The sequence below is a fragment of the Vombatus ursinus genome, unplaced genomic scaffold (genome assembly GCF_900497805.2).
Source record: "Vombatus ursinus unplaced genomic scaffold, bare-nosed wombat genome assembly UNPS02004734.1, whole genome shotgun sequence".
Taxonomy (NCBI): domain Eukaryota; kingdom Metazoa; phylum Chordata; class Mammalia; order Diprotodontia; family Vombatidae; genus Vombatus; species Vombatus ursinus.
In genome coordinates, this window is record NW_020944512.1 from 20,369 (window position 1) to 159,980 (window position 139,612).

A 139,612-nucleotide genomic window follows, 5' to 3' on the forward strand; every position below is an offset into this window, starting at 1 on the left:
ATAGGCCATGAAGGCCAGCAGGAAGCACTCATCCCCCAGGAGTGTGAGGAAGAAGAGAATCTGTAGCCCACACCCTGTAAAGGTGATGTAGCCCTTGCCCCATAGGAAATTCACAGCCATTCGAGGTACAATGGTGGAGATGAGCATGAGGTCCATTAATGAGAGCCAGCTGAGGAAGAAGTACATTGGGCTATGGAGCCTTGAATCAATGTTGATGAGAAGGATCATGAGGCCATTACCAGTCAGTGCCACCAGGAACATGGTCATGATGAGGGAGAAGAGGAAGAAGTGGAGAGGAGTTTGAGTGAAGAGGCCAAGAAGGATGAAGTGAGTGATGAAGGTCTGGTTGCCACTCCATTCCATGGTTCTAGAGCAAGGAGTGGAAGAGAGGGAGGGAGAGATCTGGGAGAAGGAGATTTGGGAGGTATGAAATTGCATACTGCATGAGGAAAACACTCTATACATAATAGCTAATAGCTTGCATTTATGTAGCACTTGAAGGTTAGCAAAGTACTTTACAAATATTCTTTCAGTAGCCTCGTAACAACCCTGGGAAGTAGGTGCAATTATAATCTTCATTTTTCACACATCTAATAAGGGTCTGAGGCTGGATTTGAATTCAGGTCTTCTTGATTCCAGGTTCAGCACTCTGTACACTGTACCACTGACCTGCCTTATTATTATTATTATTATAAATTGATCATATTTATGTAGCATTTTAGGCTTACAAAGCACTTTCCTTGCAACAACTGTGTGAAGTAAGTTTTAAAAGCTGTTCGGTTATGTCCCTAAAGGTTAGAAAGAGGCAAGGAGAAAAAGCATTGCCCCTTTAAAAAAAATTCTAGTAAGAGATTGCCAGGGCAGGAGAAAATGACCGCCCTTTGCTGTGGGACAGCAAAACTGCTTTAGCATCAAGAGATGGTGATTTTGTTTGGTTTTGGTTTGTCCTCTCCTAGTTTATTAACTTCTTGGATTTGGAACCACTCACCTGCAACCTTGATTATCCAATTCTTGAGGTCTGGAGGCATAGAGGTACAGTTAGAAAGAAACCTAAATGTGGAGAAGGAAGATCCATGTTTAAATTTCATCTCAAAAATTTATGAGCTGTGTAACTTTAGCTCTGAGTTTCCTCATCTGTAGTATGGACCTATGGTGTAATAATACACCATATACTATATATTCTAAGTTATAAAGCACTTTAGAACTCAATTTCTCAAACAGTAAACATTTATATATACATATACATATACATATATATATATATATATATGTGAACTAATATGGCCCTGGCACTCTTTAAAGTACTGTGTATGTATGTCTCACTTCCTAAAAAAAGAAAAAAAAACTTACTATATTACCATGAAAAACCAGTTTCTTTGACCATGCATGGGTCAAACATGGAAAGTTTTAAGCCCAACTTCAGGCAACAGTCTAATTCTAATATATTGCCTACTATTTGTGATTCATCAATAAGAGCTGAAGACCTGTTGATTAGAAAGATGGAAGGAAGGAAGGAAGGAAAGAAGGAAGGAAGGAAGGAAGGAAGGAAGGAAGGAAGGAAGGAAGGAAGGAAGGAAGGAAGGAAGGAAGGAAGGAAGGAAGGGAGGGAGGGAGGGGTTGGACTGAGTGGTCTCAAATATGCCTCCCAAGTCCATAATTCTATTCTAATCTTGAGAATATGCTGATGGGCCCACAGGTGCTGGTATACAATGCTGTTCCTGGTACTATCTGCCCCCTGGCATGTTCTAGGGACTGGTTCAGTGCTGGGGACACTTGCTTCTAATGACAGGGGAGCTGGGTTCCTGGATCATTAAATCTCATCCTGGGCATCCTGGGGGACAACTTATTTAGTATTTAGGGAGGTCATGGCAGTCAGAATTTGACCTTAGGCCGCCAGTTATCTTTTCTACTTTGTGTTTATGATCAAGTATCAACCTTGAGTTCAACAGATCCAGATTCAGAGGCTCCCAGGTGAGTGTTAGAAGTTAGAAGTTAGAGTTCCTGGGTCCATGGAGAGAATTTGACCAGGAGATTTTCTTCATCAGAGACAATGATCATGGACAAGAGGAAGTGACCAAAGCTTCTAGCCTGGCTTGTCAAAAAGCATGGACTTTGTGGGAGACAGGACTGAATTCTGTTTTAAGTTACTGTGTCAATTTTATGTTTAGCATTTCTTTTCTTTTTTTTTTGTATGAATAAAATGCATGTCCTATTCCTGATTCATAAAGTACATTGACTATCTTTTTTATTCCTCTGGGATTACCTAGACAAGATCCAAAAAACTAAGCTTAAAGTAATTTATCCCCTCGGTGCTGGGGTGGGGTTTAACAAGCCAAAGTGTGTGAGAAAAGGAAGCCTACCCCTGTGACCCCTCTCATTAAAGCCCAGGACTGAACTTTGTTGAATCACATGCCATACCCCTTAGGGAGAGAGAGTGGGCTCAGTGCCTCAGCTGAGAACTGTAGTGCATATGTAGTAATTATGGAAAATAAGTTTAAAAATCATAGTTTTAACAGAAAAGGCAATATCAACTAAACCCTTTACCCTTTTTTTGGAGACAAAGTTCTGTAGTGGATAGAGCATTGTTATTGGAGTCAAGAAGACCTGCATTTGTACCCCAACTTAGACACTTAATTCTGTATGATCTTAAGCAAGTCATTTAATCTCTTTAGCCTCAGTGTCATCGTCTACAAATTGGGGAAAATAATAAAACCTACCTCACAAAGTTGTCTTTGAGGATGAAATGAGATAATGTATTCACCTTAAATAGCAAAGTAAAGGTAAATGTGAGATAAAGTTACTATTTATTTCATCCTTACCTCTGAATAGCTTAATTGCTGAGACTATGTGCTTATGGGCAACTCTGGCCAACTAGCAGCACCTAATGATGACACAGGCATAGGAGCAGGGTCAAATAAGTAGCTTCCATAGGACTTTCCATGTAATTCCAACCCTGTTAGGTGGTGATAAATGTTATTGAAGTAAGGGCAGAAGGACGGAAAGACATAGGAGGGGAGACAGAATGAAAAAGACAGGAACAAGGAAGGAAAGATACTACGGTGGAGAACATCAGAAGGTAAAAGAAATTAGTACAGAAATGAACAATATAAAACACACACACATATAGCCATATATTTGAGATGTTAGAAAGTGATTAGGGTCTTCTGTTTTTGGACTGGACATATAAGTTTACTTGTGTAGGGAACTCTCTGTAGGAGGACTCTTTCTACCAATGTACAAGCACCTGGGGACCTGAGAAGTTAAGTTATTTTCCCAGACACAGTCTCACCCAAGAAAACTAATGTTCAATCTGTCTCTGACACATACTGCCTCCATGGACTTCAGCAAATCACTTATCTCTATTGCTCTAGGCAGCTCTCTTACATTATAATTGGCAGAGAAGGTGATGACCTACATCAGTGGAGAGAATTTCCTAATTTAGGGAATCTCATCTAGTCCTTAACCTATATGTGTCAGAGGTAGAACTTGAACTTTGATCTAAGCAAGACACCTTCCCTTGGGGCTTAGAAAAAAATTCGGTGAAATATTCTCTGGAGCCAAAATTTTCACCCTTCCCCTTCATTCGAGAAATATTAAGCTAGTTGGCTGGAAGGTGCTATGAGGAAGAGAGAGAGAGAGTTGCCAATTATTTGAAATAGAGTGATGAGTAACCAGAGCAAAGAATGAGATGTGGAGGGGCTGTGAATTGTAGTGACAGAGGGATGTTCTCGTACCTTGTGAAATCATAGATCTTTCAGAATATCAAAGGATTGAACTAAAGTTTTCCTGCCCACTGCTCTAAGAACCATTCACCCCTCTCATCAATTTATCCATCTCTTGATGAAATTCATCTATTTGGGGTATATTCTCACAGAAGCTTACAGTGAATCTATGAAGCTGTATTTCTTACGTCCCAACTACTCCTTTTGGTAACTTGTTCCCCTTTTCAGTATCCTCCTGCTCTCTAGTGCTCTGACTCTGCTTCCAGAAAATGTCACCACTACCACCAAAGTGGCATCCTATCTTCTCAGACAGTACCCCAAGTTCTCAATTTTTCCTTACTTCCTCTTCCACTATCAAAACCATCTTGTGACCAAAGTTGAAATATGGCATGGACATGCAATAGTCCAGATTCATAAAGGGGAGTTCCTTGAATTTGAAAATGTGTGCTCCCCTGAATTACTGTTTCATTGGAAGATTTCAACCTTTATTGAAATAAATGTGACATACACAGAATAAACACCTATGTTCCACAGATGGTGGCTTTTCCTTTAGTAGTATGTGCATTAACAAAATGATATCAAAAAGTTCAACTCATTGGGATTTCTAGCAATATGGTAAAGTCAGGAACCAGCTCCCCAGTCTTGCCCAACAACAGCCTCAGTAACAGATAGCTGACCTTAAACATTTACTTTCCTCCATGAAACTTCACATAACACTTCTTCCTTTGCTCTTTCTCTATGAAAGGGTAAGAGAATACAGTCCCCCTGTGTCCCCAGCTACTGCTATCTCTATTACCCAGTGGGGAAAGAACCTCATCTTAAATCCAGTTATCTGTCTTTCAAGAAATTGGAGAAAAACATGTCTAAAAAATCCACAGAATATCGAAGCGGGAAGGAGTGTGGTGTGGGAGGGAGTGCATGATTGAAAATGGTAGACCTCTATCCCAAAGAGACCAAAGGAAGAAGAAAGAACCCATTTGTACAAAAATATGTATGGCCACTCTTTTTGTTGTGGCAAAGAATTGGAAGCAGTAGAGGAATCCACCTACTCAGGGGATTGCTAGATCAATTACATTGTATAAATGGAGTGAAATGAAAATGCTACAAAAATGACAAAGTTTCAGAGGAAACTGGGAAAACCTATATGAAATGATGCAGAGGAGAGTCAGCACAGCTAGGAGAACAATTTGTATAATGAGATCAACATTATAAAGAAAAAGCAATTTTGAAAACTTTGGACCTCTGATCAGTGCAATAATAGAGGAATGAAGATGAAACAGGTCTCTCATCTCCTGCCAGAGAGATGATAGACTTAAAATGTAGAATGTAGACCTGCACTTTTGCATATGACCAATGTGGAAATTTGTTTAACTAAATTATGCATATTTGTCATGAGGGTTTTTCTTTTCCATTAATTGTTCAATTGGGAGCAGTGGAAGGGAAAGAGAATAAATGCTTATAAATGTAAATCAATTTTTGAAAAGAAAGTTAATGAAAATTCTCCAGATCAATAAAGAAATTATACAACATTTAAACTAAGGGACAAAACTAATACAGGACTGTTAGATAAATCTGCAACAGAAGCAATGGAAGAAATGCCCAAATATAACAAACTCATTAGAGAATTAAAGGAAAATTCTACATTAGCCTTTCCCCCTCATCTGGACCAAAAAATAAATGCAACATAGTCATCAATGGAAGAAGCAAAATGAAACAAAACAAAACAAAACAAAAAAAACAGAATAAATGTATTCAAGCAAAAAAGAACAACTGTAGAAAAAACCAAACTGCTAGAAAACAAAAAACGAGACAAAGCAAAATAAAGTAATAGACTGAGAAAAAAAAACCAAACATCTAGAAGTAGAAATACCAAGGTAATTGAAATCCCAGTTATAGAAAGTGAACTTCTTGAAGGCAGAGACTATCTCTGCCTTTCTTTGTATCCTTAGCGTTGAGTATAGTTCCTGGTATGTAGCAAGTGCTTAATAAATAATTGTTGATTGACTGATTGGGTGACTGACTGACTGCTTTTTACGAGAATCTCTTAAAGAAACTAGGGATATTTAGCCTCCTTCCTTACCAAACCAACTTTTATTTGACTCTTCCATCCCCTCAAGCTATTGTCTTATATTTCTCCTTCCCTCAGCAGCCAAATTCCTAAGAAAAAAATAGCCTACATGCTTTGCCTTCACTTATTTCCCATCCCCTTTAGCTCTGGCTTCTGGCCTCATCACTCCCCTGAAACTACTGTCTCTAACTTTACCACTGATCTCTTAATTGCCAAATCCAATTACCTCTTCTCTTCTCCCCAAGCTTCTAGCATTTAACACTGTTGACCACCCCCTTATCCTTGGGTTCCATGATACTGCTCCCTGCTGGCTCTTTTCTTACCTGTCTAAGAAGTGCCTCCTCAAGACCATTGACTGGATCATAATCCAGATGACTCCCCCTAAAGCCTGGGGTTTTCTTCTCTCTTGAAAATTCTTTCTCTTAGTGAGCTCATCTGCTCTTACGGATCTAACTATCTTTATGCAGGTGATTCCAAAATCTATATATGCAACCCTAGTTTCTCTCCTGAGTTCCAGTCCCACATCACCAAAATTGACTTTGGGACATTTCCAGCTAAATGTCTCATAGGCATCTTGAGCTCAACATGCCCAAAACAGACCTGGTCAGCTTTCTACAATAACCCAAGGCTCTTGCTAACTTCTCTGTTTCTGCTGAGGGCACCAAGATTCTTTCAGTCACCCAGGTTTACAACCTCAGAATCCTCCTCAACTCTTCATTCCCACTTTCCTTTATCCAATAAGTTGCCAAGACTAGTCAACCCCAAGTCCACAACTTCTCTCCCCTTCTCTTCAGTCACATGATCACTACCCTAATACCTCATCACTTCTCACCAGGACCACTGCAATAGCCTCCTAATTGGCCTCCTAGCCTCCATTGTTTCCCCTCTTTGATCAGTCCTCCATGTAGCTACCAAATTGATATGGCTAAAGCAATGACCAGGCTACCCTCCCCACCTCAAACTCCCCCCCCCGAAAAAAAAGTTCCTATAGCTCTCTAGAGTCAGTTGCCTCCAGGAGAAAGCATAAATTCCTGTTTGTTATTTAAAGTCTTTCACAATTAGTTTCCAGCCCACTTGGTAGTCTTACTGCACTTTCCTTTCCTTCATGTACTCTATATTGCAGCCCAAATGATCTACTTAGTATTCTCTCTTCCCAACATTCTGTCTCCTGCTGAAATGCACTCCTTCCTCATCTCCACCTTATAGAACCTCTGGCTTCCATCAAGTGGCAACTAGAGTGCCACATGAGACTTACCCTGACCACCCTATTTGTGAGTATCATCTCCCCACCCCACACCCCATAAATTACTTCAGCCTTAGTATTTACCTATCTATGTACACATCATCTTTCCTGAACATCACGATGTAAACCCCATCAGTGCAGACATTATTTTGCTTTTGTCTTTCTATTTCCAGGATCTAACATAGTGCCTGGCACATTGTAGGTACAAATGCTTGTTGAATGAATGAATGAAAGGACTAAGAAGAGCCAAGGAAGCTATCTTCAATGGCTGCCATATGAAAGAGCAGAACAACCAGGACAATTTCAGGTCAATATGTATAAATATTCCCAACAATCAGATATGTAAAAAGGTGGAGTAGGCTGTCTCAGTACAGAGTGTAATCTCTATTGCCGGATGTCTTCTTATGAGGCCAGATGACCTTGTCAGCAGTTGTGAAAGAGATTTTGCTTCAGGTATAAGTGACCAGATGAACCTTCCAACTCTGAAATTCTATTATTCTTCTGTCTCTATCACTGATTTGGCAATTAAGCATATATAACTCTTCTGTGATACTGAACTATTATTTACCTTGTAGAGAGGTAGCCTAGCATAGTAGAGAGCTAGTCTTAGGGTGAGGAAGTCCTGGGTTCAAGTCTTACCTCTAACACTGATTGACTATGTGACTCTGGGCAAGTCAGTCTCTCAGTGTTCCTGAAAACTATCTAAAATGATCAAGTTGCAAGACAGTTACTGATTGGCATTGCTAAACAGAATCCCCTCACCAGAAGTTCCCTATATCAATAAAGCTACAGGTCTGGACCCACCCACCCCACCCCTCCAAAAAAAAAGAAAAGAAAAGAAATGCTGTAAAAGTATTTAAATTTTCATGAAAACAAATTTAACATTTATTTATTATGCTTGTTTCCTTTTCTAGCTTTGTACCATGTCAGGGATCAGACATTTATATAATCATTTACTGTGTGTATTTACTCAGAAATTCAAGGATGCCTCCATTGTCCATCACTATGGCAATAGATTGTCAATATGGCAATAGATTGTCCTGTGACAATCACAGGGGGTCTCTCCCTTAGTCATTGCTGGCAAGATTCTTGCCAGAGTCCTCCTTAATAGGCTGATACTTCACCTGGAAGATGTTCGTTACCTGAGAGCCAGTGTGGCTTCAGAAAGGGCCAAGTAATGGTTGATATGGTGTTTGCTGCCCCACAACTCCAAGAGAAATGCCAAGGATAGAATAGAGGTCTATACACTAGGTCAAAGTCCTGAGCTAGGCACTGTATGACCAAAAATGTGATTCAGGACACAGTTCCTACCCTCAAGCAGTTTACAATCAAATGAGACAGATAAAGTATAAACACACATATGTATTACACAGCAACATGCAACAAGTAACATAGAAATGGTACAAATTCAATACTAGAGATGTGCAACAGGCAGGAACCATTTCCTACTAGAGTGATCAGGGCAGACTTTGAGATTGAGGTAGCATTGGAACTTAATCTTAAATTCTGGAGAGGATTTTGCTAGGTGACAATTAAAGAGGGAAAGCATTCAAAGCAGAGAAAATAGCATAAACTGAGGTTTGGAGGCAGTAAAACATGAGACAATTTGGGGGAAAGTGAATATTGCAGGTTGGCTAGGGTTAGGAATTTGTATTGAGGAAGAGTACAGAATATGTTTGCAAAAGTAGTTTGAGGTCAGATCATGCAAAAACCTTGAATGCCAGGCTAAACATTTAGGGCTTTATTTAGCAAGCAATGGGGAGCCATTAAAAGATTTTGAGCAAAGGTATGATGATCAGAGCAATACTTCAAGATAATGAACCTTGTTATAGAAGCAGAGTTCATCTCAGACAGAGAGACCATTTAGAAATTCATCACCTAATCAGTAGCCTAGGTGAAAAACAATAAAGTTCTGAATTAAGATTATGTCAATGGGATTGAAAGAGGGGACAAAGAAATAAATTAGCACAGTACTCAATTAAATTACTCTTGATTGACTAATCAGTTATACTTATTCTGGATTGTGCCCAGTGAATATTTTAAAGCTTAATGTACTATTGGTGTCTGACCATTCTGGAAAGCAATTTGGAACTATCCCACCCCCACCCAAATTATCAAACTGTGCATGCCTTTTGATCCAATGATACCACTGCACTAGGTCTATACGCCAAAGAGATCAGAAAAAGGGGAGAAGGACCCATACGTACAAAAATATTTATAGTAGCTCTTTTCATGGTGCCAAAGAATTGGAAACTAAGAGTGGTACCCAACAAGGGAGGAATGGCTGAACAAGTTATGGTATGTGATGTGATGGAATATTATTGTGCTGGAAGGCATGATGAAGAGAAGGTTTCAGAAAAATTTGGAAAGACTTATATGAACTAATCAGAATGAAGTGAACAGAACAGGAAAACAATTTATGCAATAGCAATATTGTAAAAACAAACTATGAATGACTTAAAGACTGATCAACCACCATTCCAGAGGACTTATGATGAAATCTGATAGAGAAAGGTGATGGATTCTGAGTGCAAATTGAGACATATTTTTTGGATTTGGACAATGTGGAATTTGTTTTGCCTAACCATACATAGTTGTTACAAGGGAAAAAAAAAACTCCCAAGTACCTTAACGCGGTTGAAATTCAGGGCTCTCCCTGATAAAACACTTAGGGTAATTTCAAAAATGAACTTGGAAATAGGCAGGTAGATAAGAGGAGATATTTTGTAGCAGGTAGACTTTTGGATCTCCTTAGATGCCTCCATGTCAAGAGGTGATTTGTGCAATTTATTCTGCCTACATGCCAGTCTGGCCATGGGCAGCTAGGGATTAGGTCAATAAACACTGAAGCAGGAGGGAATGAAGTCAGAACTCTGTGAAAGAACTTGCTTTCTGAGAAGGGAGAAAATGGAGCTTGATGAGGAAAGAGGCAGAAAAGTTGAAGCATGTATCTATAGCTGCCTTAACTGTCTGCCCTGGAGGCTGGAGGAAGGAATGGTCTATTGGAGGGAAATCAGTGGATGCCCCCAGTAGATCCAAGTTCAATTTGAAACACAGGTTACTTGACCATGGGGCAGACAAGAAGTGGAAGGGGCACAATGCAGACTTAAAAGCCGTCTCCTACAACATCAGACAACCATTTCACACTGGGAGTCAGACGACCCCTTCAACTTTCCCTAAAGGACAAAACGCTTTCTAGTAAAATCAGATCAGAACTCTACAGGGAAGAGAAAAGGGAAGAATTGACCCTGAGTGGACCTGGAAGATATACACGAAGAACATCCATTAGCAAAGTGAAGAAACTGAGGGAGGACACTTACCCACAGACACCCAGGCTGGTGAACCTGGGTTGGACTTTGAACCTAGGAGTGATGTTTTGGTGATTCTCAATATCTTTCTTGTTGCACACCTCTCTCCTCCTCCATTTGCTCTCCTCTCATCCCAATGTCCAAAGAGATCTAAATCAGTCAATAGAAAGGTCTGTGATGGGCTCTTACAAAGGGAGATGACTAATGTTTTGTTTTTTTTTTCCATTTCCTTAAAGAAAATGGGTCTGAAACTACTGCAGAAGGTACTGAGATTAAACTGATAAAGGAACTTCCCAGCAGGTAAGGATGTTGCCTGAGTGGTCTGTGAGTACCAATTTCTCCCCTGGTCTGCAAAGCCAGCAGAGATTCTGGAGTTTTTTGTTTTGTTTTAATTTCTGAGATAGTAAAAACACGTTCCCATCTAGGGACAGAGGAAGGAACACAACCAGGGGCTTAGATGAAATGAAGCAAATTCACTGGAGATTTTTAAGCAGAGCAGAAAATGGACTTTATCTATGTAAAGGATGGTGTGGGGGAGAGGGAAATCATCCCTTCCAAATTCTAGCAAGAAATTACAGAAGAAGAAAGAACAGCACCTGAGGGAGCAGAGAGAAAAATCAATCAACCCCTGTGAGCAGGGAAGTTTGTGGGGAATGGACGAGGGTCAAGAGGGGAGCTCAGACTAAAGATTAGACAAAAAAATAGGCCTCTCACCTGAGGAAAGATAACTTCCCTTGACAGAGCAGAGAACTCAGAATGGGTAGAGGATTTAAATTCTCATCCACCACTCATCCCACTGTTTTCAAAGCTACCTCTGCCTGAAGGTCCTGGGGGACCACCCCCTCCCATTCCAAGCCACCACCATCACCGCCAGCTTCCAGTAATTAATCCTCACATGGAGAGGAACCTCTTCAGAAGTTCTCAGTTCATCCCAGTGCCAACAAACAACCACTTCCCTGAGGGACAGGTGGCTGGGGAATGAATGTTTCTTTGCCAAGGACTTGGGGAAAATTTGACCTCACACCAGCCTCTAGGGCACATGGGAAGGGCAAATACTGGAAAGTGTCTATCAGTTGTAAGTCACAATGCCTACCAAAGTCCTCAGTACTTAAGGAATTTGTAAGCAATGGTTTCCAAACTTTTTTGTAACAATGTCCCCCCCCCTTTTTTTTTACTGTTTATTTTTAATATTTATTCATTTATGTCCCCCCTAACTTTTCATAAAAAACTTTCCTAATTGTATTTTATTCAAATAGAATTTAAAATTTGTAGCAATTTTTATAATTCAAAGAAATCAGACACGTAATAAAAATAATGCATAAAATAACATACATTATCACTCCCCTGCATTCATTGTCATAGGATAAGAGATGGGCCATCCATATTCACACACAGTGGATAGTGTGTGGGGCCTGAAGTTCTAAGACATTTAATATCTGTGTGATCCTAGGCAAGTCACTTAACCCTGTTTGCCTGAGTTCCTCATCTTTAAAATAAGCTGGAGAAGGAAATGGCAAACCACTCCAAATGGGACCACAAAGAGTCAGGCACAACTGGAATGACTGAACAACAACAAAGAGATTTAGAGATGGATGGGATCTCCATCCTGCCCCCCTCATTTTAGAGATGAGGAAACAGAGGCCGAGGAAACACACAAGGAGTGAGTAGCAGGGGTAGGATTTCATCTGAATTTCTGTGATTCTAAATACACAATTCTTTCTACCACATCATTCTGCCTGCTGAAGGAGGTGAAAATATAATTGCAATGGACAGTCCCCCAATCTTTAAACCCCATGAGAATACACTACACATCTGGCAATGGGGTGGAGGAAAAGCATAGGGTTATCTCTCCACCTGCCATGCAGCATTCTTGACTGACTCTAGGAAATTCCTTCACTCACAGAGGGATGAGAGTCCAGGGACTGGGGCAAATTGATTAGGTAAATAACAATGAGTCTCATTGTGGCAACTGACCTCTGGGGCATCTGCATGGCCCCTATGGCCCCAGATGGCAGAGCATGGCTCTGTCTCTACCTACTACCTACCACTGTTGTTTTTTCCTTCATTCTTGAAGAAGCCCACGACATTAGGAAGGTGATGCCATGACTTGCAAGTGAATTGGATTGAAGTGAGGGAGGACTGTGCAAAGTCACCAGCCTTACCCCCTCCTCTGGAGCTATCTGGGTTTAGTGGCAAGCTATAAATCAGGATGCGTGGAGATGGTCCTGGATGCAGGGGGAGACCTTGGCTTTTTTAGGAAGCTAAGGTCTTTCCCAGGTCTCAGTTTGACTGAGGCAATGTGCATTCAGTGATTAAGGTTAGGTGAGGGATGAGGCAAAGAATGGCTTCTTTTACCTAGTTAAAAAAAAAATCAACCTGGGAGGGGAAACCCTCAGGGTTTCTGGCCAAAACTGAAATAGCTGCTATTTACATTCACTCTGAGCCATCAAAGCCCAAACAATGACCAGTAAGTATGGTTTATGCTGAGACCTATTGTTGGCCAATGAATGAGAGTCAAAGTGAATTGGGTTTAAGGTATGGTCCTTAACAAAGAAATCTAGCCTGTGAACCCCAAGATTTCTCGTGAGGTTTCAGGGATCAAAATTTCCATTCCTTTGCTCAGAACACCTGCAGTTAAGGGTATTATACCCTATGTGGACAAAGGGAGAGGGAGAGGGAGAGGGAAAGGCTACCTACATAAGCAGGAGGTGATGAGATGAGAGGAGGGACCATCCTTGAGACTTTTTTGATCAATGGTTTGGCATCCTTGACGCCTGGGGCATTAAAAGTCCAACCTATGTATAGTTAATGCTCCAGAAGTTTACTGGGGTTTCCACTGCCCAATAGGGATAACTTTTTTACCTAGAAAGGTAGAGTTTTGTTTGCAAGGACATAGCTTAAAAAGTAGAACCCCTTTCATTCTTCGGACAGTGGCAACAGAAATATTGTGAGTAGCTTACATTTGCTGATGCCCCTGGAGTTTTATCACAGTTAGACACGAGGTGGCACTTCCCAGAGAACCCCAAATTCAAGAATTGAGAGAGTAAGAGAAGTTGAGCCAACAACATCCCAAGATGTTTGGAGGAAATAGGAGAGAACACAAGAAGAGTCCAACCCTTCTGAGGCAGTAATAATAGGTTAACTTTTGAAGGTCATTGACCCTGAGATTTGAAAACAATAAAAACCATGTCCTTGAAAACAAATATTGAATGACCATATTATGCAGATGCTGTAAGAGAAAAACATGAATGTCATGTCCCTCATAGGAAAAACAGTAGCAGAATCTTAGGGTAATGTAAGGAGTATAGTTTGAGACCCCACCCAAGGCAATGCTACATCTCCCTCTCAGGATTCTAGGGTACCTTAAGGGATGAAAGAGAGTGTTTCTTTTCTCTACTGCCACTGGCTTAGATACCCATTGGCTATGTTCCTCCATTGTTAGGGGGGCTGTTATGAGGGCTCCAGCTCCATTTAACCACAAACAACAATTAGCTTTTACAAAGGAATATTTTCTTCAAAGAAGCATCCAGAGGATTTGGGCAATGTCTATCAGAAATGTCCTTCACAAAAACTGGGTTTTGAATGAGTAAATAAAAAGGGAAAAAATCTGGATTCCGCTACCCCCCCATATTAATATAAGAGAGAAATAATCATTTCTCTCACTCCCGATGTTAGAATTCCTTCACTCTGTATTGTCTGATATATATTTTCTTATGTATACTTTTTCTGATTACTATTTTGCTATCCACTCGGATAAATTAGTTTTTTTGCTATTTATTATGGGTGTTCATTGTAGAAATGCTATTTTGTGGGAAAACAATCAAGTATTGGATATAAAGCTTGGGGTCCTCCTTTTCCCATTAAGATATAGCATTCAGAAGTTTAGCTTGAACCTAAAAACCATATCCTCATGACTAATAATACTTACAGGAGCAGATAAATATAATATTCGCCTGATATCCCTTCTCTCTGAGAAGAGCAGAGTGGCCAAACTTCTAGGTACAACATCCTGCTTCCCCTCCTAGCAGGAATTAAAATCTCCCTTGAAAAAGGGTCCAGGGAGGAGCAGTTAGGTGGTGCAGTGGATAGAGCACTGGCCCTGGATTCAGGAGGACCTGAGTTCAAATGCAGCCTCAGACACATAAATAACACTTATTAGCTGTGTGACCCTGGGCAAGTCATTTAACCCCCATTGCCCAACCAAAAGAAAAAGGGTCTGGGGAGAAAAAGCTAGAGATGCCTATTCCAGCTCATTTTGAGGCACACAATGACACCTTTAAGCAACATGTAGGGGGACAGCTTGTTATATAAATATTTGGGTTCTTTTGAGGCAGAGAAGATAAACTCAATTCTTTAACTCAATTATTATAACGTGAGGAGAGTTTCTTCATTTAAAAAAAAAAAAGGAAGTTTCATTACACTCATGTTCATGGGAATGAAAGATAATGGCATCTATCTCATGTTGACAGTACAAGTGGAATCTGAGTGAATTTACTGCTTGGTGCTGTTTACAAATGATGCTCATGCCCATAAAGGGATCTGAAAGGAAACAGAGTGTCATCATCAATTTAAAGAATTTATTGTCTGAGAAAAAGACTTGTAGGAAAGAGAAGATCCTACAAGTGAGCAAGAAGGGAGAGTTCTCAGCTGCTCAAAGAGAGGTAGGAGAAAGGGTGAGATAACGTAGTTACTAGTGGCTTTTGGACGGGGTAGTTGTTAAGGGAGAAGACATCTGCAGAAAAGATAAGCCAGGGAACAATGTATTTGGAAAGTCTCAAGTCTGCAGCTGCTACTCAAGCCTACCCTTGAGTTTTCAAAGTTAGTCTGGCCTAGACAGGCATCTCCAAGTCCACCTAGAGTTCACTTCACAAAGGATCATTGGTATGTCAAGCAGCTTCGGGCCTCAGAAATCCTCCTAATTGGCTGGTTGTTGTGTAACTCCATTGTCCTGCTCCCCGTGAAAAGAAGGGAAGTTCTAACACATTGTATGGTCATTTCAGAGACCATGTTAACATCGTATAGAATGCCTTAAGAAAATAGGACACTGACTACTACATGGAAATATTCTATAAGGAACTCCTGATATTGCTGAAAAAGAGAGAAAGAGGGAGAGAGAGAGGAGATGGAAAATGAGGGAAGGAGGAAGGAAGGAAGGAAGGAAGGAAGGAAGGAAGGAAGGAAGGAAGGAAAAGAAAAAACTTCACATTGTAAGTGAAGGAGAGGTTTCTATTAAGTACTGGAACTTGCTTCCCGTGCTCAGTATTGACTGGTTTCTCTGCTGTGTGCTGATTGCATGCTTTTCAAGCAAAACAGAACTTAACATGTTACAAAAGCTGATTCATCTACTGTCCGGTATTTACATTATCATCCCTCCCATACATGTGCAAAATGATGTAATAAGTGGCTAATGACTCGTTTTCGAAGGTCTTTATTGGGATAGGATGACTTTGGTAAAGGAATAACAGGGTTAAGTATAAAAATACAAATGTCCAGCACCAAAACGACACTGTCATGAGGTATAAAGTCAAAGGACCTGAATTTTAATTCTGATTCTGTCACTTAAGTCCTATGTGAGCTTGAGGAAATCACTTAGCCTCTCTAGACCTTCTTTCCTTATCTGTAGACCCAGGGAGCTGTTCTATGTGACCTCCAAAGTTGCTTTCAGCTCTAAATCCCTGTTCCTATGACCTGTGATCCTATGACCCTGTAGCATGTACTTTTAGTTGGTTCTAAAATTGTAGCAGTTGAGCTAAGTCATTAGAGTTCTTGTTTCTAAAGCACGTGTGTTTGTTGTATAGCTAAGGGATGAAGCAGGGATTGCCTCTGGGATGGTTTTCTCTGTGAGCTGCCAGCAAGGAAGCAGCTCATCCATTTGGGGGGTGGGCAGGTGGGGACATGGGAGAAGGGAATATTTTGTAGCAATCACTTTGAGTCCACTCTCCTCCAAGGGGGCTGAAGTCTTTAGAGAGGAGAGTGTCATTCTGTTTTGCAATGTGGTTATGCTTCAGTCTTTGCCGTACCCTCATAGTAAATACCCCTTTGTAAGAGCCAATTGATATTAATTGATTAAATAATATGGATTCATTAACTGGCAATTGATATTGGAGGGAACACATTGGATTGGGGCTTGAAAGTGATAGTATTTAAAAAAATTCCCCAACTCCTTAGGTTATCCCTGAAGCCCAGTGTGTGTGTGGTGGGGGTGGAGTAGGGGGGAGACAAAGGGAGATGCACGAATGGGACGAGCAGCAGACATGTTCTGGAGACTAGATCTCCTAGTCCAAGTGTGGGTTGGCTGGGTAACACCAGCAAAGGAGGGTAAAGGTTGCTTTGCTTATCTGCACAAAGATTCATTGGATGTTTTATTGTTTGGGGTGAGGCAGGGAGGATGTAGGGCTTGAGATTCCACGAAGTAACAACATCATCTTAGCACCGATAAGGCAAGAAGCTGGATTCCCCCTCCCCCCTTTTCCATTCTTCCTTTGAAATATCCATTCTAATTATAGACACAGTTACTGCAAGAAAATAGTTTCCTGCATTTGACAAAAGCCAGACAGAACAGATCTCTTTGCTTTATTTATAGCTATTCTTAATTGATTTTAGAACAGGATTCTGGGCACTGAGAGTAACTGCAAAGCACAGAATCAGTTTGGGGGATGTAAGGGATGTTCTGCTGAGGGATGGGGAGAGGGTTTGGCAGTGGAGGGAAGAAATGTTAACACTCAGGAGGTAAAGTTACCAAACTAGTCCTTTTGACCTTAGAGGAGAAAACTTTATCTCCTCTACGCTCCCTAGATGGCTTTATTGGTCCTAGATCCTGAGAATTAGGACTGGCTCAAGCCATGGCTTTTCTGATTAGATCCATAACTTGAGGGGAAGTGGTGTCAGTGCAGTTGGGGAACACTTTCTTCTCTAAGGTAGCGGCATCAACACTTTTTCTGATCTTGCATCCCTATCAGTTAAAAAAAAAATTGAACTCATACTCTAAAATGTGTATATTTACTTATTATATGTTACAGAGAATGGAAATTGGCCAATAAAAGTCTAGTCCTTATGAAGATGCGCAGGATCCTCTGCTGATGCAATCTCCATGTGGACTTCGGAGCACATACAAGAATTCTTTCTGGACTACTTACCATATGAAGAAAAAGAACCAGAATTAAGAATGCTTACAAAGAGCACCTATTAGATAAGGCATCCCCCCTTCCTGATACTGGAATAAGGATCCCAAGAGCTTATAAGGGCTACAGATCAATTCTATACATGTACTCCTATACAAATAATTATTCAGGTTATAAAACACAAAAAAGACAAGTTAAAGATGAAATAATATTTTATTATAGAGTCATTAGGGAGTCACTGTGTTTGAGTAGGGAAATGATGATTATACCTAAGCTTTAGGAAAATCACATTAGCAGAAGAGTAGAAGATAGATTGGAGTGCAGGAAGACTTAAGGGTTGGAGACCAATTAAAGGTCTATGGTAGTGATCCAGTGGTGAGAGATAATAATAATAACAATAATAATAATGTTTACATAGAACTTAACTTTGTGTCAGACACAGCTGAGCTCTTTACAATTATTATGTCATCTGAGCCTCACAACCCTGTGAGGTAGGTGCTATTATTATCACCATTTTTTGATTGAGAGAATAGAGGTTAAGTGACTTGTCCAGAGCCACATAGCTAGCAAGTGTATGAGGCCAGAGTTAACTCAGGTCTTCCTGACTCCAAGCCCAGTGCTCTATACACTTTGCCACTAGCTGCCTGAGCTTGGGTTGTAGTTGTGTGAGTAGAAAGAAGAGGGGAGATGTTGTAGGTGTAGACATTATAAAATCTGGCAACAGACTGAATATATATGGTGGGTAAGAGTGAGGAATTGAAGATGACACCTAAGCTTCAAACCTGTGACTGAAAAAACGGCGATGCCTTTGAAGAAATTTAGAAATTTGAAAGAGGGTGAGTTTGGGGGGAAAGATCATATAATGCTCTCCTTGATGCATGTTGCAACATATCCATGCCTATTCATCCTGTATGACTCGTTATCTATCCTCCCAAACCCTCCCTTCTTTCTCATTTTCCTACCATGCTTCAATGCACCACAATCCTCTGTCACTCCGGCTTGAAACCTAAGTTTCATCCTCAGCTCTTCACTCTCTCTCACCTCCCTCCCCCCTTCCCCACAGCATGGGGCACTGAAAGTGCAGTTGGTTTTGGGAAAGGATCTGTACTCAAACCCAGAAGAGTGGCACGAGGGGAAAAGAGAGCGGAAGAAGTTAAAAAAGAGTAGAGAAGCAGTCACAATTGCCATTCTTCATTCTGAGAGACTACAAAAAAGCCTGGCAGATAAGGTCGGGGGAGGGTTCCAGTCATATATAGCTCTTGCTGAGAACCCTGTCACAGAGGATGAAGAAAAGTCCCCTAATTTGCTGTTGAGTTGGAGGACCTGATGACTTAATAGATGTACAAAAACAACGCCTCTCTGCCTCTCTCTTACCTTCTGGCTGCTCTTTGGGCAGAGTCTCCAGTTGTCAACATTGTGACTCCAATGAAAGGTAGTGAAAGATGGAATCTTCTATGCCCCACACAGAACATGGGCTGACCAGAAACTTCTATCTCAAAAAGAACAACCACCAGAATAAAGATTGCCCAAACCCTGTCAAGTTTTACCGGGAGATATGTCCTGGCAGTAGTTGGGATAGTGTCCAGCTAAGGCGAAATGTAAAATGACTACTTAGCTGTTTTACTAATTCTTTTATGTTCTGATGAGGTTTAAATAGTCTTCCAGTGGATTGTAACGGTAGCCATAAATTAAGTTAATAAATTCTCTTCTAATAATTATTTTATTGCACATGTGATTCTTTTATGACTAGCGTTTCTTTTTGTGTGCAGGAATACATTGCCTGCCCCACATACTAATTCATACTGTGCATTAAGTACCATTTTTATTTCCCCCCCTTTTGTGGAATTCCATTAGATATGAGTAAAATCATATCCTAGAGTAGCCCTGGTACGAGAACTTAAGGTGCCAATAAATGTGAGAAAAGAGACCACCTCCACTCTCACCCACTCCCGGAGAGGCAGGTTCTCCAGTTCTCAGTCCCAGCCTTATGGCTGGTATGGGGTCCAAAGTTGTCTAATCTGGAAGAAAAACCACTGCGGCAGAGCTCCAAGCCAATAGCACTTTATTAAAAGGTCCATGATTCCCTCTAATGACGTGGATCTTAGATCTTCCTCAAGCCCTGAGTTTATTAAACACATAATATTCAATAAATCAAGTGGAGTCTCAGAGCTGATTAATTAATAAATGAAGGAGGCTGAAAATTTTTCTCTTCTGAGGAAGTCCAGTACATTTTTGGAAAGTTTGAATTGTTGGAAAGTTTTTCCTTACATTGAGTAGAAATCTGCACGTCTTTAATTTTTACCCTTTGCTCCTAGTTCTACTCTCTAGAGCTAAAGAGAATACATCTTATTTCTCCCCCATATTGCAGCCCCTGAAATACATGAGGACTACTAGTATATCCCATATTAAGTCTTCTCCGTGTTAAGTAGTTCCAATCCCTTCAATTTATTCCTACATGACATTATCCCCAGTCTTTGAAAATGCATCAAGATATAATGGGAAGAAGATATGGAGTTAGAAAATTATGGGTTCAAATCCCAACTATACTACCAGCTTGGTGGTAGTACAATGGATAAAGTGCTAGTACTGGAGTATGGAAGACTTGAGTTCAAATCCAAACCCAGACACTCTACTAGCTGTGTGACCCTGGGCAAGGCATTTAACCTCAGTCTATCTCAGTTTCTTCCACTGTAAGATAAAGATAATAATAGCACCTACCTCATACAGTTGTTGTAAGGATCAAATGAAATAATAATAATAATAATAATAAGTGCTTAGCATAGTGCCTGGCATGAAGTAGGTTTTTGAATAAATGCTTGTTTCCTCTCCTCCCTCTCTCACTACCTGGGTGACCTTTGTCAAATTTTACTTAATTTTTATGAACGGTAGTTTCCTCATCTGTCAAATGAAGGGAGTAGTAGAATCAGAGGTGTTAAACTCGCTGCCCAGGAACAGGCCACATGGCAAAACCCAGTGTAGCCCAAACAAGACTAAAATGTAATTTGGAAATGTTTAACAAAATAAATAAAAACATAATAGAGAATGTTAATTTGTGGTTTTCTAAGGCAACATGCAGCCACATGGGTCTATTTCTATGTGAGTTTGAGCCAATCAGGCTAGATGACCTTTAAGTCCTCTTCTAACACCCACTTGATGATCCTGTGATCTTGTTGATAAGTGGGTTGCCTTCTTCTTGCGATGCTCTGGACTATATTTATGTACTTCCCAAAATGTGGTGGGGGCAGCTAGGTGGTGAAATGGATAGAGTGCCAGTCCTGGAGTCAGGAAGACTCATCTTCCTGAGTTCAAATCTGGCCTCAGACACTTACTAGCTGTTCAACCCTGGGCAAGTCACTTAACCCTGTCTGCCTCAGTTTCTTCATCTGTAAAATGAGTTGGAGAAGGAAATAGCAAACCTCTCCAGTATCTTTGCCACGAGAATCTCAAATGGATCACAAGAAGTCAGATATGACTGAAAAATGACTGAAGAAAATGTGGTACTCAGAATCAAATAGGGACTCCAAATTCATCCTGGCCATGGCAAAATCCAATGTGGTCTAGTGAAAACTACAGTAGATCTGGAGTCAGAAGACCTGATTCTGAATTATGGTCCTGATACTAACTAGCTCTGTGACCTAATGTCATTCATCTAACTTTTGAGGGCCTCAGTTTTCTCATCTCTAAAATAAGGGAGCTGGACTGGGTGTCCTCTGAAGTCTCTTCCAGCTCTAAGTATAATTTCATGACTTTCGTCATCATTTCCTTAGTATGTGTGGTATGCTTTTTTTAATGCCTTCTCAAATAGCATCAACGTTTTGGGCTGCAATGTTATATTGTTGACCAGTTTAAACTTGGAGCCCACCAAATGTCCAGATGTTTTTCACATGAACTATACTCTAGAAATTCTCCACCCAAACAACTTCCTGTATTTGGGAAATAGATTTTTGCAAACTCAAGTAAATTCCTATTTCATCCAACTCATTCTAGCCCATGAAGATCTTTTTGGGTCTCCAAGTCATTCTCTAAGATTATCTTCATTATCTAACTGGTCTACTCTTTGAATTGAAGGTGCATGTATTTGTGGGAGAGGTTTAATGGAGGTAGAAAGCTACACCCCGGGTTTATAGGAGGAATTTTCCAATGCCACTTAAAAAAGTGTTACCACAACAAACTAGAACATAGAATACCCTGCACAACAAGAACACAATAGAGATGGACATATTTCCATGGCAAGGCTGAAGATTTCAGTCTCTAATATTTGGAATTTAGGCTGAAGCCTTTGTTACTTGGATGGATCACTTGGTAAGTAGCAGAGTCCATGATCTAATGAGACTTGAACAGGAGAATAGCAACTCAGTTCATGTGAAGGTCACTTAGTCTAATGTGTCTCCTAACTTCTGACATTTCTACTCACCATGCCAAGGTAGGTGAGATTCAATTCAATTCAAGAAATATTTATTAATTTATTATTATTTATAAGACTGCTTGCTAATAATGAGCTCCTTTGGGCTTGAGTAGCACACTCCATAAAGTCTTGTTACATGTCCTCTAATATGTCTACATTTCAAACTATGTCTGTTAGGCCATCCATGGTTACTCTGGGTGTGGGTTCTGTGCTGTGGCTGTTCTATGAGAGGCAGCCATGTGGCTTGGATATTCTTACCACAAAAGTGCTCTGTCTGCCCAAGCAATCGTGCATGTGAGTATTCAGTTTCATTAAATCCCTTTGCTTTGAATTAATTATTTTTACTGGCTAATTAATAAAAGAAATATCACTAGTTTTGAATGGATGCAGACCCAAAGAGCACCTTGAATCTGGGTTAACTTTTCTAGCAGCTGTGTGAATGAGGCATAGTACCCCAACCCCAGTACTACATATCGATTTACTTTTATTTATTCCTGAATTCCTTTAAGACTGGTATTCTTTTCTTTGTATCACCAGCACATAAGCACAATGCCTTGCATATGCATATTGTGTTTGATAAATTGATATTTGTTCATTTAAAGTGAATATTTAGTACTGACTGTCCAGGGAAAGCTCAGAGAAAGGAAGGGGAAGGACATAGAAAAGAGTAATGGATAAATAGCTGTTATCTAAGAGAACACAAGCCAGTAAGAAGATGCTGACCTTTAAAGCACTTCGGACTGGTTAGCAAGTTTTTATATTTTAGCCACAGGGAAGAGAACCTAACCCAATAATTTCTTTCTATTTCCACCCCTAGCACCTGACTATAACCATGGAAATCAGATCTGACTCAGGACCCAAACCTGTTAGTTCCTAGCTCTTTCCCCCTATCTTTTTAAGCGATAGAGTCAGCACTGGGACAAAGGGTGTTGAGGTTCTAGCCATTAGTGCCTTGCTTCTAGAAACCATCTCCATCCAAGTTGACTTGAAATTGCTAACTTATCCATCACTAAGATGTAAGGATAATGTAAGTGGCTTTGCCACCTCCCCTCCTCTTAGCCCCCCTTCATCCTTGCCCCCTCTGGAAGTCACTGAAGCCAAGTGCTAATGAGTCTTACACGTTGACCCACTCCTCAACTCTGTTCAGTCAGGCCCTTTCTTCTCATCAGCCCAGGGATGCTTGACCTTTTTGCCCCCTTCCTCAGTATCCTATAACTTCCTCTCTTTTTCCATAATGTCCAATAGAGATCATTATGTAAAAATGACAAGGGGACAAATAATTTATCTGGCTCTTTTTAAAGAAGTTGGAAATGTTGTTCGACAAATAATTGTGGAGGGCTTGGGGCCTTGGGAAATGAGGTCATTGAGGGTAAGGAAGGTGAGGGCTACCACAGAAATGACACATTTCCCTAAGATGCCTCTTTGAAACCAAGGCAATCATTCTGTTTCATAGTCACTTGGGACAAGGGCATCACATCACCTTGAGGCTTTTAGTCTGTCCATTGTCCAAAACTACAATTCTGCTTTTGTTTCAGAGACCTAGGGCAGTTTGGGCTCCATAAATATCTCTTCTGAGGAGTCTTCTGTCCACAGTGGTCACTAATCAATTCTTGAGCCCTTCCCTCAGTGGATTGAAGTTTAGCTGCAAAGTTCCTAGAAGTACATAGCAACTCCATATTTCCAGCACCACTTCAGAATATTTAGACTATTTCCATATCCGGTACTAGAACCTCTGGATAATTCAAGTCTATGAACAAAACAACCTAAGAATTTCCCCCCTCCACAAGGGTCAAAACAAAGGTGATGGATCACCCTGAAAGGAAGGAGAAAGATAGGATGATACTTCATCCATTCTTGGATAGGAGAAACAGGAGACATTCATTGGAGAATGAGGTGGTGAACTTCTCCATTCCATCATCCTCAAAGCTGGGAATAATTGTCCCAACAAACTTGACCCCCAAAAAAGAGATACAAGAAGATCTCCTCCCCTCTCCCATTGCAGAGGTAGAGGGTCCACAAGTGTGGAAAATGTATATGTCATTTAAAAAAAATATTGATTCATTTTACTTAACTTTTTTCTTCTCTTTTTCTTTTAAAAAAAACATTTGTTTTAAGGGATGACTCTTCGGAGTGATAGAGAAGGAATGAAGGGGGAAATCTAGGAGATATAAAAACAAAAGATGTTTAAAAAAACTATGTAAAAAAATCATTGTCCCAAACACTTCCACAGACTTTTGGTAATCCAATAGAAATCAATGCCTCTTTGATTTTATTTATGTCTTTTCTCAGACTTGGACTCTTGCTTGGCCAGTCCTACAACCAGATTCTTTCCTTTTTCTTTGATCTGGTTTGGCTAATTCACAAAACCTGACTGAATTTTCTTTCAACTCTGAAGTATTTGTTTCTGTCAAGGTCAGTTTCAAGGAGTGGGGCATTTAGACATTGATATCCTCCTATGCTAAAGGTTGGGTGCAGTTTGGTTACAGATGCTTAGATTAAATGCTACCTAATATTCATTGGATCTTAGTGTCCAGAATGTTTCACTATTGATTTTTTTCCTTTTTATTATTTCTCTTATGAAAGAGGGAGCCACTGTAGGTTAGGGAAATAAATACCAGGCTGGAAGTTCAGGGGCTTGAATTATTTGCAAATGCCTAATTGTGTGACTTAAAGCAGTCCATTTAACTTCTCTGTTTCAGTTTTAGCATTTTAAAAATGATAACAGTAATATCTATCACCAATGATTACATAAGACTTTAGTTGAAGATTCAATAAGATCATAACTTGAAACCACTTTGAGAAGTTAAAAGCTTCTAATTAATGCAAAGATTAAGGAATATGATAGAAACTCCAAAGGAAGTGGGGCAGGAAGGGAGAAGTGTGGATAGGGATAGAAAGTTATTTTGCTCCTTCTCTGTTTTCAGATGTGACACTTTACCCTTCCTTTGAATAAGTCAAATTCATTCCTGCTTTCTTGGATTACAAACTCATGGAGGGCAGGGATACTTCCACTTTCATTTTTGTATTCTAAATTTCTGACATTTAGGAAACACTTATTAAATGCTTTTTGATTGATGGGATTTCGACTTCTAAGGTACTTTAACTATCTCTGGTACAATCACTTCATTTTACAAACTGTTCCGAAATGTCATACAGGCAGGAAGCAAAGGAGATGAAATTTGAAGCCAGGTTCTTTGACTACCAAATACAGTTTTTTTTAATGTTTCTGTTTGTTTTCATTTCATTTCAATGCTAGGGAGAAAAAAAGTCTCCCCAAACAAATTCTCCAATTTTCATTCATCAAACAATGAGAACTGAAGGACTTTTCTTTTTCAACTTAGGACCCAGGAAGCCCAGAATTAAATTCAGCCCTTTACTACAGTGATAGATTATTTGCCTGGCTAGCCTGGTATACTCATTTTTCTGTTTCTTTTAATTTTTTTGTTCTTTTTTTATATATATTTAATTGTTATGCCTTATATGTATTAACATTGAAAGCTGCAGTGTCACTTGATTTGAATCCTGAATTAATAAATGCCAAATGATTAGTATAGACAATGAGTACTATAGGATTTCAGTGGAGGGAGAGATTGCTTTGGTTACTTCCTGGGTCACTCCTAGATTCCATGCGAGGAGTTAGAACCTGAGTGGGACATTGAAGGATGGGCAAGATGGGAGCAGGAGAAGAAATAGAAAGGCAGGTGTGTCATGTGTCATGTCAGAAGCCAGATCAATATAGCAGAAGCAGATATCTTGTGTTGGGGAGTAGTGGGAATTATGGGTGGAAAGATAAATTGACATCAGACTGAGGAGGGGGAAAGGAAGAACTTGAATGCAAAAAAAAAAACCAACCAGACCTTTATCTGTAGAAAATGAGGATCCCTTGAAATGTTTTTGAATTTGGAGATAACATGATCAAAGCAATCTTTAGGCATCTGAGTACAAGACTGATGGTACAGGTAGAAAAGGAAGAAAATGGAGGCAAAAAAGAGAAATTAAGATTTTTTTTCTTTTTTGCAAAAATTAGATTTTTATAAACATCTCTTCAGGTTCTTTGCACTTAGGAAATCACAAGTCTGGGCAATTAAGGGAAAAGAAGTGAAGAAAATAAGTATTTATATAATGCCTATTATGTGAGAGGCACGATGCTAAGGCTTTTATAAATATTATTTCATTTCAGCAATGAATAAATCAATGACTATGAAAGGGTGGGGCTCCATTAATTACATTGTTCTTTAATTGTGTCTTCTTAACCCCATGGACCATACTGTCTACAGGTTTTCTAGGCAAAGATCCTGGAGTGGTTTACCATTTCCTTCTCCAGTAGATTAAGGCAAACAGAGGTTAAGGGACTTACCCAGGGTAACATACCTAGTAAGTATCTGAGGCTGGATTTGAACTCAGGTCTTCCTGACTCCAGTGGACTATGTCCACTGAGGTACCTAGCTGCCTCCACCTCCATTGATTATCCCACCCACTTAAAAGTAATTATCTTTGTTGGGTAAGAGTACTTCTTGACTGAATCAATTAATCAGAATTGAGTGTAAGGGTGAAGGGGCCTGTATACTTCCTTTGAATCAATCAAAGCCATTGTGTGAAAGATTTGGTCACCCTCCTTAAGAATTTGTATAAATAAAAGGAAGGAGCTACATAGAAATTCTGAGTGTTTGAAAGGGGAAAGATTAAGGCAAGTATAACTTTGCAGAGCACCTTTGAGGAGTAAACGTAGAGCTGAGTTGTGGCAAAGAACTCTACAGACAACTCACAGTAAAATACCTGAGAGAATTCTTTAGATGAGGATGGCTTTTGCTCCAACTTGCCCTCTCAGTGCCTATTATATCCATAGACACTATAATATAGCCTGATATTTCATTACCCAAACATTTCCAGTAAACTGAATTTTGCCTCAACCACAAAGAGTCCAAGGATTAACTAGAGATAGATTTAAATGTTAAGTTAGGTAGAGAACCCAACTTCTGCATAAATGATAGGAATTTTCCTAACATGGGGCTTGGAGCAATTGTGAATAAATTCATAACTTTTTATCTAAAATAAACTTGATAGGGGCAGCTAGCTAGCGCAGTGGATAGAGCACTGGCCCTGGATTCAGGAGGACCTGAATTCAAATCCCGCCTCAGACACATAAGACTTACTATCTGTGTGACCCTGGGCAAGTCACTTAACCCCATTGCCTAGTCAAAAAGAAACAAAAAAACCCAAACAAATAAAATAAAATAAAATAAACTTGATAAATCCAGAGGAGAGAACCATATGAACTTTAGGGGCCATTATATTGCCCCATGCTTAAATAAACTAATTAGAGTAACAAGATATTACAAATGAATGAGTGTAACTAAAATAAGCAGAGGAAATCCCTATCCTTGAGAGACACATTTAAAACCTCTTTTTTTTTTTAAGTAAAACTGAAAGCATTAGGAAATAATATTTATCTGTTGGAAAGAACTTAGGTCAAGGACAAAAACCTTTTCTTAGGGAAATGGACTAGAGGTCTTAACCAAAACTGTTTACTTTTTAACAAAAAATAATTCAACTTGTTTAGCTCATTACCTTCTTCCCTAACCTGAAGTGAATGGGTTATAGATACATCTAAGGGCGATCTCCTCTTTGTCCCTACCCTAAAGTAAATGGTACTATGATCTACCTCTCTCAACTGAGAAAAGGTTAAGGTATTAATCATAGGGAGGAGGTTCCTTTGTTTACTTCCAGAAAATAGTGAGGAAGGATCATTTAAGAAACTTACTAGTGACTACTGCTTTAGAATGTTAACCCCAAAACTGTCTTCTAACATATAATGATTTTTCCCTTGTTAAAGTTCCTATAAATGTTACCTTAAATCAGCTTAACACAGACAGACATGTTGGAAGGTATGGGTGATGGTTGAGTGGAAAGGAGTGCTCCAGGTAGATGGAGCAAGCACATTGCAGGTTGGGAGATATGAGATAAGATGCGGGGCCTGACTGGCCAGAAAAGTGATCAAAGCAGACTATGCATTGAAGTTCCCACCGTGGACTTACCTGTGTATTTTCACAAAGCACTCCCCAATTACCTGACACTTCAGAACAACTCTTCCTCTTCCCTTTCCTGTTCCCTTTGCTTGTCTGTATGACAAAGACACCTCCGGAGTACCTGATATGCCAGGCATTCCAGAGCCATGCTTGCCCCTCCTCCCTTCTCCTGCTCCCTTTCCCCCTATCCCATCAAACTATTTAGACCAGACACCCAACTTGGCTAATTAGTCTGCCTTCCATATGTGGAGCAGGCCTGCTTCGACTATGTCTTTCCCACGGGCAGCCGGGCTGCCTCTGCCTCCTTTGGGAGCCCGCCTGATGGGTGCGTTGCCCCAATAAATGCCTTTCCTTAACTAGGAGACTGTCCTAGTGAATACTTTCAGGTCACTAGGACCCACCCATGTATCATCATTTCTGGTGCACTCCAATATTTTGAACTCATCAATGGGGACTATGCCAGTTTGGACACATCTTTCTCTAGGCTAGAAATGCTCAGATATAGAATAAAATGAAATAAAATTATTACTGGCAAACAAAAGTGCAAAGTAAAGTATTAGTATATTTTTCTTTGATAGCTAAATGGTGCCCTTTTACTCAGGTTCTTACACTTAATAGAAAGCCAGAATTGGGCCCAGGACTGGTTCTCTTTGAAAAACTTCTATGGCCACCAGATAGAGGCAAAGGACTCATTAAACTTTTATAGCAGTAGTTCCCAGCATTTTTCTGTTCCAAGAACCCCTTTCAACAACAACAAATATGTGTTGTGAAACCTCCAGCATAATTTAACATGGAATTCATAGTATCATTTTAGATTTATTCATTAAGTGCTTACAATAGCTACAACTTCAAAACCTCTCATTTTTTTCCCCTTCAAGTCTGCTTGTAGTTGTTAATGGAGTTAGAGTCACAATAATGTTTGTTTCTGCTCAATGTTTTTATTGACTTCTTAATTTCCTCAGTTGTAGTTCACTTGGTACATTGTTCTGAGTGGTTGGTCCTACTTGGTCTTGCCCATGATCATCTGGGTGCTTCCCTGCCTTGTAGCCCCTGTAGCACCTGTGGATCTTTGGAGTTGTGAGATTCAGAGTGCTGGATTTTCAGGGCCGTCTCTGACATCTCAAGATAGGGTCCTAGGACTTCAGACCTCCTGGGCCTGGGGTTTCTTGATCTCAATGCCACTGGTCCCCGCCTGCTTCTGTTCCACAGAACCGCTCGAGTCCCTCACTTTGGAGCTTTCTGACAACAGTGGAACTTTCTCAGGGGAGCCTCCACCGTGGCTGCCGCTGGAGTGCAGAACCTTTCAGGCTAACACATGCCCTTGGCCATTCTCTGTTCCCATTGCCTCCATAGACAATTCCCCTTCTTATCACACTCAAGCTTTCACTGACCTCTTTTGCAGTTCTGGGATGGAAAAAAGTCACTTACTATGGCTTTCTAATCCTATCTGGTGGGAACTCCGGGGGTTTTTTCTGATTAAGTATGTGAGCTCTAGATAGTCTACATCCCCTTCAGGCCACCGTTGTGGTCAGAAGTCTTAACTGTCCCATTTTATTGGCTGTCTGGAATGCTCTCCCTCTTCACCTCTATATCCTAACTTCTCCTGGTCACCTTTAAGACTTAGCTCAGGGGCAGCTAGGTGGCATAGTGGATAGAGCATCAGCCCTGGATTCAGGAGGACTTGAGTTCAAATCCAGCCTCAGACACATAACACTAGCTGTGTGACCCTGGGCAAGTCACTTAACCTCATTGCCTAACCCCTCCCCCCCCCCAAAAAAGACAGCTCAAAAACCACCTTCTGTAGGAGATCTTTCCTGGTCCTCTAGCTGCTAATGCTTTCCTTCCCTTATCAGAATGTTTTCCCTCTACATGGTGTATATTTTGTATATACATAATTATTTATACACAGTCACCCCATCAGAATGTAAGTTCTGTGAAAAGAGAATCTTTTTTTGGGGGGGCCTTTTTTTTGTATCCCCGGTACTTGGCACTATATCATGCTGCCAAGTTGTTAGTCTAAGTAATTTCTGCCAGACTTCTTTATAGTTTTTCCAACAATTTTTATCAAATATCAGATTCTTTCCTAAGTAATTTATATTTTCTGACTTACTGAATATTACATTATTGAGTTCCATTGTTTCTGCTTCTTCCTTGTCTAGTCTCTTTCATTCATCTCTATTTTCAAACTAATTCTGGAAGTCTTATTTTCCCTTTCCAATTCTAGGTCTTTTGTTTTTCTAAATGAATTTTATTATTTTGGTTTGTGCAAACTATAACCATGATAATTTGATTTTATTGCTAATTAAAAGTATAAATTAACTTTTGTAGTGTTGTCATTTTTATTATGTTGACAGAGCTCAGTGATGATGATTGGATTTTCTTCCACGTATGTACTTTTTATTTCTTAAAACAGTACTTTGTAATTGGATGTATTAATTTATATTTTGTATGCTTTCATATATTGATTCCCTAGATAGCTTAGGCATTCTATGGTTAATTTGAATGGCATTGCTCTTTTCTCTTATTGCCTTTTGGAATTCATAACTATCATACTGAAATGCTGTTGATTTTTTAGGTTTATTTTGGAGCCTACAGCTTGCAGAAGCTATCATCTCAGTTAGTATGTTTCTGATTCCTTAGGATTTTCTAAGTAAACAATCACATTTTCAGCAAATAGGGATGGTTTTCTCTTTAATTTCATTTTTCTTGTCAGTGCTATTGCTAGCACTTCCAGAACTATATAAAATTATAATAGGGAGAGTGTTGATCCTTGCTTTACTCCTATGTTTATTGGGACAGCTTCTAGTATATTCCCATTTCTTATCATACTTGGTTTTTAGATAAGACACTTTTATGATACTAAGAAAACCTCCTATATTTTGTCTGGTTTTTGGCATAAATAGAAGTTGTACTTTGTCAAAGACTTTTTCTGCATCTATTGAGATAATCACGTAGTTTTGGATTAAAAATATATAATTAGTTATGTTTTTATTGTTTCCCTAATGTTGAACCATCTAGCACTATTATTCCTTATTGAACTGGAAATGGCTAGAGAATTGAGTAGAAGATTCTCAGCCCTACAAATTTAATGAGGTTAGCTAAACTAGATGATGGTTTGTGTAAAGTCAGTGTTTGATGTGCTTAAGTGATCTTCTTTAGAACCTACAGTCTTAAGAGTTTGCTATGGATAGAAATAATTACTGCCTGAGTAAACCTTTCCAAGAGATATCCTGGAAAGACATGGAAGATGAGTTTGGAGAGCTCTTAAGAGATTATGTTGGTTAGACCTTGTTTTTATATAGGTGAGATAATAGTTTCTCAATTTTATTGCTGTTGAAACTCAGAGAAGTTTATTGACTTACCCATGGTCACAAGGCTAGTGAGTAACCCTCTCTTCAATCTCAGCTGAGAACCTTGCTCCATATTTTGCTGAAAAAAAAAATTGAGGCCATTCACCAAGAGAGCTCCCTCTTCTCCCCTTCTCATCTCACATCACACTGATGCATCCTGCCACTGTCTCCTCATTTACCACTGTTTTCATATAATGAGGCGAACCTTCTGCCAAGGAAAACCTCTCTGCATACATAAGTAATCCTATTCTTTCTGTCATCTTCAACAGATTGCTTCCTCTATCATCATCCCCATGCTTACTTCTTTTCAGTCTCCCTCTGTTTACTGGTTGCTTTCCTACTACCTACAAACATGCTCATTTCTCTCCCTTCCTCAAAAATCTCCCACTTGATCCATCCATCTCCTAGTGGCTATTGCCACTATCACTTCTTTTTGTGGTTCCTTGAGAATGCTGTCTACTATAGGTACTTCCACTTCATTTCCTTTTACTCTTTTGACTCTCTGCAGTCTGGCTTCTACCCTCATCATTAAACTGAAACTGCACTCTCCAAAAATGATGAATCTCCATTTCCAGACCTTATGGGTTTTTCTCAATCTTGATCCTTCTTGACCTCTTTGAGTCTTTGACAGTGTCAATCACTTTCTTTTTCTTGATTCTTCTCTTTAAGTTATGATACTATTCCATCCTGATTTTCCTCTCCTTTTCTGGATCTTTATCGGGGTTGTGCCATCTAACCATTGGTGTCCCACAGGGCTCTATCCTAGGACCTATTCTCTTCTCCCTCTGTATCGTTTGATTTGGTGACCTAATCAGTTCCCATGGATTCAGTTATCGTCACTGAATGGGCTCCAGAGGAGAAAGTGAGGCTGGTGACTTTGCACAGCCCTCCCTCACTTAAATCCAATTCACTTACATGTCATGGCATCACCTCCCTGATGTCATGGTCCTCTTCAAGAACGAAGGACAAACAATAGCAACAACAATAACAATAGCTACAATGGCAAATTTTGTCCAAAAAAAGCTCCAAATTAAAATTTCCATTATATAATTATGATTGTAGAACATTTTGTAATTATGAAAACTCTAAATATAAAATTATAAAACTCATTATAAAATAATTATAAATATTTTATATGTAACATTCTCTAAGAATTAAAATATGTATTCCAGCAAGACCTATCATCTGTAAGACTTCATACTACATTCCTTTATTTTACAAATTTTGTTGAATGTAAATGACATTTTACTGAAATAAGTCACAACTTGGAAGATGCTTAAGATAATAAAGTGATCATATGTAAACTTAATTTTATGTTGGACTTTTTCATTGGAAACAAATATTTGTAGTATTTGACTCTACACCAGACAAACACAGTCTTAGGTCCCTCATTGAGTTTACATTCTTTTTTTTTTTTTTTTGGCTAGGCAATAGAGTTAAGTGACTTGCCCAGGGTCACATAGCTAGTAAGTGTTATGTGTCTGAGGCCAGATTTGAACTCAGGTCCTCCTGAATCCAGGGCTGGTACTCTATCCATTGTGCAACCTAGCTGCCCCCCTCATTGAGTTTATTTCTGCATTTTGATTTATAACAATAATAGAGTAAAAATGCTTGTTCATACAAATACATGATGACAAATAGTGCGAGAACTTTACAAACTATCTTCCTGAGAGAAGGAATTTTTTTTTTATTTTCAGCCACTTAATTAGTAAAAGATAACTAATAGCTTGTTATGATGTAAAAAAATATTCACTTTACCACTGGCTAATGATAAACACTGGATGAAACAATAAGTGTACTTAAAATTCAATTGCATGTATTGCTTCCTTATTTTTTTAAAGCAATGTTTATATGAAAACTAAACCTCTATAAGGAAAAAAATCTTTTCAGATGTGACTTTCTTCTTTTCTACACCTGCATCTCCTACACCCTCACATGAACTCTACTGCACAACTGAGTTGCCAACAAGTTCATTTAAAAACCCACCAGTAGAAGACTAATAACATTAGAAATAATAATGATAATAATAATAGCTAGCATTTATAAATTTAAAAACCCTTCATTTTCCTGATACAAAATTCAAGTACTTGAAACAAGAAAAGTTATTTATCAAATTTACCTATAATCTGAATGCATTTTTTCTACTTTTTATTTTTTACTATTTTCTGGTTTTTCAAAAATAACATTTGGACTGAAGGGCACTTGGTGTTCCTAAGAAACAATTCACTTTCATTATGACACATGCTCAATGATATATACTTGAGGTAACAGAAACACTTTGTAGTTCTCTTCTTCAGGCCATTTAAATAGTAACTGTCTTTTAGACTTCATCAGAAAGAAGGTGACTTCTGAATTGTGAGGCATATGTGAAACAGAGGCGCCAGGAATCAGCACCACAGTGGGATTGCACCTATTATGCTGTAAGCACTGTGCTTAAGGCTTTACAAATATCTCATTTTATCTTTACAGCAATCCTGGGAAGCAGGTGCTATGATTATCCCTATCTTATAGTTGATGAACCTGAGACAAATAGATTAAGTGACTTGCTGAAGGGTCACACAGGAGTTAGCATCTTAAGTTGTATTTTAATTCAGGTCTCCCTTTACTTCAGGTACAACTCTCTATCCTCTTTGCCATCTAACTGCCTTAAGCAGGGGATAAATTTAAATCACAAAACAGCCTTAGTAATGCAATGTCAATTTAAGTTTTGTTTCTGCAGAATGTTTGTGATGATGTTTCATGACAGTTTCAAGATGTCCGTGATGTGATGTCCACTGATCATGGTTTTCAAACAGCCTGAAATTTGCTCTGAAAGAATGAAAACATTTGTTACATCTTGAGCATGTGATTACATAGCTGATGAGGTACAATTATAGGGTAAAGGTAAAGTTTCTCTGGTTCAGTGTACAGAAGATAAATGACGGAATATGTTCCTGTGGGAACTGGTTTTCACTAACATGCCAAACCCTTGTGGCAATATGGAAACAAATTTGGTGAAGGGTTGAGAATCTTTGAGAATGCCTTTCACTTAGTCAGAATCGGTCTTTGATGTAATCACTTCATGAACAACAAAATTGTTATGGGCACAATCATCACAATCAACCCATAATGCTTCAAACATTCACATGTTTGTTGTTAGAGAGGAAAAATATATTTATAATATAATTGGTCAATTATTCACTGCTTAAGGCATCATATAGAATTTTTAGGATGAACCCTTTGGACCATCATCTTGAATCCCTAAGGGGTTTGCAAACTACTAAATAGGAACTCCTGCCTTATAGGAACTTTTTCAAAGCAGAGCTGCCCTATGTTTTCTAACTTATGATTAAATTCACGGAGTACATCATTTGAGAGAAAGGCCAAGTCTGTCAGACACACAGCATTTGTATATTTGTTCATATGTATGGTCGCAGCCACCCTGTGTATCGTATATAGTAAGCTTTAAACTTTGCAGATAGATTCCCTTCCTTTAACAGCTTTAAGTCACCTACCAGGTCTGGGACTAAACCAGTTTTAGCCATTATCAGATTGCATCTGATGCCTTAATAGGAATGCTCTCTCTCCTTACTGTTTTCTGAGTGTTGGGTATCAGATCTGGACAGCAGATTTCCTGGGACTAATGCAATAGTTTATGAGGAGTTTAGTTACTCTCAGACACTCTAGGAATTTCACAACCCTGTGGCTCTTTGTCCAGAGAGTTCCAAAGGAATTTCAATATTTGTTTAGTATCTATGTATAAATCTGTTCTGTTTAGAAATATAAAGGCTTAAGGAGTAACTGATCTTAAAACGTAAGTAGCTCCTCCACAGTTCTGGAGTGTATGACTGGAAGATCACAAGAATCTCTCCCTCTCCCCAAAAAAAGTGTGTGACCTCTTGCTCAGGAGATATTTCTTGAAAAAAGTCATTTCAAAGTATTTGATCAAAATTGGTTAATGGTCTGTCTGAAAAATGGATATAACGATTAGTGTATTCTCAAAAATGGGAGATAGGGTTATTGACTCTGTAGCCAGAAAAAAGACCACATATCCTATGATAGGGGTGGAACCAGCTGGACTCAGGCTCTTTTAAATAGTGAGTTTTGAGGACAGATTCCCCAGTACGTGGGTATCTAACTGAGTACGTGATACTGAGCATCTAACTTGGGAAAAATTGAGAGAATCTCAAAAAATGTCTTTTGGCTCTGGAAAAGCCAGCATGTGTGTCTCTCCCACTAGAGAAATGAAACATTCCAATTCTTAGACAAAATGTTTTGGCTAAAATTTTTTTTAACAATCTTTTAATCTTTAATTTAAATTATGAGTGCTCTGTCTTGGACCCTCTCTTCTTTTCCTTCTATTGTTCCCTTTTTTGTGTTATCTTACCCTACTAGATGTAATCTCCTTAAAGGGTTGGGATTGTCTTTCTTTTTGTTTGTTTGTTTGTTTGTTTTTGTATTTCCAGTGCCTGGCACACTTTAAGTGCTCAGTAAAGACTTCTTGCCTTCCTTCCCTCATGCTTCATAGACTGCAATCCAACACCCAGCTACACTGGGGTTTTTCACAGAAATCTATGTCTGTAAATCAAGCTACCCTGGAAAGCTACAATTCCTAAGGCATAAAACATTTTTAAAGGGGGCTTAAGGCAGGGATGGAGAAGGAAAATTATCAGCATCTTGATAATTTTAAAAATAGTTCATAATGCTGTAAAGAAATATATGAGATCCCTGAGTTTTGGATTCCTAGGTGGTTGTTTCAGTTCTGTCTCCACATCACATTGAAATCTTAAACAAACCCTTTCTACCTTCCTCCTCCCCAAACACACTGCCCCACTTCACATTCTTAGCTTCTCCCTCTTTGTGCTATGGAGAGGACATTAATGAGATATTGACTTGGTTCAGTTCAGTTGAGGATTGTGCTCAGAGGCTCAAGCAAATAGAAGGGTGGAGACAATAATAATAATAATAGTTAATAATAGCTAACATTTTATAGAGCTTACTACGTGTTCAGACACTGTGCTAAGCACTTTAAAATTATTGTCTTGTTTGATTATCACAACAACTCCCAACCTGGGGAGGTATTCTTATTGTACCCATTTTACAGATGAGGAAACTAAAGTTAAGTGACTTGCCCAGGCTCACACAGCTGTTAAATGTCTGAGGCTAGATTTGAACTCAGGTCTTCCTGTCCAGGCCCAGAGTTCTATCCACTTTTTCACCTACCTGTCCTCTTGTTTTTTATGCCAACTAGAGAATAAACCACGATCTTCTTAAGAGATGGTATACTGTAGGCCTGTATGTATACACAAGAGCCTGAAAAAATAATCTACACTAATAGACTTTGGGGCAAGGGTATGTGTATTATAGGTAGGAAAATAAGAACAGTGACTTGAACCCGTGGAAACTTTGCCCGCTAACCTAGACTTTGGGCAGTGTTTCTCACTTCATTTGGAGACAAGCTGTTTGTCTATTCCAGCTTAGATATGTAACTGGGACCTGGCCAAAGGATCCCCAACCTTAGGGTACGCAGCATACTGCCTTTTCATGTGGAAGAGGCTAGGGAGCTTGCTTCTGGGGAGGTGTGATAATGCGTGATGGAAAGACTCTGCTCCCCCAATTTGGAGCATAAATTGACAGTCTGTAACTGGTTCTGGTCTACTAAGCACATGTTGAAGAGATAGACTTTTGATGCACTGCTAAACCAGAATCAGGGTGCATTCAAAAGGCCCTAAATGGCCAAAATGAGCCTCTTGTCCTTTTACTGGTTGGAAGTAATCAAGGGAAGACAAGATGCTATAAGCCTCTGGGTGGAGAGAAAGGCCTGAGGCCTTACTCTCTCTACTTGACCCTTTCTCCAGCTCTATGTAGTCCATGAATATGGACCTCTACTTGCTTTTTGGTCCTCTTAGGTGGAGTATGATAGAGGGTAATGATCTTGTGAGCTTTGAAAGTTTTGTATAGTGAGCATCTGATTCTAAGAGTCCATGCTGAGATTTTGCTAGAAGATGAAGCAAATGAGATTTGCTGGAAGTGAAGTCTCAAGTAACCTATTTGACCTAGCATGGATTAAAGGCATTCACTGGTTTCAGTTAATTTGGGGGGCAAAAGCTTTGTAGAAACTGCCCTAAGTTTGAGCCCCCTCTACCCTAAAGTTCTAGAACAAGAAGGAAAAGCAGAAAAAAAAAATCCACCCATTCACCACCTGAAAGAGATCCCAGAAGGAAAACTTAAAGGAATATCATAGCCAAGTTTCAAAGCTCCCAAGTTAAGGAAAAAATATTGCAAGCAACAACAACAACAACAAAAATCAAATATCATAGAGCTAACATTGCAGTTTCATGGTGTGTCGTGGTGGCATCATCTCAAAGAATTCAGACTCAGACCACCTCTAAGGCATTTATTGAGGATTGACACTCCTCAGAAGCAGGCTAGCTTCCAAGAGGAACCAGCAACTTCAGAGAAAGCAAAATGGATTTTTTATAGGGTAAAGATGCAATTACATAATGGAAATTATGAATATTAAAAAGGCAGGAGGGATTTGTTAAGGGATTAGGCAGTGGGGAGGGGTCCCTTCTATGGTTCAGTGGTCAAACATCCTGATTGTGCTGCCCTCCAATTGGCTAGCTATTGTGGTCCTGTCCCATCAAGATGGATAGTTAGGTATTGTGGTCCTGTCTTAAGTTAAATGGATGATGTGATTGTGGTTGAGGACAAGAACACACCTCTTCAACTACATGAATTAGATCTAGGGGCAGTGGCTAGCTAGGAGCAGTGGCTGTATTGAGTCTGGGAGCTTGTGATGTGGCTAAAGTCAGATTGTGTAGTTAAATCAGGACATGCTTGCTGTTCAGTGGGGAGCATAAGGAAGTTAGAATATTGGGGCTGGGGGAAGCTTTATTAGTATTCCATCACTACAATAAGGATTACACAAGACCTAGCAACTTCTATATTGAAGGACCATAGGTCTTGGAATGCTATATTTCATAGAGCAGAAGAGCTGGGGTTACAACTGAGGATAACTTATCCAGAAAAGTTAGGTATAGTCTTGAATGAAAAAAAAAAAAGGACATTTAATGAACTGAAAGACTCAAGTATTTGTGACAAAAACAGCAGAACTTAAGGGAAAAAAGAGAAAATTTGACATATAACATTCAGGAGAAATATAAAGTAAACAGTAAAGACCAATTATAAGGGACTCAATAAGGTTAAATTCTTGGTTTCTTAAATGTGAAAATGTTTTCAGTTCTCTTATGACTATCATCAGTATTTGGGTAGTTTGAAAGAAAGACTTGGGCTGAGCTGTGTATGATGGAGTGATCCTAAAATATGAAACAGTAGGGAGAGATAAAAGGAGTAATTATCTCATACAAATGAGACATAAAAGGAAAAAATGATACAGAAGAAACTGATGAGGATAGGGTTGGTACTGCTGGAAGCTTACTCTCATTGGGAATGGCTTAAAAAGGGAACAACATATATATCTATAAGAGTATAAAAGTCTTCTAAGTTCAGAAGGAAATAAAAGGGCAAGGGGATAGGATGGGACTAGATAAGGGAGGGACATTTGGGAAGAGTAGTTTAAGGAATAGAAAGGCAAAGTAGCAGGTAAAAGTAAAGCAGAGGAATGAGGAGGGATAGGACAAATAGGATGAGAAAGATAGTGAGAAAAAATAGGAGGGAGGGGGAGAAAATTCTGAGAAGATGGCGGAGTAGGTCAGAAAATTCCAAGCTCTCCAGATTTCCTCCACAAATAAGACAAAATAGCACCTCAAGGTGAATATAGAGCTCTAAAAATAAACAAGAGTTGGGGTAGAACAGTAGTCCTCCTGGGACAACTGGAGAAGATTTGAGATTTGGTCCCTATGAAGTATATATACTTTCAGACTAGTTCCACTGAAACAGCAAGTGGCAAGCCCTGGAGCTAAATGAGTTGGGAGGTAGGCCCCAGCCACAGCAACTTTCACCTCCCAGACAGTGTGGGGAATTGGGGGTCTGAACAGAGGAAAATTGAGGGAACCTCTGCTGATAAAGGGCACCAGGCCCAGCTGTGCTGCTGAGACATGGCCCTGAGTGATAAGGAACCAACATATATGCCTGGTGAGTGCAGAAGCAGTGGGGTAGGGACACCACTGGTTGTGGGCACTTACAGGAGGACAGAATTCTTAGTTTTGGTTCCAGGCCAGAGGGGAAGAACTGAAGGAGGATCTGAGGCCAGAGGTACCCTACGCCCATACCCCAGGACTACAAAAAAAAAAAAAAAGTTGGCTAAGGAGAAAGAACCCAACCATAGAAAGTTACCATAAGAATAGAGAAGACCAGAGTTCTACTTCAGAGGAGGATATTGAAGCAAAAAAAAGCCTCTCCTGCCCCAAAGAGTAACATCAAATGGTCACCTGCCCAAAAAGAATTCATACAAGTACTTTAAAAAGACTCTAAAAATCGAATGAGGAGATTGAAGAAAAATTAAAAAAAAAAAAGAACAATCCAAGAAAAATAACAAAATTATGAAAAGAAAGTTAACCAAATAGAATCTTAAGGAAAAAAAATGACTCTTTGAAAATTAGAATTGGGCAAGGGGGAAACCAATGAAGTTATAAGAGACCAAGAAATTACAAAACAAAATATAAAGAATGAAAAAATAGAAGAGAAAGTGAAACATTTCATAAGAGAAACAACTGATCTGGAGAACAGATCAAGAAGAGAAAATATAAGAATAACCAGACTATCTGAAAGCTCTGATCAAAAAAAAAAAATCTTGATACAATAATACAAGAAATAATTAAAGAAAATTGTCCTGAAGTGTTAGAATAAGAGGGGAAAGTAGAAGTAGAAAAAAATCCACCAATCACCACCTGAAAGAAATTGTATGAGGAAAACCCACAGGAATATTATAATTAGATTCCAAAACTCCCAGCTCAAGGAAAAAATCATGAGCAGCAAGAAAAAAATAATTCAGATATGGTGGTGTCACAATTAGAATCACACAAGACCTGGCAGGAGCTACACTAAAAGACCACAGATCTTGGAACACTATCTATCAAAGAGCGAAAGAACTGGGATTGTGGCCAAAAATATCATATCCAGCAAAGTTAAGTATAATCTCAAAAGAAAAAAAAAAGGAAATTCAATGAACTGCCAGAATTTCAGTATTTTGTTGCAAAAAGACCTGAAATTAATAGAAAATTTGACATACAAGATCCAAGAGAAATATAAGGTAAACAACAAAGACTAATTACAAGGGACTCAGTAAGGACACACTGTTTACTTTTTATATGAAATAATATAAATTGTGTCTAAGATTGTTATTTGTAATTAGGTAGTTCGAAAGAAAGATCAGGGTAGAGTTGAGTAAGATGTGATACTAAAAGGTAAACTGTCTAGGAAAAGGTAAAAAATGTAATTACACAAATGAGGTGTGAGAGGAAGAGCTGACACAGAGAAATTAGATGGGGGAGGAGGGCTGGTAGTTCTGAAACCCTACTCTCATCAGGAATGGGTTGAAGAGGGAACAATACATATATATCTAGAAAGGCATAAAAATCTTCTAAATTCAGAAAGGAATAAAAGGCTAAAGGGATAGTTAGGGAGGGAGGAGAAGACAAGGGAGGCATTTCAGATTGGGGAGGAGAGGATAAGGGAAGGATCTTTGCCGGGGTAGGTTAAGTAATAGGAGGGCAAGGTAGCAGATAGAAGTAAAGTAGAGGAGTCAGGAAGGATAGGAAATAGGAAATACACACAAGCATAAAATAAAGATCAAGAGTAAGATTTATCAAGATAAACAGGGGTAGTAATCACGATCTCAGACAAAGTTAAAGCTACATAGATTTAATCAAAAGAGAAAAACAGGGAAACTATACTATATGTCAGACATATTAATCAATATTGTTTTAGACTATTTAAAATAACCAGACAGTATAAGGTTGGAATATTGTTGTGGTATAGGAAATAATGAGTTGGTGGACTTAGAAAAATAGGGAAAGACTTGGACCTATGAAGGAAGACGTTATCCACCCTCAAAGAAACTAAGGACAAACAAGTATGGTACATTCTTACACAGATGCATATGAATGTATATGTTTATATATGTAAGTATGATTAAAGATATCTAAGTACATGTATGTATATGTATGTGTATATACATATGTATGCATATGTCTGTGTGTGTATTTGTGCGTGCATGTTTATACACATGTACATGCTTGCATACATGCGTACATGCATGCATGCATACATTCATACATATATCTATGCTTAATTATAGCCTTCTTGAGGGAGCAGAGGGAGGAAAGGGGAAAAAAAGAACAAAGTAAAAAGTGCACAGCAGAGAACAAAAGAAAACTTACAAGCAAGCAAAGAAAAGATGTACAGCTCTCAACACAAAGTGTAGTATTTATTATATAGCTTTTCTTGAAATGTAAATTCAGTAATGTATATTTTGAATCCTCTCTTACCCTCTGCTATGAATATGGCAATGCTTTTTTTCCCCCTTTTTTTCTTTTGTATTTAAGTTTATCATATGTTTCTTTTTCTTTTGTTATTGTATATTTAAGTTTTAGTATTTAAATTTAAAATAAATTAATAAAAATAGTAAGGAGGAAAATACACAACAAGTAATTATAGTCAGAATGTGAATGGGATGAATTTGTGCATAAAATGGAAACAGAAAGCATATTAAAAATTTGAATTCAACAATATGTTGCTTTTAGGAAACACAATAAAAATGATACACACAAATCAAATAAAGGGCAAGAGTAGAATTTATCATGTAAAAAAAAGCAGAAGTAGTAATCATGATCTCAGGCAAAGTTAAAACTAAAATAGATTTAATCAAAAGAGAAAAATAGGGAAACTACCCTATGTGTCAGCAATATTACTCAACATTGTTTTAGACCATTTAAAACAACTAGACATGTCAAAATAGACACAGGAACTATATGAACCTAAACATAAAACACTTTTTTATATACATAAAGTTAGATCTAAATAACTGAAGTAATATTTGTTGTTCATGGGTAGATAAAGCCAATGTAACTGTTAAAATGACAATTTTACCTAGCTAATCTATTTATTCAATGCTATGTCAAATAAATACTAAAAAATTATCTCACTGAATTAGAAAAAATAATAGCAAAGTTCATTTGGAAGAACAAAAGTTCAGGAATTTTAAAGAAGCTAAGGGAAAAATATGTAAAGGAAGCAGATTCAGCAATATCAGATCTTAAATCATAAGGTGAGAACATTGTTGAAATGTAAAATGGGTAATTTCAATTCTTTTAAATTAAAATTTTCTTCTATAAATAAAACCAATGTAGCCAAGAATATAAGGAATGCAGGAAAAAAAAAAAAACTTTCATAGGCAATCTCTCAGATAGGATGTAATTGTGTTGGAATATTGCCATGGTGTAGGAAATGATGAGCTGGTAGATTTAGAAAAACATGAAAAGACTTGGACTTATGAAGGAAGATGCTATCCACCTTCGGAGAAAGAGATGACGAGTGGAAATATGCAGAGTATGGTCTTACATATATGTGTGTGAGTGTATATGTGTATGTTTGTAGATATCTATGTATATATGTATGTATGTGTATGTATATATAATTATGTATATATATATACATATATATATATTCTTGAGGAGTAGGGGAAAAATAAAGTAAAAAGTGCATAGCAGAGAACAAAAGAACACTTATAATGAAGCACAGAAAAGCTAGATAGCTTTGAAAACAATGTGTAGTATTTATTATACAGGTTTTCTTGAAATGGAAATTTATTATTTTATATTGAATCCTCTCATGTTCTGCTGTGTGCACGACTATGTTCTTTTTTTCTTTTCTCATTTTGTATTTAAGTTTAAAATTAGTAAAAAAAAAATTATGAACAACAAGAAGAAGAAAAAAACACTTAGAAATCAAATTTGAGACCCCTCTACCCAGAGAGTGTATGCTCAAGTGTTGGGAAGAAAGGCTTGTAATTCTGTTCTTACCATATTTTCACAGTAAATACCCAGTTGTAAGAGCTAAATTATGTTAATTAGTTAAATGATACTGAGACACTAATTGCTGGCAATTGATGTAGGAGAGTACACCCAGAAAGGGAGCTTCAGCAGATAGCATTAAAAAAAGACACCCTACCCCCTACCCCTCAGGGGTACCCTTAGCACCTTGAGAGGAAAGTATAGTCTGTTTTGTTCTGGGAGAGCAAGTCCAGAATCTTGCTACTGGTAAAACAATCTATATTTTCTATTCTGATTGTGGAACTTGTTAGCTATGCAACTTGGAAAAAGTAATTTAATATCAATTTTGTCATTTGTAAAATTTGGATAATATTTATATTCTTTACCTCACAGGGTTGTTGTGAGGATTATGTATGTTAGAATGCTTTGTATCAGGTAAATGTGAATTGTGATTATTACTATTGACCCTACCCTTACCCCTCCCCCCTTCCCCAAACATACTTTCCCTTTATTGGTCTTCCCAACTGCACTAAGCACATGAGATGATCTACTCTACCCCTTCTCCAATTCTGTCTCTTTTCTACCAGAATCAGCTTTGGATAAGAATATCAAACTTTGCCTATTTTCATGTTCTTTCTTGTTTTAAAGGTAAGGCCAACTCTGGGCAAGATAGACAATCTAAAGGCCTCAAACTTTTGCCATGTTCATCTTCCTTGTCTCCTGTAACTCCAGGAAGCTTCTAGATAACCTTTTCCCTCTAATGCCCCCAAAGGAATATTTATATGGTAATTCAATGTATTATTATTTTTTTTAATGAGGACAGGATGTAATGGGGACATTTCCTTTTTTTGTTCCTTTCTATCTGAGTTTTTGTTGGACATAGGGGAAGCAGTTTATTTTTTAAGATTAAGGTTACATAGGGACCTCTGGTCCCTTCAACTGCTTATTCAGTTCAGAAGAATTTGGTTCAGGCTGAGAGAATTCTCCAAAATCAGCTTCTTTGTTGAGCAAGTGGAGGAAGGGGAGACCTAGGATTTCACTACCATTTTGGATATCTCTCTGGCTGTCAGGTAAGGTATTTGTTCTCAAATCCTTTTAGATATAACAATAGGAGAGTGATTAAGTTAGATTTCTGTCAGTTGGCCTCAGTGGAGAAAACTGAAAGCCTTGGGCAGAAGTTCCTGAGAGGCAGATATGCTCAATATATGAGAGGCAGATTTAAGCTCAATATAAGAACAGATTACCTAACAATATGAGCTGTCCCCAAGTGCAATGCGCTATTTTTTAGGAAGAAGTGAGTTTCTCATTACTAAGAATCTTCAATAGGAAGCTAGACAACCACTCCTTAGGTATGTTATACATGACCTCTCTCAGCCTCCATTTCCTTATAGGTAAAATGAGGGTAACAGCAGCACCCACCTTGTGGGATGGTTTTGAGAGCAATTGAGAGAGTATATGGAATGAGCTTTGCAAAACTTGAAGTTATATATAAATGTCAGCTGTTATTTCTCAGTCCAGCTGGGAGTTTCTGTGATGCTGGGTAACTTTAGTAGCTGCTAAAAATGGGTATAGGCAGGAGTGTCCATGCTTGTAAGAGCAGATTGTTAAATTTTCAATGTGAGTATTTATACCTCAGAAATTGGCAATAGCTACAAATCAAGGCTTGATGGTCTGGATAGCACTAATAATACAGATTGAACTTGAAATAGGTGATTCTATTCCCAACCCCTCTCCCACCCAGAGCACAGTGTTTAAACATTTACCTACACACCCCTGTATTTGTTTTGTAAACAGTGCTTGAGCTCCTCTGGAGTAGAACAGAAGGCTTAGGGTATGAAGTCATCACCAGACTGGAGGTCTGGTGACTGGAGGATAATAATGATGATAACAACAATAACTGGCATTTATGTAGTGCTTTCAGGTTTGCAAAGTGCTTTGTATACATTGTATCATTTGAGTCTCATGATGCCTCTAGAGATTCTGACAACAAATTGTTTGGGTATAGGATGGAATTTAGGGAGGGAAAGGGAAGACCAGCAAGAGAAGGGACCTAAAGTAAAAGTCTTCTGTCTTACTTTTCTCTCAGTCAGCAATTCCAGAAAATTACCTTATGTCTAGAGTTTGTCAGAGGTAGGGAGATAGTCTAGTTGGGTCAATTAGTCAATAAACCTTTGTTAAACTTCAACCATGTGCCAGGCACTGTGCTAGAAGCAGCTGGTGACACACTACACAAAGTGCTGGACCTAGAGATAGGAAGATTTGGGTTTAAATCCAGTATCAAATACTTACTAGCTATGTGACCCTGGGCAAGTCATTTAACCTCTGCCTCAATTTCTTCACTTATAGAATGGGTGTGGGGCAGCTAGGTGGCACAGTGGATGGAGTGCCAGACCTGAAGTCAAGAGGACTTCCTGAGTTCAATTCTGGTCTCAGGCACACACTTAGCTGTGTGTCCCTAGGCAAATCACTTAATCCTATTTGCCACAGTTTCTCATCTATAAAAATCTGGAGAAAGAAATGGCAAACCACCCCAGTATCTTTGCCAAGAAAACCCCAAATGGGGCCATGAAGAGTAGGACACAACTGAACAACAAAAACAAGAAAGAAAATGGTTAATAATAGCATTTACCTCACAGGGTTCTTGTGAGGATCAAATAAGATAATATTGGTAAAATTACTTAGCCTGGCAAGTAGCATGCGATATGATATATAAATGTACATGTCTTTTCTTTTCCTTCCCTCCTTTCCCCCAAGCACTGAGGATGCAAAGAAAGATAAAAGACAGCCCCTGTTCTCAAGGAGCTCACAGTTTAATGGAAGCAATGTTGTAAAGAGGGAGGTATTTACATTCTGGGCCTCATAGCCTCTTCCCATTTCTGTTAGTATGACTAAGCAAGCCACTTAACCTCTGTTTAACTTAGTTTCCTCAACTACAAAATTGGAATATAATCTCCCCCAGCCACTTGGAGGCCTTCTATCTCCTTCTTAAACAGGATGCTGTTGGTGGTGAACATAATGCATTGGAAAGACATGTTATGAGTTGTGCTTGAGCATGGGCATGATTCAGAGACAATAATATTTCCATATTGTTTTAAGTTTACAAAGTGCTTTGCTCACAACAACCTCTGACATAAGTATCATAAATATTATTATGCCTTACAGATGAGATGACTGAGACTCAGAGACTGACCACAAAGGTCACTCAGCTAGAAAATGTCAAATTTTGGACTGGTTAAAGGGGTGTGACCTTATGCAAGTCATTGGAATACTTCCAGCATACATACCTTTCTGACAAGGGGATAATTGAGCAAATCAACAAAAATCGATGATGGAGAAACTTTGTTTGGAGAGGCCCTCCCCAAAAATCATTCTAATTTATTTCTCTCTAGGGTGATTTATTTCACCCAGCCCAGGCCAATGGGAAATTCAGGGTGGGATAATAGAGAGACTGCTGGACTCAGAGTCAGGAAGATTTGAGTTCAAATCCTGCCCCTGACATTTACTTACCATAGGACCATGGACAAGTCATTTAACCATCCTTATCTATTAAAGGGCGAAAATTATACCTGTGGCATTCTCTTTAATATTAGAACTAGCCAAAAATCGAATTGACTGCCTCTGGAGGTAGGGGAGTTCCTCATTTCTGGAGTTCTCCAAGGAAAGGCTCAGGTATGTTGTAGTGGGAATTCTTTAATTCTTTTAATAATTAAAATGAAAATTTTAATTAAATTTTCATTCCTTCATTTATTTTAATACTAAAAATACATCTCCTTAATCAATTAATTCAGAGCCTCTATTAACAAATTGGATAAACCTCTTTTCTCATAAGTGTTTATTCACCTTTTTCTCCTTACTGTCAACCTGGCAGAGTTTGATCTAAGAAAGACAAAGTTAAATTGTCCAAGTCCATGTTTCTATTTCTCTCAAGCCGATGGCATGCATGTGAAGCTACAGAAAAAGACAGAGCCTCACTAAGGGAGCCAGTCTAGGCCTGGGCTTGATTTCGGGGGTGGGGTACCCAGGTTATATACCTTTTCAACAGGGGCTGATATCACTCCATTATTGTTTTACCTCCCGACAGAGGAAATACTTCTTCTATCAGACCACCCTGCAGCCATACCAGACCACTCCCAGCCTTGGACTATTTAGACAGAAGAATCTGTCTCCACCTAAGACGGAGCAGAACACAGGAAACTTCCAAACCTTTGATTAAATCAATTCAGGCTTGGGTTGGGGTTTGGCCAGGATAAATGTAATGTAATCTCATTATCTCAATGTAATCTCATTATCTCAATGTAATCTCAATGTCAGTAATGACCTTCTGAAGAAGAAACTGAACTTTGGAAGACTGGGGCTAGGGTGAAGCTCTGAGTCTCCAAGATAATGATTACTAAAAAAAATCATTTTTCACAATATCAAACCCACTATTCTCCTAGGATAGGATAAAATAAACAACAAGGTTACTAGTTGCACTGTTTATTAATAATGTAACAAAAATAAAACAAAGGTAAATTGCACTAGATGACTGCTAAGGTCCCTTCTAACTTTGAAATTTCTGTTTCTGTGAGCTTTCAGGTTTCATCCTTTTACTATCTAAATAGAAAAGAGACCTTCAAAGAACCCTAAGCTGGAGAAAGACTCTCTAAAGACACTGGACTAAAAACCTTCTAAAAGAGCCCCAGCTCACAAAAACACTATTATATCTAATTTTTATTGATTTATTAGTCTTCTGACCTTGTATTTCTCCACATTATACCTCAATTGAGTATACCTCAATACCTTGTTGTGCTGCATCTTTCTCCTTAGCCTCCCCAGAATGTTGCTAAAGATTTCTCTCTGGACATAGACATAGACCTGCGAAGGAATCTAGAAACAGATTATTGTTGTTCAATTGTTTCAGTGATATCTGACTCTTGGTGGGAGTTAGATTTTTTTTCTTAAAGCTGGGACAATTTACTTTTTGCCCTGTGCAGTTTTCATTTATGATTTCTTGACACATAGCTCTGAAAAAACAGACTTAAAAAAAAAATAATGGTTTTAAAGGAGTCCAGTGATTCTCTGGACCAGCCCATTGTGTTTCAAATGGAATAACTTGACTAAACCTTTGTTGATTTACTACCTGAAATAGAAAAGTCTGAGGCTCAAAGTTTCCAATTATTATGATTTATTTACAAGGCTAGCAGTTGCCAACAAATCTGGTCTACTGACTCCTTAGTAGTCAGACAAAGGAGTGATTTGCAGAGCTAATTTTTTTTAACAGAAAAGAGGAATTACAAATTAAGTAATGCTGGGAAAATAGTTTTGACCTATTCGATTAGACAAGGTAGGTCAAGCACTCTTTTCTACCTCATCAAAAGCACTACACAGGTTGTTCCTCCAAAGTCTTAGTATGGCTTTAATCTATTAAAGCTGACTGGTAAGCTACTAAAGCTTAAGACTTTGTGTGTGCTAAGACTTTGTGTGCGTGTGTGTGTGTGTGTGTGTGTGTGTGTGTGTGACAGAGACAGAAAGTAACAGAGACAGAGAGACAAAGAGACAGAAAGAGACACATACAGAGGAGAGACAAAGATACACAGAGACAGAGAGAAAAAGATAGGAGACAGAGTGAGACACAAAGAGACAGAGAAATTCCACCCCTTGCCTCAACAATCTGTTCCCGTATTTTATGCCACAATCTTATTTCTTATACAGACACTAACTTGTGTAATCTTGAACAATTTATTTCATTTCTCTGGACCTCATTTACCTCATCTGTAAAATGGAGGAAGTTGAACTAGATAATTTATGATCTTAACATTTCCAACTATAACACTCCACAATTTTCTGTTGCCTTGGGGCTGTAATGAAGTAGATAAGAGAAAGTGAAGTGAGTTGTCCAAAGTTATCTAGCTGGTTCATAGCCAGACCTGAGATTAGAAGCCCAGGCCTCCAAACACCATAATGTTCTTATCTCTTGGCAGAATCTAGGGTATCTCCCCAAACTCAAAGTTTTTTCTAAGACTTGCAGGATTCTCTAAACACCTCATTTCTCCTCCTCTCTCTGATGTGACCACATTTCACTATTTTGGCACAGAAAAGAAAGGAAGGCAAGTAAAGAAAGACAATTAAGAAATTGTCATAAAAGAGAGAGAACACCCTGAGCCCAACATTGTCATTTATGACAATAAATCAGAAACTTATGATTTTTAGCAAGTTACTTCCTAAAGCACCTCTCTGAGTCTCAGTGTCTTCATCTGTTAAATGGGAGCAATAATATTTACAATACCTGTATCACCTATAACGAAAGCACTATGTAAACCATAAAGTGCCATATTGTTGTTCCTGGCTCTGAGTTTCTTTCCAGATCTTTTTCCTGAGTCAGACATTGAGATGAGCACAGTTAGTGATATCAAGTAAGAAGAGAAGTCAAGATACCAGGCTCTTTACTGCTAAAAAGTTCCATCCAGGTCCAAATTCTATGATCTTTTTAATCACTACCTGAAGTCTTTTTGTAATTGTCAGCATTTATTTTTAAAAAATCTATTTAGTATTTTATTTTCCCCAATTACTTGTAAAAACAATTTTTAACATTCATTTTTAAAACTGTGAGTTCCAAATTCTCTCCTTTTCTCCTTCCCTAACCCCTCCCTCAGTGAGAAGGTAAGCAATTTGATATAGGTTATACACATGTAGTAATGCAAAACATTTTTATATTAGTCATATTGTGAAAGAGAACATAGACAAAAAATGAAGAAAAATAAAGTTTAAGAAGTATGCTTCAATCTGTGTTCAGACACCATCAGTTATTTCTCTAGGGATGGATAGCATTTTTCATCATAAGTCCTTCAGAATTGTCTTGGATCACTGTATTGCTGAGAGCAGTTAAGTCATTCACAGCTGATAATCTCATGATATTGCTGTTACTTTTTACACAGCACATTTCACTTTGCATCAGCTTATGTAAGTCTCTCCAGGCTTTCTGAGAGCATCCTGCTCATCATTTCTTATAGTACAATAGTATTTCATCATAATCACACGCCACAATTTGTTCAGCCATCCCTCAATTGATGGGCATCTCCTTAATTTCCAATTGTTTGCCACCAGAAAAGAGTTGCTACAAATATTTTTGTACATATAGTTCTTTTTCCTTTTTGTTTTTTTATCTCTTTTGGGATACAGACTTACTAGTGGTATTGCTAGCTCAAAGGCTAAGCATGATTTTATAGCCCTTTGAGTATAGTTCCAAATTGCTCCACAGAATGGTTGAATCAGTTCACAACTCCACCAACAGTGCATTAAAGTCTCATTTTTCCCACATCCCCTCCAACATTTGTCATTTATCTTTTCTGTCCTATTAGCTAGTCTAGTAAGTATGAGGTAGTATCTCAGAATTGTTTTAATTTGTATTTCTCCAATCAATAGTGAGTTAAAGCATTTTTTCATATGGCTATAGATAACTTTGATTACTTCATCTGAAAACTGTTCATATGTTTTGATCATTTATCAATTGGGGAATGATTCTTATTTTTATATATTTGACTCAGTTCTCTATATGTTTTGGAAATGAGGCCTTTATCAGAAAAACTTGTTTCAAAAATTTTTTCACAATTACTATTACTGTTTCCCTCCATCAGACCCTGCACCCTGTTTATTCTATTCTCTCTCTCCTTTCACCCTGCCCCTCCTCAAAAGTGTTTTGTTTCTGACTACCCCTTCCCCTAATCTGCCCTCCTTTCTATCACTCCCCCCCCTTTTTATCCTCTTCCTTTCCTACTTTCCTGTAGGGTAAGTAAGATAGATTTCTATACCCAATTAAATGTGTATGTTATTCCCTCTTTGAGCCAATTCTGATGAGAGTAAGGTTCATTTACTCCCCCTCACCCCCTCCCTTTCCCCTCCACTGTAAAAGTTTTTTCTTGCCTCTTTTATGCAAGATAATTTATCTCATTCTACCTCTCCTTTTCCCTTTCTCTCAGGGCATTCATCTTTCTCACACCTTAATTTCTTTCTTTCTCTCTTTTTTTTTTTTAGATATCATCCCTTCATATTCAACTCACACCTGTGCTCTCCATCTATATGTACTCCTTCTAACTGCCCCAATAATGAGAAAGTTCTTATGAGTTACAAGTATCATCTTCCCACATAGGAATGTAAATCGTTTAAACTTTATTAAGTCCCTTATAATTTCCCTTTCCTGTTTACCTTTTTATGCTTCTCTTGAGTCTTGTATTTGAAAGTCAAATTTTCCATTCAGCTCTGGTCTTTTTATCAAGAATGCTTGAAAGTCCTCTATTTCATTAAATATCTATGTTTTCCTCTGAAGGATTATACTCAGTTTTGCTGGGTAGGTGATTCTTGGTTAAAATCCTAAATCCTTTGACCTCCAGAATATCATATTCAAGCCCTCCAATCCTTTAATGTAGAAGCTGCTAAATCTTATGTTATCCTGACTGTGATTCCATGATACTTGAGTTGTTTCTTTCTGGCTGCTTGCAATATTTTTTCCTTGATCTGGGAGCTCTGGAATTTGACTATAATATTCTTGGGAGTTTTCATTTTGGGATCTGTTTGAGGAGGTGATTGGTGGATTCTTTCCATTTGTATTTTACCCTTTGGTTCTAGAATATGAGGGCTGTTTGCCCTGATAATTTCTTGAAAGATGATATCTAGGCTCTTTTTTTGATCATGGCTTTCAGGAAGTGCAATAATTTTTAAATGATCTTTCCTTGAACTGTTTTCTAGGTCAGTTGTTTTTCCAGTGAGATATTTCACATTGTCTTCCATTGTTTCATTCTTTTGGTTTTGTTTTATTGTTTTTTGATTTCTCATAGAGTCCTTAGCTTCCATTTTCTCAATTCTAAGTTCTAAGGAATTATTTTCTTCAGTGAACTTCCTTTTCCATTTGGTCAATTCTGCTTCTCAAGGCATTCTTCTCCTTTTTGTCTTTTTGGACTTCTTTTACCATTTGACCTAGTCTTTTTTAAAGTGTTATTTTCTTCAATATTCTTTTTCTCCTTTACCCAGTTATTGACTTGTTCTTCATGCTTTTCTTGCATCACTCTTATTTCTCTTTCCAATTTTTCTTCTACCTCTCTTCTTGATTTTCAAAATACTTTTTGAGCTCTTCTAAGGCCTGAGACCAATTCATATTTCTCATGGAGGGTCTTGGAGCTTTGATTTTGTTATCTTCTTCTGAGCGTATATTTTGATCTTCCTTGTCACCATAGTAACTTTCTATGGTGAGAATTTTTTTTTTCTGTTGTTGTTTGCTTATTTTTCCAGCTTATTTCTTGACTTTTAACTCTTTGTTAAAGTGAGGATCTGCTTCCAGGTTATTGGCTCACTGCCCCAAGCTTCAGGGGTTTTGTGCAGCTGTTTTCAGAGCTACTTCTAGGGACCTGTAAGGTTTTAGTTCTTCCAAGGTGGTATGATCTAAGGAGAGACATGTTTACCACTCTCCTGACCTGTGCTCTGGTCTGTGAGTGACCACAAACACTCTTTTATGCTCTGGAACTGTGGTGAGGGTCCCTGCTCCACTGCAGCAGCAAGTTCTGATGTGCTCATACTCCTCCTCACCCTGGGACTACCACTCAAGATTATGACCCAGGTCAGAGTATGGGCAAAGTAACAAGAATCCTGCCTCAGTGCTAGCAGAAAGACCCCTGTAATCTCCTTTTGACCAATTGTTTAACTGCCCAATCATCTGTGGGCTGAGAGCTCTGGAAGCAGCTACTACCGCTGCTGATTCAGTGGCTCCCAGGGCCTGTTCCTGGTTTGTAGGGGGGCCTGTCTATGCTGGCATGGCCTACGCCGGACTGTGCTCCACTCTTACCCAGGCGTGACAGACCTTTCCTGCCAACCTCCTAAGTTCTCTTTGACTGGAAAATTATTTTACCTGGTCCTTTTGTGGGTTCTGCCACTCTAGGAACTGTTTTATGGCATTATTTAAAGGTATTTGAAGGGGTTTTGGGGAGAGCTCAGGTGAGTCACTGCCTTTTCTCGACCATCTTCCACTCCCTGAAGTCCTGACCTTCTTTTACTCAATAATCTCCAAACCAGGAATTCTGCAGATTACAATGTTAGAAGATTCTCTGTTCAGGCAGCCTATCATCAAACTTAGAGGGCAATACACAAATGGAAGAAACCCAGAGGTACCCAGTGAACTCTCACTAATCCATGGGCAGTGTTCAGTTTCTGGGTTATCCAATTCATTCATTTCCTGTGTTTCCCTTGTCTACATGAACATTGTGCTTCTCATCCTAAAGTAGAACAGAGCTGGATAGCAAACTTAAATTCTGCCATTTGACTATTGGAAACAGCTTACTCATGCCTGACTGATCGATTAAAAAAACATTTATTAAGTGCTGTTTTTGTGCATACAACTGTACTTAGTGATAGGGATACAAAGAGAAAAGTATGATAGCCCCTGCTCTCAAGGAGATACCATTATAATAGAGAGATACAATACATATGGAAGTTTCCAGTTGAAAAGATCAATGGAAAAGCTCTTGGGGTGCAATGGGCAAGGCAGATGATAATTCATATTCTTTAGTATCTTTTCCATCAATAAAACTACATATATTTCTGATGCCGAATCATTTGACAATACCAGGGACTCTTACGGTAAGTACTTTATTTTCCAAGACTTCAATAGTTGTGGTTGCTGAAAAGGTGGGCCTACAATACCCACAGAGGTAGTAGTCAAGGATGCACATCCACATAGGTTCCTTCCCTGGATAATAGCTGTGGGGGCCAATGATCAAGGTTCATTGCTATTCCCAGTGCTCTTGCCTTAATTGACTGTGGGTGGCGGTTGGGTGTGTCCAGCACTGAGTGGAAAAGAGATACAAATTGATGATTGGCAAAAGGCCTATTGATTATCTATGGATTTAAATTATTCCATTCAATAACAAACATTTATTAAATTAAATTATGGATGCTACCAATGTCCCTTTGACCATAAAGTTTAGATCAGTTTATATAAAACATTGACAGCTCTTTTTTATATAAAATCCAATAATGGTCAAGTTCTGACTAATCTCTCTATCCCAGGGCGTATATGAAAAGTATGCTAATTAAATAGTTTTTCTTTCTTTATCATAGGATGATAAGTTATAATATTGGAAAGAACCTTGGAGTTCATCCAGTCCAACCCCCATATTTTATAGGTGAGGAAATTGAGGCTCAAGGTCACATACGGACCGGGCAACAAGGTTGAGTAGTGGTCTTTCTGTTCTATCGCAGTGCCTCCCCTACCTGTAATTCCCTCTATGAAAGTGTTTCCCACAGCTCCCCAGATATAAGCACAACAGAAGAAAGACATTTCAAGAAACCTGCATTGTTGCATAGCTTTGTTTTGATGCTTTGTCTGATGTTCCAGGTTAAAGGGAAGTAGGTAAGAGGTTGGATTGAGTCAGGAATAGGGTTGGGGGAAGTGAAGTCTCAGGCATTTGGAGAAACTTCACTGAATTTTGAAAGGAGAACACTCTAGCCAGCTCACATTGTATTCTATTCTTGGCTGGAACAATGAGAGCTTCCTGTGGAAATTCTCAGTTCACCTTAATTCCAGGGCTGTGCATGATAATCACAACAATAATAATAACTCACATTTCTATAGTGCTACAAGGTTTACAGAGCACTTTCCTGAAGGTAGCCTTGAACAACAAAGGCTGGGGGAATTGAGGAACTACGATCAATGTTCAGGGCCACAGATGTTTAGAAGGAACTTTAGGTCAAAAGAAATTCAAGCACTGACTTTAAAGAAATGCAGATGAAACACACATCCTTCTTCTCCCCATTTTTTGTTCCAGGCATCCTATCACTTTTGACCTGAGATGGTGTATATCCCAGATATCTCTCATTCATCCCAGAGTTCCTCTCTGTTCAGTTGTCTCCTCTTCCTTCTCTATCTCGTGGAGCTGAATGCGGGTAAGATGTGTTATTGTCACAAAACAACCTAAATACCCCTCCTTCACCATTTTGTCAGTTTCACAATTCATTCTTCCTCCATTGCCCTGTCCAACAGTCCAAAGTTAGAAGGGTCTTCAGAACTGTAGTTTAAAGTGTGGGAGTCAGCAAGTCTCACTTAGGACATTTATATCAGCATTACAACCTATGACCATCCTTAACTAGCCCTTATTATATCATTCATTTGGTTAATGTATTGGCTAAATCATACAGTTACTCTATAATCTGCCCTTTCCATTGCCCTCATCAGTGTGTTTGTGGTTAGAAAGACATAGGTCATTGAATCTAGAGGCCAACAGACCTCAGACATCATCTATTCCAGGGGACAACAAACTATGGTCTGAGGGTTATATCTGATCCCCTGCCTGTTTTATACCACCCACAACCTAAAAATGGTTTTTACATTAGTGTAAATGGTTGGGGGGAGAGGGAGTGGATAGAGGCCCAGGCCTGGTGGCAGTAAGATTAATCTTTCTGAATTCAAATCTGGCCTCAGACACTTACTAGCTGTGTGCCCTGAGGCAAGTCATTTAACCCTGTTTGCCTCAGTTTCTTCATCTGTTAAAAAAAAAAGCTTGAAAAGGAAATAGCAAATCATTCCAGTATTTTTGCCAAGAAAACCCCAAGTAGGGTCATGAAGAGTCAGATATGATTGAAAAATGACTGTACAACAACAACAAAAAAGTTTTTACACAAATATAAGACCCTTGGCCCTTGGGTCATAATTTGTCAATTCTTGATCTAGTCCAACTTCCCTTATGAGGAAACTGAGGCCCAGAGATATGAAATGATTTGCCTGAGGACGTAAAGGAAGGAGCTAATGGAGCTGGGATTTGAACTGAGGTCTTTTAACTCCTGAAACTGGTTTTCTTTTTACTATGCCACATGGTCCTGTTGTTGCCCAACTTTCCCCTGTTAGAAACCTGATCAACAAATTCACACTAAAATGTTAATGACTAATAATCACTTAATATCATCAAACAGTTGTTCATTAAATTATGAATGACTTTGGTTCCAGCAACTTATGCCACATCAGTGTGAAAGTATCTGCATGCATGAAATGACAAATCTTTTCAAATTTTCAAATTATGCTACTTTTAGCAAGAGGAGTGACATCATAAAAGAGGTTAAAGTTTAAGGCTAGGACCCTTCAAGTAATACCATGAAAACAATCTTTCCCTCTCTTCCCTCAATTAAACACCTAACTGAAAATGGTATTGTGCTTGGAGTTACACAGAACAAATTACCTGATGTAAGCTTCCTAGGTGCTCAGTTTATGAAAGAAACACCGTGATACAGAGAGATATATGGGATACCTACCAACTGTTAAATACGTACCACCTGGGAACATCCCAGACAAACTATTCCAAGTTCAACATACTCTGAGGGTCCATATCCATGTGTTCACTTATACTAATTAACTGGAAGACACAATTAGTTCAAAAATGAAATAGCATAGGAAAAAACTAGAAAGACATGTCCTCCTTAATGTCCCCACTACATTCCTTCAGAAACTTTTTAGGGTTTCCCTTTCAACAAAACACTAAGAAATATCTGAGTCTCTGAGACTCCCCTATTTTTCTCAACTCTGAGAGATTATTTTTGGTCATATAAGCAAATGAACAGAAGGAGAAAAGCAAAGTAAAAAACCACCTTAGGTAGTTCAAGGTATGGCTATCCACCTCAATCCCATGTTCTAAATTCTTCCTTTTACTATGTATATAGAATGATATAAGAAGGGAATATGCAACTACAGTACCCACTATGTGCCAACCTCTATGCTAAGTGTTTTACAAATATTATCTCATTTGATTCTTACATAATCCTGTCAGGTAAGTGCTATTATTATCCCCATTTTACAGTTGAGAAAACTGAGGCAATCAGAGGTTAAATGACTTGCCCAAGGTCATAGCTAGTAAGTATCTGAGGTCAAATTTGAACTCAGATCTTCCTGATTCCAGGTCTAGCACTCCATCCACAGAACCACCAGCTGCCTAGTCATATATCTCAAGCTAAAAGAGACCTCGGAGGCCACAGAATCTCTCATTTTACAGATAAAACAATTGAGGCTCACGGATTTGCCCAATATCACAGGGTTAGTAAGTGTCAGAAGAGGATTTGAACCTAGATGCTCTGAACTCAGGGCCAATGCTTTTTCCATTGTACCAAGAATAGAGGTATGTGGTTAGCAATAATTTTGGAGTCACATATAAATAAAAAGTACTAAAGACACTATGAAAAAAATTAGTTATATTATATGATTGAATTCTGAGGTTCTGTTGGGCAAAGAGGAATTAAGGAAAGTCATCAAGTCTCTTCTAGTAGTTCTGGGAGAGTTTCTTAAAGAAATAGAATATCAGGAGATACAATATCTATTGAAGATTCACAGTATGTTGGGTGATGACTCAAGTACTATCTGTGAATAGTGGAGAAATAGGAGACGTGATCTTTGTGTTCATGGAACCTATATCCTACGGTATTTGGGAGGAGCATGCACATGGCCACGTTCCCCATACCCCATATGAAAAAAAAAGTAAATTAATTTGCAGCAGAGTAGGGTTGGGCCTAATTCTGGCCAGTCCTCTCATTGTTTTTGCCTGATATCGGAACGAAATGAGACTCTTACAACTTATTCAACAGTTAACAAAAGAAGTTTTACAATCATAGCAGAAGGGGAAGGGAAAGGAAGAAATAGTTATATAGCACCTTCTATGTGCCAGGCATTGCACTAAACAGGTTTTACAAATATTATGTCATTTTTATCTTCACAAAAATCTTGAAAGTAAGGTCCTATAATTATTCCAATTGTTACAGAGAAGGAAACTGAAGCAAAGTTTAAGTGACTAGGTTATTCAACAAAGATATTGTTGAGAAGACCCTGAGTTGGTTCAGCTGAGTAAAACAAATGTGTAGGGAGTTCCTTGTGGCTGTTTTGTACTTGATAACCAGGAAGTGATGTCAATAATCTGAGCCATTAATCCCTCAAACCAATCAAGTCTCAAAATGGTTTCAATGCCTATTAAGGAAAAACTAGCCTAACTTTTGGGAAGGAGGTGGATACTGTTTCCACTAGAGCAGTGTTGCACAGCATACAGCCCAAGGGCCCTTTATGGCCCACCAAAGTAGCCCAAAGGTGGTATGTTGTGCAGGCCTGCACTAGGGAATGTGAAATGCCAAGAGAACACAAATTAAATGAGTGATTGGTGCAATTCATAGGGATATCTTTGTAGAGGTGGGATTTTAGTTGGAGTTTTTAAAAAACTGAAAGAAACAGGTTGGTGAAGAGATGAAGAGGAACATATTCTAGGCAGAGAAATGACTTGTGGAAAAAAATGGAGGCAAGAATAGGTACATTATGTTGCAGGGACGGGAAAAGCAGGTTGGCCTGACTGGTTCATAGAGGGGTATCTGTGGGCATTTTAACAGATGAATCAAGGGAAAAAATCTGGTAGGAAGTTCTAGAAGGCTAGACTAAAGTGTTTGGATTAGATATGGTGAGAAACAAGGACACCTTGTAAGCTCTTAGGTAGAGGATTAATATTTGAAGTTTTTTTTAAAGCACTTGTGTGATGGCTTCTTTATTGCAGAAGATGGATTGGTGATTGGTCATAGAGAGCCAGTTCTGGCCATGGTTGGGGAGGAGGTGGAGTTTCCCTGCTACCTACCTTCCAAACGGAATGCAGAAGACATGGAGATCCGTTTTTTCCGGAACAAAGTCTCTGAAATTGTCTTTATCTACCAAGATAGGCAGGAGCTATTCAACAGACAAATGGTAGAGTACCAGAACCGGGCACAATTAGTAAAGGATTACATCCAGGAGGGGACTGTGGCCCTGCACCTTTTCCACATTATCCCTGCTGATGAGGGTCAATATGGATGCCTTTTTCAATCCAAAGACTTCTCCAACAGTGCTACCTGGGAGTTGGAAGTTGCAGGTAGGTGATCAATTTTCCTTGAAGAAGGGGGCAGAATGAGAGAAATTGATTTGAAACTCTTTTGAAAGGGAGCTAGGTTGATCATGGAGACATTTAGTGCCACTAAATGCAAGAGTAGGATTCTAAAGAAATATAAGACATCATCCCAAGTTTTAGGAAGGTCATAGCCTAATTATAAGAGACCTTCACCTCCACCCAATAATGCTCACATGTGCATGTATGTGCACACACTCACATACACACACAGAGTATGAGGTAAAACAATCACAAAGTAAAATGGATAGAAAAAGTGAACAAGTTAATGAAAAATAATTTATTAAGTGCTTACTCTGTGCCAGACATTGTGATAAGCACTCGGGATATAAATACAAATCAGAAAAACAGCTCTTAACCTCAAGGAGCTTACATTTTATTTGAAGAAGAAAACATATAGGGTAATGATGGCTAAGAGCAGTGTTTGGGACAGAGAAGTCAGAAGGATGGTGTTTGGAACCATCGGCATAGCTTTTTCAGGAATGGTAATGTTTTGATTGTGGTTCTCAGAGCTAGAGGTAGAAAGGGGCAGGGGGAGGAGGAAAGCATGCATGTACGATATAGAATGGCACAGAGATGGTTGGGAAGTAACTTGGTGAGTCTGGCTCTGGGCAAAATGAGATATTAAATGCTTGCCAATAAGGGTCCCAGGATGTGAGCTCAAGTTCCTAGTCAGTGCTAGAGGTTGGAAGGCAAGAGTGTGGCATCTTTAAAATGACCATGGAGTGATGTGGTAGATCTGGGCAAATGAATTTGATAAACTGTAGTGCAAATTGAATATGTGATTGTTGAGAAAAAAGTGAATTTGCTTGGATTTCCTTTGTTTCCCCAGGACTAGGCTCAGATCCACATATCTACTTTGAAGGTTTTGAAGAAGGAGGCATCCAATTGAGATGCAGTTCTGAAGGCTGGTACCCCAGACCAAAGGCGATATGGAAAGATTATCAAGGGCAACAACTACTCTCCCTATCAGAAGCTATAACCCAGGATGCTCAGGGACTGTTCCACGTGGAAATGTCTGTGGTGGTCAAAGAGGGAGCCCATAGCAATGTGGTTTGTTCCATCCAGAATACCCTCTTAGTGCAGAAGAAAGAATTTACAGTTCATATAGCAGGTCAGTGGATGGAATCATAATTTTCATCTTAATTGTCCTCATTTAATTAATAATTTACTTTTTTTTGTTTTTTTCTTTATTTAGTATTTCATTTTCCCTCAGTTACATGGAAAACAATTCTTAACATTCCTTTGAGCTCCAAATTCTCCCCCTTCTTCCCTCCCCAACCCCCATTGAGAAGGTAAGTAATTCAATATAGGTTATACACGTGTAGTTATGCAAAACATATCCATAATAGTCATGTTGTGAAAGAAAGCATAGACAAGGAAAAAAACCTCAAGAAAAATCAAGAAAGTAAAAAAAAAAGTATGCTTCAATCTGTATTCAGATACCATCAGTTCTTTCCATGGGGATGGGTAGCATTTTTCATTTTAAGTCCTTCAGAATTGTGTTGGATCATTGCATTGCTTAGAATAGCTGTATTCATAGCTGATCATCTTACAATTTTTCTGTTACTTTGTGCACAATACATTTCACTTCATATCAGCCATGCCAGTCTTCCTAAGTTTTTCTGGGAGCACCGTGCTCGTAATTTCTTATAGTACAACAGTATTACATCATAATCGCATATCACAATTTGTTCAACCATGTCCAAATTGATGGGCATCCCCTCAACTTCTAACTCTTTACCCCCAGAAAAGAGTTGCTATAAATATTTTTGTCTGTATAGGTCCTTTTCCTTTTTTTTTTTTTTAATCTCTTTTGGGATACAGACCTAGTAGTGGTATTGCTAGCTCAAACGCTATGCATGGTTTTATAGTCTTTTGGGCATAGTTTCGAATTGCTGTACAGAGTGGTTGAATCAGTTCAAAACTCCACCAACAGTGCATTAAAGTCTCATTTTTCCCACATCCCCTCCAGCATTTGTCATTTATCTTTTCTGTCCTATTAGCCAATCTAATAGGTATGTGATAGTACCTCAGAATTGTTTTAATTTGTATTTCTCCAATTAATACTGACTTAGAGTATTATTTTATATGGTTATAGATAGCTTTGATTACTTCATCTGAAAACTGTTCATATCTTTTAATCATTTATCAATTTGGGAATGGCTCTTATTTTTATATATTTGACTCAGTTCTCTCTATGTTGGAGAAATGAGGCTTTTATTAGAGAAACTTGCTTCAAAATTTTTTCAGTTACTATTGCTAATTGTATTTCATTCTATCCTATCCCCCCCTTTATTCTATTCTTTCTCTCCTTTCACCCTGTCCCTCCTTAAAAGTGTTTTGCTTCTGACTACCTCTTCCCCCAATTTGCCCTCCCTTCTACCACCGCCCCCCTTCATTCTCTTATCCTCTTCCCCTCTTACTCTCCTGTAGGGTAAATAAGATAGATTTGTGTATATTATTTCCACTTTGAGCCAATTCTGATGAAAGTAAGGTTCATTCACTCCCTCTCACCTCCTTCCTCCTCCCTTCCACTGTAAAAGCTTTTTCTTGCCTCTTTTATGTGAGATAATTTACCCCATTCTACCTCTCCCTTTCTCTTCCTACTAGAGCATTCCTCTTTCTCACACCTTAATTTTATTTTTTAGATATCATCGCTTCATATTCAATTCACACCTGCTCCCTCTATTGATATATACTCCATCTAACTACCCTAATAATGAGAAAGGTCTTATAAGTTACAAATATCATCTTCCCATGTAGGAATGTAAACAGTTTAAACTTATTAAGTCCCTTCCCTTTCCTGTTTACCTTTTGATGCTTCTCTCGAGTTTTGTATTTGAAGTCAAATTTTCTGTTCAGCTCTGATCTTTTTATCAGGAATGCTTGAAAGTTCTCTATCTCATTGAGTTTCCATTTTTTTCCCCTGAATAATTATACTCAGTTTTGCTGGGTAGGTGATTTTTGATTGTAATTCTAGCTCCTTTGCCCTTCAGAATATCATATTCCAAGCCCTCCAATCCTTTAAGGTAGAAGTTGCTAAATCTTGTGTTATCCTGGCTGTGGCTACTTGAATTGTTTCTTTCTGGCTGCTTGCAATATTTTCTCTGGGAACTCTGGAATTTGGCTATAATATTCCTGGGAGTTTTAATTTTAGGATCTCTTTGAGGAGGTGATTGGTGGATTCTTTTGATTTCTATTTTACCCTCTGTTCTAGAATATCAGGACAGTTTTCCTTGATAATTTCTTGAAAGATGATGTCTAAGCTCTTTTTTTGATCATGGCTTTTGGTAATCTAATAATTTTAAAATTATCTTTCTAGGATCTATTTTCCAGGTCAGTTGTCTTTCCAATGAGATATTTCACATTGTCTTATTTTTTTTCATTATTTTGATTTTGTTTTATTGTTTCTTGATTTCTCATAAAGTCATTAGCTTCCATTTGCTCCATTCTAATTTTTAAGGAATTCTTTTCTTCAGTGAGCTTTTGGACCTTTTTTCCATTTGACCAGTTTTACTTTTTAAGTATTCTTTTCCTCATTTGCTTTTTGGATCTTTTTTTTTTTTAACCATTTGTCCTAGTCTATTTTTAAAGTGCTATTTTCTTCAGTATTTTTTTTTGTGTCTCCTTTACTAAGCTGTTGACTCATTTATGATTTTCTTACATTATTCTCATTTCTCTTCCTAATTTTTCCCCTACTTTTCTTACTTGATTTTCAAAATCCTTTTTGAGCCCTTCCATGGCCTGAGACCAATTCATATTTTTCTTGGAGGCTTTGGATGTAGGAGCTTTGACTTTATTGTCTTTTGAGTGTATATTTTGATCTTCCTTGTCACCATAGTAACTTTCAATAATTAAGAGTTTTTTCCCCTTATTTGCTTATTTTCCTAGCCTGTTAGCTGACTTTTAAGTCTTTGTTAAAGTAGGGCTCTGCTTCCAGGGTGGAGGGTGCACTGTCCTGAGCTTCAGTTTTTGTGCAGTTGTTTTCAGAGATATTTCTAGTGACTTGTAAGTTTTCAGTTCTTCCAAGATGGTATGATCTAAGGAGAGATGTTTACTACTCTCCTGGCCTGTACTGTGTTCTGTGAGTGACCACAAGCACTCTTTTCTGCTCTGGCATTGTGATAAGGGTGCCTGCTCCATTGTGGCTGCTAGCTCTGCTATGCTAGAGCTCCTCCTTACCCTGGGACTGCCACCCAGAACTGTGACCTGGACTCGGGTATGGGCAAAGCAACAGAGTCCTGCTTCAGAGCTAGCAAAAAAGACCCCTGTAATCTCCTTCTGACCAGTTGTTCAATCCCTTTACCATCTATGGGCTGAGAGCTCCAGAAGTAGCTACTGCCGCTGCTGATTCAGTGGCTCCCAAGGCCTGTTTCTGGTTTGCTGGGGCAGGGGCTATGCTGGTGTGGCCTGCACTGGACTGCTCTCCTCTCTCACCATGGTGCAACAGACCTTTCCTGCTGACTTTCCAAGTTGTCTTGGCCTAGAAATTTGTTTCACTTTCTTTTTGTGGGTTCTGCTACTCTAGAATTTGTGTATTATCATTTAAAAAAAGTATTTGGAGGGGTTTGGGGGACAGCCCAGCTGAGTCCCTGCCTTTACTCCACCATCTTGGCTCTGCCTCCTTAATAATAATTTTCTTTTTAATTATCATCATACTAAAGCCTTTACAGAGTTAAGTTTACCTAAAACAGTGAGGGTGTTTGGGCACACCCTGGGAGAGCATTCCCATTTGACCCTTCCCCACTGCTCTATAAATACCTGCGTTTAAGTGCTTAATTACATATGTAACCACTTGGGGGAGCTTGTGAGCAAGTTTAGACATGTAGAATCCCAGAACTGCTGTGGTAGCATTGCTATATCAATCAAACGTGTATCTGAAGGTCCCTAGCAAGCTGCTGGGAGAATTCCCACTTTTCCCTTTCCCCTTAGAGGTTAGTTCTTAAATGCATAGGGAAAAGCCCTAAACTTCTCATAGAAGTCATGGTAATATTTATTGTCCCACATACTCAAAGTCTCCTTTACCTAAGGAGAGGTTTTCTTTTTTTCCCCTCTTCGGTAAGGCTTGTGAAAGTTAATACTGCATTCTCTTTCTCTGCGCCTTTTTGCTCCAGCCCCTAAACCATCATTGCCTGACAAAATTTGTCTCTCATCTCTGATATGAACAATTCCTATTCTCAGTGCTCTCCTACCCAACCCTGTCTATATCTGTACATTAAGGTATTCCCATTAAATAGCCTGGTTTTTTTGTTGGACAGAAATTTTTTTTTATCACATTTATTGGCTTAGGGAAGAAAGTAACAGCTGAGGGAAAGGATTAAACTTCCAAACCCCAAGCTGCCTTTTCAACAGCTTATTGGAGTTAACTAATAGCAGGGAATTCAAAAGTGAGGGTGATTCAGGCAATAAACAGAAAGGAGCTCCCCCTGCTCTATGGATAGGAGGAAGGACAGGGGAAGGAAGGGAAAGAAAGACAGTATGGTTTGGGGGTTTGTATAGAATGCCTGGTCATGATAGTATCTACCACACCAGATCACCCACTTCTTACTATTGTTTCTCTGTTGCAATTCTCAACAGTCATGGGGGTAATTTGACCTGATTCCCCTTCTAGCCCAGCATGGCTTCTTCTGCAGCTATTTGTGATAGCCTCACGTACTCCTTCTTACCACAAGCACCTTTAAACTTAAGGTTGGGGGCAGACTCCCAAACTTGAGAATGCTGAGTAACCTACCCCACAGCAGGTAGATTCCCTCCCCCATGTCTTTTGAGTCATTCTCTCTCTGTGGGCAAAGACAAAGGCAGGTTATATTCTTTAATAGGGTGAGAAATTTTGCAGCCCCTTGCAAAATCTGCTGAGGTATACTTTACCTTTGTAAATACACTCACATATACACAAATATACACACATACATGAAAACATACATACATACATACATACATATACATATATATATCACAATCTTCAAAATAAACATCAACACTTAAGGGAGCAAAGATGACAGTGATGTCAATCTTAGGTTAGTAATGATGACATATTGTTGAATATTACAGATGTATTTTTACCCAAAAACTCTGCCTGGAGAGGAGCATTCATTGGAACCTTCATGGGGCTAACTATCATTCTGGTGCTCTTCATGATTCTGGCATTCTATTTCTTCCGGAAGCAATGGAGATCCCAAGGTAAAATGGCAATCCCAGCTTTGGCCTCACTCATAAAAAAAAAAAATAAGGTGGTGTGCACCAGAAGTGCCTACAATGTACTATACAAAGAGGACAAAATACGAGAACAAAGTATGACAGTACTATAAGAGGTTATATATATATATAGAGGTTAGGCAGAAGGAAAATGAATTCTTCCCTTGAAAGAAGATTTAACCAGTGTGCTTTGGGAAAGGCTGTCTGGGTTACAGGAAACCTGGTACTTGAAGTCATAAAGAAGACAAAGATTACCTTTGGATATTTCAGTGCAAAAATTGGTTGCTAATAAACAGAGATTCTTAACCTAGGGTCTGTGAACTTAAAAAAAATTGATAACTGTATTTTAATATAATTTGTTTCCTTTGTAATTCTATGTATTTTATTTTATACATTTAAAAACATTATTCTGGGAAGGGGTCCATAGATTTCACCAGATTGTCGAAGGGGTCTATGACACACACAAAAAGTTAAGAACCTCTACTTAAAAGAAGAGCCTATGATGATCCAGAATAACTCTTTTTAAAATCTTCTCTTTCTTCTTCCTAGAAAAACTGAAGGAAAAATCAGAGAAGGAAAAAGGTAAATGGAGGCAATAAGATTTGGGATAGCATCCTCTTAAACGAGGAAAAGGAATCTTAGATATCATCTAATTCAAACCTCTCATTTCACAGATAAGAAAGCTGAGGCCTAGAGCAAGTTTATGTTTGTATAGATAATTAGTGACATTTGGTACTAGAAAGAGATGGCTATCAAAGCTACGTAAGTGGTATGGGAAAAGGACAAGGGTCAAAAATGAATTGAGTGGGCAAAGGCTATTGGGAGCAAGGTTGTTATTTCTTCTTTCCTTCTGTTATTCTTCTCACTAGGAGAACTGTTTTCTTCCTAATGTGTAGGCTATGACTTTCCAAGAAAGTAACGGAGCATTTGCCCAAGAGCATGAGAAACACACAAACAAACATATTAAGACTCTCATTGGACTCAAAATATTAAATCCAATTTTTCCAATATTTTGTTTAAATTTGTAATTTCCTTTTGTTGATCTTCCTGTTATTTTTTTATTAGTATTTGTTAGATTATATCACTAGACTGACCTCTAGCTCTGTTACTCTGGTTTTCGCGATTCCAGAGTAAGACAGTCAGCCTCAGTGGTCTTAATTTCTAAAATATCCAGCTGGTGGCTTGACATTACTGGGATTTGCTTAGGCTACTGTAAGGAGTTGTCTTATCTTGCTAAAATATTTTTCTTTTTATTTCTCTTTCAGGAAAATTCACAGCTGAGCTGGGTAAGTTCTTTACTTGTTGGACAATAAGTCAGAGAGAAAAAAATAAAATGGTTTCAGGTCCACTACATGAAAAAAAAAACAACAGGATGGCATTCTATGTCATTCTCCTGTAATCGTTCTATTATTTAAAACATTGATAAATCAATTAAATAGTAGGGACAGTTTTACCAATAGGTAATATAGCATCATTTGAGGCATTGTGAGCTCCAGGAAGTCTTTTCCAAAATATCTATCCATTTAGATCCTACTAGAGCTCAAATTCCATCATTAGAAAATAATTCCTTTTTGTTGCTGTATCCTTTTAAAAAATGCAAATATTTGATGAGTTTTGACAAAACGTCTGGGTGAGCATGACTCAGATCAATTTTCTTCTATCACCTCAAAAAAGGAAATGAAAATGTACCAAATAAATAAAGGAACAATAACCAAAAAGAGGGTTAGAAAAAATCTCAGAGGAAAAACTTTTCAGGAAAAGTAACAGAGAAATGAGTAAACAAAGGAAAAAGAGAGATCAGAGCAGCTAGGTGGCACAGTGGATAGATCACCTGGAGTCAGGAGGACCAGAATTCAAATCTGGTCTCAGACCAGATACTTGACACTTACTAGCTGTGTGACCCTGGGCAACTTAACCCCAATTGCCTAAGCATAAAAAAAAAAAAAAGAAAAGAAAAGAAAAGAAAAAAGAAAGAAAAAAAGAGAAAAGAAAAAGAGAGCTCAATGCAATGAATAAATACTGTGGGTAAAAGAAATCAAGGAGAAATCTACAGAAGAACAAAACTACAACAATCAAAGCTATTCCTTCAAAAGAGAGGCTGGAGACCTATCATATGAACCTCTATCCTGGTTCAGAAACTTAAAGAAATAAAGGAAGGCCTGATAATAAATGAAGAAAAATAAGATCTTTGAACAAAAAAATACAAGTGGACAAACAAGAGAATTGACACCTTAGAAAAAAAACAGGGCAAGTTTGTAATAAAACAGTGTTCTCTGGAGTAAAATGAATCATGTGGAATATGCAAATGTGAAGTTGGCAGAACAAATAATAGAGCAAAATGTTTAAAAATAGCAAAATTAGAAGAGGAGTTTAGAGCACTAAAAACCAAAGTAACACAGCTAGAGGTCAGTCTGGTGATATAATCTAACAAATATTGATAAAAATAACAGAAAGATAAACAAGAAGGAAATTATAGATTTAAAAAAGTATTGGAAAAACTGGATTTCATATTTCTAATCCAATCAGAGTCTTAGTATGTTTGTGTGTGTACTTCTCAGCTATTTGGAATTTTTACAAAACTTAAAGCATAAAAAATGATAATTAAATTCAGATCTGCAGAAAAGCTATGTGTATCTTTTGAAGATCATAATGCAATAAAAATGTATTCAAAAAAGGAAAATATGGACAACAATGTAGGTATAAATGAGAATTAAAATGAGATCATAAACAATTAGCAGATCAAAGAACAAATAATAGAAAACAATGAAATCTGCATTAAAAAGAATACTAACAGTAAGATAACAAAAAATTTGTGGGATGATGCTACGATGGTTCTAAGAGGATACTCCATATACCTAAACATATATATACATATGTATGTATGTATGTATACACACGCACACACACACAAATAGGAAAAAAAAGAAGCCTAACAAATTTAGCATGCAATTAGTAAAACTAGAAAAATAATAAATTACTATTTCCAAAACAATCATAAAAGAGATTTTGAAAACTGAAGGGAAAATGAACAGAATGGTAAATATTATCCAAATGAGCAAAACAAAAGAGTCATTAAAAATTCAGAAAAGGAGAAACTAGGTGGCTTAATTGATAAAACACCCACCCCGGCATCAAAGGGATTCCAGTTCAAATCTGGCCTCAGGCACTTAGTAACTATGTGACTCTGGGCAAGTCACTTAACACCATTGTCTCAAAAAAAAAAGTTTTTAAAAAAGTTCAGAACATCAAATTATTAAAACCAAAAATGATAAGGGAAATTTTGCATCAAATAGAAAAGAAACAAAGACAATTATCAGAAACTACTGTGCCAGATTATTGCCAACAAAACTAAAAGCTTAAATGAAATTAATTTAAGCGAAAAGCAAACCAACCAAACAAACACGATATCCAAATTTACAAAACAGTAAATAACCTAGTCTTACAAAGAAAACATGGGCAAGTCATATGTGAATAATTTCTATAGAACAAACTCCAGGACTAGTCATATTTATAAATGAATTCTATCAAACATTTAAAGAAAAATAATCCATGTTTTCCAAATATGATGGAAACTCCCCAACAAACTTTTTCTATGAAAGAGATAGCTAGGTGGATAGAGCACTGAACTTGGAGTAAGGAAAACCTGATTTCAAATATGGCACCAGACCCTGGGCAAGTCACTTAACCCATCCTATACTCAAAGGAGATGGTATTTGTAGAGCAATCTGAAAACCTTAAAGAGTTATATAAATTCTAGCTATTATTGTTATTATATACAAAATCTTGATTTCCACATCAGAGACGGTAAACACAAAAATAAAATTGTAAGAATACTGTAATGCATATCTATACAAAAATACAAAATAAAATACTGATAAAGAGTATGGTACTACATTATCAAAAAAAAAAAAAATTTCATTATGACCAAGCTAGATTTTTATTCAGAATGCAAGAAACGCCAAATTCCACATTAGAAAAGCAGCTATAATAATAAATCATATTGCTTACAAAATACACAATCATATCAATAGAGGCAGAAAAAGTCTGACAAAATAAACACTCATTTATATTAAAAATACTTTCCATAATATATTCAAAAGAATTTCTCTAAAACCAAAATTTCACATTATTTGTAAAGAAATACTAGAAATTTTCCCAACAAAATCACGAGTAAAACAAGATGTCAACCATAACCACTATTGTTCGGCATTGTTCTAGAAAGCCTGGACATAGCAGAAAAGCAAACAAAAAAAGAAGTTGAGATTAAATATGAGCAAAGAGGTGGCAAAATTATTCCTCTTTGGAGCTGATGATGATCTACTTTCAAAGGATCAGAGGAGCTGGAAAGTGCCTGAGAGACCATCAAATCCAAACCTCTTTTATTACAGTTGAAGAAATCGAGGCCAAAGGAGGTTAAGAAACCAGCCCAAAATAACACAGATAGTAAATGTCAGGGGTGAAATTTGAGTGCTGGTCCTCTGATCTTAGAGCCAGTGATTGTTCCACTGTGCTACTTTAAATGAATTTATACCAATTAACTAAACATTTAATAACTAAGATATGAGTGAATTGCCAGATGCAGAAAGGTGCTTGCTTGAGAGCAGTCTTTGCAGGAAAGAGAAATGAAGGGCACAGGAGAGTGTAGAAATAAGAAAGGCTAATTTTGCCAGATTAGAACAATGAAATTTTAGAGCTGGAGGGAGCCTTAGGGATAATCTAATTCCTTCATTTTATAGATGAGGAAGCAAGTAGAGTGATTTACAATAGGTCAGACGTCTAGTTAATGGCAGAGCTGGGATTACAACTTCTGTTTCCTGAGGGTCAGGGTGCTCTTAACACTACATCACATTTCCTGGGACTGTGGAAATAGTGAGTGGAAAGAAACTCTTACCATGGATGTGCTGGAATCAGCTCTAACCACTCTTCAGCTGATTGTTAAATTTTCAATGTGAACATTTATATCTCAGAAATTGGCAACCACTACAAATCAGGGCTTGATTTATTGTTTTGTTGATTGTGTAGACTTAACAAAGTGATAAAGAAAATGTTAATAATGTAGACTAATAAAAGTGTGATGTGCACAGTTCTTTTTTGTTTTTGCATTTTTTAGAGACTGGGTTGTTAAACATTGACCAGCACACTCCTTCCTGCTCCTCCAAGTCCCAAACAAATTGTGAAGTTTTTCTTTAATGACCTTTGATGACGTCTTCCTTTTCTTCCTTCTGAACATTTTTTCCTTCTCTTAAGAGCTCTCTTTCCAACAAGTGTAAAGTGATTACTCTGACCACCAAAACTTCCAGGAAGTATATTTGATGTCACTAAGACCACAGTAGGGCAGGTAGGTGGTGCAGTGCTGGGACTGGAAGACCCGGGTTTAAATCTGGCCTTAGACTCTTACTAGCTGTGTGACCCTGAGCAAGTCACTTAATCCTGTTTGCCTCAGTTTCCTCATCTGTAAAATGAGCTGGAGAATATCTTTGCCAAGAAAACCCCAAATGAGGAGACAACTGAAAAATGACTAAACAAAGACTATGGTGTGAATTCATTTTTAATGGGATACCCTTGTCTATCTACAGAGTTCTAGGAATAAATATGTAATGATGGAACTAAGAACTCTTCAGTACCTAGGTCAGGGAACGATTTTTGGCAAGCTCCTTCCATCCTAGGTGATTATTCTGGTTTCCACACCTTATTTAGTTCTGAGTTTGTGCAGGTCCTGGTCAGGAAAAACAAATCACTAACAGCTCCTTTAAAATGAGCCTGATCATTAGGGAATGAAGGTGATGTGAAAACAAAATATATCAATAAAAATTTAATTAAAAAACTAGAGTAGAAAACAAAATGAAAACTGACCCCTTGGGAAAGACAAGAATGCTCTTTTTTTTTAAAGGCAATTGGGGTTAAGTGACTTGCCCAGGGTCACACAGATAGTAAGTGTCAAGTGTTTGGTCTGAGGCTGGATTTGAACTCAAGTCCTCCTGACTTCAAGGCCTGTGCTCTATCCACTGACGAATACTCTTGAACAGTGTTTGATGGGTTACTTTTAGACTAGTACCCTCTGCAGATTTCTACTCTTCAGTAGAACTACTATTTTCAGGTTAAGACTCCTGAAGAGGGCCTATAGAACGATCTAGGGGCAGCTAGGGGGTACAGAGCACTGGCCCTGGAGTCAAGAAGACCTGAGTTCAAATATGGCCTCAGATACATAACACTCACTACAGTGTGACTGTGGTCAAGTCACTTAAACCCAATTACCTCACCAAAAAAAAAAAGAAAGTAACAGAACAATCTAGACTTTTTCCCCTTTTAGGGGGAGGGTTGGAGGAAGAAAAGAAGGGAGGAACAGCGGTGGACAGCAGAGAAAGGAGGAGAAGAGATGGGAAAGGATAGTGGACAAGGAATAGCGGTGCTTTTAGACCTTGGAAATTCTTTTCCTTGGCTTTGCCTCCTAAGAATATGCCCTACTGGATTTGGAACGGTCCTCTTGTCCTAAGTAGCTTGGTGAATTGATACATTTCTTGTTTTGTTTTATAGGTAAGCTTCAGACAGAAATTGGTGAGTGTTCCATCTCAGAACTATTTCATACCTTTGAATATTTCATTGTGTTTGGGGGTCAGCCAGTTTACATGCCTGTTCAGCATCTTCCAACTAGGCAACATCTCTTGAGAGTGAGCAGAATGAGGCTGCTCGTGTGCATGGAGTAGGCAATGAGTATACTTTTATTCTTACCTCTTTCCTTTGTTGTTTTCAGACTGGAGAAGGGCAGAAGGACAGGCTGGTGAGTGACTCTCTCTCTCTCTTTCTCTCTCTCTTTCTTTTCCTCTCTCCTTCCCTCCCTCCCTTCCTTCTTAACTTGGCTCAAAATACTTTCTCCATACCAAGCATTTTCTAATGAATGCCTCCTACTCTGATAACTTTTTTACTCTACAGCAGTGCCACATATCTTCTATGTGAATTGATAGGGTAACAGGTTTAGAGTTTGAAGAACCTCTAAAGATCATTTAGTCTAACCCCCTTATTTCACATATGAAGCAATTGAAGCCCAGAGAGATGAGGTGAAATTATACTCATTTGAATTAATTTGAATGTATTGCTTTGTAAACATTCTCAAAATGTTTTCATTTATGTTGTTTTGGGTTTGCAACTAAACCATAAGCTTATGGAGAGCAAATTTATCTTCCTTTTCTTTTGCATTTCCTTACAGCATTTGTATCAAGGATCTGTATAGTCAGTGGCCACTCCAATGTTTCTCGTTTATTCAACAGGAAAAAAAATTGTCAAGTGCTTGTTGTGTGCCAAGTACTTTGTCTTATACAAAGATATTTGACATGACTTACACCTTCAAAGAATTTACAGTTCAATAGGGCAAGTGATATGCACTCAAAAACCCTATCATGAGGCTTTGCATAATAACTGATGTAGTGTAGCACTTGAAGGATTCATGATTTTACTGGTGTGGACACTCCCTATACTACAAAGATGGCAAATCCCACGTCATAGTTTTTGTGAATTGCTGTACCTCCCTTCTCAAAAAAGTATTGATCATTGAAAGCCCAACTTTCTCATAATGAAACTGGCTGAATTTTGGTAAATTTGACCTTACTCATCAGACCAAGTTTATAAATTTCCAGTGTGGTGGGACCTTCCAGAATTGGTATTTTTAATTAGCATAGTCTTTGAAAACCTAGTCATCTCAAAAATAGAATGAGGCTTGGGACAAGTGTCAGTCTAAGTGTGAAGAGAATACAAAGAAGGAAGGACAAACATTGAGGTGTTATATAAATGCAGGTGGTGGTGGTGGTGCTGGTGGTGATGTAGGAGGTGGTATTAGAGTAGGACAATTAGAGTGGGAAGGTGGAGGTGGAGGTAGAGATTGGGAGTAAAGCACATCCACGTAGAAGATTACCTTGCTACCTACTCACTAAATGTTCCCCTTCCCTTAAATCCATTATCTTTCCCCACTCATGCCTCATTTCAGGATTTATTTTGTTTGGAGCTCAAGCATTTGAGCCTTTCCACTCATTTTCTCCGGGGTTATTAGCTAATATTTCTCTTTCTCTGTTTTCAGAGTGGAGAGAAGCCAGAAGATATGCAGGTAACCAGAGCATATGGACCATGTTTTTATTTTGTATACACTAACTATGCCTACTTTGTGATATATTAGATAATATATGTATAGCACCTTGCAAACCTTAAAGCATTGTGTGTGTGTGTGTGTGTGTGCATGTATATACAAGCAATGATGATGATGACTATTATAGTACTCCATCACAAGAAGGCACTGAATGAATGTTGTTTGCTGGTTAGGAGGAATAATAATAGCTAACATTTATATAGCACTTATGTGCCAGGCACTATGCTATATAATTATTATCTCATTTGATCCTCACAACAACCCTATGAAGTAGGTTCTATTATTTATCCCTCCTTTACAGATAAATAAAATAGGCAGGCAGAAGCAAAGTAATTTGCCCAGGTCTCACAGCTAGTGTCTGAGGTCAGATTTGAACTCAGGTCTACTTGGCTCTAAGCCCTGCTCTCTATTCACTGTACCACCAAGCTACAGTTACTATGAACTTAATCTCAAGTAGACAATGAGAGAAAGATGGTAGCGAGATCTGTGACCAAGTATGGGTGTGCATATGTGCACATGCACAGATACTTAAAATTGGAGTGTACCAGAGAAATAAATAACCTGGTTCAACCTATCCGTGAATAGGAATACCCTTTATAATTCCCTTAATAGTAATCAATCAACATATATTAAGCACCTAATACTTGGTCATTCTGCCTCCACTTGAAGACACTCACTGACAGGGAGCCTACCATCTGTGTAGTTAGGCCCTTACCCTTTTGGACAGCACTCATTTTTAGAAAGTTTTATTTTAGCTTTACATCAAGTCAAAATCAAATTTCCTGCAACTTCCATCTGCTGCTTCTCATTCTGCCTCCTGGCTTTAAGTGGAACAAGTCTATTCCCTAGCCTGCTTAACAGCCTTTCTTTCATATATTTGAAGATGGCCTTCATGCTCCTTAGTCTTCTCTTGTTCAGGTTGAACGTGCCTGTATAGGTGTATATAAAAATGTGTGTGTCTGTGTAATACATATACATACATATTATATCCATATTTATTCTTATTCCATAGATACCTTACAATTTTCTACTATGGTCTCTCATCTCACATCCTTTTTTTTTTTAGTTCAGCTCTATTTTAAAAGCATAGAATTTTAGCTCTGTGACATTGCATGAGGGCAAAGAAATATAACTCAGACCTAAATCCACAAAAGGTTTTAGTGTATGTCATCCTAGTCCAACACTATCTCTTGGTTCTTGAACTCACAGGCATTCAAAATAAAGAGAGAGTGGGAGTCCTTATTTATCACCTTCAAATAATCAAAATCAAGCTACTAATGTACTCCCAGCTTTAGGAGTTAGGAAATGAACAGGTGTTATTTTCACACATAGAGAAATACCTAGGGTTTTTGCTTCTGGGGCAAGGGGAGTTGGGCAGGTTAAGGTGGAGAGGGGTTTTGCTGTCAGGTAGAGGAAGTACACCTCCCGGCATCATGAAATCTCAGTCTACACAGATGAATCTGTTGGTTATTCCTGGAGTGAAGGTAGAAGGTGGGTGTGGGAAGCTTACTTGAGATATGGTTTTCAGGAAAGAAATAGCACATCTTGGGGTTAGGCTGCTTTGGAGGGCAGGACTGAGCAAGGGAGAGCAAATACAGCCCCAGATAGCGTTGTTGGTACTCTCTAAATTGCTTGCCTTGGGTAATGCTGTCTTGGTCCCATTCTGGTTATAATTTTGCTTATATGTTACAAAGAAGGAGAAAATGAGGCCCAAAGAAGGAAATAAGCTTACCCAGGGTTGCACAGTAAAAGGAAGAAAGAACCAGAAATCACAATTTAAAGGTACTGACTCCCTGAATCCTTCTCACAGACCAACCCTATTCCTTTCTATACAGTGAATATAACTCTGGATTCGGATACTGCTCATCCCAGCCTTAAGGTCTCAGAAGATGGCAAGAGTGTCATCTATTGTGATATAAAGCAGGGCCTTCCAGATGACCCTAAGAGATTTGAAGACCAACTTTGTGTCCTCAGTCAGGAGGGTTTCATCTCGGGGAAGCACTACTGGGAGGTAGAGGTGGGGGAGAAAAGTAGGTGGTTCTTGGGTGTGTGTTATGACTCAGTGGAACGCAAAGGGGCGGTAAAGCTATGCCCTGGGACTGGTTACTGGGTGATAGGGCTGTGGAATGGCTGTGAGTATTTTATTTTCAATCCTCATCGAGTATCTCTAACACTGAGAGTGCCCCCCAGGCGAATAGGGGTCTTCTTGAACTATGAAGCTGGAAAGGTTTCTTTCTTCAATGTGACTGACAACTCCCACATATTCACCTTCACTGACAAATTCTCTGGGACTCTTCGCCCCTATTTTAGGCCCCGATCTCATGATGGAGGAGAACAGGTCATTCCTTTGACCATCTGCCCATTTCCTAACAAGGGTGATAGAGTAGCTGCCAAAGATGATGATGATTGTGACACCTGGTTACAACCCTATGATTTATCAGAGAACACTGAAAATGAGTGGTAAGAATCCTTAAGATCTGGGCAGGGTACTTTCTCAAAATGTGCTATCTAAACTTTGGGTAAATCTCCATTGTTTAAGTCTCCCAGAAAGCAATAAAGCTTATGTAAGCACACAAATACTCTATAGTCAATTCAGAATTATCTATGATCAGGGAAGAGAGGAGAGCACATATTAACTGGAGGGCATTATTCACCTCAATTTAGCTAATACTTTAGGTACCACCTTCTTCTAACCCTCCCAAAATCTTTTTTAGTAGAGTTGCTCGTGGATAATTAGAACTTCAATATCCTTTTCCCCACCTACTCCCAGACATGCCCATCCTCTGGTCATAAGTCATCACTCCATCAAAATAGCAGGAAACAAAATAGAAAGAAAAGAGAGAGGTATGAATATTCATGTAATAATCACTCTCTTAAATACTCTTAATGAATCAAGAAGGAATTTATTATTCATAAGCAACTAACTATCCTATAGGAATAAAATGATATTACTTACACAATATATTGTGGATTTATTTTTAAAAGAATGTCTATTGCTAAATGCTTGGTAATAAGAAAGCTAAAAATAAGTAAAAGCATTTTTAAAAAGCTTGATTTTGGGACTTATTCAACCAGCTATTCTCATGTTCTTAGTGATCTCATGTAGAATATTTAATCATATTTTGCTGTTTACATTATAATCAGATGAAACACATTTTTAAAAAATTGTTAATGTGTGACTACCATGGAACTCAGAAAATAAAATTTTATTCCTAGAATCATTTGCTTTGGTGTCATTTTTTTTTTTTAATCTGTCATCATTGAGCTTCCATAATACCATTAGCAAAAACAAATGTAGAATTGTTCCTTCAAAGAAAAGAAAACAATCTAGAGCTGATGGACTCATGATTTTGCTCAGCCTTTGGAGCATTCATCTTTTCCTTAGGATCCACCTTTGTGTCTTAAAAATAAACAAAAAATATAGCTGTAATATAGAAGCCAAAATGTAAATTGAAATATTCTTTAAAAAATTATTCACTGTGGGGCAGCTAGGTGGCGCAGTGGATAGAGATCCGACCTTGGAGTCAGGAGGACCTGAGTTCAAATGTGACCTCAAACAGTTTACACTTACTAGTTGTGTGACCCTGGGCAAGTCACAACCCCAATTGCCTCACCAAAAAAAGTAAAAATTTAAAAAAGTGTTTAAAAAATTATTCATGTCCTATTTTAAAGCACCTGAGGATTATCTTTAATATTGTAATATAAAGGCTATATTTCCTGCAATTCCACCCCCCTTACCTCTTCCTATGCAATCAGGCAAATTAAGTCTATTCCTATCTAAAACCAGGGAGAATTCAATTCAACAATGTAAAATGTTTATGTGTTTCTCTTATGCAGCACACATACCATTTGATCTTTGTTTCTTTCAAGATTAAGAGTACTAAGTATAGTAATACAGAGCAAAAATCATCAGTTGCAATATTGTTCAGTGCCCCCTTGAGGAATATTGAAACTTTAGGGAAAATTGTGTGGAACTGGTGCTAGCTGCCAAGGACATGAGGGGTGTTAAAAGGAATTTAGTCATCACAACCTAAATATTTAAGTGGGCCTGAGGAAATGCCTGCGGATAGGGAGCAAGGAAATTGGAAAATAAAGAATTTAACATAAACGACTCTTTACTATGCTGGCTGGGTGCAGTGGTGGGTTTGATTTACAAAACATTTGAAAAGTCTAGGGCCATTTTAAAGTCTAAGGTCATTGGGTATTCCCACAAAAGGGTAATAGTATTCCCTGTGCCGATGAATCCTAAATTACTTTATCTGTAAAATGAGAATAGGAATGTAACACCTTCCTGGGTAGGTTTTCTTTTCCTCTGTGTTTTCCTATGCTATTTCCATCATGTAAACCAAAGGAATAGAAAGTGTATGACTGACTGGCTTCAGGAAATAATAGAAAAAGAATTAGATGAAGTCATTCAATGTGAAGCTACAAAGGAACTTTTAAAAACAAAAAGTTGGTTATTATGGGAAACATGCCAGAACACCATCACAGAGCACAGGTAGAAACTTCAGACATACCTGAGATGCAGCACAGACAGTGAGCTATCAGCTTGGACTTGCCCAATAGTCCTATGATAACCTATAATGATGATGATTGTGTAGACCTGTGAGTGCATTGGTGTAATGAATTTCCAGTGAGGAAGTTACTATACTAATGCAGAATGGCAACTACTCTACAACTTAGATCTTAGTTAAGTAATTTGCCCAGGGTCATAGACAGTACGAGCCAGAGGCAAGATTTGAACCCAGGTCTTTCTGCCTCCAAAATTGGCCTTCTAGACGATTACACTGTACTGCCTTTCTGTATGGTTGTTTAGTCTGATCCCTTCATTTTAGAGATGGAAGACCTGAGTAGTTTAATGACTAGTTCAAAGTTACTTAGAAATATCAAGGGAGACTTCATGAAAGAAGTAGCTGCCAGGCTGGGCCTTAAAGGAAGAAAAGAATTTCAGTGGTTGGGGATGAGGAGGTTACAGACAAGGAACCCTTTCTTAGAGAGATGACAACAATAACTTAAAAGAACGTGGTGTAATCTAAACGGAAAACTTGAGGTTAAAGTGCTATTACTTGTCAATTCCAGTGGATTTATGCCAAGAGGATAGGCTAATCATGGGTAACATAAAAAGTAAAAAAAAATAAAAACCAATCATGAAAAATCTAAAACCAGAAGAAATATAAAAGATGCTTTTTAGAAAGAGTTTCCATATCCTTCATCCTCAAATCTTTAAAAGGAGCCCAGTTTCCTCCACTGAGAAATAAGGCCTTTGGTATAGATGATCTCTAAATTTTTTTTCCAAATCTAAAATTCAATGATTCAATGAAAAAGATATTTCTCTGTTCTTCCTTAGGACTGAAGGAAAGTATCCCTAGCCTTATTGTAAAGATCACAATGAAATCTAAGGCAGAGCTTTGGAGTTTTACATTGGATATGTAGCTTAGATTTCTTCTCTTGAAAAAAGCCAGGCATTTCCCTTTGTTTCTGTTTTTATGTTGTATCTTAAACCTCCCTGGGAGGGTAGGGTTCTAGTACCTTTTTACAGAAGATCTAAGATTCCTACCAAAAAAAGGGGGAGGGTGTATAATTGTGCCCTGAGATAAAAACAAAAGAAAAGGATTGGTTCCTGCTTTCACTGTACTTGCTTAATGGCGAATAGGCAGATGTGCCAGAACTTAAAGGGATAGTTGCCCATTTACAGGATCACTTGCTTTGAATTGGCCCTGAGGAAGGATGACTGGAATAGCAACCTGTATTGCACAATACCTGTGTCGGTGTCACTCCAAACTTGACCTCTTTCAGTGCATGCGTGAAACAAGGAGTGTGGGAATTACACATCCAGAGACCCTTTCTAGTCTCTCTGCAAGAGAAAAGAGATCCCTTTCAGAGACTCCCCAGGATCTTACATAATCTAAGAGTATGACTTAATCCTAGAAAAAAAAAAATCACAATCTGTTTGGATGCTTTGCCCCCCTCCCTATTCCCACTCAACCTCTTCCCCAACTTCAGTAACCTAAAAGGATCACTCATATCTAAGAACTGGAACACTTTTACTGAATTAAATTGAAAGTGAGTGCAAAGTTACATCCCAAGGCGTTTTGAATGAGGCACAACTGTTTACACTAATCTCAGCTTTCTAGTTTGTCTCTTTTTGTGCTTTATCTCTCACTATTTGAACTGATAGTGAACATCAGACTTACACCAAATAGCACCTTGGTGTATCAGCCACAAGAAGAAAGTGGTGATTGGCTCTCTGCTCTACCATTCACCCTTTCTCATTTGCGGTCAGTGATAATCATCTACCCTTGAACCCTGTAGAGATGGCAGTCCCTCCCTGATTCATGCACCAGTGAAAGGTGAAACCAGTACTAAAGGTTCTGAGGTCAAGTGTACAGGGCACAAGATTTCAAATGATAAATGGTCTAGGAAGGAAGGAAATTAGCCTTTACCAAGTGCTTACTATGTGCTAGGCACTGTGGTTAAGTGCTTTACAAATATTTCGTTTGATCCCCATAACAACACTCTAAGATAGTTGCTGTTGTTATCTTCATTCTACAGTCAAAGAAACTTAGGCAAACAGAGGTGAAGTGACTTGCTCAGAATCACACAGCTAGTAAGTATCTGAGGCTGGATTTGAACTCCAGTGTTTCTGTAGCCAGGGATCCTTCCTTTGTATCACCTAGCTGCCTCTGTAACCCAAAAGTTATGAAAATGAAGTAGAAAATTTTCCCCCCAAAATTCGATAACATTTTCCAGGCATAAGAGAGACATTCTCTACTTTTATACAATTTATTTTAATGCCTTTTTCAGTATTAATAAATTTGGAAATAATTTAATAATTAATGATAGTTTTTCAGGACTAATTTATATCTAGATTCCACTCCCCCCATGCTTTGGTATCTTCCTCTCCCCTAGAGATCTTGTCTATTCATCCCTCCACATACTAACTTTTAAAAATTTTTTGAATACTTATGTAAGGAGGAGTATGGGTTGCCCTGTATCCTGAGCATGCCTAGATAGCCGAACATAGAGATACTCTGCTTCGCTACCATGTGAGTGAATGTCGCCTCCTCTGTCTGTGTAGCTGAAACAAGATATGTCTTTAAAAACTGCCAAGCTAGGAGAATCTCTCTCTTTCTTGCCCACTCTTTCCTTCTGTGTCCAGAGGATGAAGATCATGGTTCACCCACAGTGCTGGTGCCATGACCTGAACTGGTGAAAAAGGAAAGGCTTCCTTCTCCTCTTTTACTCCTGCTCACAGAAATGAGCCTGGGGGTATTTGTTTCTATCTGTGTCATTTGTCCTTCTCAGCTTTCAGATGATCCCCAAAGGAGGTCAAGCCACAGTGATCTTAGGGCTAGGATTCCAGGCAGGATATTTCAGTCAGTCAACCTAGAAGGGGAAGCCCTGAGAAGCCAGGGATTTACTCAGTAGCCCAACCCCCCAGGGGTATTTTGTACTTGGAACTGGACTGCATTCTAAGGGAACTAAACTAAAGTATGAACTCCCCTTCCCTTTCTCAGAGACTGAGAATGGTGTAAGGGGGGGAGAGGGAATTATACCTCCCAAGTTCTTATATGTGTGATCGTACCTTTTGAAGTAATTATTTCTTTGTAAAAGCTAATCTGGCTCAGGGGCAGCTAGGTGGCACAGTGGATAGAGCACCAGCCCTGGAGTCAGAAGGACCTGAGTTCAAATTCTGCCTCAGACATATGATACTCATTAACTGTGTGACCCTGGGCAAGTTACTAAACCCCAATTGCCTCGCAAAAAAAAAAAAAAAAAAAAAAAAGCAGCTGATCTGACTGTTAAGGAGCTAATGGAACTGGGATGCAAGGGACCACTCCTACAAATGAGGGAACCAAATAGCCATTGGCAGAGAACCTAGACACCCCCTAATTCCCCTTAAAAGCTCACTGGAGAACCCAAGATGAGGAGAGAAAGGTAAAACACTTGGCCTTCAGGCAGTAGGGGCCAAGGTGGTCAGTGTTACTCTGAAAAAAAAGCAACCAAAAGAATCTCAGTAACTATCATTTGATATGTCTACTTTCCTACCTATGGCTTGTCTTTTTGAGAGACATCTGTTTAAGAATTGAGGGCAAATTAAAGAAGGCTTCTCTGTTGTGGAAGCACATTAAATGCCTTTTAAAATCTCTCTAAAAATATTTTAAAATACTATTATTTCAGTCTAAAACGCTTTTCAGATCTTTCCTTTAGGAAAGTGGGAAGAACCAAGACTAGGGCCTTCCTTTGAAATGGAATAAAGGGTGACCAAACTTAAGTCTTGCCTGGAAAGAATGATTGCTTTCCTATACCCTGGAGTGAGTGTTGTCATGACCTACAGAGGGAATTTTTGAAATTCAAAGTTAAGATACTAATCATAGGAAGAAACTGAGTGGTGACCATTCTGGAATGTTGCTGCAAAGCTGTATTTCAACATATCTTGATATGTTGGCTGATATAATCTTTTCCTTGTTCAAAAGTCCTAATAAATATTATCCCACCTTATCTTTGGGTAAAGAGTCACGTCAGAGGGCATTGGGGACTGCCAGTTTGGACATTTCTCTCTCTCCGAGCTTTAAATGTCTTGGGTATGGGTTAATGTTAAATTTAGTAAAATCATTCCTGGCAGACTTTAGCCTAATTGTAGAATGCATTATTAGCATTATTTTTTTTTCCTTTGGCACTTTAGATGGTGAAATTTTCCAGATGCTACTATTTATAGATGATATTGTGCCAATTGCATCAAATTCCAGAACACTGAAAGAATTTGACCTGACCATCATATAAGAAAGAATAAAGTAAGTGAAAAAGGTCTGATGCCCTGCTTCCAACATGTATTTGAACGGACAGCCTATAGAGAATGTCTATCTGGGACAAACAATATAAGATAGACTATACGCAGAGTTGAAATAGAGGAGGAAAGTGGTCTGAATTGACTTCAAGAAATTGCAAAGTTGCTTTAACAACTCCAAGTTTCCCATGAAAGCAATGGACCACCTTTTTAATACAAATATTCAACTAGTGTTGCTATATAGTAGCAAAGCATGGAATACAGCAGTCTCCAAAGAATTAAAAATGAATATCACAGAGAAGGCAATGGAGAGATGCAGGGTGAATATGAGCAGGCTGCCATAGGTAACTAATAAGGAACTCTCAAGAGGAGGAATAAAAGAAATGACCAAGGAATTGTATGATAGAAAGAGAAAACAGGCAGGGCATGTCTGAAGGGGGATGACAGGTAGTCTGCCAGAGTGCCTCACTGCCATCCTTGTAATGTCAGGACAAATGAAGGAAGGCCTCCAGCAACTTTAGTGAACCCTTTGTGGTTGAAGTTATGAGAATATGTTTTAAAAAAAAATCACACAGGATGACCACATGTGGATGGGTTGTGAGCTACATAATTGCAAAGAACTTCCAATCCAGTTAGATCACAGATCTATTTGAATATTATAAAGCTATCACTTTAATCAATGTTTGTGTAGGTAGCACGGTAAAGAATGTAGCTTTTTTATGGGATGGTTAGGTGGCGCAGTGGATAGAGCACTGGCCCTGAAGTCAGGAGGACCTGAGTTCAAATCCAGTCTCAGACCAAAGACTTGACACTTACTATCTGTGCGACCCTGGGCAAGTCACTTAGGTCCAATTGCCTAAAAAAAAAAAAAAAAGAATGTAGCTTTCTAAATTCATACAAAAACTTTTGCTTTCTAGGGTTTTATTTTATTTTTATTTTCAGTTCCAAATTCTCTCTCTCCCTCTACCCCCTCCCCAAGCCAGTGAGAAAGCAAGAAATATCATACCCATTATACCTAAGAAATCATGCAATATGTATTTCTACATTAGCCACATTTCTTCCCCCCAAAAAAGGAAGAAAAATAAAGAAAAAAATATGCTTCAGTCTTCTGAGTCTATCAGTTCTCTAACTAGAGGTTCATTCATTAAGATTCATGGTTTTGATGAGCCAACTTTGTGTTCCATGCATTCATTCCAAGTTTGTGATATGCTTTCTTCTTCTTTTTTTTTTGATAGGCAATGGAGTTAAGTGACTTGCCTAGAGTCACACAGCTAGTAAGTGTCAAGTGTCTGAGTCTGGATTTGAACTCAGGTCCTCCTGACTTCAGGGCTGGTGCTCTATCCACTGCATTACCTAGCTGTCCCCAGGTGTTATTTTCTTCAGTATTTTTTGGATCTCTTTAAGAAAGCTATTGACTTGTTTTTCATGATTTTCTTGAATCACTCTCATTTCTCTTCCCAGTTTTTCCTCTACTTCTCTTACTCGCTTCTCAAAATCCTTTTTGAGCTCTTCTATGGCCTAGGACTGATTCATATTTTACTTGGAGGTTTTGGATGTAGGAGCTTTGACTTTGCTGTCTTCTGGTCATATGCTTTGATCTTCTTTGTCACCAAAGAAAGATTCTATGGTCTGACTTTTTTTTGCACAGTTTGCTCGTGATCCCAGCCAATTACTTGAGTCATAAACTCTTTGTTAAGGTAGGGCTCTGCTTCCAGTGTGGAGAATGTACTGTCCCAAGCTTTGGGGGTTTTGTGCAGCTGTTTTCAGAGATACTTCTAGGGACCTGTAAATTTTCCATTCATCCAAGGTGGTACGATCAAGGGCAAAGCGTTTACTCCTTTCCTGGCCTGGGCTCTGGTCTATGAGTGACCACAAGCACTCTTTTCTGTCTTGGAACTGTGAGGAGGATTCCCTCTCTACTGCCCCTATTAAGCTCCTCCACACCAGCATTCTGCCTCGCCTCAGGACCACCATTCAGAACTGTGACCCAGATCCAAGCATGGGCAAAGCAAGAGAATCCTGCCTCAGCACCAGCAGAGATCTCTGCAACCTCCCTCTGATCAGTTGCTTGTTTCCATCTCTGTCTGTGGACCAGAAGCTCAGGAAGCAGCCACTGCCCCAGGGCTGTGCAGGACTGGGACTGGGACCGAGCTTCTCTCTCACTGCAGTCTGACAGACCTTTCCTACTGACCTTCCAAGTTGTCTTTGGCATTTGTGGATTGAGAAGTCTGGAAACTGCCACAGCTGCCTGTGATTCAGTCCCCTGAGGCCTGCTCCAGGTTCTCTGAGGCTTGGTCTTAGCCTTCAGGGCCCATGCCGAACTGTGCTCCTCTCCCAGCCTGGTGCAATAGACCTTTCCAATCAACCATCCAGATTGTCTTGGTCTGGAAATTTGTTTCACTTTGTCTTTTTATGGGTTCTGCTGCTCTAGAATTTGTTTAGAGCCATTTTTTACAGGTATTTGGAGAGGTTTGGGGGAGAGCTCAAGCAAGTCACTGCTTTTAGAGAACTGGCTATTCTTTTTAAATGTACAATAAAGTTATGAAGCTTTCTTTTTTCCCCTTTTTTTCTACACCCCACCCCCACCTAGAGATGGCTACCACAAATATGTAAAATGTAGATGTAAAATCATTCTATACATACTTGTATTTATCAGTTCTTTCTCTGGATACAGACAGCATCTTCCTTCATAATTCTTTTGTAGTTAATTTGGGTATTTATAATACTCAGAATGACTTAGTAGCTCAAAGTTGTTCTTAAAACAATATTGCTCTTACTGTATACAACGTTCTCGTAGTTCTGCTCATTTCAATCTCAATTATTTCATACAATTCTATTGTTGTTTTTCTAAGATCAAACTCATCATTTCTTACAGTGCAGAAGTATTCCATCATGATCATATACCACATCTTGTTCAGCCATTGCCCAATTGATGGGCATCCCCACAATTTCCAGTTCTTTGCCACTACAAAGAGAGCTGCTATAAATATTTTAGAATATATAAGTTCTTTTTTCTGTTCCTCTAATTATCTTTTGAAATAGACCTAGTAGTAGTATTGTTGGGTCAAAGGGTTATAGGCAGTTTTCTAACTTGGGCATAATTCTAGATTGCTCTCCAAAATGATTGGGTCAGTTCACATCACAGTTCCACCAACAGTGAATTAGTGTCCCAATTTTTCCACATCCCCTCCAACATTTGTCACTTTTCCCTTTCCCCACAATCCCCTTCAATTTTTAGCCAATCTGATGGATATAAAATGATATTTCAAGGTTATTAGATCAACTCTCATCACGCAAGAGGAGCAGCTTATCCCAATTGCTGCAGGAAATGATTCTTACTTTGTAAAACATTATGGTGCAGCTGAGATTGTCATTGTATTTCAAGTCTTTTAAAGCAAACATTTGAAGTTTAACACAAAATTGAAGAAGACCAGAGGAATGAGAATTGTCCTTGAAAATAGAGGAAAGATGGGATCCTTCTATACGAGTAGAATATTGCATAGATTATCTAACTATATTGGCTATTTTTGCTTTACTTTTTTCATTGTTACAAGAAAGATTCAGCTCCAGGAGAATGGGATTAAAGTATATCCAGTTATAACTGGGATATTAAAAAAGTTTCTATAAAACATTTTCCCCCATAAAGGCATTTGCCAACAGATAAATGATCAAATAATATGAATAGGAGGTTTAAAAAAAAAAAAGCAAAATACCAACCACAAGATGAAAGAATGAGTAGAATTATGGAGAGATCACTGGTTCCAAAGTCAGAGGACCTAGACTCAGATCCCGCTTCTGATACTGCCCTATGTAACCTTAGGCAATTCATTAGATTTATGATCCTATAATACTAATAATATATGAAGTGTAAGTTAAGACAATTCTAAGGTTTCATTTCATACTCATTAGATTGGCAAAGAGGGAAATAGTAAATGTTCAGGGGCTATGGCAAGACAGAGACACTAATACACTGTTAGTGGAGTTGTAAATTTTTTCACTCAGTTTTGGAAAATAGCTTGAAACTATATGAGAAAAGTCATTCAACCGTGACTCTTTAATACATTGATATTAGCACTGGGCATATATCCCAAAGAGATCAAAGACAGAGAGGAAGTACCTATATATACAAATATACTTATAGTGGCACTTTTTGTAGTAGAGCTAGAGAAGGAAATGGTCGACCACTCCAGTGTCTTTGCCAAGAAAACCCCAAACGGAGTCACAAAGAATCAGACACAACTGAAAAGAGTTGAACAATGGTGGTGGTGGTGGTGATGGGGGGTGGGGTAGGGTTGGGGAGAAAGCATGGGATTCCCTGGTCTGTTTTGTTGTCTCTTTCGGGAAAACTAACCTAATCCATTGTGGGGTTGGGGGTGGGGAGTGGGGATGAGAGGAGGTATGGGAAAATTAGTCCCATCACATATTACCCTATGATTACAAGGTCCTAAGAACCTTCCACTATTTAAATGCTTTCAGGCTTTTACTAGATAATCCTCCTGGCATAGGCAACACTAAGGGAAAAAAGAAAGGAGAAAAAAAAATAAACAACCACTTCCTTCCCTCCCCTTCCTCCCAAAAGGAGTCACCATAATGAGAAAAGAAATGAAAAAAAAAAAAATGTGGAGAACAAAACCTAGAGATTCTAGATTTTTTTTCTAAGTTGATACTGAGGCTCTCCTGTACTGCCACCTACTCAGTATTCCCTGTCCAAACCACCAAAACTTCCCGGCTCCTAGGGGTCCCATCAGGAGAATCATACCAAATCTTTGCCTCTTTAGAGGCCTCTGCTGAAGTGTTTGCCCACCATAGTTATTTAAGATAGGTTCACCTCTTCCATGACACTAGAAAGCAAGGTACCTACCAACAATTCTACTCCATGGTCCTCCCAAAACCATCTACAGGAAGGAGTTATCTAAATCATCCCAGGGAAAAGAGATCTGACAATTTACAGGGACATCTCTCTCACATTCAAGACTGAGCCAGCCCAGGCCCTTTTGGTGTTAGTGCCCTTTGTGAACAGGTCTTGGACTCCACTAAAAATTGAAGTCTCCAGTCCAAGCCCCAACACCTTACCTCCTCTGCTATTGAAATAGGTCCCTACCAATAAGTACTTGGCTTCCATCTATGAATACCTGGCTCCTGAGGAATGCTGTTTTGTCCAACTTGCTATGTTTCTGTCCATTTCTATGAATCTGGACTTCAATCAGCCATTAATCTAGCAACAAATGGGGGTCCTGGGAAGTCCTCTAAGTAGGCTGAACTGTAGGCTACATACTTAGCCTTGAGGGACGGGGCAAATATCTATATCTTTATCTATACTGATTCTTGAGCAGTGGCTATGGGTATGACAGAATGGTCTGAAGCCTGAAAACAGTGTAACTAGACTCTCAGGGGCTTTTACCTTTGAAGTGAAGATGAATGGAAAAATTTTATGGATGTTTCCTACTGCAGTAGTTGTTTGAAGGCATGTTAGTATCCATGAGAGATATCTTACATCCTCAGCTAAAATTAATAAGCAAGTTGATGCTTTTAGGAGAACAGTAGGGGTTGGGGAATTGATTCATCACCACTCTGGATACGGGAGGCTATGATGGCATGTTTCAGTGGAAGCAGACTCTAGATTCCCCCTAACAAAGGATGAGGCAGCTGCTTTTACCCAACTATGCTCATCATGTCAGTTACAACTCCCTCATCTGAAAGATCAACATGGCATGATCCTGTATGGTTCTCTACCAGCCTCCAACTAGAAAATTGATTATATTGGCTTCTTGCCACCATTTCAAGACAAAAGGCTTGCCTGCACTGCAATTTGATACCTATTCTTCATGTTTTGGTACTGTGGTACCAATCAAATTTGCCACTGTAGCAGCAACTATCAAAGCTCTCATAGAACATGTCATCCGTCCTCATGGGCCTTCCTGCACCACTGTGTCTGATCTCTCTGCTCTCTTAACTTGAAAGGAAATATGAGATGGTGTCCACTAACATAGTATTTTTACTCCATTCCCAATTTTAGATTTGGTAATAAGATAGCAACAGGGTCCCATTCTCACTCATATATGTCACTCATATATATCATATATATATATATCATATATTCTCACTCATATATATATATATATATGATATACCATATCATAATAGATGTTATTAGATTGCCCAGAGTCACATAGGTAGCAAATGTCTTAGGAAGAATTTGAACTCAGTATTCCTGTTTCCAACTCTAACAGTGTCTACTGGTCTACCTAATTATCACTATTGCTCTGATCTGGATTATATGTCTGGCAGATAAGACAGGTAAAGCCTTGTTGATGGGCTAGTAAAGAAAAAATTTCAACCAAAAATTTTGAACTGAAGCAATAATACCAATTACGTCCAATTAACCCCTTTGCTCAAGTGCATTATTATTCCAAGCACTGGGAGCAAGGTAATGAAAAATTACTTTTGGCTCAGATGAGCTGTTCTGAAGCTGGGGAGAAGTAAAATAAAGTTATAATTGTTCTACTTGAGGGGTAAAATGGCAACATACAGATATTGGCTCATGAAGCCAACCTCAGTCTAAATTTCCTTTTTCTAAATTGTCTGGCCATTTATAGGATGGCCTTGGATTGTACTTCTGAAAAATCCCCTTGCATAAACTTCATGCAAGCTCTAAAACAAAATGTCAAAATTAGTTTATTGCCCAAATTTTCTATTTAACTTTTTTTACTCTCCTGTACCAGCCTCCTGAGAACAGGTTGACATTCATTCAGGGAAAGCTTTCTCAATACTTCCATTTCTGGAAAATTTCGTATCAGTGAGAAGGGACTAACTTTATTCACAAATATCCATTGATATAAGTCTAAGAACTATAAAGATAAGATCATTTTAATAGACTACAGCAGTTTGATTTGGATTTCTACAGAAAGTCATTAAATTCATCATTTAAATTCAGCATAAACAATCTATTTCACATTTTGATTATACTCCAAATATTCCTACTTCTTGATGAACTTTACTGTTTTCAAACTATGAATGAATTTAAATTTCCAGTATCTACTATACTATTTACCAAATCCAAATTAACTCTTTGACAAAACAGAGTGTACATATTTGCATACTTAACACAGCCTTAACTGGAAGAGCAATCTATCTTCTAAACAAAAGTCTCCTCTGTTTAATAGTTTTGACTTGTGTAATCATAGCAGATATTATTCCAAAAATCAACAGCACTTACATACTATCATTTCCAAAGTCACCATACAAAAAAATTTTATAACTCACATTAAAGTTATAGACTTCAAACATAAATACTCATGGTCTGTCAAATAACATTAATCTAGTTGAATGCATCTCTGAATTATCTACAAGGAAAAACTATTTCATTCATCTCACAATTTTGACATTCTGTATTAGTTGCATTCAGAAACTGGAATAGAGTAGTTATCACTGTTGCACAGCTACAAAAGATGTAACACCAACAGTCATTATATGAATAATAATTGTTCTCCATTAATTTATCAAACCCAATATAAATCCAAATTTCTAATTGCTCAATTGTAAAGGATGTTACATAATTTCAGCTACTTCTCAAGATCACAAGAATACAAGAATCAGTGATTTTAAGCTTGGAAATGTTGAGAAATATTAAAATGAGCTTCCTGAGAACAAAACAAACATTTCTACAAATGGTGTTCATGATTTTACAGGGTTGGTAATCTTGCTTTTATCCTCATGTCTCAAAGACCTAAAAACTTCGTTAAACCACATTCTGCAATCCTATCTATAATGCAATGTTCTCTACACTCTCACTCTCTCACTTCTCAGCCCTTTACCATCCTTTCAAACAATTGCACTATCTGGTCAAATCCATTCTGGAAAATGTTCTCTCGTTAGGTCCTTGAACACACTGTCTAACTTTTTAATTTTTTTCTGTGTTTTTCTGTGTCTTTTTTCTTTTTAAGCATTATTATTTGACAGACATTCCTTGTATTATCAGAGTCTCAAATATCCATCTCAATGACTCCTTCTCAGGGAGAGGTTCATTACCTACTGCACAGACAGTTGGAATAGAAAGCAGTTAGGGTATGCCTGTTTCAGCCAAAAAACGAAAACAAAACAAAAATGACTATTTTAGTCAAAAAATAAAAACAAGATGTGTAGTGATTCCTGAAGGGTGATTCTCCCTCATTTTAAATAGTACATAAATTTAGATTTCTGGGGTTATATGGGACTCTACAATGTCCTGCAGGGTTGATGCATTTCCAATTGCTTTGCCCCATTATAACTCCACAGAGCCAAGCCCAACACAAGTGCCAAGCCCAACAGGCACACCTGCAACCCACCGTGCCACACCAAATTGTAGATCCTTCAGCATGAAAGAGTGGTGCTTATTCTATGTTATCCATCTGATTGATTTTCCTTAAGACACACAATTCCAGAGAACCCAATGTTTGTACTTTTCCCAGTCTTACAAATAAATTATTCTGTCCTAAATGTTTATTAGTTGCTTATTTTGCTTTTGTTATCATTTCTTTGTTTTGCAATTTTATTTTTGTTATCTCTTGCTCTCTGTTCTACTTCATTTCATCTGTTGTTTGATTGGCTTCCCTTGATGGTTTCATTCTATGGATATTCTTTTGCAACTTCCATAATTTCATTTTTCTTTTCCCTTTAAGGCAGGCAGAGGTAGCACAGTGCTGGGCCTGAAGACAGGGAGATCTGAGTGAAAAATTGACATAGTGTCAGACACTAACTAGCTGTGTGACCTTGGACAAATCACTTCACCACTGTTTGCCTCAGTTTCCTCAACTTAAAAATGGGGAAAATAATAGCACTTACCTCCTAAGGTTGTTATGAGGATCACATGAGATAATATTTGTAAAATGCTCAGCACAGTGTCTGGTGATGAATACTTAATAAATGCTTATTTCCTTCCTTCTTTAAATTTGTTTATGTTTATTTTTTTCTGAACAAACACCAATAAAAGTGAACATTTCAATATACATAAAAAAGAATTGTATATAAAATGGTGAATCTCATTTATATAGATTAACTTTTGTTCTTGCTTAAAATATATGTTATTGTGTGTGTCATGAAGCTTTGCTTTATGACTGCCTGGATCATCTAACAGAGAAGCACACAAATGGAAGATGCCAACCACCTGCTTGTGGAAGAAGCTGTTCTGCATTCCCCTACAATGTGGATGGGAGTAAACTGTTTCCATTGGTTGTGAAGTTGAAACAGGCTGTGTCTTTAAAGTTGCCAGACTGAGACTATCTCTCTTTCTTTCCAGTTGTTTCCAAAGTGGGTGAGAGTCCTGTTTTTCCATTTAAGGGGGGCACCCAGGGCATTCACCTCATCATTTGGCTACTTTCCTGGATTTCATGATCTCCAGAAACTCATCATTCTGCAAGATGAAATCAACTCTGTAATTCACATCTCCTCAGATCATTTCCTATCCTACTGCAGGACTTGATTATGCCCCCCTCCCTTCCCCTGCCCTTTTCAGATTCTATTTGTTGTCTTCCTCCTTTCCAAATGATCCCAAAGTGGGTGATACTGCCCCCCGGGGGGTGTTGGGGGTGGGGGGATGTGAGTTGGTAGCCTGGGGTGCAATTGGGGGACATTGAATTGGTGAAAACATAAGGAAAAAAGAGAAGAAAATTTTAAAAAACCATTTGTACATGTTTCATCTGTTGTGTAACAAAGTTAAAGTCATAATGCTTACACTATTTTTCAGATAAACACACAAAATGCAAGTTATAACTGATCAGTAGTCAAGTCCGCTGACAGGTCTTAACAAGCAAGTGTTGGCAGGCAAACTTGTGCATTGTCAGGAAGTTCAGCATGCATGGGCAGGAGTATGTGTGTAATGACTTGTTTACAATACGATACTATATGGTTACATGACACAATATTGGGTCATCAAAATTTCAGTGCAGGAAAAATCTCCACAAATTTACAATAAATTATTAAACTTAAGATGCATCATTTAGAGATTTGTATATATATATATATATATATATATACATATCTATATATCTATATATCTCTCTCTATATAAAGAGAGATAGATATATAATGAAATTATGCAAATTTGAAAAAAAAAAAATAAAGGTTAAGGAAAGTAGATTTCCAAGAGACTGTGAGCGCTTTGAGGGCAGGGACTATCTAATGCCTTCTTTGTACTCCCAGTGCTTGGCATGGTGCTTGGCACATAGTAGGCATTTAATGTTTACTAACTGATTCTGAATCTGTTCACTCATAGCACTGGTACCATGAACTGAGCCAGGCGATGGGAAAGACTACCTTCCTCTTCCTCTCTCCTTCCATTTGGCTCCTGTGGCCCTGAGAAACAGGCTTCTGCTTTTGTTCTGTTTCTCTTCTTCAGTTCTAGGCATAGACCCGGAACCTAAGCCATAACCTTGGTAAGCTTGGAGGCAGAAGTTGCTGCCAGAACAAAAGGGAAGCCTGGAAAAGCCAAAATCTGGAACTTGAGTTCAAGGAAACTGAGCTAAACTGTGAACCTAATCCCTCTCCCCTTCTCAGAGACTAAAGTGGTGGAAGGGGTTGGGGATTATGCTTCCATGAATTGAGAATGGTGGAATGTTGTATAATTTTTCCTGCTATTGCTTACAAATAAGTAATTCCATTGTAAAAGCTAATCTGACTGTTAATTGGAACTGAGGTATAGTGATCCCTAAAATTGATGCAGGCTAGAACCAATGGTAGAGGCTAAACACCATTCACCCTGCCAATGCCTTGCCCCAAGGTTACCAGAAAATCCTGAGGGAGAGGTGAAATGTAATATGCCTACCCTTCAGGAAAGGGGGTAGGCATGGGCAAGGTTAGGGTAACATATACTAAACTCAATATGTTAGTACCAAACACTAGCCTGCTTGTCCTCATTTCACTTTAAACTTCTTTTTCTCTTCTGCATGTTTTGAATTTACATTGACTCTTTTTTCACTCATTCTCTTGTTTTTTGTTGTTTTTTTTTTTTGGCATTGTCATCGTAACATTCCTCTCTTCCTAATTCTTTCCATCTCCCCACCCCTATCTCCCAACCAAAAAAACCCCAAAGCCTCTCTTGTAACAAGTTAACATAGCCAAGCCAAGCAAATTCATATATTGGCTATGTCCAAAAATGTATGTCTTTAGTACTTTTGGTGAAGCATGCATCACCAAAGGTCATTACAGGGCTTCTTAAACGTTTTCCACTCTCGACCTGTTCAGCACTTCTTAAACTATGGGGTCGAGACTCACAGTTTAAGAAGTGCCATGTGAGTAAGAGCATCAAAATCAAATAGAAATGGGGACAAGTAAAGCACACATAAGGATCCTTTTGACCAGCATATTGTTCTTGCTTGTATGAAGATACATGTTTATATATTTCTTTTTTGATTAATACATCAAGACATTAAAATCAGATAGGAACTATATTTTAATCTGGTCAGCCCATTGGCCACATGTTTGATACCTCTACTCTAGAGGAATTGTTGGTCCTTGCATTGATCAGAGTTCTTAAGGCTTTCAAAGTTTGTTTTTTCACAATGCTGTAGTCATCTTATGAATTGTCCTTTTGATTCTGTTCACTTCATTCTGTATCATTTCATATAACTCTTCCCAAGTTTCTTTAAAATCAACTCTTTCATCACGTCCAGTACATTCCCATACCATGATTTGTTCAGCTGTCCCCCAACTGATGCTCACTACTTTGGTTTTCAGTTCTTTGCTACAGCAAAAAGAGCAACTATGGATATTTTGCAGTTATAGATCCTTTTCCTCTTTTTTGATATCTTTGACATTTATACTTAGTAGTGGTATCAAGGAGTCAGAAGTTAAGCAGAATTTAGTGACTTTTGGGATATAATTCCAAATAACTATTTATTTTTTGTTTTGTTTTGTTTTTAAGCAATTGGGGTTAAGTGACTTGCCCAGGGTCACACAGTTAGTAAGTGTCAAGTGCTTGGTCTGAGGCCGGATTTGAACTCAGGTCCTCCTGACTCCAAGTCCGGAGCTCTATCCACTGCGCCACCTAGCTGCCCCTACCAAATCACTGTTTAGAATGGATGTACCAATCCACAGCTCCAACAACAATGCCTTCATATGCCTGTCCTCCCACAACCCCTTATACTCACAAGCTTTACCCCTTCTTACCAAATGCTATTTATGCAAAAGACTATCATGAATAGCAATTTCTATCTGAGCAAAACAGCAAACAGAAACTGGGGACATTCTACAGATTATAGTGTATCAAAGATACACAAGAAATGAGATCTTTATCTATGACTAAGATAAATTCTTGACTCAAAGGAGGAGAGCAAACAATCTTACCAGGGGAGGTCTATTGATTACAGTCTCTAGAGTTGGAAGCCCTAAAGGCCAAGGAACATGGGGCTAAATCTGACACATATCTGCTGCTCTGAGGGTCACAATCCAACATTCAAAAGACTCTGCTTCTGTCTATCTCAATTGTCTTCCAGGAGCTCTTCAACAAATATGTCTCTTATGCAGGTATGCAACATCACCTCAGCAGTCTCCCAGTTAGACAGGAGTCACATCTCCCTCAGCATATGTAGTATGAAGCACAGCTTTATGTAAAACCACCCTAGGTTTGGGTGAAAATAGGATTATACTTCGTTGTTCGTAGCTTGATTTTCATCTTTTGAAAATTGCCTGTTTATATACTTTCACCATTTATCTATTAGGGAATGTTTTTTGTTCTTATATATTTGAATGCTCTTTGTATTACTTAGCCATCAGACCTTTACTAGAGAAATTTGCTACAAAGATTTTTCTCATTTAAATGTATTCCCTCTGATTTTACACTGCACTGATTTTGAGCAAAAACTTTTCAATTTTATATAATTAAAATTATTAATTTTATCTTTTTTGATATTTTACCCTATCTATAGTTGTAAAAGGCATATTCTTTTATTCTCCTCTAATTTGCTTGATTGAAACCAGAGTCATGTTTCCATTCGAAGCATATGATATAAGTATGTGATGTGGGATGTTCTAAATTTAATTTCTTCCTGGTACTTTTCCAGTTTTCCCACAAGTTTTTGTTGAGTAGTGAGTCCTTGCTCCAGTATTGGTATATTTGGAATTATAGAATACTACATTTCTATGCTTGATTATTTCTGGGTCACATATTCTTAATTTGCCCCACTGATCAATTTTTCTACTTTTTAACCAGCACTGTACTGCTGGCCTCCTTCCTTTCCACCTTTTTTTTCATTATTTCCCTTAAGATTCTTGATCTTTTGTTCCTCAAGGTTTAATTTTGTTGTTGTTTTTCCTTCTGCTATAAAGTAACCCTTTGGTACTTTGATTATGACATTGAATAAGTAAATTTATTTAGTATTATCATTTTTATGATATTAATACAGCCCAGCCATGAGAAATTTATCTCTCTTTACTGAAGTATGCCTTTTTTCTGGAACAAAATTCCTATGTATCATGTATCTCTTGACATGTGGGCTCGACAATATTTTACAAATTTTGTAACTATTTTGAATGTAATTTCCTATTGGAATTTGTTGGCAATACACAGAAAAGCCAATGATGTGTGTAGGATTGTGGTACTTTGCTAAAGTTGTTTCATTAATTTTTTGTTGCATCCCCAGTGTTCTCTAAGTAAACTATCATATTGCTTGCAGAAAAAGCAAAAATGTTGCTATTTGTTTTTTTTTTTTTTTGCCTATGCTTATTCCCTCAATTACATTTTCTTGTCTTGGTGGGTTTTGTTTAACTTTGGTGGTTTTCCACTCCACTCAGGGCCTCTCATCGATGAGATGTTTCTTATCCCAAGCCATCCTGGCCTAGGTAGATCAAACAAGTTTTCCAAGGGGCATGTGTCCCTGCCCTAACACATTCTGGGAATATGGCAGATCTCTGAAAAGATTCTTTAGAAATATATAAAAGTAAATGGACCAAAAATAAAAGGTTAGTGTCAGATAACTGATAAACTGTTAGTGATATTTTAGATGCTGAAATACAAATATTTACAAAGTATTTTAACTTTTTATTGTTTAAAGTTAAGTTCAGGGGGCAGCTAGGTGGCGCAGTGGATAGAGGCCTGGCCCTGGATTCAGGAGGACCTGAGTTCAAATGTGGCCTCAGACACATAACACTTACTAGCTGTGTGACCCTGGGCAAGTCAGTTAACCCCATTGCCTAACCAAAAAAAAGAAAATAATAAAGTTAAGTTCAGAAAAGTTTATCACTAAATTGGAAACAAAATGTTTACTTTTTTAGCCATGAGTACTCTCAAAGACCTTATGACTAAATAAATCATAAAGGATTCGTGATCTTTATACAAAGAGAATGTACCCATATCGAAGTTTCGGTCGTTGAAGATTTCCAAAAAAATTTAAGTTTAAATGTTTTTCTTAAATTCTTTTAGCCATATTAAACATTTACAATTTTACAGTTTGGTTTGGTGGATGGACTACTGAGCTTGGAGTCAGAAGTTATACCTCAAAAGGTTATTAGCTATCTCACCCTTAGCAAGTTACCTAACCTCTGTGTATCTCAGTAATCTCCCTAGGCCTTAGGCCTTATTTACTGTGTCATAGATGTGCTGTTCTGTATCAGTGGACAGAGTTCCCACATAGGTAGTTTCCTACACTGATGAAATCACAGAACCTTCACTTATTCATGTAAAAAAAAAAACCAAACCCTTAAAATAGTGTGTTGTTATAACTAAATATGATGCAATGGATACTAGTGCTCCAATTCTCCAGTGGAATTGTGATCTCATTGATTTGAATCACTCCCCCCCCATTATCCCAATCACAAGTCATTTATACCCACTCATTTCATGCAACACTTGTCCATGTCCTCCCATAAATTTACTATGAGGTCCAAGCAAATGCAAGGGGCCTTTCTCTTGTTCTCCTAAGATTAAAAAAAAAAAAGATGCTAATGGAGCATGCAGGCTGCTCATAAATTATTCCTCATTCTCACCATATGACCAGCCCATTTTATGGACTGATTCAATGTTCCTTTATCCTTTACACCATTTCTTCTCATAAACTTTATTTATAATGTATTGAAGTCTATTTGTGCCCAACATGCACTTCTGCATTGCCCTTTGGATGATCCTCCGCTTCAGTCCTCCAGATACTGAGGTTTTTCTTGACTCACAGACATACAACATAACCAGAAGAATATGACATTAAAAGATGGACTTTTGTTTCAGGGAGAAGCTTGGATCATTAAAAAAACTTTACCTAAAGGGAATCTAATCCACTCCCTTCCTCTGGTACTGAATATAACTAATTTGTAAAATTTTACAGAGAATGGTGATAGAAAATCACAAGCAGTATTGCCTCACAAAACAGTGAAAAGCAGTGAAAGGAAAAAGAACTTTTACAGAAACATGACAGGAGACTAAACAAGGTGAAGTCATTACATGTGCCTTTAAGGAGGAAACTGGTACAACAGCAAACAGAAGAAAAATGGAAAAGATATGCTAAGAATTTATGACAAATTCTTCTCACCATCAAAACCAGTAAGTTGTAACAGTTGAATTCTAACATCATTGTCCCAGATGTTTAATTGGAAGAGGTGAAAATAATGCAGAAGAAAGAAAAGATGGGAAAGCAGTTGGACTAGGGCAGATAAACAAAGATGAGGTCTGGATACAACATAGTTGTGAGAATATTGAAGCATTGTTTATTTATCAAGTAAATGGAGAGGAATATACAAAAAAAATTTTAAACCCTCCATATTTTATTATTTATAAACATCATCAACTTTTTTATCTATATAAAAATTTTACCAGTGCGATCTCCACATGCATCAGGACATTCTTGATGAGGCTATTAGAAGGGAACAGGCAAAAGGTACCAGAAAGGAAAAAAAAAATCTCCTGGGCGTTGTTTAAAAAATTCAAATTCTTCATCCTTGAAAAAAATTCTAATTGTTTATTTTCCTGTTTTATTATTTCTATTGCATTTCTATTCTGATAGTAAATATGTTTGATAGTAAATATATTATACTTTATTATGACTAATGGAAGCAGCTTGGTAAAGTGGATAGAGAGCTGTCCTTACAGAAAGGAAGACTGGGGTTCAAGTCTTGCCTGATACACACTGGCAAGTAGTTTAACTAACTGTTGTCTCTAGGACAAGTTTCAAAGAAGATGCCAACCTACATTGGTGAAGGGAGTTCCTGTAGCAATGAAATCATTAATGGAGAACCTATCCATTTTCTGAACAAAAATGCCATGTTGAGAATTAATGTTTTAATTATCTGAAAAAAAAATCCTATAGATAGTATATTTTACAGACTAACATCTTAACATTGAGTAATTATTTATTATGGTGATAACCACACCATTTGTATTTTAATGTTTTCAAACTGTGTTTCCCTCTTCTTCCCAGTTCTTTCTGCATCTGTCGAGCATCTTCACTCATATTTGTTAAATATGCATTTATTAAGTACCTAGCGCCGGGGATACAAAAAGAGGCATTAGACTGACCCTGCCCTCAAGGAATTTACAATCTAATGGACCCAAGGGTATACAAGGTGGCAAGCCAGTCAGACTAAAACGTAGCTTTCAATGCTTTTCGGTGGCGAGCTAACGGGTTCACGTGGGACGGCGAACTTAAAATCTCCCGCGCAGGCACATGAGCGAGGCTGCCCAGACCCCTACCCCCGGGCCAGGCCCTGGCTGCACATGCGCTTAAGAGAAACCGAAGCCTTGCCGAGGGAGGTGAGTGGTCCTCCGGTTCTCCTAGAGAGTAACGGGAAGTGTCACGGAGAGAAGTAGGGGGTAGGGTGCGTGTGAGGCGGGGAGCCAAACTTCCTGTCTGGCCTTCTTTGGTTCCTCCGCTGGGTTGCAAGGAGTGCTCCTGGTCCACTGCCCGTGCAGGGGACGCCCCAGGGTCAGTGTCCCTTTTCTCCCTTCCCCGAGGATCGGGGATCCCTCAGGCGGCCGGGGACAGAGCAGCTGTAGGAACTACAGGCAGGCGGCTCGGGGAAGGAAGGCCTGTGCCAGCCGGGTACCGGCTCAGCCCTGGCCCGTCTTCCGCCCGGTGCGGGAGGGGCGGAGCCGGGCGGGCGGGGGCGGGGCCATCCCGCTTCGGGCTCCATCGGTCCTGTTTCCTCCACCTGTTGGCTCTTAGGTGAGTGAGTGTTTGTGACCCCCGGAGGAGGGATCAGGAAGTGTAGCTGCAGCGCCTTCTCTTTCCCCCTCCCCCGGTATAAAATAAGGAAGCTACTTTAAATAAATGTTACCCAGAATGTATATATTACATACAATGAGAGACCAAGCACGCAGAGGAAAAAAACCTTGTCAAAGAATATTAACTGAACTGGTAGGGGATGAGAGAAATTATTATTAATAACCAATGATTTGGGGAGATCCAGAAGGCCCCCCCACCCCATTTTTCTAAAGTCCTGATTTTTTTAAAGTTCTGTCTCATGAAGGACTTTGCTGATAATGAGACTGGACTTTGTTGTTCAGACCCCACCCAGGTGGAGTAGCCCCGGAGTTCCGCTGAGGCTTGGGTGGAGCATAAATTCTTTGAATAGATTGCCTAAGGGTGCATTGAGGGGGTGGGGGACATTTAGAAATGGATGACATAATCAAAGTTCAGGTCCAGCCCTCCACTGTAATGTTCATGTTGTTAGCCAGTTAGAGTTGATTGCCACTCCTTTTCCAAAAGGGCTTGTAAACTTATGAGCCTACCACCATGATGGTCTTTGAGAAAATGGCCAAATGATTATTCTTTTGCCAAAATGCTGGCATTATTGATAAAAAACGATTAAATTACCTTGAAATTATGTCTCTGGAACCTTTTTAAACCTCACAGGAAGCGAAAGGTTATCTTCCTTCCCCCGTCCCTTTTTAGTTTTTTAAAAAAATTTAGGCTTAAATACTGAAACTTAAATACATATTAGAGAAATGAAAAAGAAGCACATTATAAACTTAAATATTTAAACTTAAATATGAAATAAGAAAAAGAAAAGCACGTCATGTGCACAGCAGAAGGTAAGAGATGATTGAAAATACATCGCAATAAATTTCCATTTCAGGAAAGCCTATCTAATACATAAGATGTGTTGAGGGCTTGTCCATCCTTTCTTTGCTTCCTTATAAGTTTTCTTTTGTTCTCTGCTGTGCACTTTTTACTTTGTTTTTTTTTCCCCCTTCCTCCCTCCACTCCCCAGAAGGCTACAATTAAGCATGGATATATTTATATATAGACATATACATACACATATACATGTATACACATACACACATACACACATACATAGACATGTACTTTCCTTGACAAATTCTACTCCGATCTTTGTTTTTATATTTGTGCTTGTCTCTTATTTCCTACACCTCCTGACTCCTCTACTTTATTTCTACCCCCTACCTTGCCCTCCTGTTACTTAACCTACCCCCCCATCCCTCCCTTAATCCCTCATTCCCATTAATCTAAACACCTTTCTATACTCACCTTTCACCAGTTCCCTCACCCTCCCCTCTAGAGATCCCTCCTTTATCCTCTCCCTCCCTTGCCCCAGCTTTTTCTAAAGAGGAGGTCACAGAGGCCCTGGAGATGTTGAATAAATGACTTGCCAAAACCACTTGGAAGTGGCAGAACCAAGAAATTTAAATCTGGCCCCTTTCTCTGCTTCCAAAGCTTATGCTGTACCACACTGTTGCCCTTTCCCTTTGAATTGTTTCATGTAATGATTAGCTAGTCCTTTTTAGTTTTATGCCCAGATGTGATAAATCACCAGTCAGTTCCCAAATCTTGTTTTGATCTTCACAGCATCTCTGGCATAAGTCCCTTTTTCCAATCACACAACCACCACCCTAGTCCTGGTCCTCATCACCTCTTATTTGTATCATTACAGCAGCTTCCTTATGTAAAGCCTCTTTGCCTCAAGTCTTTTCCAATCCATTCTCCTCACAGCTGCCATGATTTACCTAAAACACAGGTTTAACCATATGACCCTACCTACTCAAATTCTATCCAAGAAACAAATATAAATTTTTGGTCATTTAAAACATCATAATTGGGCCTCCTTCCTTTCCAGTCTTTATATACTCTATCTAGCCCAACTATAGTGGTCTTCTTGTTCCTTACACATGAAACACTTGTCTCCAAAGGATATTGGTTTGTTTGTTGTTGTTGTTGTTTTCTAAGGAGAGGCTGGTTTTAATTCTTTCCTTTAGTTTAAAAAAAAAATCAACATATTTATATTTCCTCGCTTGTTTCATTCAGTATTTTCTTCCTTTCTTTCTCCCTTTTGGCTTTTCTTAAATCCTGCCTTTCTCATTTCTCTCTCATATCCTTCCTCTTCCAGTCAATTTAGTTCATTTTAAGAAGCATTTATTAATTACCTAGTACGTTGTCAGGCACTGTCAGGTGCTGTAGCTATGAAGGCAAAAAAAAAAAAGTCCCTGTCTTTAAGCATTTTATTCTACTGGGAGAAACAACAGGTAACCAGAAAAATAAATATAAAACATAGATAGTGGGAGAAAGGTGTGACTGATAACTGGGGAAACAGGAAAGGCCTCTTACAGGGGGTGACAGTTGACTGAATCGGAAGGGAGGTAGGGGTTTAAAGGAGCAGAGATAAATAAGAACAGTTATGAGATAATAACCAGTGCAAAGCAGGAGGTATATGGGAAACAGCAAGTAAAATGTTCGAGTGGCCATAGGCAGCTTGGAGAGATAGACTGACGTTACACTGCTTAAGGTTTGAAATACCAAACAGAGGAGTTTATATTTTAGCCTCAAGCATGAGTTCTTAACCTGGGATCCATGAATTTCTTTTAATAATTTTTTTTTCCTTTATATTTTATTTTCGCATTTAAAAACATCATTCAGAGAAGGGTCCATAGGCCTTACCAGACTGCCAGAAGAGTCTATGACACAAAAAAGGTTAAGAACTGCCGTCCTACAGGCAGTGTGGAGGAAGGAAGGAAACAATCATTTTTTAAAAGCAACTATTATGTGCCAGGCATTTAAGTACTTTCCAAATTTCATCTCATTTGATCATCACAGCAACCCTGGGGAGTTAGGCGATATTATGATCACCATATTACAGCTGAGGAAACAGGCAAACATGATCACACTGCTCGTGAGTGGCTGAGGATCGATTTGAACTGAAGTCCTCTTGACTCCAGGCCTCGTACCACCTATCTGTCCCTGTGGAGCCACTGATACTTCTTGAACAAGGCAATAACACAGTCAGATTACACTTTAGATATAACATTCCACAAAATATGTGTGGATGGTGGATTACAGAAGGGAGAGGCAGGCTGGCTACAGATGACCAATTAGGAGACTATTTCAACAGTCTACACAAGAGGTAATGAGGGGCTGAACTATAGTAGTTAAGTGTAAATAGAGAGGAGCAGATGTGAGAGATGTTAGGGAGGTAAAGTTGATAATAGTTGGCAATTGATTGAATGTAGGCAATAAGTGAGAATAGCGACTAGAATATGGCTTCTTGATTGCAAAACTAGGTGACTGAACTTAGTTTAAAAAACTGAACTTTTTAAGAATGGGTAGATTTGAAAGTGTTTATAGAAAGCAGGGGAAAAGCCAATAGATAAGTAGAATTTGACAATTAGGGAGAAAGAAAGGAAGGGAGACGATCAAGGACATGAATAGAAGAGTTGTCATTGCCAAGGAGAAGGCCATCTTTTGCAGGGTTGAAGCAAAGGAGGAGAAAATCAGAATGTTGTTTAGAAGGTTTGAGGTATAAAAAGGGGGAGAAGAGGATGCTGGATGGCCTTAATTTTTTCAGTAAACACAAAGTACAAAGCAAAGTCTTCTGAGAGGGTGGAGGGAGGGAAGATATGGGAGGCTTGAGGAAAGAAGAGAAGGCTTGGTCTGTAGAAAATGGGATAGGAAGTAAGAGAGACTTAAAGGGATTGCCTGGCCCCAACGAGAGCCCAATTGAGATTAGATTACATAAATTCATAATGGACCTAGTAGGTTAGAATGTAGGATGTCTTTTTGGTGGCAGTCAGCAGTAATTAAATGGAAGTGGAGAAGGCTGTCACGTCTACGATGCCCATCCTTGGTCAGAGTGACAGCTGTAGGTTTACCCCTGATTATCATCATCATCATTATTATTATTAATTAACAATAGCTAACATTTGTATAGTACTTACTGTGTTCCAGGAACTGTGCTAAGTGCTTTAAAGTTATTATCTCATTTGGTCCTCACAACAACCCTGGAAGAGAGGTGCTATTATTATCCCTATTTTACAGATGAGGAGACTGAGGTAACAGTGAAGTGACTTGCCCAGGGTAAGTTTGTAAGTATCTGAGGTTAGATTTGAACTCAGAAGTCTTCCTGACTTCCAGCCCAGCACTCTTTCTGTTCGCCATGTAGCTGCCCTACCCTGGTTACTCGGTTTCAGGGTCCATCTCAGGTGTTTGGGCTGAATCTAGGGCCCAGTTACAGGTTCACTTTTCATCTAGCCTACTGTCCAGTGCACAGCTAAAATCTCTTTAGTCTCTGCTTGGATCCACAACCATGCTCAGGGATCAGAGTGCCCCAGCTTCTGGCTCCCCCTATTCCTGCTCCTTGCCCTCTATATAATCATAGGCCTCAGCTTAGTTCTTGTTCCATAGTCCCTACTTGGGCCTTCCTAGCTGAACCTCTTCCATGGGCCCACAGGCCAACAGGTACCAACCTGTGCTGACCTTCTTGGAAAAATAATCAATCCACTGTATCTTCTCTTTGGATTTCCCAGTCACTGCTCAGGCCAGAGCTCTTCTTCAGTGTTTGTCACAGTAGTTGGACTTTCTCTTATTCCCATCTTTGTCATTCTGTTTCTTCATCTGATCTTCTTTTGAATGGCATGTTCCATAGTCCTCTCACCATTCTAGTCACCCTTTTCTGTGGTAGTTTGATGGCTCAAGAATGGAGTAGGAATGACCAAGGTGTGGTGGCCTTTGGTCTGAGACCCACACCACCACCTTTCTTGTCACTGGAATTGTGGGACACTTGGCTTCTAACCCCAGAAGAGCTTTGATTTCACATATTCACAGGCCCCTGCAAGGAACATGAATTTATGAGTTTCCATTTTAAGATTTCTGCCTCCTCATCAGTGGTCTGGCACTGATAAAATTGGCACCTGGTTTCCTTTCTACTGTTGTGTGATTTGGGGCACTGCCTGTGCTTGGGAACTTGAGAACATTCATACAAATTGCCATGGACCTAAGAGAAATCAGGCCAGCCTAGAAATCAGGGTGTGAGTAGAGAAGAACTTGAATATGACTAGGAAACATTATTAATACTACTATCTTCCTTCAGGTTTCTGGCTTTTAAAGAATTGTAGTAACATTCTTTATTTGCAGAGAGGCTTGAAAGAGATACATAAAGTTGAGTCATCAAATTTTTGATGGGACCAATTTGGACAAAGTTGCGAAGGAAACTTTAGTAGAAATTCACTGCCCTTAAAGAGCAGGTAGCACCTAAGATAATTCTCATGTTCATTTGTTCTCTCTCTCTCTCTCTCTCTCTCTCTCCCTCTCTCCCTCTTTCCCTCTCTCCCTCTCTCCATCTCCCTCCCTCTCCCCCTCTCCCCTTCTCCTACTCTCCCTTTCCCCCTCCGTCCCCCCCTCTCCCCACCTCCCTCTCCCTCTCCCTCTCGCTGATCATCTAACATTTTCATTTTATGGATGTGAAAACTGAAGCTTAGAAGGGATAATAGAGTTTGAGAACTGGAACTTGAACCCAAGTCATAGAATCTCAGAGTTGGAAGGGACCTCAGAAGATACCTAGTTCTAACCATAAGTGAACAAGAATCCCCTCTAAAATATCCCTGACATGGGGGCAGCTAAGTGGTTCAGTGAATAGAGACCCAACTCAGGAGGACCTGAGTTCAAATTTGGTCTAAGATTTGATATTTACTAGCTGTGTGACCTTGGGTAAGTCACTTAATCCTGATTGCCTTGGGGAAAAGAAGGCAGATGAAATTCAGTTTTAAGGGGCAGCTAGGTGGTACAGTGGATAGAGCTCTGGCCTTGGAGTCAGGAGGACCTTAATTCAAATCCGGCCTCAGACACTTGACACTTACTAACTGTGTGACCCTGGCAAGTCACTTAACCCTGATTGCCTCATCAAAAAGCAAAAAAAAAACCCCAAAAAACCCATCCCTGACAAGTGACTAGTCATCCAGCCTTCATTTGAAGACCTCTAGTGAACAAAAACTTCCCAGGGTAGCCCATTTTATTGATTAGGAAGTTTTTGGGTTTTTTTATATCAATCCTAAATCTGCCTCTGCAACTCAAATATATTTTGCCCTCAGGAGCCTACCAGAACAAGTTTAATCTATCTTCTGCATGTTAGCCTTTCACATACTTGAAGATAGTATATCTTCTCCTCCAGACAAAATGGACAGATAGTAAGGAAGCTGAAGGAGTGAGTATAGAAATTTCTTCATAGGTCTTATGACTCTTAAAACCAGTGTGCTTACACCATGCTATCTCTCAAAAGGTGATGGTCAAGATGATGTTATAGGTTTAAAGTCAGGTGAGAAATTCAAAGTTGGGACACATGCAGGGGTGGAAATTAGGTTTAGACCAAGATATAACACTGTACAAAAAGCTCCAAATGGAAATGAACTGCATATAGAAGGTCACATTACAAACAAACTAAAGGAATAAAGAAGAAAATACCTTTTGATTACATAAAATTGAAACATTTTTGCACAAAATCAATATGGTTAAAATTAGAAGAGAAATAGTTAACTGGAAAAAAAAATCTTTGTAGCAGGTTTCTCTGATATAGATCCCAAGAGATCCAAGAGAGATGGGGAACTGATTCAAATTTATAAAAACAAGAACCATTCCCCAATAGTTAATGGTCAAAGGATATGAACAGGCAGTTTTCAAATGAAAAAATTTAAGCCATCAACAGCATAAAAAAAATACTCCAAATCACTAATAAGAGAAATCTCAATTAAAACAATACTGAGATTCTACTTCATAGCTTATCACATTGACAAAGATGATAAAAAACAGTTGAGTAACTTTTAGGGCATAGTTCCAAATTATTTTCTAGAATGGTAGGACTGATTTTACAGCTCTACCAACAATGCTGTAGTGTGTCTGTTTTGCCCTAGTCCCACCAACATTTGTTATTTCTCTCTCTCTTTTTTTTTTAAACCTTTGCTAGTGTACATATCTAAGTTTTCTAGAATTCTGTTTGGGTCCTTAATTTCTTTTGTTTAGATTATCTTATAAGAGGGGATACACTGACATCCCCCTCTGTTAGTTTTATAGTATTTTTCAAGTCTGTTTTTATTGTTACCTTGTCTGAGAAAACTATTGCTCCTCCTTTTTTGAGTTCACCTGAAGCATAATAGATTTTGTTCCAGCTCCTTTTTAAAATGCTGTGTGAATCTTCCTGTTTCAAGTGTCTTGTAAACAACTAAGTGCTAGATTCTGCTTTCTAGTCTATTCTGCTGCTTTCCTGCTTTTTATGGGTGAGTTCATCCCAGTCATATTCACAGATATAATTGTAAATTCTATTCCCCTCTATCCTATCCTGTGCCGGCTGCGCCGTGCACTCTCCTCCTATAAGGAGCAGGCTGCCAGAGTCATACTACTTACCAGTCTTTGGTGCCCACCCGGATAAACACACAGAGACGAGCCGATCAGGAGGTGCCAACACTGGAGCTTTATTCAGAGGCCATCACAGCAAGGCCAAGCAGGAAGGCCAGAGCAAGACAGCAGGAGCAAAAGAGAGAATGAGCTCCTACCACTACCGTTCCTTAAGTACCTACTTAGCCCCTCCTCCTCAGCCCGCCTACTAGTCATTGATTGTAGGATCAGATACCGGAAGGGGATGTCTGGGTTTAGCGCACCAAGGGAGAGGAAGTGACGCAGGAGGCTAGGACCGGGTACAGGAAGGAGGCGTCTGGGGTTAGTGCATAGACAAAGGGAAAGTACGTGACCCAGGAAGTCAGGCCCAGATACCAGGAGGAGGCTTCTGGGGTCAGTGCTACACAAAGGGAAAGTACATGACCCAGGAAGTCAGGAAGGAGACATCTGGGGTTGACGTTGTACTTAGGGAGGGGACTAGACAAAGGGAACTCATTCTCTGCCGTCCCATTCCCACGTGGCACAGCCCCCTGCCTCAGGAGTACATGCTCCGGCTACTTCCTAATACCCAGTTCCTACCCCATCTTGCCACAATCTCCACTTGGCAGTAGCCAACATCAGACAATCCCTCACACTATCCTTTTATATTTTCCCCTGTCTTTGTCTGCTCTTACAAAGAAGAGGTTATTGAGAGTATACCAAATAGTAGTAATCTATACTTTGTGAAATTTCTTCCATTTCACTATTCTTCCTCCCAGTGAAGGAGTCCTCTCATACTAATCCTTTCCTGAATTTACTTTTCCTCTTTGTCCCCCTCTTCCCTCTCCCTGTTCCCACCTGATTTTTTGTTGAGTTAATGTATTCTACACCAAATTTGGTGGGGGTGTGTGTGTGTGTGTGTGTGTGTGTGTGTTCAACCCACTTTTATCTGGTTTATGTAAGAGAGGGGTTCATGTGATTACCATTTCCTCTACTTCTCCTCCATGTTTTTATGCTCTTCCAACCTTGATTATTTGAGATAGTAAATTCTTCTGTCTTCCTTTCTCTTCCTTCCCTACTATATTCCTTTTTCCTTCCCTTATCTTTTTTTCTCTCAAGATCAACAGAATATAATAAAACATCTCATAGGCCCTCTGCCTTATTTACTCTTTGATCCTCGAAAGTATTAGGGCTCATCTAAGACAACTGCCTCTTCTCCCTCTTCAAATATTTCATATTTATATATTTCCTTTCAGTTGCTCAAATGTATGTAACTTTCTATGTTTCTCTTGACTCCTGTGTTTATATTTCAGAGTATCTACTAAGCTTTGGTTTATTTGTGAGGAATACTTGGAAGTTCTGTATTTCATTAAAGATGCTGTTTTTCCTCGGTAAGATTATACTTAGCTTTGTCAAAGAAGCTATTTTTGTTTGTTTGCCTTTATCCTTTGATTTCTATAATACTGTATTCCAAGCTTACCTGTCATTTTTAGGATTAGCTACCAGGTCCTCTCCAGTCTTGACTCTGGCTCCTTGATACTTTAACTCTTCTTGCTGAATGCTTGCAGTATTTTTACTTTAACCTGAAAGTTCTAGATTTTATCCATGACATTCCTGAGGGTATTTGTTTTTGTTTTTGTGAGAAGTAATCAGTATAATGCTAGTTGGCAGTATTTGATTGCAAGAAATCAATAAAATAATTGTGTTTTTAAAAAAAAAAAAGTGACTGGGGCAGCTAGATGGCCCAGTGGATAAAGCTCTGGCCTTGGAGTCAGGAGGACCTGAGTTCAAATCTGGCCTCAGACATTTGACACTAGCTGTGTAACCCTGGGCAAGTCACTTAACCCCGATTGCCTCAACAACAAAAAAAGAGACAACTTTTGGGACAGCTAGTGGCACAGTGGATAGAGTACTGGCCCTGAAGTCAGGAGGACCTGAGTTCAAATTCGGCCTCAGACCAAACACATGACACTTACTAGTTGTGTAACCCTGGGCAAGTCACTTAACCTCAATTGCCTGGAAAAAAAAAATTTAAAAAGTGACTAGTGGATTTTTTAAGATATATTTTCACTTTGCCCTCTGATCTAGTGAGTTGGATAGTTTTCATTCATGATTTCTTGAAATATATCTAGGCTTTTTATGATTGAGGATTTCAGGTAGTTTAAAGATTCTTCTATTACCATTTTTGACCTGTTTTATTGATCATTTGTTTTTGATGCCTTATATTCTCTGATTTTTTTTAGTCTTTCAGTTTTGTTCTAGTACTTTCATGGTCTAGGGGAATCATTGATCACTGTCTAGTATGATCTTATCTTCAAGGAGTCTATTACTTAAGTCATGTTTTACACCTTCTGTACTAGGGGATTTATTATTCAGATATCTTCCTAAAGAATTCTCATTTTCTTTCCAATTTTTTCCTCTAGAGTTCTCATTTCATTTATATGATTTTTTTTTCAACTCTTGCTTCATTTCTTCCAATAGAGTTTGTGAATCCAGTAGTGCTTAATTGTGATATTCTTTGAGGTTTTGCTTTTAGATGATATGGAATTATTTGTCTGGGTTTATGTCTTCAACATCCCAGGCTCTATGAGATGTTGTTGTTAGTGTTTTGTTATATTCACTCATTTTCCCAGCATTACTTCCTGAAATGGCACTTTGTTTTGGGACCAGGATTGGTACATTTCCAGAATGAATAGTGGACAGAGCTGTTTAGGTACAGAGCTGTTTTATCTAGGGTCTGGGTGATAAGCTGTGTTTAAGTACCAAGTTTATTGGTACTTAAGAGTTTATTTCTGCCCTGTATGCTACAGTGGTGTATGCAGGGTGGGCCTTGCAGCAGTAAACTGGAGTGCCCTGCACCCTCCCTCGCAGCATCCAGTACTGGTATGTCTTATGCAGAGTGTAGCCTGATGGTTGCCCTGCTAGTAAGAGTGTCCAATGGCTTCTGAACCCAGAGGACACAGTATCAGATTAATGCTCAACATGAGAGGCTTTAGTGATCTTCATTCCTGGGCAAGCCTTTTCTGAATAGACCCTTTCCTTATGTTTACCATTGTGTTTTTCCTTAGATTTTTTTTTGTTTTTTAATTTTATTTTTAATTTATGGAATAAAACAAGCATTTCCATAGCATAGTATGATAAAAAGATGATTTCTCGTGAAACTGCAGATCCACTATGCACAACTTGCTATTCCTTTCGAATACACAACAAAATTATCATGTAAATTTCTTTTTTTTTCTTCCCTCTACCTCCACCCTAGAGATAGCTACCATTAGCTCCAATTAGGTAGATATATGTAAAATTATTCTATGCATACTTACAGTTCTTTCTCAGAATGCAGATAGCATCTTTCTTCATGTGTCCTTTATAGTTAATTTGGGAATTTATAATATTCAAAATAACTTATTTGCTCAAAGTCATTCTTAAAACAATATTGCTATTACTGTATACAGTGTTCTCTTGGTTCTACTCATTTCACTCTATTATTTCATGCAAGTCTTTCCATGTTTTTCTAAAAAAAAACCAAAAAACAAAACACTGAGCTCATCATTTCTTATAGCACAGTAGTATTCCATCACAGTCATATACTACATCTTGTTCAGTCATTCCCCAGTTGATGGGCATCCCTGCAATTTCCAGATCTTTGCCACCACAAAGAGTTGTTATAAACATTTTAGAATATATGGGTTCTTTTCCTTTTTCCTAAGTGTCATCAGAAATAGACCAAGTAGTGGTATTGCGGGGGGAAGAATATAGGTAGTTGAATAACATTTTGGGCATAATTCCAGATTACTCTCTAAAATGGTTAGATCATTTCATAATTCTACCAATAATGAATTAGTGTCCCAATTTTTCCACATCCCCTTCTATCATTTTAGCCAATCTGATAGGTGTAAAATGATATCTCAAGGTTATTTTAATTTGCATTTCTCCAGTCAATAATGATTTAGAGCATTGTTTTGATCTCTTCATCAGAAAACTGCCTGTTCATGTACACTGACCATTTATCAATTGGGCAATGATTTGTATTCTTATAGATTTGACAAAATTCTTTATATATTTTAGATATGAGACCTTCATCTGATACACTGTCTATAAAAATTTTCCCCCAATTTTCTGCTTTCCTTATGATCTTGGCTATATTTGTTTAATTTGTACAAAAACTTTTTAATTTCATGTAATTGAAATTATCCATTTTACACCCAACTTTGCTCTTTATCTCTTGTTTATTCATAAATTATTCACTTATCCATAAGTCTGATAAGTCATATGTTCCATGTTCTTCTCATTTTCTTGTAAAATCTGTTTATATCTAGGTCATGTATCCATTTTCACTTTATAACTGGTCTATGGCCAGTTATTTTTATTCACTATTTTCCTTCTCAGCCTCTCTTTTTACCCTATCTCTATTACCTTGTCTTCTCCCCTTACTCTCTTGCTCTTTATTTTACCCACCCCTCTAAAAGTCCCTCCCTCATCTATTATTATCTTATCTATTCACCTCACCCTCCTAATATTAATCTCTATACCCTTTTGAAAGTCCCTCCCCTCCCTTATCCCCCAGTTTTCTCACCTCTGTAGAAGTTCAGAACACCTCTAACCCTCTTCAGATGTATATATTGTTTCTTCTTCAACGCACATGAGATTAAGGTTCCAATATTATCTACCTTCCACCCTCACCTGCTTCCTCTATATTAGTTCTTCCTTTCATGCCCCATTTTCATAAAGTAATTTCTCCTTTTAACCTTTTCTTACCCAATTTTGTTTTCTTAATCATTTCTAGATATAGTGCTATCTCTTTAACGTTGCTGGAATTGTCATGAGAAGGCTGGGTTGTTTGGTTTCTGCCCACTCTACCATCTTTAGAAGAGTCTTAGCCCTATATTTTAAAGTAATGAGAGATCTAGTTAGAGAAGTATGGGAGATAGAGAGACATAACAATGCTTGTGGTTCAAGAAGCAAGAATTGTGTTAGAATCAAATTGGAAAGTCAAGAGGCAGGGTAGAAAAGCAAGGATAGAGAGCCAGAGACAGGCTAAGGAGGAAGGTATTACCCAATTCTTTTATTTTTAAATTGATACTCCACTTTATTTTGTATTGTTTTAATAAGCCTTAGTCAATTTATTATGTATTAATGATGAACCCACTATTGGGTTGGCCCTCTCATTATGTGAGTTTGAACTCCCTTAAGCCTATAACTTCAGTTGCCTATTATAAAATTTGAAAATTTATATTCCATAATTCATTGAAAATTGTACTTAATCGGTATATCTAATCAATATTTGTGAGTCAAATTCAGACTTGATTATACAGGCTCTATTAGTAAAATTTGTAAGAATCCAACTTCTCCATACTGATGGGCTATAATCCAACCACAAAATCCTAATCTGTTACTTTGGCTGACCATGAGGAGAGGTAAGTCAATCTGATCATAGGATGTTTGCCCACTATGAGACTTTCCAGGGGATGTGAGTCAATCTGGTGATAAGCTGTGCCTATCATGGGACTCTCCAGAGAATGTGTCACCTAATTCTCAAAACTTTCAAGTGTTGGTGGTCAGTTCTAATGGTGTCAATCTCATTTGAAATAGCACACTTAGTACTTTATCTCAATTCTCTGTCTCATCCTCAGGTTCTAATCCTGTGAGGAAATAGTCTTATTATTTAAAATATAAATTGTATTTCACTATATGTTTAAAGTATTGGCAGTAGTATAAAAATGGTATTCTAGAAAGGAGCAGTAGGTATCAGCATGAGAACATGGGGAAATTGGGCAGAGCTATTAAAATTAGCTCAAAATGGTGTAAATGTTCATTTGGTGCTGTGTTTGTCAGCTGTCTCACCTCTGTCAATGAATGAAGGAACAGAAGGGCCCCACATGGAAACAGGAACTTAATAAAAGGTTTCAATATATAATTTGAAGTTATAAAAGAAAGATTTAATTTGTCCTGAATCCTAAGGTAAAGAATTACAGTAGCAGGGGCCCCAAAATCTTTATGACAGAGTCATTCAGGGCCATATGGAAAGGATTTAGAGAATGCCTGTACACTAGTTAGAAGAGGTGAAAACACCGAACTCATCCTACACAGAGAATCAGTCTTAACCAGTTAGTATAGCTAGGTTACTAGCCTAGGACTGGACTGGAGAGGTAAAAGACAGTTTAAGCCATGATCTAAAGTGGGATTAAAAAAAAAATAAAAAAGACTACCTTTTCAGAAGTCTGCCAGCTAAATCAGTGACTCAGTAATCAATGTCTTTTTGTCTGGGGTATGCCTTTACTAATCTGGCTTAGCGTCAGAATTTACATTCTAATTGCTCTTAATGTTTGGTTTCTGTGATTTTGACCTTGCACTATACCCTTACTCCTCTTAACCTGACAGTTAATCAGAAGGAAGGTCCTAAACCTGTTGTGACAGAATCAACAGTTTATTAGTGGTTTAGAGTTCCCATTTGGTGAAAGGGAGAGGCTTATATAGAGCTGGTCTCATTCTTTACCTTTTTCTGCTTTAGTTCCACCCATTTCCCATGGGCTGGCCATTGCCTGTAAGGGGAGTTCAGGAAACCAAGCTGCAGCTGATATATCCATGCCCATCCAGGTCCAGGTGAGCAGTGTCCTGAGATTTTTATCCTTGCCTTTTTATCCTTATTATTATGTAATTAAAATCCTCATCTGGGAATTTTGCTAAACAGCTACATCTATCTCCTCCAATCTGCTGCATCCCCAGGTTCTCTTTCTGCAGAAACTAAAATCATCTTTTTAGATGATGGGCTCCTTACAAATTATTCCTAAGTTTATAGCCTTTCCCTCTGTTTCTGTCCTCCTAAAACAAACACTGATGTTGTCCTTTGCAAATCCTTCCTCTCAGCACCTCTACCCTTAGATAGAATGTAGTGTTGGTATAGGAGGCGGCTAGGTGGCACGTTGGTTAGAGCACCAGCACTGGAGTCAGGAGGAACTGAGTTGAAATTTGACCTTAGACACTTAGTAGCTGTGTGACCCTGGGCAAGTCACCTAACCTTGGTTGCCTCAGTTGTTCATCTGTAAAATGACCTGGAGAAGGAAATGGCAATTTGCCAGGAAAGCCCTAAGTAGGGTCTCGGAGAGTTGGGCACAACTGAAACGACTCAACACAAATGTTAACATACTCAAGAATGTGTCATTTCAGGAGTTGGTGATATTTGAAGATGTGTCTATTTACTTCACCTTAAAGGAATGGAAACTTCTTATTCCCACTCAGAGGGTTCTCTATAGGAATGTGATGCTGGAGAATTATGGAAATGTGGTCTCAGTTGGTAAGGACTCAGGCCTTTTCAATTTTCCACTTATCCCTACAAGTTTCTTTATTGCATTAATGGCTCTGGGATTTCTAAAACAGCCACTTGAGAATGGCTCAGCTAGTCATAGTCCTCATCCTCTACACTGTCAGGGAATTTGTTTTGTTTTTCAGTGATTTCCTCAATTCTGTGGGACTTGTGTCTATGAAATTAGGTGGCTTCATATATCATTACTGCCCCATTCTTCCACCTCCCTATCAAGAAACTTGACCCTGCTACCTTGGGCCTGAGACTCTATTCTAATTATCTCTTCTGGTCATTTAACACACTTTCTCATGCTTTTTCTTTCCCAACAAGCAGGATTTCCATTTTCCAAACCTGCTCTGATCTCTCACCTAGAGCAAGAAGAAGAACCCCTTGTTCAGTATCTCCAGGAAACTGAGAGGAAAGATGCCCAGAAAGGTCTTTGCTCAGGTAAGCAATAGAGAACCTGGTACTCCTTGCATTATTGTCTTTCCTTTCTCTTTTTACCTTTGAAAATTGGTCATATGAGGACACATATTGATGAGGACACTTCTGTTCTAATTCTATGTCCAAGTAATTGATTTGAATGCTTAAAAAAAAAAAAAAAGGAAGGGAGGAAACCGTCCCTGCACTCAAGGAACTTACATTCTACTCAGGTGCCTTTGTGCACATGTTATCCCACATGCCTGGGATTCAGTCCCTTTTTACCTTTGCTTCTTAGATCCTTAGCTTCCTATAAGGCTCAATTCAGTTGCCATCTCCTACAAGAAGTCTTTCCTTATCTACCTATTAGTATTCTCTCCATCCTCATGACATCTTGCACGTATCTATCTGTATGGATTTGGTATTCCCTTGGTAGAACATAATCTTCTTCAGGGCAGGGGCTGTTTTTCATTTTGTATGTATACCCAGTGCCTAGCAATTAGTAGGTGCTTGGTAAATACTTGTTGAGTTATGTTGGATTGAAGCTCCCAGGAATTAGGACTTTATAGAAATCCCAAATATTGAGAAAGAGAATCTAAAAACAAGGATATCCATCCTCTTATACCAGTGATCCATAAGAACATGAGTTCTTTATACATGACAAACATGGCCTAAAATCTCTTCTTTCCCTTCTTCCTTGCTGTCTAGTCTTTGTGGAATAATTGCAGCTTCATAGTACGTGTAAATGAACATCTTTGTTTCTTCTCAGACCTTGAATGTTTTTCTTAGCTCAGAGTTAGAAAAGTGGTTTCCCCTAATTCCACATAACCTTAGGTATTGTTTCCCCACTCACATTCCCATTCCAAATGTCAGTGATGTGGCTAAAATTTCCAAAATGACATCATCCCCAATGCTCATGTTATGCTGTTCACACCAAGTATTGAGCACATCATTCCTGCAGAATATTTTTCTAGGTTCTACAAGTAATATAAGTAAAATATTGCATCTTCGATGTAATCATGCATGCTAAGATGTAGGAACAAAACTAAATTCGTGAAATTTAGGGAGAAAAGTTTCAAAGCATATATGGAATAATATAGAATGATATAGACAGAGTAGAAGGATATCCTTTGCTAGAAGGATACAGAATAAAAGAATGATTAGAGTTGTACTCGCTAAAATAGGGATGCCTTCCTGAAAAAAGGGAATTTTGAGCAGGATTTTAAATGTTGAAGAAAATACAGTAGCAGAGGTCTGTTATGGTAGGATACCTGGCATAAGGCCCAGATTTGAATAATTCCCTGAGCTGTATCTCCTTCCTTCCTTCCTAATGTAGCCCCAATTATAGTCACTTAGCATAGGTTGAAGGAACGTAACTCATCTTACTATGTCAATTTGACAAGGACTCCTCACAACAACCCTCTGAGTAGATAGTACAAATATTATTTCTATTTTTAGATGAGAAAACTGAGTTACAGTGAAGTTGTGACTTGCCTGTGGCCACCTACCTAGATAAGTAATACTGGGATTCAAACCGAGTTACTGAATTCTGCAGTGAGAAAGTGTGAGGTGGTTAGACAGGGAATAAAGAGAAAATGTGAAGTCCATCTTCAGGTACTCTGTCATGGTAGACTATCATATAATTTAAGTTTGGTTACCACCTTTTTCTTTTTTTTTGTTCACATTACTTTAGTCATTGTGTATCTTCTCTTCATTTTGTTTTTCTTTGCTCTACATCAATTAATAGAAATATTCCTGTGTTTCTCTGTATTGATTGATCATCTATCATTTTTTGTTTGTTTTTGTTTTTTGGCTAGGCAATGGGGTTAAGCGACTTGCCCAGGGTCACACAGCTAGTAAGTGTTATTGTGGGAGGCCAGATTTGAACTCAGGTCCTCCTGAATCCAGGGCCGGTGCTCTATCCACTGCACCACCTAGCTGCCCCATTCATCTATCATTTTTATGGCACAGTAATATTCTAATATATTCATCTACCACAGTTGGTTCATCCATTCAGTAATCAAGGGTGCCTACTTTGTTTTTTTTAAACTATCTATTTTTATTGATGCTATATGTATTATTATTATTATTTGTATTGCTTATTTTCTTTTTTACAATTTGTTTTAATTTAAATTTTTTTATTCCACACTTAACAAATAGCAAGTAAAATGAGCATTTCCACCTACAAAGCCAAACATAAAAATAGGGTTGTGCATGAAACTGTAGCTCTCATATACATCTATATATACACACACACACACACACACACACACACACACATATATATAGCTTGCTTTTCCTTGTAAGTATAGAAATTTCATTAAAAAGAAAAAACATATTTGAAATAATTCATCGTATAACTTTCAAAGCTGTCCTAGTTATCTCTATTTCTTTCTGGCCTGCCTTTTTTTTTCTTTTGCTTAAATTACACTTCTTTCTTTTCTTTTTTTTTTATATCCCTATTGATATCTCACTTCTCCCACCCAACTTCATTTCTACACTTTCCCCCAATTACATCCATCTAGGCAGCTTAGTGAATAAACCTGGAGTCAAGAAGACCTGAGTTTAAATCCAACCTCAGATACTTCCTAGCTTTGTGACCCTGCGCAAATCATTTAAAGTCTATCTGCCTCACTTTCCTCTACTGTAAAGTGGCGATAATAATGGCATTTACCTCCCAAGGTTATTTTGAGGATAAAATGAGATAATATTTATAAAGCACTTTGCAAACCTTAAAGTGCTATATAAAGGCTAACTATTATTATCATATCCCTCCCATTTTCTCTTCATAGTGGACCATCTTTTAAAAGATTTAAAAAGAAAGAGAGGAAAAAGCAATTCAGCAAAATTAATTAATCCATGGGTAAAATAGCAGCATGGTAAAGTGGAAAGAGGTTTGAATTTGGAGTCAGGATCTGTGTTCAAATGCTGACTTTGCCACTTACTGTTCATGTGACCTTGGCCACATCACTTGACTTCTCAGGACTTCAGTTTCCTTCTCTGCTAGATAAGAGGGTTGTACTAGATGACACTTAACTCTAGTCCTCAATTTCTATCCAGCGCTAAATCTTTGTTACTTATTATTACCATGTTAGACACTGCATACAGTATTCCACACCTATTATCTGCCACCTCTCCAGGGAAATGAGGGAGATGAATTTTCTCAATTTTTCTATACAGCCAAGCTTGTTCTTTACACAGCATTCTATTTGGGGGTTTTCTTTTGTTTTGTTTTTATTTAAATTATTGTGGTAATTGTGTACCTTGTTCTATATCGTATATTGTGCCTGGTTTTAATTTCCCTCAGCTTCTGTGACTTTTTCCTATTTGTTGTTTCTTGTGGTACAGCATATTCCATCACATGAATGTAGCATAATTTGTCCTTCCTTTAATGCACACCTTCTTTGTTCTAGTTCTTTGCTACCACAAAAGTGCTACTCATGTTTTGATATTTATGAATGTCTTTGGACTCCTTAGAGTCTATGTCTAGGAGTGGAATTTCTGAGTCAAAGGGCATGGAAATTTTAGTCATTTTCTGCATAATTCTAGAACTGTTTTTCAGAATGATTTAATCATTTCACAGCTTCAACAAATGTGTGCTTGCCTTGCTGCAGCAGTGGGTACCCACTTTTGTTTCCAGCTTTTTGCTAACCTGAAAATGTGCTACTACAAATGTTTTCATAAATATGGGACTTTTCTATCTTTTACTTCCTTGGGGTATATTCTCAATAATTTTTCTTTGCTCTTTCCTGGGTAACCATATCAGAATCCTGACTGATCTTCCTGACTTTTGATTTTCATGCCTTGTTTTAATATTAAAACATTATGCAGATGTGACATTGTCATTCATTCCTGACCAGGTAACTCATTTGTGCTTTCTTGTGCCTTCCCAAACAACTTCCTTTTTTTCTAGCATAGTGAACAGTTGACATCATATTTTTAATCTCTTTTAGGATCAAATGTTAAGATGAGGATTGAAGATGAGGAATTAACTATAGAACAAAGAAGTTTTGGAAATGCAGAATGTCAAAGACTCCAGGATAATGTTTCCCACGTTTCTCTGTTTAGAGAACCTAGTGAATGGAATAGTAAAATACAGAGTCCATGGGGTAAATCCAAGGCAGAGAGCCTGAGAGAGAAAAGATGCTTCAGTGCAGTGACTGCCAAAACCAAGAAAACCCTGAGGATAAAAATAGGGAAAATAGGGAAAAATAAAGAATTTGGGATAAGTTTCCATCTGAGCTCTAAACAACTTTCATATTATAAAGGTGCTAGTGGACTAAGAAAATTCAGAAATGAAAAATATGACCACAGCTCCAGTTCACCACTTCTACTACATCAGAAAACACATACTGAAGAGATACCTTATGAATGTAAGGAGTGTGGAAAATCCTTAAGGTACAACTCGGGCCTTAGGAAACATAAGAGAATTCACAGGAGGCTTAAATTCTATGAATATGATGAATAGAGGAAAGTCTATAATATGAACTCAACTCTTCAGAAGCATGAAAGGATCCACACTGAGGAGAAACCCTGTAAGTGTGATAAATGTGGAAAGGACTTAAGTGACAAGTATTACCTTTTTGAACATCAAAGAATCCACACTGGAGAAAAGATTTGCAAATGTAAGGAGTGTGGAAAATCCTTCAGTCACAGCTCTATACTTATGCAACATAAAAGAATTCACACTGGGGAAAAGCCTTATGGATGTGACCATTGTGGAAAAGCCTTCAGAGTGAGCTCAGCACTCATAGAACATAAAAGAGTTCATACTGGAGAGAAACCATTTAGGTGTGACCAGTGTGGGAAAGCCGTCAGTGGGCGGTCAGATCTTAGACAGCATCAAAGAATCCATACTGGGAAGAAACCCTATGAATGTAAAGAGTGTGGGACAGCCTTCAGCCATAGTTCTGGCCTTAGACAACACAAAATAATTCATAGTGGGGAGAAGCCATATAAATGTAATGAGTGTGGCAAAGCCTTTACTCAGAGCTCGCACCTCACAGGACGTGAAAGAATACACGTTGGCGAAAAGCCCTATGAATGTGGTCAGTGTGGGAAAGCTTTCCGTCATAGTTCGCACCTTACTGTGCATAAAAGAATCCACATGGGGGAGAAACCTTATCAATGTAGTGACTGTGGGAAAACTTTTAGAGTGAATGGAGACCTGACTGTGCATAAAAAAAGAAAACATATGGGGAAGAAATCTCATGAACTTGGTGAATGTGGAAACTTATATAATTAGAGTTTACGTTTCCTCTCTATCATTTCATACCAAAGTGAAAACTGATATAAACAAGTCTCCTATATTAGTCAAAGAGTCCACAGAATCTGCAGTAGGCAGATTCAGGGATGGGAAACTTATCAGGATATACATACATTTAGTAGAGAGGAGAGGCCTTCCTTAATATAGGCATTAGATTGTTATAACTTTAGGAGAGTTCTAAAATGAAACTTAAAAGTTTTAGGAGGTAGAAGTCTGTTTGTAAAAAAGACCGGTAAGAAAAGATGGGTAAGGGTATTGTGTTTCATGAGTTTGATTATATATGTACTATTAATTATTTACTAGATATATAAATGTTATGATATAAAAAGTGTTGATCTTTGTTCTAAGCACTCTGCCTTGAGAATGGCAAATGGTTGCATTGAGTTAAGAAGAAGGGTATCTAATAAAGCAAGTTTCAAATACAAAAAGGACATGACTTTGAATTGGTACATTAGGTGGAGAACTGTTATCAGTGCCAGGCTTTGTCCGAGTGCACTTGTAGTTAAAATCAACCAAACTAGGCACCACAGTATATTCGAAAGGGCATTAAATTCAGAAGACCTTGGATGAAGTCCTTATTTTGTGTAACTGGAAAAATGGGTTAAAGGGCATGGCTATTTTAGTCCTTTTAGCATAATTCCATAATTAATTTTCAGAATGACTGAATTGCTTCACAGCTTCAACAGTTGTATATTACTCTGCTTGTCTTTCTGCAACAATAAACACCCACTTTTTTCCAGTTTTTTGCTACCCCCAACATGTGCTGCAACAAATGTTTTCACATATATGGGACCTTTCTGTCTTTAACTTCCACAAGGATAGAATGTGAGACTTTTTCAAATACTTTGCTAAAATCTAGGTACACTAGATCTGTGACATTCCCCTATCAGGTTAATAAACCTTTCAAAAAAGGAAATGAAGTTAGTCTGGTGTCATTACTTTATTTTAAAATTCTAAAATGTATTTTTTGATACAAATAATGTTAATTGATAGTTGTTACGTCATTTATTTCCCAATTATCCTTCTTCTTAGAGAAAACAGTAACTTAGAAACAATATGACATGTTTTGTACTCAGCACCCTATGTCCCCCACCTCTACAAAGAAACTAAGAGGGGTTCTTTTTTCATATTTATTCATCACAGTCACCATTTCTTGTAATATTCACATACTACACGATTAATGAGTACTTTGTTTCCAGTTCTTTGTTGCTACAAAAAGTGCTGCTCTAAACATGGTGGTGGAGCTTATCTTTTTATCATAAGCCTCCTATGGCATGACCTGTTGTTGATGAATCCCTGTTAGTCTCAGTGGTCACTGCTTCCTTTTTTTAGGTATTAATAACTGACATTACATAGAGCTTCAAGGTTTGTAATGAACTTTTACATACAGTATCCTCTTTGGGACCCACTGCCCAGTGAGGTAGATAATGCAAATAGTATGATTCTCACCTTACATATTAGGAAACAGGTTAGGTAACTTGCCTTGCCCAATGTCACTGAGCTAATAAGCACCAGAAGCATTCTAATAACACTTCAATTTTGGCAGAAATTAAAGTCAAGTTAAGCAGTCTAGTTTTCAGACTCCATTCTCTGCCCCTCCCCCTCCACTTAAAAAAAGATCTAGATGTTTGCCCTTTTGCCAACCTGTGCTATTTCTTCAGTCTTCTACACTTTTTCTAAATCGCTAACAGATTCAGTATTTCATATCTGTCAGTTCTCTTGTTCTCCTACTTTGTGACTTGAATTCATCAAGGGCAACTAGGTGTTCCCATCCTTATTTAATCTTGGGTATCAACTCCTTATTGGTAATATTTGTCCTTTCTGGTCCAAAAACCATTGGTGGAGAATGTTAAGCAAGGTAAGAGATAAGCAGCTCTGCCTTCTGTCATCACTGTTCATCTGTTTGTTCTTTCTACTCTCTGAGCTTTGGTTTTCTCTCCTCTAAAATGAAGACACATAATAATAGCATTTGTATAATGCTTTAAGGTTTTCAGAGTGCTTTACATGTTATTTTAATCTTCACAACAACTGTGTAAGGTAGATTCTGTTATTTTTCCCATTTTACAGATTAAGGAAACTGGAAACTGAGAGGTTGAGTGATGTACCCTGGGTCACACTGCTAGTAAATGTCTGAAGCAAGATTCAAACTCAGGTCTTCTTCACTCCAGGTCCAGTGCTCTATTGGGCCACATAGCTGCCTCTAATAGCTGATAATACTTTTTGCCACCTATCAGCAGCATCGTGAGGAAGGTGTAAGTAAACCTTAAAGCGCTTAGAGCAAATTGGAAATGTTTTTAATTTCATCCTCATATTGCTTCAAGAGAACAAGTAGGATGTGGTAGAGTCTCTGAGTCAGGAGTCTTGATTTCAAATTATTTCTGATATTAGCTATGTGGGTGCTCCTAGACAAATCACATAAAATTCTGCGTCTCATTTTCTGAGACTTCAGTCTATAAAGTGAGAAGAATAATACTGGCACTATGTACCTTAGGTTTGATGTTGTGGAAATGTTTTACAAAACCTTCAAGCCCTATATAAAATATGACTCACAGTACCTTAGTGTGCTATATCTAGAATGATATTGGGAGGATGTGACTATTTGAGCATACAGTTCACTTGGAGTGAGGAAATTGCTGAATTAAGGAACATTAGAAATAATGTGCTCCTCTTCATTCACAGTTTCATATACAAACATCATTAATTCTTTTTATTTTTTTTTTTGTTAATTGTTAAGTTCATAATGAAAAATACATTTTTATTTTTGAAAAACGTCTTTTCTGGCAGAACACTACTTGTATCCCTCCCAGATGTGAATTGGTTACTAAATTTAGTGCTGAACTAGTCTGACCCCTTTATTTTACAGATGAAGAATCTAAAGCACAGATTGGTCAGGTGGTTTACCAAGGGCTACACTGGTAGTGAGTAGCAGAGCCTGGGTTTCTGAATCTAAATCCCATACTCTCAATTGCACCATATTTTGTATGGCTAACTATTAAAGTTTTTATGTGGGAAGGCCTTGATTGGTATCAAATTTGTTTTGAGTTCAGAGAGGAACCTTTACTTTTTGGGGGTAAAGAGAAAGTATGGCCAACCCCTATAAGGGAGAGGGTGAAGAAGAACATCAATTCTTATATTTCAAATCTCAAAAAATGAATGATGGATTACTGAGATTACTGTGTTTCAGAGTGAGGAAAAATATGGTGCCACATAGAACAGTTTAAAATTCCTATTTTTTTAGTTTAAAAATACTAAATATGTACTATGGGCAATCATAGATTTATCATTGGAAGGGATTTTTTATTCTATTTGCACCTAGACTTATAAAAGTCTTAAAAAAAAAAGTTTTGGGTGTTAATCTGTAAGTATTTCATGGAAGAAATAAAATCTGAAGGATAGCAAGTTTTCAGAATAATTCCAAGGGAAGTAGAAAAGAATAATGATAAATTGGAGATTATAAGAGGAGAGTAAGCAGTTCAGCAAAGAACTTTTGATATCAAACCATATGAGGATCAGTGGAAGAATCTAGGGATGTTTACCCAGGAGAAGACTGAGGTAGAAATAGCAGATGTCTTTTAAGCATTTAAAGGGCTAATATGTAGAAGAATGATAAGTATTTTTTATAACTGGTACCAGAGGGCAGAGCATAGGTGGAAGTGGCAGAGGCAGAAGTAGTCTTAATGAAGGAAAGTAGGAGCAGCATGCAGGGGAAATAATAATGAATTTGGAATCAGGGAATCTAAATTCAAATTTTGGCTTTGCCACCTAACACTGTGTGACCTTGAGCAAGTAGATCTGAGTTTCCTTTTCTGTAAAATGAAGGGTTAGGGGATGGAGCCAAGATAGGGTAGGAAAGGCAGGGACTTAACTGAGCTCTCCCAAATTTCCCTGCAAACAACTTTAAAATACACCTCAAAATGAATTCTGGAGCAACAGGAACAACAAAAGGACAGAGTGAAACAATTTTCCAGCCCAAAACAATTTAGATGGTCAGCAGGAAAGGTCTATCTTACTGGGGTGAAAATAGAGCTCAGTCCAGCACAGGCTGCACCCAAGTAAGCCAGCAGCAGGCCTTGGGAATATCGGAATCAGCAGTGGTAGCTTCTGGAGCTCTTAGCCCACAAACAAGAAGGAGGCTGGACAACTGGTCAAAAGAAGATTACAGGGGACCCTTTGCTGGCACTGGGAGCAGGACTCTTACATCATCCATACACTGTTCTGGGTCACAGTCCTGTGGTGAGGAGAAGTACTAGCACACTAGAGCATGCAGCCACAGGGAAGTGGAGACCCTGGTCACAGTTTCAGAGTGGGAAAGAGTACTTGTGGTCACTCCTAGACCAGAACACAGGCCAGGAGAGCAATGACCACACTTCTCCTTAGATCATACCACCATGGAAGAACTGAAAACTTACAGACCCCAAGAACCAAATGTAGAAAAAGCAGCACAAAAACCCTGAAGTTTGACACAGTGCCCTCCTCCACCTCAGGAGCAGAGCCCAATTTTAACATAAAGTTAAAAGTCAAGCAATAAACTGGGGGGGAAAAAGAGCAAAAAACAAAACACAAACCTAACCATAGAAAGTTACTATGGTGACAAGGAAGATCAAAACACACACTCAGAAGAAGACAAAAAAGTCAAAACCATTACACCCAAAGCCTCAAAGAAAAATGTGAATTGTTCTCAGGCCCTAAAAGAATTCCTGGAGGAGCTCAAAAAGGAGTTTAAAAATCAAATAACAGGGGTAGAGGAAAAATTAGGAAAAGAAATGAGAGTGATGCAAGAAAATCATGAAAAAAGAATCAACAGCTTGGTAAAGAAGGCACAAAAAAAAATATTGAAGAAAATAACACCTCAAAAAAAGTCAGAGTTTGCCCAGTGAAAAAAGATATGCAAAAATTCACTGAAAAGAACTACTTAAAAAAAAAAACAAAAAAAACTGACCAAATGGAAAAGGAGGTACAAAAGCTCAATGAAGAAAATAATTCCTTAAAAATTAGAATTGGGCAAGTGGAAGCTAATTACTCCACGAAACATCAAGAAACAGTAAAACAAAATCAAAAGAATGAAAAAAATAGAAGAAAATGTGAAATATCTCATTGGAAAAACAAATGACCTGGAAAGTAGATCAAGGAGAGAGAATTTAAGAAGTATTGGACTACCTGAAAACCAAGAGTGTAAACATCATATTTCAAGAAATTATCAAGGAAAACTGCCTTGATATCCTAGAACTAGAGAGTAAAATAGAAATTTAAAGATCCACCAATCACCTCCAGAAAGAAATGCCAAGATGAAAATGCCCAGGAATCTTATAGCCAAATTCCAGCGCTTCTAGGTCAAGGAGAAAATACTGCAAGCATCCAGAAAGAAACAACTCAAATATTGTGAAACCATAGTCAGGATTAAACAAGATTTAACAGCTTCTATATTAAAGGATCAGAGGACTTGGAATCTGATATTCCAGATGGCAAAGAAGTTAGGATTACAACCAAGAATCACTTACTCAGCAAAACTGAGTATAATCCTTCAGGTGAAAAAATAAATATTTAATAAAGTAGAAGACTTTCAAGCATTTCTAATTAAAAGATCTGAGCTGAATAAAAAAACTGAATAAAAAAAATCTTCAAATTCAAGACTCAAGAGAAATACAAAAAGGTAAAGAAATAAGAAAAGAAAACATAAGAGATTCAATAAGAATAAACTGTTTATGTTCCTACATGGCAAGATGATATTTGTAACTCTTAAGAACTTTATCAGTAGAAGGGCAATTAGAAGGAGTATACATGGACAGATGGTGATGGTGTGAGATGATTATGATGCGATGATATCTAAAAAAATAAAATTAAGGGGTGAGAAAGAGGGATGCACTGGGAAAAGGAGGAAAGGAAAGGTAGAATGGGGTAAATTATCTCACATAAAAGACGCATGAAAGACCTTATATAGTGAAGTTGGGGGTGGTGGGCAGTGCTTGGAACTTACTCTCATCAGAATTTGCTCAAAGAGGGAATAACACACACGGTCAGTTGGGTATAGAAATCTATCTTACCATAGAGGAAAGTAGAAGGGGAAGAGGATAAGAAAAGGGGTGAGGAGGAGCTGATAGAAGGGAGGGCAAACTGAGGGAGGCAATGGACAGAAACAAAACACTTTTGAGGAAGGACATGGTGAAAGGGGAGAGAGAGAAGAAGAAATGGGAAAAATAGGATAGAGGGAAATACACAGCAATCATAATTGAAAAAATTTTACAGCAAATTTCTCTGATAAAGGCCTCATTTCTCAAATACATAGAGAATTGATTCAAATTTATACAAGACATTCCTCAATAGATAAGCAGTCATGAACGATGACCATATGAACAGGCAGTTTTCAGAAGAAATCAAAGCTATCTATAGTCATATAAAAAATGCTTTAAATTACTACTGATTAGAGAAATGCAAATTAAAACAACTCTGAGGTACCACCTCACACCTATCAGATTGACTAATATTACAGAAAAGGAAAATGACAAATGTTGAGGGGGATGTGGGAAAATTGGGATATTAAAGCACTGTTGGTAGAGTTGTAAACTGAGCCAACCATTCTGGAAAACAATTTGGAACTATGCCCAAATGGCAATTAAACTGTGCATACCGTTTGACCCAGAAATATCATTACTAAGTATGTATCCCAAAGAAATTTTTAAAAAAGAAAGAGGAAAAATATGTACAAAAATATTTATAACAGCTACTTTTGTAGTGGCAAAGAATTGGAAATTGAGGGGATGCCATCAATTGGGGAATGACTGAACAAGTTATGTTATATGATTGTGATGGGACTCTACTTTAAGAGATGACAAGCAGGATGCTTTTAGAAAAATCTGGAAAGACTAATATGAACTGATGCAAAGGAGAACAGTGTACACAGTAACAGCAATATTGTTTGATGATCAACTGTGAATGACTCAATTATTCTCTGCAATACAATGACCTGAGACTATTTTAAAGGACATGAAAAATGCATTCCACCTCCAGAGAAAGAACTGATGGGATTTTAATGCAGAATTTTTTTTACATTTTTTTTTCTTTTTTAGGCAGCTGGGGTTAAGTGACTTGCCCAGGGTCACACAGGTGGTAAGTGTCAAGTGTTTGGTCTGAGGCTGGATTTGAACTCTGGTCCTCCTGACTTCAGGGCCGATGTTCTATCCACTGTGCCACCTAGCTGCCCCAAAGTTATGTCTTTTTTTTTTTTTTTTTTTTTGTTGCTTTTTGGTGAGGCAGTCAGGGTTAAGTGACTTGCCCAGGATCACACAGCTAGTAAGTTTCAAGTATCAGAGGCTGGATTTGAACTCAGGTCCTCCTGACTCCAGGGCAGATACTCTATCCACTGCACCATCTAGCTGTCCCTCTAAATGCAAATTGAAGCATACTTTTTAAAAACTTTTCTTGGGTTTTTTTTTTTTGGTCTGTGACAACATGACTAATATGGAAATGTTTTGCACATTTATAATCTATATCAAATTGCTTGCTTTCTTAATGAGGGAGAGGGAGAGGATTTGAGACTCAAAATTTTTCAAAATTGTTTTTACATGTAATTGGAAAAAATAGTGTTTAAATCTTAAAAAAAATGAAAGGATTAGATTAAATGAAACCCTTTGTTAAGTTTCCTTAGGACAGAAATTTATTGAGTACTTATTATATCATTCTATACTACTTGCCACACTCTTTGGTGCCTACTCTTTAATTCATATCTATTATCTATGTTTCCTCAACAAGATTACAATCTCCCTGATGGCAATGATAATAACTTCTTTTTAAAAAAAAACAAAAACATTTTGAGGACCTGAGTTCAAATCTGTCCTCAGACACTTAATACTTACTAGCTGTGTGACCCTGGGCAAGTCACTTAACCCTGATCACCTCACTAAAAAGCAAAAAAAAACAAAAACAAAAACAAAAAAACCCTAAAAGTAAAAAAAAAAAAACCAAAACATTTTCCCAGAGTGGTTACATCATTACACTGAATACAAGAGTATGTTTTACTAACCATTGAGATGACATCATAGAGGAACTAAAGGCACAGTACAGATACCAGGGCCAGGAGATGGGATTATCACATAGGTAGAAAAGCCACCAGATAGCTTGGGAATCATCCGGGAAAACAGAAGTGTGGATCTTGCTCCTCCCCTAGCACTGGGGGAAACAGTTCATATCATTTCTGTCTGGCCTGGGCCACAGACTCCATGCATAACAGCAGCTCTGAGGCAAGGTGGATCAAGTGTTGGGCTTGGAGTGAAAAAGACCCGAGTTCAAATCTCACCTCAGACACTTACTATGTAACCCTGGACAAGTCAAGTAATCTCTCTCAGCCTCAGTTTTCACACCTATAAAATGGAGATAATAGCATCTACCTTACAGAGTTGATAAAAAGATCAAATGAGAGAATATATGTAAAGTGCTTTGCAAACTTTAAAGTGTGATATAAAAGCTAGCTGTTATTATTATGCTGAATAATAAGGACATATATATATATATATAATATATATTCATGATCATAAGGATGCATGTTTCCATTCTCTATTTAGAATGATAGAAACTTTCCTTTCTAACTAGCTTAAAAAATAAAATTCTCAACACTATATTTATGTGTAACCATTCTGAAAAGATAAAGGAGAAAAGGGAAGGGCAGGATACTGATAGACACCCTCACTCACCTTGCCAGAAATTTCTCTGGGTACCTCTCATCTCAGCTTCCTGCAAGTTCTGAACACAGGGTTCCTCTCTTCACCCCAGTCAAGAGATCACAGAAGGAGGGGCAGCTAGGTGGTGCAGTGGATGGAACACTAGCCCTGGATTCAGGAGGACCTGAGTTCAAATCCGGTCTCAGACCAAACACTTGACACTTACTAGCTGTGTGACCCTGGGCAAGTCACTTAACCCCATTGCCTAACCAAAAAAAAAAAAAAAAGATCACAGCAGTTTTGGGAAATGAGAATCCTATTTATATGAAAAACCTGAGACAGGAAGATACAGAGCTATTTTAACACTTAGCTTCTTGCCATGTTGGTAGCTCACATAGGAATGGGAAGTACCTACAGATAACCTGTTAGGAGGTGGGGAAGGGAAGTCTGTAGGGTCATCTACACTGGTAGAGCTAAATATTGTCTAGTAAAAAGAACTAAGAGAACAGGAATGATGAGGAATCAGGTGAGGAAGCTGCAGAGCTTAACTCCCCTGGAAAAGGGAGCAAGGACCAGAGATATATTGCCTTTATATACAAGAAACACCAAGATTCTCATTACCTAAGAATTGTAGAAGAAATACCAGAGCCCAACTTAGTGTTTGATAAACCAAGTCATTAGGGAATCAATGCTGAAGGATCCTTACCTAGTGAGACCACACTGTCATAATTCTCCAGCATCACATACATGTAGAGGTCCCTCTGAGCAAAGGACAGATGCTGCCATTCCCTCTTGGTAAAGTAAACAGCTACATCATCAAAGATTAATGTACCCTGAAACAACATATTCCTGCTAACCAATGACAGCCCCATATCTTTCAAAGATAAAGACAAGACAAAGACGTTGGTTATGTCTATGCATACAATTTTGGTGAAAGTAAACACAGAAGAGGCCAGAGACCTAGGGAGACTGTACATATTTTCTAGGGAACAGGAAAATACTTAAAAGAGAATCCTGTTGAAGCATACTATTTGCTATTTTTTTTTCTTCTGTTGTGTTTTGTTTCCTCTTTCTGGTGGTTCCTCCTATTGGTTCTAATTCTTACAACATCACTAATGTGAAAATGTGTTTAATAGGAATGTATTGTATAGCCTATATCAGATTGCACACCTTCCTGGGGAGGAAAGTGGGGAGGAAAGGGGAGAAAAATTAAAACTCAAAAGCTAATGGAAGTGATTGTTGATAAACCAAAATAAATTAATTTAAAAACAAAAAGAGAGAATCCTGGTATGCAACACTAACCAGCATGTATCATACATATCTGAGGAAAGAAAGAAGGAACCACAACTTACTGGAGCCCAGGCAACTGCTTTTGACTGGCATCCTGGTTTCCCCTCTTGGATCAATACAGGATCCTGGGGAACAAGTTGATCTGAGGGGGGGAAATGGGTCAAAATTGAGACCAGCTTCTCCCAGGATTTTGACTCTCAACTTTTCACTTTCTCAAAGAAGAGACCCTATTCATCTATAGTAATGGCTGATTCTTACTTCTAGATCAACAACCTCATAGCCCCACATTTAAACCTGCTCCCTTCATATTTCCCAAATTAATTTTTTATCACTTCATACCATTACCATTCCCATTACCATTACCATTACAATATGGGCTGCTAGATGACACAGTACATAAAGTGGAGTCAGGAAGACCTGAGTTGAAATTCAGTCTCAGACATTTACTAGCTTTCTGGGAAAGTCACTTAACACCTATTTGCCTCAGTTTCCTCATCTGTAAAATGGGAATAATAAAAACACCTACTTCCTAGGATTTTTGTGAGGATCAAATGAGATGATAATTGTAAAGTGCTTAGCACACAGTCACACAGCTGGCACATAGTAAGCATTATATAAATGTTAGCTAGTATTATTATCATTACCCCTTTGTTCCAGTCAAATTAGTCTTGTTCATTATGAGCAAACTGAGGTGGATTTGGGGGAGGGAACAGAATAAACACGTTTCTTTATCTATAAAATAAGCTGGAGGATATGGCGAACCACATCTTTGCCAAGAAAACCTCACAAAGAGTCAGACACGACTGAAAATGACTGAACAAGAAGTCAACAGACACAGCTTAGAAGAAACTACAGACTAGCCCAGGGAAGACTAGAGCAATATGTAATCATCAGTGTTTCAACTTGTTTTGAGGCCATTTCTTCCCAATGAGCAAGCAAGCACACATACTCATTCCTCTCTACCATAAACCTTTGGAGTATCCTTTGAGCAGAATGCAATAGACTAAGAAAATTATCTTTGATGTATTGTCAAAGTGCCTCAGAAGAATATAAAAAAAAAACAAAACACTTTCCCAGAGATACCCAAGGCCTAAATAATTATCAGAAAACTCCTACTCTCATATGGGGTAACTTACAATGTGATCGCATAATAGACACACCAGACACATTCTACGAGAAGGGGAAGTGTCCTACACAGCTAAGGGTCCAGAACTGCCCAACAAAACCTAGGACTCTCAATGGAGCATCTGAGTGGATTCCCTCAACCCATCTGAACCTCTGGGATATTATTATTCCCATTTTACAGATTAGGAAAGTGAGAAAGACTGAGGCTATGTGTTTTTTCCAGGGTCACCTAGCTAGTAAATATCTGAGGCAAAATTTGAACTCAAGTCTTTCTGACTCCAGGTCCAGTGCTCTATCTGATGAGGTCTAGAGGTTACGAGTCCTAGAATTCCAAAATCACGATGTGAGGATCCTGCCAGAAAGAATTCAACCCTGGCCTTCTTGCAGCCAAAAACAAGGTTTATTGAAGATTCACCATATTAGCCAGACTGTTGAGGAATCTGAGCAACTATGGGCCATTGGCTAGATTGTGAAAATCTGAGCATCTTAATGGAGACAAGATGGACCTTATAAACAGAAAGACTGTGGGAGGGATCCAGGAGTGGCCAAGTAGTCAATGAGGTAATAGAATTCCAAGGAAATGGGACCAAGGTGGGAAGTGGCCTGGGGCCATAGGGAGGCAAGACAATGGAGGGCCAGGCTAGGTCAAGGATAACAGAATTGGGGGACTGGGTGTAGCCAAAACAAGGGAATCATGGCCTCAGGGAAACAACAGAGATCTCCTTGATCAAGTGGGAGAATTCAAGGACAGTCCAAAGGTTTTCTAGGGCCCATAGACAAATGTAGCCCAAATTGGGACAAAGGTCTCACTTTGGGCCCATACCCCATCATATCCACTTGTGCCCCTGTGTTTCTTTCTGTATAAGAATATAAGTACATAAGAATATACTCATCCTTATGATGGGGTTGGAATCTGAGCCCCAAAAAGGAAAAAATCTGGCCCCAGAACACTTCCCACCCTTGGTCCCACCTAGGCTCCATTTCCCACCCTTGGTAGTTCTGTTACTTCATGGACTCTTGTACTTTCCCACATGGCCAAATCTCTGGCGGCTGTAGTCCAATCAATTGGTCTTTTATTGTGGCTACACCCAATCTCCCCTCCATTGTCTTGCCTCCCTATGGCTCCAGACCATTTCCCACCCTTGGTCCCACCTAGGCTCCATTTCCCACCCTTGGGAATTCTATTACCTCATGGACACCCAATCTGCCCTCCATTGTCCAGGTCCCAGGAGTTCTGTTCACCCCAGCTTACTGGCCACTCCCATCCAGATCTCCTTAGACCCTTCCTCCAGTCACCCCAAACTACTTGGCCACTCCTAGATCCCTCCCACAGTCTTTTTGTATATAAGGTCCATCTTGCCTCCATTAAGATGCTCAGATTCTTAAAATCTAGCCAAGGCTTAGATTCTTATAATTTAGCCACTGCTCTGATTCTTAGAATCAGAATAGATGCTCAGACTCCTTAAGAGTCTAGTTAATATGGGGAATCCTCAATAAACTTTGTTTTTGGCTGCAAGAAGGCTTGGGTCGAATTCTTTCGGGTAGGACCTGGGTATCGTGATTTTGGGGTGCCAGGATCCCTAACCTCTAGACTGCCTCACTTACATTTTTCTCTTACCTCTGTCGATCAAGGCAGGTCTCCTATTTTTATAAGGAACAGAATTAACAACAGCAGGGACACCAACAATTAACACTTCGCTTCACAAACTTGTGAAGAGAAATTACCCATTTGACAGATGAGGTAACGGGAGACTCAGGAAGATTTTTTTTTTAAAGGGACCCACACAAAATCTTCTATAGCAATTGCCAAGTGTGAGAGGAAGGTGAAGTGAAAGGAGTGGATTAAGATAGATCCATCGATCTATCGATCAATCAGTCTATAGATCTGCCTATGAGAATGTTTTGAGTGGGTAGGGGTTGGAGGAGGAGAAGCGCGTAACTTGAGGAAAGAGACAAGAAAATGTTAAAGGCTAAGATCGAAGGTCCCGGGTTCTGGGAGGTGGGGGTCCTCAGAAGACCCCCTCCATGTGGGGAAGCAGCAGGATGTGCACGGCTCCCTCCTAGAAGGAGCGGGCTTCCAGGGCGGTGGGGGCGGGGGTCAGGAGCGGGGCGGGGTCAACGGAGGGGTGGGGTGGGGGCAGAGGAATGCGCGCCCACGCCCCCTAATGGCCTCTCCTGAACCTCAAGCACTCAACCGACCTTGGGACCAGGAACACGGTGTAGAAGGTCGTCTAACGTTTTCTTCACGTCCACTGTTTCCCTTCTAGGAAACCTGGAGGACTGACTCTTCATCTCGATGGTTCTGTTCCATGGTATTTGGGCTCACTGTGGATGAAGCTTAAAGCGTAGGTTTTCCAGCCTTTTAAAGCACCGGGACCCATAAACACACCCTTCTGCTTTCCGCAGATTTTTTACCTCCTTATTGAATATGAAAGGAAATAAATTGTAGTGTTTAGCATGTATATGCAGTGGTGTGCTTGTAAAATGTTTTAACAATGGGCTCTCAAAAAAAAAACCCAACAAAACAAACCTTGATAGTTTTAAGTTTAAGCTGCCTTATTCAGCATTAACTTTTTTCCATCACTTTCCTAAGTGTACCATAGGTTCCCAAAGTGGATGACATCACCCCCGGGGAGGGGGGACCCCACTAGAAGGATCCAGGGGAGTGTGGTAGCAGCCTTGGGTACAATTGGGGGGGAGGGGCATTGAATGAAAATAAGGGGGCAGTGGAAGCATATGGAAAGAAGAGAAGAAAACTTTGAAAAACCATTTGTACATGTTTAATCTGTTGTGTAATAGAGTCAAAGTGATTACATTATTTTCCAAATAAACACACAAAATGCAATAACCAATCAATGGTTAAGTCCATCAACAGGTCTTACAAGCAAGTGCTGGCAGGTAAGTGTATAGCGCATTGTCAGGAAGTCCAGCATGCACTGGCAGGAATATATGCGTGTAATGACATTTACAATATGTTAGTATACAGTTACATGACAAAATATTGTGTCATCAAAATTTCAATACAAGAAAAAAACCCACAAATTTACAATAAATGATTAAATTTAAGATGTCATTTAAAAATATATATATTATAGTTTTTGAAAAGATGCAAATTAAAAAAAAAACAAAACAAACCAAAACTGTTAAAGAGTGGTTAAAGAAAGTAGATTTCCAGGGGGGCACTTTTTTGAAAAGAGGGTGGTAGGCCAAATAAGTTTTGGAGCCTCTGACAATCAATATAATAATAAATCAAGCCTGGATCTGCAGTGTTTGCCTATTTCCAAGGTAAAAAAATCACCTAAAAATTTAAGTCAGCTCAATTGGATCTGGTTCTAGTACATCCCTGCATATAGGGAATATATGTGAATATATATTGAAATGAGAATAGGGAATCATTAAAAACATGATTTTATGAATAAAGGCAACTTCCTTTACCAATGCAGATCTGCAATTTATAGTTTTAGAGGGCTGTCTGGGGGCATTGGGGTGGGAAGGGAATAAACATTTATATTTAACACCTGTTCTGTGCCAGACACTCTGCTGTCTCATTTGATCTTCACAACAACCCTGGGAGGTAGGTGCTATTATTGTCCCCATTTTACAATTGAGGAACTGAGGCAAACCCAGGTTAAATGACTTGCCCATGGGCACACAATTAGAAAGCATCTCAGGCTACATTTGAACTCAGATTTTCCTGACTCCAGGCCCAGTACTCTATCTATTGAACCACCTAATTGCCTCTGGGAAGTAAGTGACTGGCCCAACCACTTTTTGTCAAATGTCAAGACTTGAACCTAGGAATCTCTAGTTCAGAGGGATGCTTTCTCTGTCTCCACTGCCAGGCTGACACAAAAATGCACAAAAGAAATAAAATAGATTTTTTCATAAAGAAAACTATTTGGTACAAAATAACATTCTGAGTATCAAAAAAGTTGGTGAATGTTTACCAGAACACAGATTAGAGACCCTTAATTCTGTTTCTTGTGATCCAGGAGTTTTGTTCTCAGAGTACTTTTTGGAATAGATATCCACATATGTTCAGCTTCTACTTTGTTCTTTAAATTTGCTTGAGAATAGGACTGAGAATCTTGATCCACAGAGATAAATTCTTATATGGAGAAATAAAGGCTTACGTCTTTGTACAAACTTAGAGAGGTTCTGAACATATCGAAGTCTCAGTACAAGGAAAGGTGGCAATTTCCCTTATCAGCCATTTATGCTGCCAAGAGGAAAAGCCCAAGGGGTACCTGGTTTGGGGTTCCCTAGTCACAGCCCTGGTGTTAGGGATGAGGGCTGGGGCACAAAAACGTCCTGCTTCAAGGCACACGCTTCTGATTTCAGCCTTTGCATTCTAAGTAAAAGATTTGGGTTGTAGGTAGGGCTGCCAAATCACTAGTTACATTTGCTTCATGCTTCCAAGCAGAGGCTACCACCACCAAAATGATATCAGAGAAAAAATGAAGCAAGCTTTACTGAGAAGGACAGTGCAAGGGTGGTCAGGGAGGATGGACACCAGGCAGTCTGCTGGAGTCTTGGATGGAGATAGGCTGCCAAAGTAGGTTAAGTGGGCTGGGTTTTTAATAGGGATCTTATCTGGGTTAAGTAGCACCAAGAATCAGGGGCAGGGGCTTTTAGTAGAAACCATCAAAAGGCAAAATCCCCAAATGCCCCATATGGTGATTACTATCCTAGCAATGCTTTATGAAAATAAACAATAAGGGTCCCTAATCTGTAGCAAAAAGCTTTCACTTTAAGGAAACTTAGATACATTCCCTGGACACATTTCCATTCCATCTATGTACATTCAAGGCCTGGAACTATGAGGGAAACAAAGTTATAAAGAAATGTAATGAAGTGGAAAAAGTTTCAATTGCGACACAATAGCTGTGTTATTATTGGCAAATAATTTAATTGCTCTGAACCTCAGTATCCTTATCTATATAATGAGGATATTAATACTTTCATTATCTGCCTTACAGGGTTGCCATGAAGGAAACACTTTATAAACTTATTAATGGGAGTGATTGTATGTGAGTTTCTGTAATGACTACCTTCAAGGAGATTTACTACCTAGTAGATGAGATAAGATATGGAAAACAAAACAAAAATGAAAAAACCCTAAACCCTAAAACAGAATTGCACAATAGATGTGAGTTTAATGAATCTTGGGGAAATCACTTCTAGCTTGGAAGAACAGAGAAGGCTGTAATAAAAGAGATGTCATTTCAGTTCACACTTGGAAAGATACTTAAGATTTCAATTGGTAAGCACTGGGAATTGAGGGGGAGGATACTATAAGCAAAGGAAATATACTGGGATGGGCAAAGTGATGTCTATGGGTGTGTGACCAGGCTGTAGATGGGTAAGGAATACTGGATATGTTTGGGATATAGCAAAAAATCTAGTCTGGATGGAACATAAAGCACCTATGGTTGAGTTCTAGGATATAAGACTGATGAATATTATTGGGATCATTGAGTTTCAGAGCAGTATGTTTTTTGTTCTCATCATACCCTGCAATCCCTCCACTCCTCAGTTCTTTTCCAGTCCATCATCCTTGCATTGGCTACGTACTACTTCCTTCTTTGTCTCTATCCCTTAGTGGACCAGTGCAACTCTATACTATTCATTCCCTTGCCCCCATTGTCCTATTGCAGATCATTTCTTGCCAAATCCCAGCCTTTGCTGATTAGATCCACTTCAAATTTATGCTATATGATCTTAGTCGAGCTCTTACTGGAACAAGGTAATCCTTTGACAACTCCCTGACTGATGTATTATCCCATTCACCACAATGACAATTCCAAACTTTTTCATCCTACCTCAACCCTCCTGCGGCACCACATTTTAACACCCTCTCAACTGAGGACTTCGACTCATATTTCACAAAAACAAAAACGTGAGCTACCTTTTCTCCTCTCCTAATCTCACATCACTCAGATATCTTTCTCTACCATCTCTTCCATCACCCCTGTCTCACATGAAGAGGTATCCTTTTTTTTTTAGCACAAGTGATCCCAATTTATTCTATCTTTTCCAGAAAAATGCCTTCCAATTATTTCCTTCCTCTCACTAAAGCTTAATTTCTCCCTATCTTTCCTGCTGCCTATAAATCTGTTCATGTCTCCTCAGTCCCTAAAAACCATACACACCTCATATAAGAAATCCATCCTAAAGAGCTATCATTCTATATCTCTTCTGTCATCTGCAGCAAAACTCTTTGAGAAAGCCCTCTACATTGGTGCTTCTACTTTCTCTCTTTTCATTTGATTCTAAACCCTCTACAACTGACTCCCAATCTCATCATTAAATTGAAACTGTTCTCTTCATAGCCAATGATCTCTAAATTGCCAAAGTCTTTTCTTAATCATCGTCCTTTTTTTAAGTCTCTGCAGCCTTTGCCACTTCTCCTCGATACTCTTTTCTCTCTTGATTTTCATAACACCGCTTTCTTCTGATTCTTCCACCTGTCTGACCACTCCTTATTAGTCTCCTTTGTTAGATCTTCATCCAAATCATGACGACTAACTTAGGGTGTCTCACACGGCTCTGTTCTAGACCCTCTTCTCTTCTTCCATTCTCACCTCATATCCCTCTGCCATCTCACCTTTTACTCTCATTTCTATTGAAGAGATAGCCCTTCTCTTTGCCAAGCCAAACCTTCTACACACACCCTAAATTATATCCCCTCTCATCTTCTCTAGTAGAATGCCCTATCATCTCCACCTTCTCTCTAATTAGTCTTCATTCTCTCCCTATTTGCTGAATTCTTCCTTGCTGTATACAAACATCCCCACAACTTACCCATCCTTAACAACTCCTTTATCTGTCTCTCCTTCCTTTCCCGACTAGATTCCTTGAAAAAGCCATCTACACCTCCACCTTCTCTCCTTTCACTCACTTTTAAGTCTTTATTTTGGCTTTTGACCTAATCTTGCAACTAAAATTACTCTTTTCAAAGTTACCAGTAATCTCTTTTGTATTTTCTACTTGGATGACACCATTTTAGGTGTCAAGTAGGCAAGTACTAGGCAAGTACTAAACTCTTGTTACACTTGTTCTTTTTACATTGCCTAAATTTCCCCTGTGTGCCTCCACCACCCCCACCCTACTCCCTTTCTAGAAAGGCATCTCTTGTAATATATGACTTTTTGAAAGAGAAAGAGGAAAAAAATCAGCAAAATTGGTCAGTTGAAAACAGTAGGAAAAAATCTGACAACTCATGCAAAGTTTCACACCTTTGTTTGTGAACTTCTCACCTGTTCAAATAAGGAGAGGGAGGAGTCTTCTCATATCTCTTCTTTTGAGATAAATTTGTTCTTTGTAATTTTACAAACTTTAATGCTTAATTGTTTTTGTAATTGTTGTTCCTTCCATTTACATTGTTATAGTCATTATGTATATTATTTTACTGGGTCTGCTTACTTCACTTTATATCAGTTCATTTAAATATTTCCATGCTTCTCTGTATCCATCATTTACTGTTTCTTTTCTTTTTTTTGGTGAGGCAATCAGGGTTAAGTGACTTGCCCAAGGTCACACAGCTAGTAAGTGTCAAGTGTCTGAAGTCATATTTGAACTCAGGTCCTCCTGACTCCAAGACCAGAGCTCTATCCACTGTGCCACCTAGCTGCCCCCATTTACTGTTTCTTAAAGTACAGTAATATTCTATTACATTCATGTGCCATAATTTGTTTGGCCAGTCCCTAACTAATGGACATTTGTTTTATTTCTAATTCTTTGCTACCACAAAAAACACCATTATATATATTTTGGTGTATATGCAACCTTTCTTTCTTTCAATTAATGACCTTCTTGGGGTATATGCCTAGAAGTGGATTTTTAGGTAAACCAACGATCTTTAATTGTCAAATTTATCGGTCTTGTCTCAATCCTCATCCATCATGATCTCTTTGCAGCATTTGGCCCTATTGATCATTTTCTCCTCTTGGATATTTCTCTCTTTTCTGGGTTTTCATAATACTACTAACTTGCTCTCTACCTGTCTGACTGCTGCTCCTTTTCAACTATGGGTTATAGCCCAAGGCTCACTCTCCTGAGCCCTATTCTCTGTTCTCTCTATACTGTCTTATTTAGTGATCTCATCAGCTCCCATGGGTTCAATGATAACATCTATGCAGATTATTCCTAGATCTATATATCCAAGGCTCTTTCCTGAGCTATAATTATCAATTGAAAAATTAAACTGGATGTCCCATAGTAATCTCAAAGTCCAAAACAAGTCATTGTCTTTCCTTCCAAACCATTCTCCCCTTCCAAATTTCTCTATTTCAAGAGGTCCACTATATACCCAGAACCCAAATTTTCAAAATCAGTGTCATCCTTGACTCCTCACTCTCATTCACTTTACATATCCAGACTGTTGCTAATTGTTTCTGTTTCTGCCTACACAACCTCTCTCTAATATGTCTCCTAATTCTCATTCAAGGATGTATTTCGGGGGTGTGCTGGAGCCAACTCTAATCACAGTGTGAGTATTTGCACTTCTGCTACAAATCAGTTTGATTTTTTTTTATTTTGTTGAGGGTCTAGATAAGAAAGGATTAATAATGCATGTTAAACTTGAAAGTGTGTATGCACATGTATTTTTCCCTAGAGAGTCCAGTTGTTAAATATTTCCCAGCACACTCCTGTATAACTCTATAAACACTGCTTGAGTTGAGCAGGAGGTCAGTGGAAGGTTCAGGGAATAAAGTCATCCCCGGTCTGGAGGCCTGGTGACTGTAGGATGATAATAATAATAATAATAATAATAATAATAATAATAATAATAATAAT

General features: G+C 38.4%; 3 protein-coding genes across 4 annotated transcripts in view; 2 read left to right on the forward strand and 1 right to left on the reverse strand.

Moving 5' to 3' along the window:
- Nucleotides 1-363, reverse strand: part of LOC114027324 (olfactory receptor 56-like) — a 10,021-nt gene extending 9,658 nt beyond the window's left edge. The window contains exon 1 of the mRNA XM_027841305.1: nucleotides 1-363. This exon is cut by the window's left edge and continues 562 nt beyond it. Coding sequence (XP_027697106.1) covers nucleotides 1-363 — 363 coding nt within the window.
- Nucleotides 364-44,116: 43,753 nt separating this feature from the next.
- On the forward strand, nucleotides 44,117-76,415 carry LOC114027333 (butyrophilin-like protein 9). Of its 2 annotated transcripts, XM_027841324.1 has the most exons (12): nucleotides 44,117-44,246; nucleotides 46,767-46,845; nucleotides 54,966-55,083; nucleotides 58,710-59,057; nucleotides 59,923-60,204; nucleotides 65,145-65,273; nucleotides 65,838-65,870; nucleotides 66,554-66,574; nucleotides 71,823-71,843; nucleotides 72,040-72,066; nucleotides 73,357-73,383; nucleotides 75,258-76,415. In XM_027841324.1, the coding sequence occupies exons 3-12, from the start codon at nucleotides 54,990-54,992 to the stop codon at nucleotides 75,884-75,886; spliced, it is 1,611 nt and encodes a 536-aa protein (XP_027697125.1). In that variant the 5' UTR covers nucleotides 44,117-44,246; nucleotides 46,767-46,845; nucleotides 54,966-54,989; the 3' UTR covers nucleotides 75,887-76,415. The 2 variants fall into 2 exon arrangements, with proteins under 2 accessions (XP_027697125.1, XP_027697117.1); XM_027841316.1 differs by lacking the exon at nucleotides 46,767-46,845.
- A 22,350-nt stretch (nucleotides 76,416-98,765) lies between these two features.
- On the forward strand, nucleotides 98,766-120,663 carry LOC114027232 (zinc finger protein 620-like). The gene is made up of 8 exons (XM_027841219.1): nucleotides 98,766-98,918; nucleotides 98,983-99,090; nucleotides 99,162-99,330; nucleotides 108,075-108,152; nucleotides 113,270-113,361; nucleotides 113,926-114,052; nucleotides 114,392-114,508; nucleotides 118,435-120,663. Exons 1-8 carry the CDS (start codon nucleotides 98,766-98,768, stop codon nucleotides 118,947-118,949), a joined length of 1,359 nt encoding a protein of 452 aa, XP_027697020.1. The 3' UTR covers nucleotides 118,950-120,663.
- The last annotated feature ends 18,949 nt before the right edge of the window (nucleotides 120,664-139,612 follow it).

Bases quoted from the DNA above. Each gene is read 5' to 3' on its own strand.
- LOC114027333 (XM_027841324.1), top strand. From the start codon at position 54,990: ATGGTGTATATCCCAGATATCTCTCATTCATCCCAGAGTTCCTCTCTG. The intron at 59,058-59,922 runs GTAGGTGATCAA...TTGTTTCCCCAG, and splicing joins CTGGGAGTTGGAAGTTGCAG to GACTAGGCTCAGATCCACAT. The intron at 65,274-65,837 runs GTAAAATGGCAA...TCTTCTTCCTAG, and splicing joins GAAGCAATGGAGATCCCAAG to AAAAACTGAAGGAAAAATCA.
- LOC114027232 (XM_027841219.1), top strand. From the start codon at position 98,766: ATGCTTTTCGGTGGCGAGCTAACGGGTTCACGTGGGACGGCGAACTTA. The intron at 114,053-114,391 runs GTAAGGACTCAG...TTTCCCAACAAG, and splicing joins TGGAAATGTGGTCTCAGTTG to CAGGATTTCCATTTTCCAAA. The intron at 114,509-118,434 runs GTAAGCAATAGA...AATCTCTTTTAG, and splicing joins CCAGAAAGGTCTTTGCTCAG to GATCAAATGTTAAGATGAGG.